Below are 127,874 nucleotides of genomic sequence, written 5' to 3' on the forward strand. Positions count from 1 at the left end.
AACATTTTCCAAACAAAAGAAACTTAGAATTACAAAGTTTCGCTCTTGGGAAAATACTAAAATTCCCCCCCACCCTGGGAAAATTAAGGGAAAGTGGTATTTCTCTTATGGAGACAAGGAATCTACTACTCTGGAGTGTTTCTATATTGATACCTTGCAATTACATAGTGGTTTTTTTTTTTTTACCTTTATTCCTCAAAATAAATAATACAAAGTTTACCTGGGAAGGATCATTCTTGAGAAAGAGCATTATGTAGGTGATACTGTTCACCTAGTTTTGCAAACTCTGGCTACCAAAACCTTGACTCTAACGGTCAGGCAGAGCCTACTGATCCAGGTATCACATATAGCAATACTTGAAGGTTTTAATTTAATCTCAAGACTTTATCAAGAAAACAGAAATATTTGTGGTAATGATTGAAGCAATATTCAGTAGTGATAATGCTGCCTTATGTGAATGATAACCAAAAGAGAAAAATAAATGAATTTAATGAAAGAATTAACTAAACTGGAAAAGTATACATTGATAAGGTTCTCATATCACCTGCTGATAACCCAGCATAGCTAGAAAAAATGATCTGACCTCATCTGGATTTGTCTCACAGTGATTTTCTTTCAAGTCTTCTAAGACAGGAGAGCTTTCTTCCCTTCTCATCCCTTATTAATAACTGCAACTATTTCTTTTTGCTCATGCACTTACTTAGAAGCAACTGAGTGTTTATTACATTTCTGCAGATGTTTGCCTCCCTCTAAAGTGCTCTACAAAAAGCTAATTGCCTACTTTTCTGTAATAGAAATAGCTGCATCTTGTTTTAGCTCTATGTTGTTTTCTTACCTAATTGCTCTACGAAACTCATCCCTCTCTCATGATGTAAACATTTCACGTGTGAAGAGCTTCTCTGTCTATGTGGTCAAGAGAAAGCATTACATCTTCCTTAGAGATCTGAAGTGAACATGGGTCTGTCACATTATAGATGGTCCCAGTGGTCTTTTTGTAAGACAATCGACCAAGCAACAATGGTAGCAACAATTTAATCCCTCATTGCTTAACCATTTCATGCTCAGTTATCTTTTATGCCATAATTTCCTGCAGATCTGTGGGCTTATTTACTTTTGACAGTTCTCTGAATGAGCAGAGCAATTATCATTTCCTCATTTTACAGATGAGGAAACTGAGCCCTAAAAATGTTAATTGGCATGCCAGACTTCAAATAATTGGTGACTGAGCTAGTCTTAGAAGACAATCTTCATATGGAGAAATGTTTATGATATGTTGTCAAATGGATTTTTAAAATACAGAAAATGGAAAAATGCATATAAAGATTATATGCATAATAGGATATTAATTGAAAATATACACACACATATATATACAAGAAAGAAATTACTGCTCAAAAAGCACATTTTATAAATATCAAATAGGCTATAATAGATGCCATGTTTACAGAGAGTAGCAGACATGGTCCATGCCACACTAGAACTAATAATCTAGTGAAAGAGACAATGCTAATAAAATAAATACAAAAATAAATCTATAATAACACACTGTGAAAAAAGTGTAAACAAAAAAACAAGGTGCTATGAATAGCATCTAATTTAATATAAATGAAGGTTGATTAGACTCTGAAGAAGTTAATTGAGTCAGAAAACAGAAAGATGACTAGGAAGTAGACAGGTGAAAATGTTGGAAGACCTTTTATTTTCTCTTTTTACTTTTCCGACTTTCCAAATCTCTACAAAACACAGATGTTACTTTACCAATTAGAAACTATGAGTGTGTGACTTTGATTCTCTCTCTGGCAGAGTACTTTCTGTCAAACCAAACCTCCTAGAAAAACAACTCTAAATGCTGAAATTAAAAAGAATAATAAGGGCAAGAAATACTTTAGCAACAAAGTAACCCGAGAAAAGGAAAATCCACCGTAGTAAGAGAAATTCTCTGCCACTTTTCCTTTTAAGGAATTTTCTGATATATGAGTGCTGTGGGCCAGAGTCCTAACAAAAAGCAGCAGATCAGAGCTTTTTTCCTACTTCAAGTTCTCGGCAGAGACAAAGGCTAGGAGGATGTTGAACACAGCCAGAACTCAAGGAACGGGCAGTGTCCTTGGAAGATTTTAATGCACTTCTCAACAGTAACTGAAAGAACAAGCAACTAAAAATCAGTAAAGACATAGAAGATTGGAAGGACACTCTTAATAAATTTGGCCTAACTGAAATGGATAAAAGACTACAAAACTTCTTCATACACACTTTTCAAGGGCATGTGAAATGTTTATCATACAAATAATCATATATTGAGCCATAATGGAAGTCTCAATGGTTTAGAGGGATGGAGATATATAAATATAATCCCAAATAGCAGTGGAATTTAGCTATGCATAAGTATTCTAAAATAGTTGGAAGCAGGGACGCCTGGGTGGCTCAGATGGTTAAGCGTCTGCCTTCGGCTCAGGTCATGATCCTGGGGTCCTGGGATCGAGCCCCACATCGGGCTCCTGGCTCAGCGGGGAGTCTGCTTCTCCCTCTCCCTCTGCCTCTCGCACTGCTCATGCTCTCTCTCTATCTCTGTATCTCTGTGTCTCAAATGAATAAATAAATAAAAATCTTTAAAAAAAAATAGTTGGAATGCACAGTGGTGTGGGGAGGAGCAGGGACCAGGCCACAAGATGGGAGGCTGCCAGCCAGCCTCGAACCCAGCAGGGCAGCGGGCGTGTGCACCGTGGGGGGAACGCAGGCACTAGGGTCTTCAAGAATTCGAGCCCTAAATGCAAGCTCAAGGTGTACTTTGGCAAGTGGGACTTTGTAGACCACCTGTGGATGGCATGGTGCTTGTGGACCCTGACTACTAAAAGGACCGCAAAGTGTTTGTGACCCTCACCTGCACCTTCCGCTATGGCCATGAGGGCCTGGATATAATAATACCCCAGAATCTGCCCTGCTCCGTCACACTGCAGCCAGGCCCAGAAGACACAGGGTAGGCCTGTGGAGCAGACGTTGAAATTCGAGCCTTCTCTGCCAAATCACTAGAAGAGAAAAGCCACAGAGGTTCATGCGTCTGGTGATCTGAAAGGTGCAATTTGCCCCAGAGAAACCAGGCCCCAACCTTCAGCAGAAACCACCCACCACTTCATTTCTGACCAGTCCCTGCACCTTGAGACTTACCTGGACAAGGAGCTGAATTCTCATGGGGAGCCCCTCAGTGTCAATGTCCACATCACCAACATCTCCACCCAGACTGTCAAGAAGATCAAAGTCTCTGGGAGACAACATGCCAACATCTGCCTCTTCAGCTGCCCAGTATAAGTGTGCTGTGGCTCAGATAGAAAAAAATGACCAAGTATCACCCAGTTCCCCGTTCTAAAGGTGCACACACTCCCCCTGCTGCTCAGTGACAACTGGAAGAAGCACGGTCTTGGCCTGGATGGGAAGCTCAAGCATGAGGACACCAACCTGGCTTCCCGCACCATTGTGAAGGAGGGTGCCGACAGGGAGGTGCTGGGAATCCCGATGTCCTACAGGGTCTAGGTGAAGGTGGTGGTGCCTCATGGTGGGGATGTCTCCGTGGAGCTGCCTTTTGTTCTTATGCACCCCAAGCTCCACAACCATATCACCGTTCCCGGGCCCCAGACAGCTGCTCCTAAAACAGATGCCCCTATGGACACCAACTACGCCACAGATGGCGATACTGTGTTTGAGGGCTTTGGCCAACGGCGGCTGAAGGGGGGAAAGAATGAGGACTATGAGGATCAGTTATGCTAGAAGGGGGCTGCAAGGACGGGGTGTGGGGGTGCGGGAAAGGGAGGATCCCAGCCTCTCTGCCCTCCTTCCACTTGGCAGCTTCCTCAGCCAACCTCCCTCCCTCCCTCACTAGCCGCCTCCAGACCTGCACTGAATCCATCTCCTGTGGAATGTGGGCATTACATTTTGTCTCCAGCCGTGCCTCCCCAATACCCCAGTGGGTGGCAAGCTGTGTTCAAACCTATATTTTTTGGAGGGGGATTCTGAAAAGAGGAGTGACTGTAGGGAAAGTCGGGAGAAAGAACTCCCACACTTGACCTCATACCAACAGCCATGGCCCACACACACGCTTCCTCCCTTTTCCTTCAAGAGGAGACCCTGGGGGGGTAGGGTGGACAAGGTCACTCCTTTGTTTCTGAACATAAAGAAGAAAATAATTTTTAATAGGAAAAATAATAATAAAATATTTGGAAACTAAGTAATACACTTCTAGATTATCTGTGGATCAAAGACATAATAAAATAGAAATCAGAAAATATTTTCATTTGAATAAGAAATGCAACATATTAAATCTTATAAAATAAAGTGAAAGCAGTGTTTAAAGGGAAATTTAAAAACTTTAAGATGTATGTGTTAAGAGGGAAAAGGCTGAAGACAAGTGATGTAAGTTTATTAAACATTTAAAAAAATTAAACCTAAACTAAATGAAAAGAAAATTATAAAGTTAAGAGTAAAAATCAATAAAACAGAAAACAAACATGTTAAAGAGAAAATCAACAGACCAAAAATTAGAGCTTTGAAAAAATAATAAAACTGAGAACTTAAGACAGAGAATAATTATTAGTTATAAAAATTTTAATATCAGGAATAATTTAAAAAGATATCACTAAAGAGGCTACAGAATCTAAAATACCTTAGAAGCATATTTTGAGAAACTTTGTCAAAAAAAGAAGAAAAAAGAGAAATGGACAAACTACTAGAAAAAAAGAAACTTAGCAAAAATGACACAATTAAAGAAATAAATAGCCTATAAAGTCCTATTTCTATTAAATTGATTGTATATTTTATTAAATCCTTAACTCCTCAAAAACTCAGATCCATATGGACTTACTGGTAAATATTTTAAAATAACATCAATCTTAAACAAACTCTTCCACAATATAGAAAAAGGGCAAACAACTTGTTTAATATGGCCTAAGCACAGCCTAAGCTTAACACTAAAATTTGACAAATATATTTCAAGAAAGAAAAATTACAAGCTTATCTTTCTCATGAACATAGAGACAAAAATCCTAAATATATACTAGCAAATCAAATGCAGATATTCCCAAAATGCACTTATTCTTTTTTTTTTAAAGATTTTATTTATTTATTTGAGAGAGCGAGAATGAGAGACAAAGAGAGAGCACATGAGAGGGGGGAGGGTCAGAGGGAGAAGCAGACTCCCTGCTGAGCAGGGAGCCTGATGTGGGACTCGATCCTGGGACTCCAGGATCATGACCTGAGCCAAAGGCAGTCGCTTAACCAGCTGAGCCACCCAGGCACCCAAAAATGCACTTATTCTTGAGATGCAATGATGATTTGAGATTCAAAAACCAACTGATGTCATCTTCAGATGTGACATTGTCAGACAAACCCAAAGTGATGAACATTCTAAAAGTAGCTGGCCTTTATTCTTCAAAATTGTCAATGCCACTAATGACAATGAAAATTCAGAAATCTGTTCTGTATCAAGGGAGACAATGATGACTAAACAAAACATGTGATCCTGGGCTGGATTCTGTACTGGAGAGAAAAAAAAACAATAAATAATATTGAAACAATAATATTGAAATATGAATAATATAAACTGTGTACTAAATGAAAGCACTATAACAATTGCCTCTAAATTTGGTAACTGTATTGGATCAACAGTAGACTGGATACAAACTCATAGAAACAGAGTAGAATGGTAGTTGTCAGGGACTGAGGGAAGGGGGTAATGGACAGCTCTTAGTCAAAGGGTACAAAGGTTCAGTTATACAAGATGAATAAATCCTCGAGGTCTGTTCTACAGATTCTACAGCATAATGCTGTAGTGAACAATACTGTATTTTATACTTAAAATTTTGTTAAGAGGGTAGAACTTCTGTGTTATTATCACACACACGAAATAATAATGAGTGTGGGAAGAAGCTTTTGGACGTGATGGGTATGTTTATGGCATAGACTGTGGTGATAGTTTCACAGGTGTATACTTCCAAACTGATCAAGTTGTAAACATTAAATACATACAACGTTTTATGTCAATCATGCTTCAATAAATTTGTTTAAAAAAGGAGTAGACTGGATAAACTGTAAAATTCCTATAGTGGGATTTATCTTTGTGCTCTTTCATACTTCTAAACTGAGACAACACTGTTTTTATTCAAATAGACTTCTTCACCTCTCCTATTAGAAAAGAGAGCCAATGCAATCACTCAAAAGGTCAATTAGGCATATTCCATGGTGTCAATAAAAGGTATTTTGAGGTCTCTTTTCCCAAAGGGTCGAGCTATGTCCACACTCTCTTGAGGGTTTTGCTTGGTGATCTAGCACTGGGGGATTGCTCACCCACCCAGCCTAGTTCGTAATTGTTGTCCCCCACTGATTTCCTCTAGTATCACTGGAAAGAAGAGCAGAAAAAGCGCTTTTATTCAAGCACAGTTTCATTCAACCATCTGGTCCTTCTAGAATAATGAAATCATCACAGTTTTGTAACTACTTCTCTGCTACCCTCTTTGTTTTCCTGCCTCCTCTGACATATATCTCCCCAGTGCCCAGCGGGGTAACAATACCTGTTAATCCCTAAATGTCAGGTTTAAGAGAAACCATAAAACCGTGGCATTTGTTTATCATAATAGTACCCCAGGCAAGTTCAGCTTCGAGCTGAATACAAATCTTTCCCTCACAGTCTCATGAATTGTATTCTTTATATCTGTTATCAAAACAGACTGGGAAACTTAATTTATAGAAGAAATTCAAAAGGATTTATGCATGTTACAATTTTTTAAGATGGGGAGGAGGATAGGGCAAGTGTCTGGTTAAATAAATATGGGTAAAAGATTGTATTTATTCCCATCTAGGAAGCCACATGAATTTCTACTGAACATAGCAATTGGCCATATAAACTTATTTCATTGATCTCCATTATAACACGAAAGAAAGAAAATGTTGTAGATCCAAAAGGACAAGAACAGAGACGTCAGTAGACATAATATTGCAATAACTTCTGGAGACAGAAAGCAGATGGAAGAATAGTGTTGGACTTAGAACAGAGTAAGTTATACGCTTAAGGGCACATGGAGTGAATACTAAAAGAGTCATTTTTAACCTGCAGGACCCTGTGAGGCAAAGGACTTGGAGGCATCAGGTTACTTCACTCAAGACAAGCAACCACCTCCCCATCTTCTCCAGCAGGAAACACTAGGCCTGGAAAATCCAATCTTACACACAGATCGAAGATCAGAAATGATAAAATTGTGGATATACATAAAGAAGCACTTATTTTTTCCTTTTAACTTCTTTGAAATGCATATAGCAGTTTAAGTCAGTTTTACCACCTTTTTTTCATTATCACTCCCTAAGAAAATTTTTTGACTTTTTTTTTCCGAATCACTCATCTCCTGCAATCAAGTTTTAATACCCATGATATACAGTATACCTGCTTATATGTCATATGCATATCTGTACTTTATACATAAAAAAGAAAAAATACAAAGTTTTACTCTTTTTACTCAAGGCAGGTTTCAGAATGACTACACTTTTAAAAGTTAAAAAGTTAAAAGTAAAAAAGCTAGTGTCATGTAACAACTTCAAACTGTGTGATTGCACAGTAAATTTTAATGTAAGTTATTTAGTTCTATAAATTATAATGTATGAAATTAATATGCAAATTAGCAACATACACAATACACAGTAATAAGAGGTTTTGAAACTATTATTTTTTTTAAAGTAATTTACAGTTGACCCTTGCACAGTGCAAGAGTCAAGCTTGTCGACCCCCTGCACAGTAAAAAACCCATGGAGAACTTTTGATTCCCTTAAAATTAACTACTAGTGGCCTATCATTGACCAGAAATCTTACCAATAACATAAATATTTGATTAACAGATATTTTGTATATGTATTATATACTGTATGCTTACAATAAAGTAAACTAGAGAAGAGGAAATGTTATTAAGAAAATCATAAGGACGAGAGAATACATTTGTAGTACTGTACTGTACTTACCAAAAAAAAATTTGCATATAAGTGGACTCATGTAGTTCAAACCTATGTTGTTCAAGAGTTAGCTGTAGTTTAAAAATTAAATTGCTTAAAAATTATTTTTAGTGAACTCAACTTTTAGCTTTTGCTTGATATGAGAAAATAACTTTTAAATAACTGCTAGATATTCATTTGGATATTGTCAACATTTTTTTCTTTTCAGCACTTAATATAATAGACTGAATAACTTATAGAATTGAATAAAAAGTATAAACTATTTTTATTTCATTCTCAAGGCCTAAGTCACACATAAAAACACTGACGATCACACATAAACAACATCTCATGATTATGCCTCCTCTTGCAATATGCCTCAAGGCAGAGCAAACAATCAAAGAAAAGAAGTCACCTGCTCACCATAGATTTGAGCACTGATCTTGTATACATTCTGTATCTCTTCCAGAAACTTGATGTCAGTGCTGCTTACATGATTCCCAAAAAACCCAATGAGAGAAGTTAAATTCTAAGAAATGAGGTTAACCTTTACAGGGCTACAGACTATCGTAATATCTAAGAATTTTTCACCACCCCCACCAATTTTCATCCTCTTGAGGGCAATGTTATCCCTCTTATGAATGCATAGTTTACAGCAAAAATTATAACAGTGTATTACAGAGTTTACATGAAAACTATAACAAAGAGACTGGGGACTGGGATAAATGGAGTTATGTGGGTACCAGTACTAAGAAATACAAAGATAAACAAAAAAGAGAAGAAGAGAAAAGAAAAACAAACTGGCTCTAATTTGAAAGTGACTGGTCCTGGAGAGAAGACAAGGAAGTAGGAAAGAGTAAAGTAGTAGCATTGTTTTGCTGCCTTAAAACTTTGCATTGTTTTTTTTAACAATATAAAGAGATTACATTAATAAAATAAATACTTTAAATATTAAAATTAAACTGCCAAGAATGCTTATTAGATCCTTGCTCTTTTTTTAGATCTAGTTTATAAAAAGGCTTTTTTTCTGATTACACCCAAAACATTAGCAAGTCTATTAAAGTAAAATAAGTATAACAGAATGGTTTGGGGTGTCATGGGAGTAGTGAAAGCTAATAAAAAACAAAGTGAAACAAGTTCCAGTGGAGAGCAGAAGACTTCTAATTCCCCTTTTACCATTTATTTGTTGCATCAACTTGGCTAATTGCTAATGTACCCAGAGACTTAGGTTCTCCTTTATTAATGATACTTTACCTGCATAGAAATGAGGGCTGTACAAATGGTCAACAGACACATGAAAAGATGCTCAGCATCACTCAACATCAAGGAAATGCAAATCCAAACCACAATGAGCTATTACCTCACACCGTCAGATGGCTATTATCAAAAAGACAAGAGATGGCAAGTGTTGGCAAAGATGTGGAGAAAAGGGAGGCCCCATGCACTGTTGGTGGGAATGTAAACGAGAGTGGAGAACAGTATGGAGGTTCCTCAAAAAATTAAAAATAGAACTATCATATGATCCAGTAATTCCACTACTGGTTATATGTCCAAAGGAAACGAAAACAGAATCTTGAAGAGGTATTTCCACCCCCATATTCTTTGCAGCATTATTCACAATAGCGAACATACGGAAACAACCTGTGTCCATCAACAGATGAATGAATAAAGTGGTGTCTGTGTGTGTGTGTGATGAAATAATATTCAGCCATGAGAAAGAAGGAAATCCTGTCATTTGTGACAACGTGGATGAAACTTGATGGCATCATGCTAAGTGAAATAAGCCAGATAAAGACAAATACTGCATGGTATCACTTATGTGGAGTAAAAAGAAAAAGTCAAACTCTTAGAAGCAGAGAGTAGAAAAATGACTGCTAGGGGCTATGGAAGGGGAGCACGTGTACCTTATGGAATTCAAGGGAAGGAAGTGTAGCTGAACCTCATCAGGGACAACATTTATACTCTCGGGGCAAGTCCCCACTTCATTCTTCTGTCACCCTGCAGAGAGGTGTTCTCCGCTTCTCCTGGCATATGGCTGAAGTAAGGTTCAAATTATGTCCCACTGGAGTTCCCATCGGTAACCCGGGCACATAAAATCCAGTTGACTCCTGCCCCATCCTGGCCCATCAGCCTTGCCCAAGAGGCAGAATCACGAGACCAGCAGCAAGTCCTATAGGATTAGATTTTCTGAGACAGGGCTGGGCAGGTTTCCTCTAAGAAAGCATAGGGACAGAATGACCTGCATTTTTAGAAGGATACAATATTTTAATAAACATTAAAGAAATGCTGCTAAAAAAACTATATTATTTGCTCGTTTAGTTTGTTTTCTCTCTCTTCTGCCCAATAGACTATAAGTTCCATGAAGGCAGGATTTTTTTCCCTGTCCAGTGCCTAGAAGAGTGCCTTACAGTAAATTTTTGCTGAATAAGTGAGCAAAAGGCTTTAAATAATAATGGTAATTATAATAAATGTGAGCTAAAGAAAAAAGAATAAGTGGCTGCATGCATAAGAGAGGTTATGATTTCTGGGATAAGCTCCTTATAATTTTCAGTACTTCTCATATTCATTTTTTCCATCCAACTATTATTATCTTTTAACTAAAGTTCTCAAAAAATTAACCAAACTTATTCATCTTTTTCTCTTTAAGTCCCAACATAATGGCTGGTGTGTAACAGGTGCTAGGAGAATATTTATGTATTGATCAGAATGCGTGAATACGTATCACTGCTCCTATGGCACTCTGAGAAGTGCTTTGCAAGCCATAAAATGCTACCCAAATACTAAATTGTTATTTTCATCATGGTGGAGCTTTAGAGTGAATGTTTACATCCCCCCAAATTCATATGTTGAAACCTAATCCCCAGTGTGATGGTATTTGGAGGTGGGGATTTGGGTGGTGATTAGGCTATAAGAATGGAGCCCGATGAATGGGATTAGTGCTACTTAAAAGGGCAAGCCCTCTTGCCCCTTCTGCCATGTGAAATTATAATATAAAGACGGCCATCTATGAACCAGGAAGTGGGCCCTCACCAGATTGCACATCTGCCAGCACCCTGACCTTGGACTTCCCAGCCTCCACAACTGTGAAGAATAAATCTCTTCTGTTGATAAGCCACTCAGTCCACAGCATTTTTGTTTCAGCAGCCAGAACAGATAAAGACAGAAAACTTGGTAATAGTGTTCAAGATGCATGGGACAACTGTAGGTCACAGAGCAAACTGGGAAGCCAATTCAAGAGTGTGGATAAGACTCCTTTGACCTCAGTCACCTTTTTTCTTGCCTTTCCCCCAAAAACCCTGAGTTAAAATTGAATCCAGATTTCTCTATAACCCTAGGAGGGGCAAAAAAACTTGCAGAGTTTTGACTTGTTTTATCTTAAACTATATTTCTATTCCTATCTATATTAAACCAGTTTTCGATTAAGAGTCTAAATAGCAGTCCATTTTCTTTGCATTCCAAAGAATCACCAAAGGGTTTATTCAATTTAATATCATCATTCTGCATTGCTCAACAAGTCAGTAACTATGTGAGTAAAAACAATTTTTGAAGCCCTCCGCTATAAAAAAAGACTATTGCCTCTTAAGCCAGATCAATGAGAACCTGCATAGTGGAATTTTAGCTAAGGGCATATATGTATAGACATAATGTAAAATTCAGCAATTTTCTTGCAAATTCATTGTGTGTAGACAACTCAATTGGATCAAAATGTATTTAACTTCTTTTTTACTCAGTTATAAGCTGAATATGTTATTCAGGCCCTGTTAATTAAGGAAATTTGAACATATCATGTGGAGTAAGAGAGAGTAGGTGATAATACAGCAAATGAATCATCATAATGCCTGGCAATAATACCTTCCACACAAGAGGTAAAAAAAAGAGTAAGTTTAAAGGATGGAGGAATCATGTAGCTTCTGATCATGAGAGTGAACGTGTTTACGAAATACGGAAAGGTTTTAAGAAGAAAATACATTTGGAATGGCCCTTGAAGAACAGATACATAATACACTAATATTTCAGAATACAAAATTGGGGAAGAAAAAGTTTCAAGAAAGAAGGACAATGTCAGGAGATGCTGAAGCCCATTTTGAGCAAATTGTCCAATTTGACTGGCTAGTGGAGTATGCAAAAGGAAGGAGAGAATAAAAGTCTAAAGGGGTAATATGGAATCAAATTGTTCAGGGTTTCAAATATTGGGCATTAGGACTCTGTTCCTAATTCGGTGGTCTTCAGAAAAGAGGAGCATTGACATTTTGAGTAGAGTTGTGCCACTGAGAGGTGAGCTCTAGACGGACTAACCAGGAAGAGTAGTTTAGGAGGAATGATGGCACCACTTAAGCCACTGAAGGAATCTTCTAGTTCTTGAGTTCATCGGGGCTGGAAGTGGAGCTCTAGACATGGGGAAGAGATAGAGAAGATGAAAGTGTGTAGACAAGTGATACTTCAGAGAGTACAGCACAGGATTTAGCATCTAGTAGAATACAGGAAGTAGGGGAGAAAGGATGCCATTGCTGTGATATGGTGTTCTATTTGGATACTATTAGAGAACATGTGAATATAGTGAACCCTTAAACAGCATGGGTTTGAACTGCATGGGTCCATTATATGTGGATTTTTTACAGTACAGTACTGTAAATGTACTTTCTCTTCTTTTTGATTTTGTTAATAACATCTTTTCTCTAGCTTACTTCATTGTAAAAATACAGCATATAAGATATATCACATACAAAATATGTGTTCATTGACTTTTGGTGTTATCAGTAAGGCTTCCAGTCAACAGTAGGCTCTTAGTAGTTAAGTTTAGGGACTCAGAGGTTATATGTGGACTTTTGACTGCATGGGAGATCCGCACACCTAATTCCCATGTCGTTCAAGGGTCAGGTGTACAGAGATTGGTGGGCTAGGAAGCAATCGACAAAAAGGTAAAGGATAAGCCCTTTCATCAGAAAAATTTGATGAAAGAAAAGAGGCTGGGGATAGAATTCCAGAGAGGAGTAAGAAGAGAATCATGGGAAGAAAGAGAGGAATTTCCTGAGAAAAACATGGATTGTAAGATATCCCAGAAGCCAATAGCAGATTGAAGCAGGTGGTCCTTCAGTTTGACAGTTAGGAAGTTCCCGGTGGTCACTGAGAGAACAATTGGTGTAGGCTGTTGTATTTGTAACTCCGATTGCAAAGAGTGACGTTAATGAAGAATAGCCATTAAGAAGTTAAATATAGTCAATTTAGACTCTCCCTGAAATAATTTCAGTAGTAAAGGAAAAGACAAAAAGAGGGTGGTAGCCTGAGGTCCAAAGCAAACTTCTCTTTCCTCCATTTGAGAGTTTTGATCTCTGACTCTCTGAGTGAAATAATTCAATTTGTAATTTTACTTTACGTACTCACACATTGACGTACAAAGTACACTCGAAAGGGCTGGGAAAATAGATGGGGTCATTAGCCTTGGCTCTAATGAGAAATTAAGAGTATTTTTCCCGTAATGATAAGTTGGCATGTGAATACTTAGCATATGAAAAAGCCTTCAGATAGTCAGCAGCTTCCACTGTTCATTATCTTATGTTTTGGGGTTATTTTCTTGGCAGAAAATATCATTTGGCTGTGAATCTATCATCATTAAGAAAGGAATAAAGATTTTTAACAGAATACATATTCTCCTTGTGGAAAAATTATAATTGCTCCATTTTAACTTTCCATGTCCTGGCTCTAATTTCCTCTACACCCTTCTGTTCCTCTACAATAGAGGCTTTTTTTCCTGGTCAGTCTACACATTTAAGCTCACAAGCAACTTTCTGCTTTATACAGATATAGAGCATTTTATTGAAAAAGGTATTCCGTGTCACCAGCCAACACTTTAGAAGGCCTGCAGTTGCTGAAACAGTTCGGCTGGCGAATTTCATAGTATGCTTTGTTTCTCAGCAGCATGTGTCCAAATATCATTTAGAGAGCACTCGTATTCTTGTGCAGAGACATACCTGAGCATCACTGCACACATCCAGTTCGTAGCACTAGAACAATCACCCATTCATCAGTTAAAAAAAAAAAAAAAAAAAAAAACTATTTGTACTTCTACTTCTCAAAGCCAATTGGACACTGTTGTTGTATTGATCAGACCAGAAATCTCTCCCTCTGGGTTTCAGGGTTCAGAAAACTTTTTCTGTAAAGGGCCACATAGTAAATACTTTAGGCTTTGCAGGCTATATAGTCTCTTTTGCAACGATTCAGCTCTACCGTTATAGTGCAAAAGGAGCTGTAGACAATGACTAATTGTGTGATTTTATTCCAATAAAACTTTATTTGCAAAACAGGTAGCAGGATAGATTTGCCTCCCTGGCTGTAGTTTGCCAATCACTGCTCTAGAAAGACCTTGAGTGGGATGTGTCATTTAGCCATCCATAGAGACTCAAGATGGAGAACCCATATACATCATTGAAAAGATACTAGTTTCTCAGTTGATGCCAGGTCAGTTCTAGTATTTGAATCACAGACATTTGCACTCCATCTCAAGAATTCCTCCATACCACATTTAACTCTCACCACCTGTGTTTTTCCTGCACCGTGGCACATGACCTTCTCATTTCTCTGTCCTCCTCAGCCCGTGTTACTTAACAAACCTACTTAGGCTCATCCTATTGGCTTCTGACTTTTATCTCTCTAGGTTAGGACTGCTAGAATTTGCTCTTTGCTCCAAATACCATGACCATAGGAAAAAAGTATTTAATTTTAGGGCCTCAAAGAACCAACTAGAAAAAGAAGTGTATACACTAAAATGGTGTATTTTCTTGCCTAGTCACCATATATTTTTTTCTCCTATTTATCTTCTCAGATACTGAAGGTGAAAACTCCTGTACCACACTCCCAAAGTGTCTTCAACAGAGGTCTATGGCACACCACTCTGTTCTTCTTAGCCTGAAATCTCAATTGTTAAAGTCTCAACACAGCACAGGATAAAGAAAACAGACTATGAACCAGGTACCTGTACGCTGGTTCTGACTTACTCTGGTCTTGGGTAAGTTACTACCATGCATGTTAAAGCATGTTACCTTGGAGCAGTGGTCTCCCCGCTATACTTCAAAGAATCTTTAGACCTGCACAGATAATCATTTCCCACTATATGGTGAAAATATAAGTTGTTTGAGGAATATTTATTTTAGCTCTCTTGGACTATACTACTAAAAGTCAGTGTGTATAGTTTTTCTGAAGAGTACCTGGGAGCTTCTAGGAATTTTCTCCCAGATTCACAATGAAAAGTACCTTGTACTTATAGTTGCAGAGAGTCAAAGTCAACAAAAGTAGGCACTAAGAGAGTGGATAAGTAAAATGTGGTTGATACAATGAATGTCTATGCTCCAGTGGATTTATCCTGAATGAGGCTCATAAGCATAATGTTGAATGAAAAAAGTAAGAAATCAAATAAAACTTTTAGCTAAATACCATTTCTATAAAATACAAAAATATACATGGAAAATAAGATTTTGTATCTTTGAAGGATACACATATATCTAAATAATCGTATATAAGAACCACCACCAAATGCATTAACACAGGTAACTAATCTGGGAAAAGAAACAAGATCATGGGGGGAAATCATGAAATAAATAAAAGATCTTGCACAGACCAATGTTGATAAGGTTCTATAAACTGTGGAATGTGATCTCTTCTGTACATTTAAATCTTTAAAAAATATGTGCTGTCACTTACAAAATTATATATGTATGTTCCTATGCATGAATGTACTTACAGAGAGACACACACATACATATATATATATGACTGGGAGTATTTACTCCAAATACTGGAGGGATTTTTGTCTGGTTATTAAAAATGATTTTAATCTTCCTCTTCACACTTTTCCTTATTTTCTAAATCTTCCTCAATAAATATTCTATAATCAGAAAAAAATAAGAATCAATACATATTTTGGGGCATTTGGGTGGCTCAGTCGGTTGTGTCCAACTCTTTGGCTCAGATCATGATCTCAGGGTCTGCACTGGGCAAGGAACCTGCTTAAGTTTCTCTCTCTCTCCCTCTGCCTCCCACCCCCTCTCTTTCTCCTCTCTCTCTCTCAAAAAAAAAATGCAATGCATATTTTAATTAACTGGACACATTCCTAAAGGGGAAGGCAATTTTAAGTAATTTATTCTAAATGGTTTTTAAAAATGGAGTCAGAGATTTCTTTTCTTTTCAAGAGCAATACCTATTACAATGGGAAAATCATTGAAAATTCAGGACCCTGTGTAATATCTCACTCAGAGTTTCAGGGTTACTGCTGATTGAAGTAATCATTTGCAAAATCCAGAGTTTCCACAGAGTGTTTATTTTGACAACACTCTAGGTATTCTTAGATCTCTGGGGTAGGGCTGTGTGTTAGTTAGCAACAGGAAGGAGAAAGCTTGTTTGGATTATCATGTAAACCGTTTTCATTGTGAGAAGCGACCTATTGTTTTTTCAGCCACTTGCAGCAAAGACTCTGTTTAAAAGGTGACTGATATAATGATTTCCTTCATAATCTTAATATTTCAAAGTTGTGGATCATGTTTCCAACAAACTTACATGCATAAAAATACATAACTCAGATTATAGCCGTTTATTTGCCTTTCTTTTAAAATAAGAAATAACTATTTTGCTTAAATCTCAAAAGAACTAAAGGTTCGTGTTTCTTAAAGAACTATCCTTCCAGGGAACCACCTTGCTGAGATCAAGTTTTTTCTGAGTTAAAGTAGAGTTAAAAAGTAAAGCAAACATACCCTTTAACCAAAAGATGAGTCATGTGCCTGGACACCCCAGCCTGTCCTAGCAACGGTAAATATCATTTCTTGAGACTCTGGGGCATGCGCAGAAGAAAAAAATATGAAATAAAGAGATCGAAGAAATGGGAAAGGAGATAGAAAGGAAGAACCTGCAGCTAGAGGCAAATGAGAGCATTATCCTCTGAACTGTCAGGTAAGCTACCCCGAACTACCTTACAGACGGATGGTTCCTGTGAGGCAAGTACATCAGAAGGTGACAGATGAGCATGAGGTAGACTTCCCTCTACACTAGAATTCTCTAAATGCTCACAAAGCCATCTTCAGTGGTTCAGTGGGATCACTGATTTTTAGAGTCCAAGAGAGCTGCACAATCGCTTCTCTTCTATGATGGCACCCCGGCCGACAGTTCTTCCTGTTTCGTTCCATGTTTCTATGAAAATTGTACGGTAATGGGTAAAATGCCCACATATCATTGTAGATATTTCCAAAAAGGCTGGAGATGTTGAAAATTAATAAATAAGGAAATATTTGATATTATAGCAGGGTCATGGTAATAACAAAATTAGAGAAATAATTATTTGAATGAAAACTATCCTTTTAACATAAAATGATTGTTCCTCATAACAATCAAATGTTATAAAAGGAGACAATACAAACTAGTTCTTTTATTAGCATCTCCTCAAAGAAGAAGCTTTGACATTACCATCTTAATTTATAGCATTTTCCAAATCGCCTCAGAATAGGTGGAGAAGAATAGCCAGAGAAGAAATCAGAATAATTTTATAAAGGTTCTGTTCTTGCGGTTTTTGCTGTTAGCTGGAATAAAATCCATCTATGCTTTTCAAGCTCTTGGAAGTGGAAACAGATATTGTTTGCTGAAAACTGAGAACTGGTAATCTCTTGTAATTCAGCTTCCCCCAATCATCTACATGCTGATTCAGCAAAATATTTTTAGAATTTGTTTTTTCTACAATTGAAGGAACTATTCTGGAAGAAAACGATCTCTTCAAAATCTAATAAGAAAAATAAATAAATAAACAACAACAATAGCACCCTCTCCTGTGTAGGCTTCCTTGTTGAAGGAGTTCTTACATGAGAAGATCCCAATTTGGGGGGCTAGAGGGTAGGGAAACTTCATTGTTCAGGAGCCTCAGCTCCTGAACCAGTCCTGAAGCCAGTGAAATACCACGCAATCTGGAGTTTGGGTCCGATGTTAAAGACACACTATTCTGTCTGAGTACAGGCTAAATTCTATCTGGACACTCTTTGCCTCACTGTCCTATGGTTCTGTGCTGCTCAGGAAAACCAGGAAAGGTGAGTTACTTACCAGTGAACAAATATCAGCAGGCAAGTGCAGCAGGGGTCTTTAATTTTTATGATTCAAATAGACCAGGGCAGTAGCAGCTTATCTATGAATTGCATAAAAAAAGCTTGGATAAAAAGCATGGGAAGAATCTTCAGTTTCTGTCTACCCTCCCCAGACAGTGATAATGGATTCTATTCTTTGAATCTCACTCAACGCCTAGCAGTACACAATGGATACTCAAATGTATGTCAATTCCATTTTAAATTGAAGGACATTCAGTCACATGTCAATGATTTTGGTTGCTTTTATTCTAGCATTTTTCTCTAAGTTTGTAGGGAAGTTCAAAAATTTTACTGATTTATTAAGAAGAAATGCTGTCAAGTCTGAGCATATTAGAGAAACAATTTTTATATCTGATCTCATACTCTTGGTTTGAATGAAGATTTTTTTTTTTTTGCTGAAGTATTTTTTTTACCACAAATATGAAACGTAAAATGACCACATTAAAATATAATCAGAAACGTACCCTCTGAAACATTTGAGGGAGCCATATTTCAGTAGGGCACTTTGGCAATACCTATTAGTATTTTAAATTTCACTTAGTCATTTGACTAAGCCATCTACTGCTAGGAACACACCCACTGATCCCATGGATATATAACAAAAGTATACTAAGATACAATACAAAGATGTTTACTGCAGTGTGTGTGTGTACTAAATGTTTAAATTAGGATAATAGTTAAATCCAATGTAATACATCCATATGGTACAAAACAATACAGCCATTAAAAGGACGAAGTAGATGTGCATCTGTCGATATAGAAACATCTTCAAAGTGTATTATACTGATTATGTGATTATGTGTGGGAAGAGGTTCTGGTTACAGGTAGAAGAGAACTCCAGCCTTATATTTTTCTTTCTGTTCTGTTTAAAATTTTTAAATATAGGCATGTGTTATTTTTACTTTTTTTGAATGTCAGCAGAAATTTTCTGGTTGATTACATTATAAACCATCTTAATTTTCTTCTTCATATATCTCGATACAGTTTAGAACTTAATAAACGTTATCAAAGAAATAAGAGGTGGACTAACTAAATTACACGTGTTTTAAAAAGAAATCTGAATCTCAAAAGGTGTAGTTTTTTATTTCAATCAACTATTACAACAAAGCTGAGATAAAGCAGTTACGCTACAAACTATCAGTCTTGCTAAAACAATGGAAGACAATTAGACAAGTTCATTTCTAAAGTCTATGAAATATCCTTAATTTGGCAGAAATTTTAAGAACAGTATTACAAAAGTGGCTGTAATTATGGACTCAAATTATGATACTCATATTTCATGAAAATCCATTTCTAAACTATTTCCTAGACTCAGTTCAAATTTATTCATTATATGTTATGCTTGCTCTCATTCTTCTAAATGCTGAAATGAATAAAACAGACAAAAGAGATCAAGCACCACCACGTTTACATTCTAATGAAGAAGAAAGAGGGAAGAGGAGATACTTATTTAAAGTATCTTATTTATTTAAAAAGTATCTTATTTATTTATCTTACTTATTTAAACTTAAGTAATAATTTATATCTCAAGAGGGGATGTATAACAAAGAAAAATAAAGCAGTGAAGGGGCATAGGAAACACTAGTGGGAAACTGCAATTTCAAATAAAATGGTCAGAGATCTGATTTTAACTGTAAGATGAAAAGTAAAGCCATATTTCTAAATTGTTTTGAATGTGAATAGCCTTATTTAATATCAAAACATATTTTTGGCTTTCACGTGATCCTTGCTTCAATTGAGGAGCCCCTAATTTTGATAAATGCGTGAACAACAGCTACAATTAAATTTGTAACACTCTTAAGTGTTATTACTAACTTGTAAAACTAATTTTTATTGAGTGATGGTTCCATGCCGAGGATTGTTCTAAGCACTGTGCATGAATTTTCTTACTGAATCCTAACAAAAGTCTTACGAAGAGGGTAGAGGTAATTGCTGTTTTATAGATAATGAAACTGACACACAGAAATCAAGTGAATGGCGGGCCTTCTGGGTGGGTCGGCCGGTTAAGTGTCCAACTCTTGGTTTCAGCTCAGGTCATGATCTCAGGGTTGTGGGATCCAGCCCCGTGTCTGCTTGTCCCTCTCCCTCAGCCCCACCCCGCCACTCTAAAATAAGTAAATAAATCTTAAAAAAAGAAATTAAGCGAATGGCATTTTATCTCTTTACATGAAAGTTACTATATTTAACACAGCATCATTTTCTCTATATATTTAATCATGTTGCATGTTTTGTTAGAGATATAAAAATCAAAATAGCAACACCGGGGGCAGAGGTCGTTTTGCTAATTCCTTTCAACAGCTCACGGATCCTCAAGGCTCTACAGCACACAGAGGGGAATCACTGGTCAAAGTTTTCTCTGGCATTCAGCTGCATCTGGATAAGCGCTCTTGTGGCCTGGGTGGTAGAGTTCAAGGCATCTAGATGCTCCAGCAACACAATCATTAGTGTGATCAGAAATTCAATGAAGGGATGCACCTCATCCAAGAATGAGGAGTCCTGGGCACTTAGTCGTCGTGCAGTCTCAACATTACTGGCCCTCCTTAAGCCCCGATTCCCTCATCCATAAAATGAGGGAGTTTAACTTGGAGACTTCAAAGATTCATTTCAGCTCTAACTTCTATGACTCCATGGGTAGAGATAGTTGGGCATTGAACTCTCTCTTTAGCAGGCTTCTAGGATACCAGGAAACTAAATAGAGCTTCCAGAAAAATGCTCAAAATTCCTTCTCCAGTCCCTGAAAACTATGAAAAAATGCAATGTAATTGAAGGTATTGCCCACACAAAATGAGCAGTTGTTTTGAAAAGTGTAAGATTAGGGTGCCTGGGTGTCTCAGTCAGTGGAGCATCCAACTCTTGATTTCGGCTCAGGTCATGATCTCAGGTCATGAGATCAAGCCCCCCATGGAGCCTCACGCGGAGCCTGGCATTGGGCTCCATGTCAGCATGGAGTCTACTTGTCTCTCTCCCTCCCTCTGTGCTCCTCCCACCACTTGCATGCTCTCTCTCTCTCTCTCAATAAATCTTTTTTTAAAAAAAGAAAAGTATGAGATTATTTAAGAATTTCCATTTTGGAATGAAATATTCTACAAATGTATACTACAGTACTTTGTCTTATAGCCTATCACCAACAGTTGGGAGAAACTTACTAGAACTGCGAGTTGTAACTGTAGGAATATCCACTCTAAAAATATTTAAAAGTAGGATTTGTAGTCATGAGGATGTAAATTTATAGGTGTTAACTAGCCTTAAGGAAGGCAGGGAGATGCAAATGTTTCCTAACATCATATCTGATTTTGTAACTGAGAATGACTTGTAAAGTTTTACTCCCAACAAGCATTTGATGTGTATTATACCATTCCTCTTCAGAGCTTAGAGGCTTTCAAGGCATGCCCAGATGCTCCATCTTGTATTTCATCCTCCTGAGTGCTCTGATTGACAACTGCCAACCCTGTTTCTGTGATCATTACCCATGGGGTCAGTGGTCCACCTGCTCAAAAAGCTGCAACTCTGGAACCCAAAGCAGACAGAGGTGGGTGTGAGCTATGTAGCTTGTCTTTGTGCCATGGGAAACCTCACAGACTTAGCAATATAAAAAATGCCACACTAAGCAATGAGGGGCGAGGGGAAATGTGTGTGTGTGTGTGTGTGTGTGTGTGTATCTCAAAGTAAGAAATCACAGAATTTGATTTGGATGTAATTTGAGGTCTTTTCCACGTAAGGTGGAAATGAAGTCTACGTTTGTTCTCTCCGTAAAATCAAGGAGCGTCAAAGAAATTTAATTAAGAATATGTGCAATATTTTCTGCTCACTATTTAACTTCCTAAGAATCACTTCTCAAGGCTTTTTTCAATCAGTGGATAACTCTGCTTGCCTACAGTTAGTGAGTTAATTATAGAGAATTTTCTACTCATTAAACTGAGTCTAACAGGACCTCAATTGAGTCTAACAGCACTATTAGCTATTAGCTTGATTGTTGGCAAGTACGAGAAGGCAAGAAAACTGTGTTTACTTGATAACATTTAATAATTCAGTCTTCTCACCGATTCAGACTACCTATCCCCACAGTCTCTTTAAATCTGTTAGATGTTTCTGTTCCATGGAGATGCTCACATAACTTGGGAAGAAAGGCATATATTCAATGTGTTTTAATTATTATAGCTTTTTAGAGACCTATTTTAGAAAACGATTTTTACATGCGCAGTGTGAGTCTCATTAAAATCACCAACTGACTTCCTCAATAAACCATCCACCAAGGATGTAAAAGCTTTTCAGACTCCTTCACTCAAGAGTCCCTTCGTAGCTCTCCACTGCCTACCAAATAAAGCACAACAATCCATCCGGTCCCTCTCAGCCAGCACTGCCCAAGCCACAGGCTCCACCAGGGACATGTCATACTCCTACGCCTCTAATCTTGGCATACGCCTTTCCTTCCACATGCCCTTCCCTTTGATGCCTGGGGGAGTCACATGAATTTTTCAAGATGTAACTCTTCTATTATTTTCCCTTTGAATCTTTGGCCCCACAGCACTCCGACTCTGTCTCAATCATGATACTTATCAAATTATGTTGTCATATTTTAAGGAATTTTCAGGAACTTTCTTTTTTCTTCTCTTTTTCCATCTAGTCCCTTCTAGGAATTCCCTGAGGGCCAGCTTCATGGATGTGTGACCTATGCAGTCACACAGGACCACACTGAGAAGGGTTCCATGCTTGCTTGGCTTAATGCTCTGCCATTAGTGTCTTAAAATTCTTAATAATTTTTTAATAAGGGGCCCTTCATTTTCATTTTGCCCTGGGCCCCACAAATTATGAATCCAGTCCCAAGTTCCATTAAGTGGTGAGAACTGCACAGATGCCAACGTCCTGATTTTCCATGAAATTTTTCCTTTCCTTTTATTCATTGTGATTAATGTTCAATGATGTTTTTCTTATGGGGCTGGAACCACAGTGAATATATTCATTCTAAACAGCTTTCTCCTCACTATTACAGAAAAATAGTGGTTGATCAGTACTATCTGGATAACTTTTGTGACCAGCTTTGCAACAAGCCAGAGACCAGGGAATGTAACTGGCAAAGCTGTCCTATCAACTGCCTCCTGGGAGATTATGGACCGTGGTCAGACTGTGACCCTTGTGTTGAAAAACAGGTAGGTGATCCATGGGCATCTTCAGGAAACCTGAATCACAATGAGAGACCTGGATAACTTAGAAGTGCTCAATTTCTGAAAATAAAGTATTTTTTAAACTATCCCAGCTTCCAGTGAGGGAAAATTCCATTTAGCAATCTTTTTTTTTTTTTTTTTTGCAGGGGCAGGAAGAGGAGGACTTATTTACATGTTTTACTCTCATATGAGCACCAAAAGGAATTTCTGCCCCAATATTGACATTGTACTTACTGAGCTCCAAATTCCATTGCCTCTGAGACCTCAGAAAGTTCCCTTTGAGAGCTCAGAAAGTAAAAACAGATGCTAGAAAAATGGATATGTCAGTCCAAGGTTTAAAATCAGACAGAAAGGAGGGACATTAATCAAAAGACTGACTCTTGGCCCTACCTCTAATTTCCCTCTCCCCACAGGAAAGTCCCTCGATTTGTTTATTGTTCCAAGCTGTAGTACCTACCCACGTTAGCTCATTCCTGTAAGGGCACTGGCCCACATAGACCCCAGTTACAGCAGTGCTGAGCATTCACACATTAGGGAGAAAAAAGGGAACTCATTTATGGAGCATGAGGAAAACTGTTCTAGCCCCTTTACTTACACCATCTTACTCAAACTTCACATCAGAGTGTGTTTTCCTACCCTGTTTACAGATGAGGAAGTTACAGCTCATTGGGGAGTAAGTAATTTTCCCAAGAATACACCTCTGATGAATAGAGGTGCTATATTTCTAACTTGGATTTTTCGGACTTCAAAGTCGGCACTTTTTGATCCTGCCCTATTCCTATCCTTCCCTGGCTCCCTGTTTTACTGTTCACAATTTAAAATCCTTCAAAATGTGGAGACTGTGTCTATCTTGGTTTCCATGCTGACTTCCTCATGCAGAAGAACCCCCAAATCCTCTCAAATTGATCACACTACCTTTGAGATATGAAAGTGCTACTGTGGGGCACCTGGGTGGTGCAGTTAAGTCTCTGACTCTTGGTTTCAGCTCAGGCCATGATCTCAGGGTCATGGGCTCCGGCCCCACGTCAGGCTCTGCGCTCACAGTGTCTGCTTTGAAATTCTCGCTCCCTCTCCCTCTGCTCTTGACGCTTGTGCTCTCCCTCTTTCCCTCTCTCTAAAATAAATACATAAATCTTTAAAAGTGCTATTGTTACTACCTGGAAGATTTACTGCATACAAGATACTCAGTAAATATTTGTGCATTCGATTGAATTTATTTTCATATGGTTTCAGAATTGGCAGTTTTAGAAATCTCTTGTCCTGCTTTCTCATTTTACGGTTTGGAAAACTGAGGCCCAGAGAGGTGCTGACTTCTCTAAAGGCACACGATAATGGAATTGGAAAACTCATTAGTTAATTTAGGAAACATCACTGGAGGAAGAATCACTGCGGTGACTAAGAAGCCCAGTTTTCTTAGATACATTTTGGCTTTGACCCTGCCTCCGAGTTCCTCACCTTTCTCTCCTTTCCTTTCAGTTTAAGGTTAGATCCATCTTGCGCCCCAGTCAGTTTGGAGGACAACCATGTACTGAGCCCCTGGTGACCTTTCGACCATGCATTCCATCTAAGCTCTGCAAAATTGAAGAGGTTGACTGCAAGAATAAGTTCCGCTGTGACAGTGGTAATGTACACTAGGAGATGTTCAGTCTCCACTAAAAATAACTTGACTAAATAAAGTCATTCCAGTTGACTACCAGTAAAAGCCATGCATGACAGAGAAGTCCCACCATATGTTAAGTATGGGGAGACAGGGGTGTTATGGTACCAACTGCCAAGCTATTCATGTATGAAATTATAGCTTTGAAGCTATGATCATCTTGACCGTGTACCTGATCCATTTACTCTTCAAGTACTGGTGCCCAGGTCCTTACACTGTGATAAAGAAGGATGGAGAGAAAGCAGGAGGAAAAGGAAGACAAGGCAGATCCTCGTAAGCATTGGCTATTAATAAGTACAAATCTACAATCAGAACCAGCAGCCGAAAAGGAGTGATGGATTTAAAAGATCTTCAGTGTAGTTTATTAAGATAAGAATATTAAGATTAAGATATTACGTCAGGGGGATGACTAGAGATAATGTGACAGATTTTCTTGGGTGGTCTGTTGAATGGTTCCAAAGATAATTCCAAAGGGAAGACTGAAAATGCTTTCAACAGTAGCAACACTCCCTTCAAGTCCATTACCCACTCATTCAGATATTTAAGTTTCATTAGATTAAGAATGAACATACTACTTAATCATATGTATGCTCTTGCTAATTAATAGCTCTTCAACACCACCATTTTGAACTCTCTAAATCTGATTTCTGCAAACTTTTTCAGTAAAGGTCCAGACAGTAAATGTTTTAGGCTTTTTGGCCACATGTTCTTTGTTGCAACTACTCACCTCTGGCTCTACAGCATCAAAGCTGCCATAAGTGGCATATCAACAAGTGGGCATGGCTGTGTTCCAATCAAATTGTACTTACGAAGACAGGCAGCAGGTGAGTTTGGGCCCTACTTCCTGCCTTCAGCCACAGTGCACTGACCTCTTCTCTAAACAGTCAACTTGATGTTAAAATTGGAATTCAGATGAATAAAATCCGTATCATTTTTGTGTACTCTGGAATACAATGAAAAGTAGAGTATTGACTGCTAAGTAGCAGATCTCAAATTCCATAGAAAATTGACCCCAGACTTTAGGTCTAATGTTTCTCTCCTCTTGGTCCTTGCTTCCTGCCTTCAGCTTTGCCGACCTTTTCTGAAAGTCGGACAGGAATGCTGGTGTCAGGATTTTCCCTTGGTGGCCCCCACACCTGCGATATGGTGGCATATGGGTAGGGAGATATACTTCATGGCTACATGCATAAGGTCATGTCACAAGTTGACAAGAGAGAATATGAAAACCATCTTGCTGGCAATGGCTGAGTGGAATCCAGACGTCAGCATTACACCCAGAACATTAAGATAAAGGTTTAGAATTGAGGGGCAACTATTTGAAGCTTGAAGAACAGTTTTGGAACCAATTACCAGAAAGAACTCCTTTATACAATGGTTGTTAAATCTGTGAAATTTAGTACAGAAGGGTTTTCTTTGGCCAAAAGTATTCACAACTTTGAGAAGGCTTTAGATACATCCATGGCCCACCCAACCATAATGAGCGATTTCAGGAAAGCTAGTGGTATAAGGACAAGTGATCTCTAGTTCATCAGCAATATATCCACAGCAAGTGATTAAAACAAACAAACAAACAAACAAACAAGAAACCTGACTATTCAAACATATATGCAATGTTTGGTAAGTACCTGCTACCCTGAGCTCTCTTAGTGACAAGATCCCTTCACCAGGAGTCCCTAGATCTTCCCATGATCCAGCCACTAAGTGGCCGATCCCTGGCACAGATGTGGTTGGTATCCATTTTGATCAGGTGGTGCCGTGGCCTACTGATTGTTAAATATTATTGTTAAATATTGAAGATTATATACTCCTTTGCTCTTCTAAAATCACCCATTAATGCCACTCTCAAAAGGAATTAAGGTGGATGGACCATTATTTGACTCAATAGGATGTTTGGCCCTCAATTAACAAAGAACCATTTATCCTAAAGAAAGTTTTCCTCTTCCCTTTCCTCCCTCATGATTGCTGTTCTAGTTCCGCCAAAACTAAATATATGATCTTAATGCATACATGGATCTTTGAGAATTACCCATAAGGCTAATAATCCCCACATGCACTATGCCAACTCTTCTCCCAAAGTCCTAGTTTTAAGCATAAAGACTAGAGAATTTGTAGCTCGTTATACATATACTAAACTACTGCAGTAACACAAATCAGCTCAAGTAATAGGAAAAACATGCACAATTTCTAAATGATACATAGCTCCAGATATAAGTATATAGATGCATGCATTGGCTAAAGCATGCTGACTTCTGTAAATCCTGCACTATTCGAACTGCCCTTCACCTTTCCTGTTCTTTCTTTGGTATGGGATATATTTATAGCTTGCAATATCTCTCCCCTTGTGTTTCCTATTCCATTGAGTTTCTGTGGCCTGGAACCATTCTCAGCTGTGTCCTATCAGACCTATATCACTCCTGCCACACATTCCTAAACATCACTCAGATGTCCTCTTGCTTTCATCCCTCCCTTTGCTAAGAGGTCCTCTTCAATATCCCCAGAAGTACTAAATGCATAGAATTTCTTATATTCAAACATATCTGGTACCTTGCTCACAAAGCTAGGCTAATGAGAACTATACCCTGCACGTATGTCCCTACCTCTGCCTAATAAAATGGGATTTCCTTTTTTTTTTTTTAGTGTAACCATATCAAAACTTTATTTGCTCAAATTTATAAGTGTGAGTTTCAAAACTTTTTAAAAATGTACTATTTTTCTTTTTTTCCTTTGGAAAAAGCATCTATATTTCAAACTAAATTACACATTCATTTCTGCCCTGAAAAAAGCAAACAAAACACCAGAGATGTGCTATTTTAAAAACAGAGCATCTTTCCAGGTTATATCTTTGGATTCACAGACATCTGATTCCCTCAATATATTCAGTCTTGTTTGATTATGGTGCTCATTACTGTAATTCTTTATAATCATGGTCCAGATACAATACAACATTTTGAATAATCAAAGAAGGAACCTTAATTACTTTCATTTTTCTCTACCTTCTTATTGAAGATTATTCACCAAAAGAGTTGAAACTAACTGCTTTCTGGGAAACTTTCTATTCATAAAAAAAATGTAATTCAACAGAATACCCAATTTCCCCAAGCAGTTCAGTTAGTCAAAATAGTTATGCATAGCTTCAGTGAGATGCTGATCACAACTTAAAGTACTTAACCAGATAATCTTGAGTAAAACATTTAATTCAATCTCCTTGTCAGTGAGACCTGTACATAATTGTACAGATGCCAGCAACTCTGATTACAGACGAGAGGCTGGGGGACAGGAGAGGGGCTGTCATTGTACATAAGTCATTTCAAATTCTGTAATATATCGATTTCCATTGATTCTAAGGATCCTTATGAAATTCAGCAAATTTAAAAAGGAAGGGAATTATCCAAGTAAATGGGGTTGGCACTATTTTGTAAATTCACTCACTTAACCTGCTAACACTAGTACCTAGTGGTTAAAAAAAAAAAATTGTCTTTTTAACTTGTTCAAAAAACAATTAGATATAATAAATTTTATGTTCTTAAACGTAAGATAAAAAATATCACATAGCATTACTCTTAGGTGTCTGGCTTCTTTTACTTAACCGAAAATTTTATAGATACAATGATAGTATCATGTGTACCTGTGTGTGTGTATGTATGTGTATATTAAATTATAGGGTTTTTTTTTTTTAAATAAAAACAGTGACCTTGGGTGCCTGGGTGGCTCAGTTGGTTAAGCGACTGCCTTCGGCTCAGGTCATGATCCTGGAGTCCCGGGATCGAGTCCAGCATCGGGCTCCCTGCTCAGCAGGGAGTCTGCTTCTCCCTCTGACCCTCTTCCCTCTCGTGCTCTCTCTCATTCTCTCTCTCTCAAATAAATAAATAAAACCTTTAAAAAAAAAAAAAAAACAGTGACCTTGAGTTTGGTGTTCTGAATCAAAACAAAAGCCTGAACCTACTGTTGATTTTCTCCTACAGAACATGATTTCTGCAGCAAGCTCACTGTAATGGGAATGGGATTCTAGAATTACCTCTCTTATTTAAGACAATCAGCCCAATGGTGACTAAAATAAGGGGAAAATATCAGTTTGGCATCCATTTCCGTATTTCCTAAATCTGTACCAAAAATAATGAAAATTTTTACCACTCTCCTTTGAAATTTAAAGCACTTACTCGTTTCAAATCTTAAATATCTTCTCAAATAATCATGTGTTGTTAATGTCGTTTGCTTTTCTTGACCAGGCCGCTGCATTGCCAGCAAGTTAGAATGCAACGGAGAAAATGACTGTGGGGACAATTCAGATGAAAGGAACTGCGGACGAACAAAAGCAGTGTGCCTGGGGAAGAAGCAGCATATTCCCATCCCCAGCGTACAGCTGATGGGCGCTGGGTAAGTAGTGTCTCTTCATCGTTTGCAGGAGTAAAGGCATCTCGGGAGGAATGAGCCGGAAGCAGCAGTGAAGCGATGAGACACATGATTGTCCACCTTCCCCATTAACCTCTTATTACTCTCACCAGCCCTGTCTCCCACACGTGGCTGCCCTGCTCAGGCGGTGTGTGGCCATGATCCTCACTCCCATTCTCACCCTCAGTCTGTACCAGGCCATGCTAGGGGTGGTTCATAACCACGGTTTGTTTCCATTCTCATCTATCCTTCTGACAGCTCTGGGGTGAATCAGGCAAACTGGTGCCAGGGTGGATTCATTCCTGGGGTTAGATCTTGAATGGGTGAGTAACCAATCAGAAATGCGCAGTTTCCTCATCTGTATGTTGGATGACTACAAACCGATTTGAAGTTCTGTCCTAAGAATTCTTAATTAGAGTTGATTTCTGTGAGAGTGCTTCAATATCGTCTCATCAATGTGCAGAAATGGTTTCCTTCTTTTCCTTTCCCTGGAAGAAAACCTCAGCCCAAAATCCCCACTGATAATCACATTTCCTAAGGTTCTGATTGATGAGGGGTGACATTACAAACTCACCTCTTGCTCAGTTGATCTAGACTCTAGAGTTACAGATGGGGAGGACCACATGCTATGTGTACTTTGGCAGAAGGACCGTGTGGCCCTCTGCCAACCAGAGCTGTTATCCCAAGGTTTCTCAGAAATGAGCAAAACCTGCTGGCTCGCGGACAGCCAGTCCGCTCCCCGCCTCTCCAGGGACTGAGAATTTTAAGAGCTGCTTACTGGAATCTCTTTCTAATCTGCTGGCCTTAGAATCTCTGCCCCTTCTCTAGCACATTTCTACCCAAAAAAGGTAGCCTTCTGGTTTGCTGTCCCTCTTTTTAAGTGCATCTCTCCAAGGGAGAATTTAACAAGACATACCAACATTCCTACATTGCCAGCACCAGTCACCAGGTATTAAACCTAAAGCAAGAATCAGGCAATAACAGCATGCTCTTTGTTTTTTGTCAGGCTCCACCAAGGTACAAATGCATACACACACGTATACATACAGGCACACACATGCAAATTTGCGTGTGTGTGTGTGTGTGTGTGTAATTTTTAATGGAATTTTTAAAGTTATAAAATATGACACATAAAGCCAAATTAGATAAAAGAAACACTTTAAAAACTTAAATATGAAAGACCATGATGTACTTGAAAGAGCAAAATATTTAAAGTCAACTTAAGAGGGGAGGAGAAAGAATAAAGTGGAAAATTGCAACATAGTTGACTTAACCCCTAAAAGACTCCTCAGGCATGCCCTCATAGAGCCACCTCCAGAAAACTATCTTCAGGCTCTTTGCTACCTTCATAGATTCCTCATGACCTGGGAGCCATTTTTTCTCAAGCCCTTTCTTGTTTGTGACAAACTCTTAAGTACATTGTATAAAACAGTATAAGGTCAACAGTTTTTTACCTCATTGATCCCTCTCAACTCAGACAACAAAAATGAATGAGTCTTAAAACACCTGTGTTTGTCAGGCTCCCATAAGTAGTTTGGAACGTTTTTCCCAGATCAATTCCTCATACTTTCTCCGTCAACTATCCATTGATACAAATTCAAATATGGATGAGAACAAACCTCAAATTGTGCTTGCAGCTATCTGAGTATGAGATCCATGTTACAAAACCCACAGGAATTAGGCCTTTAAAAAAAAAAAAAACAGCTTTATTGAGGTATAATTTACATACCAGTTCTCCTCCTATGTACCTCTTTTCCTCTCACATGACCACCCTTCTCACAATGCTCTGACACCAGAAGTGGGGGGGTTTTCCCCTAAGTCAATCTCTGTGACACCAACTGGGTGTCCTACAGTTTAACTCAATTCTGACACTATCTACCTAAAGGTAGTGTCAGATGCCACAGGTTAAGGGCTCGGTCCCACAAGACCAGCCCCCCTCTGATGCTAATCACAAGTCCAAATTGTCACCTGTGATTCTGACACCCAGGAGGTTTTCAGGACCCCCTCCTCTTTGCTTTATTTGCTAGAATGGCTCACAGAACTCAGTAAAACAATTTACTTACTGTTGTTAAAAAACAAAATTCAACTGAGTAAATGAAGATCTAATTGGCTTTATTCAATGATTCGTGAATCAGGCAGATAGAAAAGAGCTCCAAGGAGCTATACAAAATGGAAGACTTTTATGGGCAGAAGGAAGCAGAGCAAGGAAATTTCTGCGAAGAGTGGAATATATCAGGCAAGGTCACCTCCCTTTGAGGGAAGGCAGGGGTTGATCAGGCAGATTACCTCACTAGTTGCTGATCAGATAATTCCACATGGCTGTTTAAAGGTCACATTCTTGGAAGAGGCAATTAAGAACTGCGATTAAGTGAGGCATTAAGGCTTGCTGACGTGAAGCTTAGCCCAAGTGACTCCATTTTGTTGTTTCTTTCTTTTTTTAAATACTGTTTACCAGTTTATTATAAAATGATGTAAAAAAGAATACAGATGAACTTCCAGTTGGGAGAGATTAAGTAAGGCAAGGTATGTGGGAAGGGGCGTGGAGCTTCCATGCCCACCCCCAGGCACACCATTCCATGTGTTTACCAACTCAGAAGCAATCTGAACCCCATAGTTGTATGATTTTTATGGAGGCTCCACCATGTAGGCATGATTGATCATTGATTCCATTTCCAGCCCCTCTCCCTTCTCTGGAGATGGGAGATAAGGCTGAATATTCTAAGCTTCTAAACATGGGTTGGTCTTTCTGGTGACCAGCCCCCCACATAGGAGCCTACCAAGAGTCACCTCATTCAAACAAAAGACACTCCTATCACCCAGGAAATTCCAAGGGATTTAGGAGCTCTGTGTCAGAAACTAGGGTCAAAGACCAAATATTAGAACAAAAGATGTTCTTAGTGCTCTTATCACTTAGGAACCTACAAGGGTTTTAGGAGCTCTGTGCCAGGAGCTGGGGAGCACAGACCTTTATATATATTTTCTATTATCTTATCATATGTAAGCCAGTATTATCAAACCTTCCACAAAACTTTTTTCACAGAATACATATTAATATCTATAAGAATTTAGAAATCTATTGGAGCATCTTGGAGAAGTTTTTCATCTACCACAAAACAATTTCTTAATTTCCATAATTTCTTAAATATTTGACTTGTGCTAAGCTAATGTCCTTCAGTTTCATCATTTGTAAAATAGGTGAAATAATTGTATCTATATCTATATCACATGGTTATCATAAATATTAAATAACTATAATAGTAACATTAAATATAGATCAGACAGCTTGATATATGTATATGTATAAATGTGATATATGCATATACATATAAATATATGTATATATTTACTATATATATACAGATAGTAAATATGTATATTATACATATGTAATGTACGTAAATATACATATATTAAATATTTGTATAAAAATATACATATAGTAAATAGTATGTAAGCATTTGCTAAATTTAAATATTAGTTATTAATAAAAACAATATCATTACAATTTTATTAAAATACTGCTACTACTATTTAATTATTAGCTATCAGAATTCCTTTACTGTATCACACTGAAGGAAGTGAACCCAGAATAGCACAAATTATGTAATAATTTATTTTATAATCTGCTTCTAAAGTTTGTACTGGTGTGGTAAGTCATGAAATAAAAATAAACCTAAATTTTATTTCATGTTGAAAACCCAGAACAATTAAGTGAGTGGAATACAGAGAATCTAACAGAGCCAGAGGGGCTGAGTTTTGACTTCCAGCCCTTTCCGGCTGCCACACCATAAACTAGAAAAAATGGGCTTTTCTTCAAGTCATTTGTCATGAGTCAAAAATGTCTGAAAAAGGAATTTCTTTCATATAAGTATGGTAAATTTTAAAGATTGCTCTACATCTACTGAATTCTTGAAAATTACTTTGTTTGCAGGTATCATTTTCTAGCAGGAGAGCCCAGAGGAGAGATCCTTGATAACTCTTTCACTGGAGGAATATGTAAAACTGTCAAAAGCAGTAAAGCAAGTAATCCATACCGTGTTCCAGCCAATTTGGAAAATGTCAACTTTGAGGTATGACAGCCTATCATGGCGGCCCTCCAATGCTGATCGTGATTATAAACTAAATTTCCAATGAAAAATTATTGATGAATGTAAGGACAGAATAAGGTAATGAGCATTTTAAATCACCTATTATGGGTTGTTGTTTAATCCTTCCACAGCCAGTGAGGTCAGTGTTATTATCATCCCCTTACAGATGAAAAAACAAATGTAACCAATTTGCCCATAGTCGAACAGCTTGTAAATCAGGGATTAGAGATTCCAGGTCAGGTTTCCCAAACTCCAGAGTCCATGCTTTCTCCAGTGAACATTTAGCTGTACCTTCTCCCACACAGATAAATAGTTTGCTTGATTCCAAATTTCCTCCTACCGTATTAACCATAATAGTTAGACATAAAAGAACTTCTTAAACAGACATAACTTCTTAACTTCTTAAACAGTTAGACATAAAAGAGCTTCTTAAAACATCAAGATGAAGCTAAGGGCTACAAGGGTAGTACTTCTTACCTTTCTTCCTATTTTATTAATTGATTTGGTTTTCTGTTTGTTTTCCTAAGTGTAATGAGTGATATACTACATACTCCCAGAATCTAGCCCAGTGCCTTACACATGATAAGTGCTTCAAAATTGTTCAACTAAAGTAAACAATTTATTTCTTTTCATTTATGATAAGAGAAACAGGAAAGACAGGATTTTAATAGTAACATCCAGGCATACAAATTTGACATGCTAGAGAGAATTTCAGGGAGTCTAATGATTTCTGAGACTGCTTTATTAATTGTATAACTTCAGCAAAAGTCATTCAATCCTTCCTTTAGAAAACCTTTTACATATATATATATATATATATAAAATCAGTTTTCCAATTTGATCATCTCAATTTAAAGCCATCTAATATGTATTAATGGGTATAGGGAATGCCCTTGGGGCCCAACTGCCAAATTCAAACACCTTCTGGGAGACTGACCTGAGAAGTCCGATCTCTGCCTGCAGATAGAAGCGACAAGGGTAACAACTGACCTCTGACCAAGTAAAGAAACTCCCCACTATCTCCCCACAGATCCAGATGCTAATTCCAGAGGGCCCACCACCACCAAGGGAGGTGGAAAAGGTCTCATTGGTATGCTAAATAGGAATTCGGTATTACATTGTTCCAAGGAAATAGTAATTCTGCAATAATAGCATTACTCTTGAGATGTATTGAATAAGCTTTGGAGACAGAGCTAACATCCAAACATTTACATATAATACAGTTATATGGGAGGATATCTTCTAGTGCCTAAACAACCAACCCATACGCTTACTTTTAAAAATACAATAATCCTCCCCCCCACCCACCAAATACTGCCTATATTCTCAGTAAGCATCTATTTCACATAGTTTTACAACTTTAACATGTTCAACTCAGCTCATGGGATGAGGGCAAATTTGGGCAAATTTGTTATCTAAACATTTTATACTTAACAGTTTTGAAAGTACTTGCTTATATTGTTTTACTCAAATTCCTTAACAATCTTCCCAGAAAAATAGAAGATTGTTTATATCCATTGTACCAATAGAAGATCCAAGTTAGACAACTTTCTCGGAGTTATGCAACAAGTAAATGGCACATCAGAATTAGAACTCCTGGCTCCTACTGCAGGGCTGCTTGAGCAAGATAAGACCTTGACAGTGATAGCAAGAAAGACATTAACAACCATGCAGCATGTGCCTTTCCTAAACTGTCGTTTAAAAGGTATTACCTGTGAGATTCACCAATGGTGTCCTAGAGCTCGCTCTTCCAGCTTACAAGAGTCAGTTGTTAAATTTTCAGGAACTTTGCAAGCCAGTTTATAAACATAGCCATTACTAAATATTAAATATATAATCTTATAACTAAATAAAATATTAAAAACATAGGTGATAATTATTCAAAATTATCAATTCTCCATTATTTTGCTACATTTTCCCATATATGCTCTTGAAGTTACTTACATCTATTGTATCTATGTTATGAAAATGTTATGTAATAATTTGCTACCGTACATCTCTTTCCAAGTTTGAATTAAGAGGCACCACACAAGTAGCTTGAATCAGCTATGGTAGGAATATATACACCAAAAACAAGGGCAAGTGCTACAATAAATCACAGGTTATCCCCCTCCCAGAGACTGGTTGTTTTTTTTTAAGATTTTTATTTATTTAACAGGGAGAGAGACAGAGCAAGAGCACAAGTAGGCAGAGCGGCAGACAGAGGGAGAGGGAGAAGCAGGCTCCCCGCTGAGCAGGGAGCCCAATGCGGGGCTCGATCCCAGGACCCTGGGATCATGACCCGAGCCAAAGGCAGCTGCTTAACCGACTGAGCCACCCAGGCGCCCCAAGAGATTGGTTTTTAAACATTTACTAGCAGACCACTGGATCCATCCACCTAACTTGGTAACCCAAGTCTGGGTGGCTAGGTAGATCAGGAACTACAGCCCCAAAATCCTCATTCAGAATAAAAGAGAACCCTTTCATTATCAATGTTGATCAAAAATCGTCGAACCTTAAGAAGTTACCTGAGTTGATCTCTAACTATATGTTGTTGAGTTTTAGGTAATATTCAAGTGCTGAGGAAGGTGAATAACCAGATCCAAGGCCACATGAGACTGGTTGACTTTTCACTGATCTCCATATTATTTTGTTCATGCTGTTAGCAGGCAGCCGTGCAAATCTAAGCTGTACCTTAATGAAAACAATAGAGGAGGAGAAATTCAGCAGTCATCTGACTTCCCTTCTCCTATAGTACTGGAGTTCATTAAGACAGATGAAATAATGGGCTGGCTGGTACAGAAAGATGAGAGGCTCTTGAAAGGAAGGGAAGGGAAGGCAGGCATTGGATAGGAAGTCAGATTAGAAGACCATAGGAAGAATTCCGCCCCTCAGGGATCCCCCAGCTGCTAACTGCGGAGCTCAATGACCATATGATTCCAGCACCAGCCCCCAGAGTTGTACCACTTACTCAGGAATACTCCTCTCTTTTTCTAGGTGGTGCTGCTTTGCTTCTGGCTGTGTGCTAAGCATCTGCTGTCAGCAGCAAAGTGCAGAGTGTGGTTACCACTAGACTTTGATTCTTAGCAATGCACTGACCTACCTAGACGTGGCCTCTTGCTGCAACCCAAAGCTATGAAAATCTTCATAGCTCTGCAATCCCTCAAATCCTCCCCAAATCCCTTGTGAAATCCACAACTTCAGGTAGTGTCTCTAACCTGCACAGCACAGGAAACCAGGTGCCACCCAGTCCTCTCCAACCCCCCAGTCCCTCTATCTCTCCTCTGCTCCTTTCTACAAACCCATCTCCTTTCTTTAAACTCCAAAAGTAAAAGTGTCAACACACATCGAGTCATAGGTCATCAGCCCACTGGATCTACAGACAGTGAGGACGGATGGGCTCAGCGATGTATGTAATGATGTGTAAATGAGGATTAAAACCGTTTCCCCAGAGTTTGGTTAACATCTCTTCCTGGGAAAATCTATACTTTCAAAAGTTGCCTTGGCTTTCTATCATGGAACAGCATACCCATCATCTCTCTCTTTCCCTCTCCCTTCCCCATATCTCCTCAGTCAACAACTTCTGTGAACTTACTTCCTAAATATCTTTCAAATGCCCTGGTTTCTCTCTACCCAACCACCACTCCCCTGGACCTGGCCATTATCCTGTCTCACGTGGCTTATTTCAACAGTTTGTGTAACTGCTCTCCTCGCCTCCACTTTATTAACTCTAGTTAACGTGATCTTTGCAAAACACAAAAATGATGGCAACACTCTCGATTTTTCATTCAATTAATATTTTTAAGGAACCTATTACATGCAAAATCTTCCTTTAGATGTCAATCCAAATACTTTCTCAGGGCATGCAAGGCCCCGCCCCAGTTTCCCAGTTCAATCTAAGTTTTCAGCCCTGCTCACCCATAAACCTGTTCCTCCACCAAGTTAATATACATGGGCAGATTTTCTCTGAGCTTCTGCCCAGGATACCTGAGCCCTCTTCCTTCCATGCTAATATTTTTTTCCTTTAAGCTGACACAGCTTTTCTTGTGTAAGAGCTAATTCATAAAACAAAATATTTGTAGTTTGAGCTTTTCAAAGAAATGGTAAAGAAATGTCAGCAGCTATACTTAAATATGATCCTTTTGCTTCATTGCTGAGGAGCTTCGTTTGTGGGCCCTTTAAATGCTAACTAGCATGCACTGTAGTATCTGAAAGTAGCACTGAACTTTTGACTGTATCTTACTGTTGAGCAAGACTCTTTTGCAGCTGAGTTATTTTGTCTTTCCTTCACTAATTGTACAAGCTATTTGACTGTGGCATGCAGTTTGCCTCACACTGCATTTTAATACTGAATATTTTAAAAACAAGAAATTTTCCCGTTGCAAACCAGACAAGCATCTTTAACATAAGGTACTCTTCAATCAATTTACTTTGCAACTTCTTTTTTTAAAATTCATCCATTGTCTCTTTTCACCAGCGTAACCATAACAGGGACTTAACTTGTACTTATCCTGCTCCACTCCCAGTTCAAGTCAAGTTCCCCTGGTTGTTTTTCTTCTCTTCCCAGGCCCCCGTCAGTGAAGGCTGAGAACCACTTGCCAGGCAGAACCAATCGATTATTTGTCTGTCCCACAGACATAGCCAGTAGAGTGCCGCTGTCCAATATCTAGAGGAGGCTAAGTGGGTGGGAACGGAACCAGAGCAGGATTGCACAGGATCTGTCCTCCCCTTTTATAGGCCTCAGTTTTCTGGAAGATACCTTCAGTTAGATGCCAAGAACGTCAAATTCACAAGCAGACTAAAAACAGCCCTTGTTGCTTATGCCCCTGTTCAGTCTCAGTTTAGGAGTAGTTTCCTTGATGAAGACTTAACCTGGAGTGGCCTGGGTTTTACGGGTTATTTATGCCAACCCCATTAGCAGCACCACACTTCCCACACTGACTCAAGTGTCGGTGATTGCTTTTCTGCCTAGCTAAACTATTGCCTCCCCGAGGACAGGGACGAATTTTTCCTTTATATCTAGCAAAATGGGTCTTCAACAAATATTTATTGAATGCATAAAGGAATGAAGGACCATTGCATTAGATCTTAACAAGTAGCTCTAATATTTCCTAAGTCATGTCTTATTTCATATGGATTTTCCTCCAGGTAAAAACTGAAGAAGATGATTTGGAAACAGATTTCTACAAGGACTTAATTCGTCTTACACAGAAAGACAATCAACAAGATTCTTTTTCGAGGGAAGGGCACAGCAGTTTTCATATACCAATTTTTTATTCCTCAAAGAAAACTCAAAGCACCACCCATAACTCTGCCTTCAAACAAGCCATTGAAGCCTCCCACAGAAAGGTAATCAAAATGGTTCCCAATCTGTTTATTCTTTTTGAAAAATTAATGCCAATTCCAGCAATCACGCAATGAGAAGGGAAGAGTTTTTTTTACATCAAATCAGTAGGGTTTCTGACACAAATTTAAATAGATGTACCTTGTTATATCCAATTTCAGAAGTTATAGAGGTAATACATATAATGATGCATATATTTGGCTGTATTTATGGTTGTGTTCTCTTTAAGTTTTCTTTGTCTTACTGTTTTAGGTGTATTTTTTATAAACCACATGTAACAGACCTTTGTTTTTTAAACATAAACTGACTGACCTTTGCTAGGGAAATTTTACCTTCTTCGATTTAATATACCCACTGAAATACTTGATCATATTTCTTCCATTTTTAATTTTTCTTACTCATTTTATTTTGTTGCTGTTTCCTATTTCTTTACTTTTGCTGTCTTTGTCACATTGCTGTTTACTGCTTTTTGTCCTTTTGGTCATTTTGGAAGTGCTACTGAACTTTTAAATTCTGCTTGTGGTTATCTTTCTTTAATTATCAAGCATAATTAAACCTATGTTTTTCTTTTATCACATGATGGGGGCTATATTATTTCTCTAGCCCCCAAAAGATGTTTTACTTCTCTACACCTCACCCCTACTATCTCCTTGAGAACATATCTACCTTTCTGGTCCTCCACCACTATCATTACAGGCCTCCAAAACCTCAGTTTTACTGAGATAGTTCAAAACCTTTGTGTTCCCTTCCTTAGGATTGTTTTGTGTTCATTTTTATATTACACATGTTAGTTTGTATTTTATTCTGACTCTTGTCTTCTCTATTTAAAGATTCCTCACATAACACTTATAAATTCCAAGTTCATAGTCTGTATTTTACATTTGTGTTATACATTTACTCCCTAAATCCTTATATATCTAAAATGCCTACATTTTCCCTGAGCAATAAAGGAATATCTTGGCCAAATATAGGAATATTGGATCATAGTCTTCTTTTCTTGGTAGTTGATGGATGCTATTCCACTATCTTCTACTTTTCATTGTTGCATAGGAAAAATCACATGCAGAGCTCATTTTCTTTCTTTTATTTTCTCTGTCTGGAAATGTATAACTTTATTGTTGTTGTTTAGAATTTAGGTTGTATCCAAGTATTAGACTTCTTCCATTAATCTTGCCAGGAATCAGTGAAATTCTTTCAATATGTAAAGATACATCTTCATCCATTAACCTTTCTTCTTCTGTTCCTTTTTCTTTTATTATTCGTATATGAAAACTCCTGGATGTGTTTTCCAATTTAGGGGATAGATTTCTATTAGACATTTTTAGACATTTACAAATGTCTTTTAAAATAGTATCTATTCCTCACTACAACCACCACTGTGTACTATTTGTTTTTTCCAAAGAGATGAATGGGAAGACTGAGCCCTGAATCACAGAACTGAGGGGAGAGGTGAAAAGAGTTGCCAACACTGGAGCAGATGGGACCAGCAGCCGGAGGGCACCATTTTGTGGTTCTTCCTGCCTTTACCACAGCACCTCTCATATTTTTATTTATTCACTCATTCATACACTTACATAAATAAAAGATTTTATAGCACTTTATCGGCAATTTCCCAGGCATTTCATATATCTTCAAAAGACCGCCAAAAGGGAATCAGAGTAGATATTTTTAATAACATTTTACAGATGAGTAAATTAAAGCCCATACATTTATTTTTAATGCAAGAAATATTTATCTAGTATCTACCATGTGTCAAGTACTACACTAAAGTCCACGAAGCTAGGTGGTTCCTGTGATCTTACAGTGAGTAAATGTCAGAGTTGGGCATTAAAATCAGTTTGTCTGATTTTTGCCCACTCTTCCTATCTACTACATTACACTTCAAGCTGTTTATTCATTCATTCATTCATTCATTTATCCATAATTTCAACAAACTGTGAAAAGAGTAGAGCTCTGGTGATATGAACACATAAAAGAAAGAAGAGAGAATAAAATAGATTCTTTTTATAACATAAATTGTTAGTGTGCTTTAGAATGGGCTATAGGTAGCATAGTGTCCCTCAAACTTACCAAATTATATTCTTTTTCCTTTTAAGTTTTTATTTTAACTCCGGTTAGTTAACATACAGTATTATATTTGTTTCAGGTGTACAATATAGTGATTCAAGACTTCCATACATTACCTGGTGCTCATCACAAGTGCCCTCCTTCATCCCTGTCACCCATTTCACCCATCCCATCCCCCACCCACCCATCCCATCCCCCACGACCATAAGTTTGTTCTCTATAATTGAGTCCGATTTTTGATTTGTCTCTTTTCTCCCTTTGCTCATTTGTTTCATTTCTTAAATTTCACATATGAGTGAGATCATACAGTATTTGTCTTTCTCTGACTGACTTATTTCACTTAGCGTTATACTCTTCTAGTTCCTTCCATGTCACTGCAAATGGCAAGATTTCATTCTTTTTTATGGTTGAGTAATGCAAATTGTATTTTTTCTCTTCCAAGATTTCATTTAAATTCAAGTTAGTTAACATATAGTATAGTACTGGTTTTGAGAGTAGAATATAGTGAGTCATCACTTACATATAATATCCAATGCTCATCACAACATATGCCCTCCTTAATGCCCATCATCCATTTACCCCATTCCCCCCCCACAAATTATATGCTTAAAACAAGTTGGAATCAGAATTACTAGGAAGTAAACATATACATTTCATGGCCCTTCTCTTCACCTACTGATTCTGAATATCTGTAGTTGGGCATGTGATTCTGTTTTGTTTTTCCCCCAGCTTGCTCTAATGTCATATTCAGGATTGGAAACAACTGCTTAAAAATATAGTCTATGATGAGCAGGGAAATGGAGATGTTCAAAGAGACATAGATATACACATCAGTTTCAATGTTAAGATTTGCTTCACAGAATGGTTTATAAATATTTCAGAGATGCTAGAGATCACTCGTAAAACCCTTATCTGTGGATAAACAGCTGTTATTTGACCCTCTAATAGTCTGCCCCAAAGTGGAAACATTTTAGGCTATTCACAGTATCTGTTGGAACTTATGAAACTGCTGATATACAACTATTTTTTAACTTACAAAATTGTCAACTTCATCAGGTTGATCTTCAACATCTTTGATCAGATCTCCACAGAATGAGGAAATCTCAGGTTAAGTAAAAAATGCTGCTGCAACCTTTCTTAGCCTTCAAATAATGAAAACAAGGCACCCCACACTTGAAAATCAATCCAAGCCCTTCAGTGGAGCTTAATGCTTTATTTATTTATTATGTCAATTTCAGCTCTGACTAAACTTTTTTTGGGCAGATAATCTATTTCAAAGTCAAAATACTAGTTTTCTTGGTAAGATTCAATGCTTTTCTGAATTACTTTATGACGTTGAACCCACAAAAAGGTGGTAAAAATAAAGCAAGATCTCACAGAATGTTGAAATAGATCATACATGGTTAAAAATCTACTGTCATGTCATTTTTAGTCTAAAATAGCCAGTTTTAGCCATCATGCACTTGATCAGTGTGTGTACATGTGCTGAGTTGAGTCACCAAGGTTTTATATGTATTTTTTACAATTTAGTTTGTAAACAGCCTGGAAATTTTGAGCCATCCATTTCAATGCCTGTGTCCAAACAGGCATTTCAGATACTCTGGAAGTGAGTGTGCTTCTTACTAAAAGTAGAATGTCCATCCATCTTTCCAAAGCCATGGTTCTATGACAAAATTCAAGTATTAAACTTGAAAAAGAATTAATGGACACTGAAAATGTAAGCTCCTCAAAGGGATGAACTTTGTTCATCCCTTGTTCATGTCTGTTTCCACAGCATCTGAGGTAGCTGAGCAATAAATGTGTTAAAGGCAAGAAGGGGGCAGGGGTGGGAAAAGGTAGGGGAGAGAGACAGGAAGAGAGAAGGAGAAGTGTGAATGGTGACTCTTTACAATCCTTGTGATTATTTCTTGTCTTTTGTGTTAGCAGCCATTTTATGGTATAATTATAGCACACAGGAAAATAGCTATTTAATAATTTACAGCTACGATAAAGTTCTTTTGCTAAAATATGCTCCTCTCTCTGCTATTACTCAAACACTACAATTTGCTAAAATTGAGAGGTAGATAAAGTATATAAATTTTTTTAAAAGAACAGTATATGTGGGTACACTCATAAAACTCAGTGAATATGTAGAAGGACAATTTAATGGAATGAGATTTGGGTATAATACCAACCACCAAATCATAAATTAACCTGACATAACAAGAAAAGATTAAAAAAAAAAGAAAACCCAAAAGCCCTCAAACAAATATTCCTATTTATGGGTAGAGGAGAGAGAGTATAAATAATGTTTAATTTTAACCCATAAGTAATTTTGAATGATAACATTTTAGAGTTGAAAAGCAGTGTGGTATGTCATCCACTGCACAGCCCTCACCTGTGCCCCAGATGACATTTCACAGACACCTCAGTCCTCAGAAATATAAATGCCTTTTCCCAGTTTGGGATAAAGCTGTGACTTGAATCTCAGCTGCATAGCTTTCAATTAAAAATTTATGCAATCCTTTTTCAATGTTTTGCATTAGCAAGGCTTTCTAAATAAACACTCAGTAGGGACACAATCATGATTGACACTCAAGAATGAAAGATTTACTTTTCTAATCATTGATCTCTTTTTGGTAGATCTTGTCAACCTCTGAGAGTCGGGGACCTGGGGCGGCAAAGGAACTGAGAAAAAGAGACGACAGTATAGTGAGGCACAGGGGACCCCGAGCTCACAGCCCGAGGTGCCAACATTTATTTTCCATAGTCTAATATACCTTCTACAATGACATAGGTCTATAATGACTTACAGCAGGGGCTTAGTAAGGCACATTCTTCCAGGTACACAGGGTTAGTTAAGCGAAGCAGTGGGAATGGAGAAGGAGTAAAGAAACCTGTAACTGGCTGTGATCAATTAATGGTAAACACCTTTGTACTTGGACCTTAACACAGGATAAGAGAACAAAGAAGAGAATGCATGGTGTGCTGTTTACAGCTGGCTTCCTATCTACAAAACATCTTCTGCTGTGTACTTTAGAACAGACCACACACATCCCAAGGGCATTTCACTCTGATCCTTTCGGGTTATTTTTAACCCTGCAATCTCGAGTTTTCGCAGAAGATCTTGGAGTCTGAACGAATATGCACCAGTGGTCATTGTGGCGTTCTGTTTCCCGCAGATCTGTCTACAAAACCTAGGCCTAGGTCACACAGTTCACATTGCTGAGATAATCTTATCTGTTCAGCACTATGAACATCTCAGGAAAAAGTCCTGGGAAATACAACAAAAATTCTAATTTTGTGTGTGAGAACATGCCACGGAGAGTTAAAGTTGTTAGCATGCTATGGTTAGGATGAAGCTGGTGATGAATAGATGACATTTAAAAGCTTGACACTTCAAACTTTCATTACTTTTAATCATCTTGGTTTTTTTTTCTTTTTTTCTTTTTTTCTTCTTTTCTCCTCTTCCATTTAGGATTCTAGTTTTACTAGGATCCATAAAGTGATAAAAGTCTTAAACTTCACAATGAAGACTAAAGATCTGCAGCTTTCTGATGTCTTTTTGAAAGCACTTAACCACCTGCCTCTAGAATACAACTTTGCTTTGTATAGCCGGATATTCGATGACTTTGGGACTCACTATTTCACCTCTGGCTCCCTGGGTGGCGTGTATGACCTCCTCTACCAGTTTAGCGTCGAGGAACTCAGGAACTCAGGTAGGCTTTTTGCAGCCCTCCCTTTTTTTTTCAACTTGATTCGATTGCCTGCAATTCATTTTTCTCTTACTCTATTATTTTAATTCTTCCTTATCGACTTTTAGACTTTGCTTTATTTCCAAAATGATATGAAGAACAACCAAAAGGTATACACTCAAGCAAATAAAATAAAAATATAAAATTAGAACAAAAAAGAAAAAAAGAAATATACTTAACCTCTTTGATTGGACATTAGGTTTGTTTCTGAATTTCCTGACACCTGGGAACATCATAAGCTACACAGTAGTGGTAACCTAAAACAGAGATACATGCTATTATCTCAAGAAAAAATGAAATTTGTCCTGGAATTAAACTCTAAAAGACAATTTACTTATAGCATTTTTATAGGAGATAATAATTTTATAGAAAAATAATTATAGGAAATTCACTAGCAGTCTTTTAATGATTTTTAAGTAAAAGCCAAAGACATAAGATAAAAGAACAATTAAGGACTTGACCAGGGACTAAATTAATGTGGGCTAGATATGCACCTTCTGGTGATAAAACTTGAAGCCAGATGAGAAAGTTTTCGAGGAAAGTTTGCAACTTTATACTTTGGGATATAGTCAGGGATATTTTTCTGCTTACATGTAAAATAACAATATAAGCCTTGGTTTATAAATAAATCTTGGTTTCTTAACTGTTACCTTAAATTGCCAATACTAATTATTAATACAGCTTAAGCACCTTTGGATAAATTTGTTTTCAGACTCCTTTGTGAAATGACACAGGGACCTTGTGATGATTCTATCGTGTGTCTCTTAAGGACATGCTTAGGAAACTGTATGGTAACCAGAACTCAACTGACCAATTACTCCAGATAAATGAGAATTCTTGATCATGTGACTTTTATATACTAGAAATCGGGGGGTGCCTGGGTGGTACAGTTGGTTGAGTGGCTGACTCTTGGTTTGGGTTCAGGTCATGATCTCAGGGTCCTGGGATGGAGCCCTGCCACCGGCTCCACACTCAGCCTGGAGTCTGCTTCAAGATTCTCTTTCTCTCCCTCTGGCCCTCCCCTGCTTTCTTTCTCTCTCAAATAAATAAATCTTTAAAAAAAGAGAGAGATCAGGAATTTATTTAAAAAAGACAACATCAGTCCAACCCTGGGGTCAAGAGAGTGTCAATCCCTTTCTTACATCTCATGATGGCAAATACTAATGTTTCATGTAGTTGCCCTCAGTTATTCCAAATTTAAAGTGACTAGATATCCCTCATGGTCTACTTTCCTAAGAGAGAAGATGGGATAAGTGTCTTTGAGAAGGACTTTCGGTAAGAGGTCCTAAAAAATTTTTACCTGACGGAGTTACTGAAATCCAAAAGATTTATGCTGTGGTGGGCTTTCCACATCGCCTAACCCTAATGTTCCACTGGAACAATGTTTGTAAGATGAATTTAGTATCTTCTGCCATGAGAATACCACATTAATTCTGAGCAAAAATTGTTGGGGGAAATCTCTGGCCCTTGATTGTTTTCATCTCACCCCTGGGATGAAATTATTTTGGTCACTTGCTGCTGTAGCCCAGAGAATAATTTCTCACTTGATCGGCTATACTCATCATGCATTCAGAGCAAAGCCTCTAAAGGCTTAGAGATCAGGTCAGTTAAAGAACTATGTGACTCTTTAATCAACCATCCAGGATTTTAATAAAGACCCATGACCAAAATGAAGTAAGGAGCTATACTTTCCTATTGAAACATTCTCACCTTCCATCTCTTTCTCTGTAAATAGAGGTAGAAACAGGTGTACATAATAAGGAAAAGAAGGGAGCTTGAGATGTGATAGGAAACTGGAAATATATGACCATAGACCCTACATACTCATATACACACATACTATATATATATATATAGTATGTATGTATATAAAACACTTATATACACTCTGTAGTGTATATATTCAACTAAATATACTTCTATATTTAATATTCATATATGTAATACATATTCTTATATTCAATAAGTATATATATAGGGGCGCCTGGGTGGCTCAGTTGGTTAAGCAACTGCCTTCGGCTCAGGTCATGATCCTGGAGTCCCGGGATCGAGTCCCACATCGGGCTCCCTGCTCAGCGGGGAGTCTGCTTCTCCCTCTGACCCTCTCCTATCTCATGCTCTCTATCTCTCATTCTCTCTCTCTCTCAAATAAATAAATAAAATCTTTAAAAAAAATAAGTATATATACACATATATATTTCTCTGTGTCACAATAATAATACTGGTACACAGTTTTAATTGTGTTTAAGATGAAGCACACCCAGACAGAAACAAATCTTAATAAAATGGAATTCTCCGGTGGGTATGCTTACCTGTTTTTGCCCACTCTCTAGATGAATACATATTCTGGCCTCCTTCTCTCTCCTTTCCATTTCTTCTTTCTTTGTTTAACCGTAAGACAGAACTAGAGTACAGGCTTAGGTTTTATTTGCTTTATTCAATAAGAATTGTATCCCTTGTCCTTAATTTCAAAAACGACCGGACTATTTTGTAGTATCTTTTCTCCCTCAAGAAGAGGAAAACAAAATTAAATTGCTTTTTATTTGCATCCTTCATTTATTCCTCTATTGTTCAATGTCCCATAATCAATTTAAAAGCTTGAATAAAAGTTGACATTGCTTCAGTGTGCTAGGTGAAAAGAATTTCAGAAATACAGCAAAAACATTAAACAATTAAAATATTGTAATATGCAAGATGGTAATTTTATTTTATTTTTATTTTTTTTATTTTTTATTTGACAGAGAGAGAGAGAGTACAAACAGGGGGAGCGGCAGGCAGAGACAGAGGGAGAGGGAGAAGCAAGCTCCCTGCTCAGCAGGGAGCCCGATGTGGGGCTCGATCCTAGGACCCCGGGATCATGACCTGAGCCAAAGGCAGATGCTTAACTGTCTGAGCCACCCAGGCGCCCTGCAAGATGGCAATTTTAAACTCCTTTTGTTGAGAAGTCATTTCTGACTCTAAACTAGAGAACAATTACAGGCCCCCCCATTTATCCATATGACATTTTTGACTAACACTGTTTTCCTTCGCCCCATCAGAGTAGCTGAGGACATTTCTGAAATACTTGTCCCTGTGCTACATCAGAGGGACACTCAGGTTTGAGAGGCCAAGTGCTGCAGCATCCAGCAACTGGGTAGAGGTCAGACAGCAAGCTACAGGAAATGCAGGCGAAGAAACACTTATACAGAAATTCACTGATAAAGCCTTGATATTTTAATCACTGCATGACTGGCACTGTGGCTCATAAGAGGGATTCATCATTCAAATCTTCCAAGATTCTCCATTAGCCCTCAGAAAATGAAATTAACTAAGTTGATAGTCAATTAATTATGTTATAGTTAATAAATTGGACACATAAAATTTAATTTTCATTTATAAATAATAAAAACCTAATGAGAAAATTTAAAAAGGATGGGGAACTATGCACTATAGATGCATCAAATTCCTAACATGGCCTAAACATTTGACTGACCTACTTGTTAGAACGTTACCAGAAGAAAATGACTCATTTATTCAGCCTCACCAAAAAAGAAAACCAGACCTTTTCTTTTTTTTTTTTTTTTTGGTTAGAGTTACAAATGCATGGGAAACTTGTAAACATGAGGGCTTCAAACTAAGAATTTTTCACTGCCACTTATACTGCATCTCTTCAAATGTGTCAAACTATTGGAAATACTGTGAAGTAGGCAGACCCCATCCCCTTCTACTTGGCCTCATTTCTCAGTGATCTGTGCCTTTAGAATTCAATTTCAACGTCACACCCAAACTGTGCCTCAAGCTCTAAAAACACTCCTCTGCTGATTGTAATCTACAACCCTAAATATCAGGATTTGATGAACTACTTTGCTTTAAGGTGCTTTAGGAGCTGATACAGCTCCATCTCTTGTGTGCCTGTGTTCTGCGAGGCAGTTTTTAACTAACAATCAAAAACTGAACTCTTGTGTTAACTATACTTCTATTTAAATAAATTCCATTAAAAACAAAAACCAAAATCTGGATTCTAATTTTGGTGTTTGAGGTAGCAGGTCGGGAAGCCTAGGAAGCTGTTAAGAAAAAGGAAACGTTGATTCTCTTCAAATTACCCCAGATAGGCAGCACCAACTCAGCCTACAAATAGCCAGACCTGTTTCCCTGCATTGTGTCGCATCGATTTTGAAGTCATCGAGAATACAGGCAAGGGTGGGAGTGGGAAAGAGCGACTCAGAGGCCAAATTCTTCAACAAATGATGCTTGGAGGTTTGGTAAAAGGCAAGAACAGTGAGGACTAAAGACGTTAGAACCGAATGGCCTGAGCCTTGGAGCACCAGGGTTTTGACAAGACTTCGCATCCTGTGGCAGCACTGGGAACCTAGGAGGGTATCAACGCCAGCTCTCCAGGGCTGGGAATGAAGCAGTATCCACCTCCCTCAGAGACAACAGGAGAAACAAGGAGTACAGGCTTGAATGAAGATAAGGAAGAGAAGAGTCAGTGAGGACACTGAGAAGAGTTCATAGGTCAGCAAGTCAGAATTTCTGAGAGAAAATAAAAGGGTTTTGGAGGTATAGGTGGAATGAGCAGCTGAGTCAGGGAGACAAGTATGAGGATGAGCGTTCAGGGAAGGAGGGATAAGCAACAGGATTTCCATTTTAAGTGATGACCGGGGGATAAGCAAGGTGGACTCAGGCCTCACAGAATCAGCTGTGGCCCAGAAAGAAGGCCTGACAGGGGCACCACACAGAACATGTGTTCATCTCTTCATCTGCAGGGTGATAGAGTGGCTGTGGCCAGTAGGACGGGCAAGCTTTGAGGCTCCTTGTGGGTCGGCAACAGGGAGAGGCCAACATGAGCCCCATGGGATGGGAAACAGCCACCTTACATTTGCTTCTTAGGGCCAGTGCTGAAGGGAGAGACAGCAGGGACTCTTAGATACTTCCTCTGTTCAGGATCATCCCAGGGCCTGTGAAGGACTGAATCTGGAGGTGAAAGCTCTTCATCATTCCAGCTTACAGGAACTGGAGAAGGCGGAAGCTGATATAGAGTATCTGTAGCTCCCCAGTGCCCAGAGCCTCACGCCCCTCTTCTCTGAGTTGTCAGTGGTACATTCTTAGGATGTTTTGTCTGCACTCCATTTCCTAGGTTTAACGGAGGAAGAAATCCGAAACTGTGTCCGGATTGAAACAAAGAAACGCAGCTTTGGTTTTAAGAAAACGAAAGTGGAACACCGGTGCACCACTAACAAGATGTCTGAGAAGTACGAAGGTAGGAGTACCTACTCTCTCCTAGTCGCTCACCCTGTGCACAAGGGGCTGTGGTTGGAGTACCATAGTACACGTGACTGTGCTATTTTTAACTTTCCTTTATTTCATTTATCTACCTCAGAGCCCTCTCTGTGTGGTGGGAGGGGAGGGTGAAAATAAAATATCATTAGCACTACTTACAAGGGAAAGAGTTAAGGTTTTCTTGATCTTATACTTAGGTTGTTTAATATTTATCGATTCTTCCCATGGACCGAACTCAGTATTAGACATTGTGATGTAAAGATGGGTGTCAAACAGGCCTTCCTATCAAGGAGCCTACAAACTACACACATAAATAACCATTAAAAATACAGACTGGTAAGAGTCTAAGAGAAGGGGCGCCTGGGTGGCTCAGTCGTTAAGTGTCTGCCTTTGGCTCAGGTCATGATCCCAGGGTCCTGGGATCCAGCCCCGCATCGGGCTCCCTGCTCCATGGGGGAGCCTGCTTCTCCCCTTCCCACTCCCCCTGCTTGTGTTCCCTCTCTTGCTGTCTCTCTCTGTCAAATAAATAAATAATATCTTAAAAAAAAAAAAAAGAGTCTAAGAGAATAGGCCTAAGTAAATAAGTAAATAAGGCTCCAGCAACCACACCAGAAACCTTAGTGTTGGCTTAATTTCACCCTCTTTCTAGCCCCCATATCCAATAAGTGATCCCTCTACATCCTTGATATTTCTCCCAGTTACCCCCATCTTTTCATTTCCATGGGCATGCACTCTGTTCATTATTTCCAACCCGGATTACCACAGTAGCCTCCTAACTGGTCCCCTTGCCTTCCTGATGCCTTCTGCCAACCTGTTCTACACATTTCCTGTGACGGGAAACTTTTCCAAGGCAAACCTTATCGTGCAGTTCTCATGCCTTAAACATGTCATGGTTTCACATAACCTTAAAGATAAATTCCTGCCTCTCTCTCTCTCTCTCTCTGCCTAGCTAAACCAAATAGTCTCCTAAATAAGTCATGCTTTCTCTTGTGCCTTGCCATTATAAATAACTCCTTCCTCTGGGTAAAGTTCTCTTGTTCCCTGACTTTGCCTGACTGATGTCTACTCATCCTGCTAACAATGATGGGTTGTGCAGAATCACAGAAACTCCTAAAATATGAAGCTTATATTCTCCTGGGGAGACAGACAACAAACAGAAAAAAATATTTACTATAATAATAAACTGATAATTTTGAATATCAGACCATATAGATGATCTACATGTATATGCCCATGTTAAGCATAAGCAAAATAAGCATTGGTTTGACAACTATGCGTTCATATTATAGCAAAAAAGAAGAAAAAAGGAAAAAAAGAACATGCAAAACAGACGAATAATCTAGTAATATAAAACCAAAGAATGGATATAGATTCTTTTTTTTCTTTATTTTACGATGTTATGTTAATCACCCTACATTACATCATTTGTTTTTGATGTAGTGTTCCATGATTCATTGTTTGCTTATAACACCCAGTGCTCCATTCAATACGTGCCCTATTTAATACCCATCACCAGACTAACCCATCCCCCCACCCCCTCCCCTCTAGAACCCTCAGTTTGTTTCTCGGAGTCCATAGTCTCTCATGGTTCATCTCCCCCTCTGATTTCCCCCCTTCATTTTTCCCTTCCTACTATCTTCTTCTTCTTCTTCTTTTTTTTTTTTAACATATAATGTATTATTTGTTTCAGAGGTACAGGTCTGTGATTCAACAGTCTTACGCAATTCACAGCACTCATCATAGCACATACCCTCCCCAATGTCTATCACCCAGCCTATACCAGTTTTTCATGTAATAAATTAAACAACAAGGTGAATTCAATAAATCAAGTGCCCAGAGACAAAAAGATTATGAGAATTAATTGAAAAGGCAAATTTCAAAGCTAAGGTACGAAGACAAAGAAACATTGAAAAATATCACCATTATAGTTCTAAATAAATTAGATACTGCAAGAACAAAATATAATTGCCTGAAAATAAAACCAAGAAAGCTAATCACATATAGGAAGGATTTAAAGTAATTCATAATAAATGCAGATAAAAATTTAGGTATTAACAGTTATTAAGGAAAATCTAATGGAAATGGAATGACAAATATAACTTAATCTGTGGGAATTTGTGTTCCTGAAATAGAGATCCGAAAAAAAATCAAAGAGGAAAACTGTTAAGAAAAAAAAAACACAACTATGTATGAATATATCCCTAAAATAAAGGAACAAATTTGTTTTGATTATATGCATCAGAAATATTGTTCAAGTATATAACTTCAAGACAAAACCTAATTAATTTACTAAATACAAAGATTTTAAAAATGAATTCTTCAGTTATCTTGCCTGAAAGAACAAGTCTCCCACAGAACAACAAAAACAACAAAATCCGTCTGTCCTCAGACTTCTCCATAACTAAATTCAATGCCATAAAACAATAATGTCCACAAGTTTCTGAGAGAAGGAAAAAAAGTAATTTCCTATATAAAGGTAACAGGAAGACATCTCAAAACATGAAAGAATTCTGAGAATATACATTCTTGAGTACTTACTGAAAAAAAAACTGCTCAATTATCAATTACAAAATTCATCCAACAAAGAGATGAGAAAATGTCAAATATGGACCCACAGTTTTCAGCTTGTAGGAATAAGGTGAGATCAGAAACTATTACGATGGTCGCCACACTGGTTTATCAACTACCCATTGCTACCCAGGTGACACATTGCTAATACTCCTGAATTGTGTGAACTCTCCAACTCAAAATGAAATGTTTCTAAGGAATGTAGTCATTTCTAAACCCAGAGAATGAAGTCCAGTCTCCTTGGCTTTCCAACCAGATCCTCTCTGTTTTGTGCTCTTCCCCTACCTGAACCTCCAACTTCAACTCACGCGGATGTCCATGGGCACTGTCTCCAGAACATGGTACCATCCGCCCCTCACTCCAGGTCTGTGCCCATTCTGGGAAGGCATTGCCCCCTACCATATCTTAGCTTTGCCTCAGAGTCCTTTCAGTCCCTCCCTAAGTGCCTAAGATCGCAGAATCCTTCCATGGACCTAACTCAGGAATCCTGAATTGCTGTACCACTCTGTAACACTAAGCCAAACTGTTTTGTTGGTCTTTTTGTGCACATTTCTTTCCCTTCCCTACCCACCCTTCTTATCTTCCTTCCTTTCTTATTTCTCTATAGTTTTGCTAATAAATTTATGTACCTATTTTGTCTCCTTATTGAGAGTCTAAGTCCTTCAAATACAAAAGGCATATTTTACATTTCTCTCAGTCTTCAACCAGGCATATAGCAGATTTTCAACAAATGCTCATTAATCATGATGAAAATTTGCCTAAAATCAAAGCACATTTAAGAGTAAAACACACACGAAAACATAATTTTTCTATGTCTAATCCTGAGCTCATTTGATTAAATCACTGGACTCCAAACTTTTTAAATCTATAATGATATCATTAAAATTTTTTTACTATACATCCCTAATATACTTACTAAAAAATACTAACGAACTTTATAAATGTAGTATTCTAAAAATATATTATGCACAAAAATATATATAAATGTGGAAAAGAGAAAATTTTGAAAGATAGCCTATATGAAATAAAATTTTTCATTGTCATGCTCATATTATAGTGAAAAATTAATATTTCATTAAAAACTCCTTGAAATTTTTGATGTGTTTTGGGCAGCTTTGGTGTCAGTCTCATGTTGTGGCTTACGAGAAGCTTGTGTAAGAAGTAGAAACATCTGTTCTTCCTTCTACTAGTTGGTTTTGCTTATGTTTGCACTATTGGTATCGTCTTCAATATGCATTTTCTTCCTGGAATCCTTTTAAAACACTTGTTCCTTGCAAGAGTTAGTTCTGTTCCAGCAGTAAATGGACTTAATGCTCACTCCTTCTTCAGGATCCCATGCTTATCATATTAACTCGTACTGGTGTCAACCCATTCATGAAATACATGGTGTCAAGCCAAATGTGAACTAGCATGTCAGAGCTACTGACCACTGGTACATGATATATTGGCAAATACTAATTTCTCTCCTTTTTTATATGAAAAATAAATACAAAAACCTCTAAAATGTTTTCTTATACCCCTCTGTGTTATCTTTTGCAACCTCACTTTGAAAGGGGTATACTACTTTCTTCACAGAGAGAGTATTTCACCCATTGTGCTGATCATTCTAGACTCTTACTATAGAATTTCTAAACAGTGGCAGCATGGCTAATCCATACTGCAGAACAGACACCAAATTAATGCCATTAACTCTCACCCATATCACTAGCCTCCTCTTCATTTGCTTTTATTTCTCACTATGATTTTCTATTACTCAGCTTCTACCCTTATTAGTTAAAGACATCATTAGTTCATAGGAATTTTTTTTTGAAATTTTGTATAAAAGATCTGTGCTGTGTACATTAAATGTCATTGCTTCTAAAGAAACATTATGCCAACTCTTAACCTGAGGTTTAACTTTTTCTTTCTCTTTGTTAGTTGTGCTTTTGCACCTGTCTTTAAGCTTAAAAGCATTCTATCAACTTTCTACTCTAAATGGAATCTCCAGCCTGGCAGTCAACTGATTGGATATCACAAACCAGGTGATCTGTGTTATTCTGAAGGCCCAAGACATATGCTGATATACATCAAAAGTGGGAGCTTTGGTATCCAAGAGCAGGGAGCCGAGTAGCCTGGACTTGGGCTGCATTTACACCCCAGCCTCCTCCCCCCACCCCACCCCCAGTTACCTGTGCCTGTGTTCCAGGCTAAATTACCTCTAGTTTCAGTGCCCGTTGTTTATAATAATACCTACTTCTCAAGACTGTTGTGAGAATAACTTAAGGCAATCAGTACAAAGTGCCTAGCATATACAAGTTGCTTAATAAATGGTAACTGCTAACACTGTTATCATCTCTATTACTAAACTCCCTGTAGGGATGAGGAGGAGTGTTTTCTTGCTTTTCACTAACTTATTCAATGGAGCTACATGACTACCATCTACTTCTCCTCCTGTGCGAATAGGCTTTTCTTGAAAGTTTGAATGTGCAGTAAAGTTAAAGGAGTCATTTTCTTGAAATACCTTGCAGGTTCAGTTTTGCAGGGAGCAGAGAAATCCATATCCCTGACTCGAGGCGGGAGGAGTAAGTACGCCGCTGCCTTGGTGTGGGAGAAGGGGAACTCGAGTCCTGCGGAGAAGGAATTTTCCGAGTGGTTAGAATCAGTGAAGGAAAATCCCGCTGTGATTGACTTTGAGGTAAGAGTCAGAAGTATTATGGGTAAGAGAGCTAAAGTCGTTCTCTAGCAGCCCAAATTCACACCATGCAATTCCTTTTCCGTTTTCCTCGCAGATGATAAAGGAAAAGTCTTTCTTTAGTGTGCATGCACGATGTACCTTTTTAAAAATGTTAAATTACACATCAATTGCAGTTGCTATTCAAATGAGCATCCTCTGGTACAGTATTTAGAAATCTTAGTATACATAAAATACCAGGAAGGGGAATTTTGTTTTTTTAAGATTTTATTTATTTATTTGACAGAGAGAGAGAGCACAAGCAGGGGGAGTGGCAGGCAGAGGGAGAGGGAGAAGCAGGCTCTCCACCTAGCGGGGAGCCCTATGCGGGACTCGATCCCAGAACCCTGGCATCCTGACCTGAGCCGAAGACAGATGTTTAACCGAATGAGCCACACAGGCACCCCCAGGAAGGGGAATTTAGTAAATACAACTCTTCAAACTTGCCTTAAGTAGTGCTCTTCAGCTCCCCATCTATACAATAAATCTGATTTGTGTACTTTTCTTACAACTTTTTATTTCATGAGCACGCCTAAATCCTCATTTATAGCTCTGTGGGATAAACGGGATCTTAGACCCATTTGGCTCTCTGTTTCTATCACCATTGATTAAAATTACCTGTCCTGTATTTGTTGTAATTACATAAAAAGGTGATTTTTATTATTTATGGAATACTTTGCCCACATATCAGTCATATGCCATTTAGAACCAGTTTTGACTAAAACATAAGCACATTTTTAAAGCCTTCAAAGAAGCTATTCTGCTCATTTCATTTAAATGAAGATAAAGGAGTCCAATCATTATGAAGTAGAATAATTTACATGCAACATGAAGATACGTTGAGCTCTACAGGCTATGATGGGAAAATGAGATCTGGCCACCCATCTGGACACCTGTGACTCATACACTGCACTACATAGTCATTCCTTTGAGGTTTTAAAATGTTAATAAAATGAGCCCTGGTTTTGCGTTAGCTCCATTATGTGTTACCGTAATTCTTCCATTCATCCTACGGGCAAGTTCCTCTCTCCTGCTCCGTATTTTCTCATCTGGTCTCACCAAAAGCCAGTTCTGTCCCTGGAAGAAAAAGAACACAGAAAGCCTCTCTTCACCCTCTCTGGATTTTTTTGCTTGAATCAAACCTAATGAAGTTTTGGCAGAGCGCGCATGAGCCGCCCGACTCCTGGTCACCCCTCTCAGTGACTTGAGGCATGTATTTGATGCTTACTGAATAACGTGATGTAAGTCCAAGTGAGCGACACCTCTCGTGAGGCTTCCTTCCTACCAGAATTCCAGGGAAGGTAAGCTCCAGAGACATCACATTAGGGACAAGAGAAGCCAGCTAATCCTGCAGATAGCTGCTCTGCCCTCTCTAGAAGGGAAAGAAAAGAAACTCCCCTGCCCTCATGCAGAGGGTTTTTCTCCACTGGCTCAATAGGCAGATATGCTATATTGTACACTAATCCCTTTGAAGTGTGGGATTTTCCAGACCTTTCCTCTCAGTCGATGAGATTTGAGCAATGGTGGCAACAAATGCCCAAGGGATGTCGTGGCCCACACCTCCTCTCTACCATTTGCTCTTAGCTTGCTCCCATCACGGACTTGGTGAGAAACATCCCCTGTGCGGTGACAAGGCGGAGCAACCTCAGGAAAGCTTTTCGAGAATACGCGGCCAAGTTTGACCCTTGCCGGTGTGCTCCGTGCCCGAATAATGGCCGCCCCACGCTCTCGGGGACCGAGTGTCTGTGTGTTTGCCAGAGTGGCACCTATGGAGACAACTGTGAGAGACGCTCCCCGGACTATAAATCCAGTGAGTATCCGTGACTTCCTGTGGAGGAGGCCCCTTTTCCCCTCCAGAAGGTGTTCTAGAACATATGTCATATATGTTCTAGGTTGGTCGAGGAAAACAAAAGTTTTATTTTCCACCTTATGCAAACTCACAAGGAAAAGAAGCCTGTGAAAAATTAGACTCTAAAGTCAAACAGCCCTGGTGAGAGTGAGGCTCCACTGTAACCCACTAGCTGTGTAACCGTGGGAAAGTCACCCAACCCCTCTATGCCTCAATCCATTCATCCATCAAATGGGGACAATGCCAGTATGTACCTGAAGATTTTATATATATATATATATATATATATATATATATATATATATAGAGAGAGAGAGAGAGAGAGAGAGAGAGAGAGAGAGAATAGGCAACAATGCCTGTAACATAAAATAAATAAAATAATAAACCATACTATAAAATAAAGTATGTTATACTGTTGTTATAGGTCTCTTCTGTAGTATAATGTAGAATGATGATGGCTTTGTAATCGGAGATAAGTTAATCCCCCCCAACAAAGTTTTCATACGGGGTTAAGTAAACTTCATGGCTACCTGTAATCCTGCTCAGAAAGCGGATGTGTCCTGGGGGTAAGAATGTATTCTATTACATTTAAGAAAGTAATTTGATATATATATTCTGAAGAAGTTCATCTTTATACATATGTGCATGCATGTGTGTGTGTGTGTGTGTGTGTGTGTGTGTGTGTGTGTGAGATACGTTGCTGATAGTTGAAAATGATTCATAATTGTTGCCATTTTATTCAGGCTATGGGAACAGGAAAGGGAAATTAGGCAAGGTGTCAGGCCCTTGGCATAGGTAATTTCTTTTAATCCTCACAATAACCCTGTGATATTCCTCAAAGAATCACACAGCTAAAAAGCAAGGAGACCAAGTCAGCCTGGCTTCACCACCACCCCCAACTCTCTCAGCTGCACCGCAATGGGCGGGGGGTGCTTCCTGTGTTCCAGATGCGGTGGATGGGAGCTGGAACTGCTGGTCTTCCTGGAGCACGTGTGATGCTACTTACAGGAGATCCAGAACCCGAGAATGCAACAACCCTGCCCCCCAACAAGGAGGGAAACCCTGTGAGGGCGAGAAGCGGCAAGAGGAGCACTGCACGTTTTCAATCATGGAGAACGAGTAGGGATGCGTGATGGGGAATGTGTATTTTCTTACTGCTGAGTAAAGAATCAGAATTTTACCTATTCCAACACAGTGGTATTAGTGGGGTATTGGTGGATCTGGTGCTACCCATTCCTCTCTAATGTTTTCTCTCTTGTATATATATATACATACACATACATATGTAAATGGGTTGTGTGTGTGTGTGTGTATACACACACACACATTTGTTACATTATACACACATATTTACTTTTCCCTTTTAGTGGACAGCCATGTGTCAGTGATGATGAAGACGTGAGAGAAATAGACCTCCCTGAGACAGAATCAGATTCAGGGTGTCCTCGGCCAGTTCCTCCGGAAAATGGATTTATCCGGGTAAGCATCCTGACCTTCACTTCAAGTTTGGAATCCAAAAGATAGAATTTAAAAAGTATGCATTTTCTTTTATTTAAGGTTATTGTTTTCCCAGTTTAATCATCTTCTGTTGACTTAAAAATTAATACTTAAAAACACTCTACCACGCCTCTGTCTTGAATTCCCTGGAGAGGTCTTCACACCTGGTTGTTAGACCAAAGACCACAGGTTGCCTGCGTTTCTTGGCGCTACCTGTTCCTAGGCTAAGGGTCCACTTATGTGAGTGGAAAGTGGAGCTTGGCCACAATATAGGTTCAGATGACTTGTGAGAATTTGAAGATCTGACTGTTTATTTCTGAGTCTGAGCATGTTTTCAGAGAGGCAACCTAGTCACAGGAGGTGTGGAGTCTGTAATGCCTTAGGTTAGAAACCTGTAGAATTCTTAAGCAGTCAGTGTGGTTTTAATACCTTTTAATTTTACCTTTTTTCATTGAGCCACAATGTTTCTATGATTTAAAATAACTAAATATGTTTGTCAGACAGGTCAGTGGTTTTAGATACAAATTAGAGACATATAGTATCTAAAATTGATCATAGAAGGCAGGCTCCTAATCAATTTTACCTTTAAAAAATTTTTCTTAGCGTTCTTTAACTCAGTGAAGCCTTTAAATTAATCTTTTTCAACTGTATCATATTTATGATCAAAGATCAATAACCCTCAATTCTCCAATGCCAGCAAATTAATATCTGTGGAGCATAGTCCGGGCTAATGTCCCTTCCGCATTCATTTGTCTTCTTTTTTTTTTTTTTTTTTAAAGATTTTATTTATTTATTTGAGAGAGAGAGAGAGAGAGAGAGTGCACATGAGAGGGGGAGGGTCAGAGGGAGAAGCAGACTCCCCGCTGAGCAGGGAGGCCGATGTGGGACTCGATCCTGGGACTCCAGGATCACGACCTGAGCCGAAGGCAGTTGCTTAACCAACTGAGCCACCCAGGCGCCCCTCATTTGTCTTCTGCCTAAAGATTTTAAGGGGAGGAAATATTTTGGAGTGAGGTAATGTCATTTAGTCCTTAGAACAGAGATTCTCAAACTCTACAGTGCACTGGAGGGCTTGTTAAAACACGGATTGCTGGGTCTCATGCCCGGAGTTTCTGATCCAACAAGTCCCGGGCAGGGTCTGGAAACTGCCCTATCTAACGCGTTCCCAGGTAATACTGTTGCTGCTCGGTCCAGAGCCACACTGTGGGAAAGAGTCCTTGAGGACAGGGGTCAGCAAACTGTGGCCCACGGCCCAAATCTGGCCTGCCATCTGTTTTCCTTTCTTTTCTTCTTTTTTTTAACAAAGTTTCATTGGAATACAATCACACTCATTTACTTACATATTATCTATGGTGGCAAGAGTGGCAGAGGTGAGGGGTCGCAGCTCTGGGCTACGGAGGCCCCTTATAGAGGAGCTGTGCTAGTCCCTGGCCTAGAGCATAATCCTCAAAATCACACTTGGTCAGGTGCAAGTAATTTTTTAACCTGTTTTTGCCGGCAGTTTCACAAAAACTGTTAAAAGGATCAACATTCTAATTTTAAAAGCACACAAAGGGTTTAAGTAGTGATTCATTATTTGAATGACTCTCTTTTATAAAATTAGATGATATGTTTCCCTTCCTATGAATAAGTTTGCTTTTTGTTCTCTTTTGCTTCTTTATTAAAGACCTAATCTCTACTGACAGTAGTTTTTACTCACAAGTAATACAACTTGGATTTTTCCTAATGAGTACCTTCTGGGATTGCAAGTAGCAAAATACCCCTTGTTCCCAGACAGAGGCAGCTACCCCTCATTCTAGGCTAGAGCAACGGTGTCATTGCACAGGAAGGTACTTGTCTACCCCTGTGGGCAAGCAACAGTGACTTTAGGCAAAGTTTCCTTGCTTGGTCCGTCTAGCAGATGTGTTGGTGGAAGCGTGATGGTTGCAACATGCACTTACAGGTTACAGCCTCATAAGATAAATAGAAGCAGAAGCTTAGGAACATCATTTATTTGGGGAAGAATGCAAGAAGAAATGTGCAGCCTTTGAATAAAACATCCAAATCGTTAATGCTACTCATTAGTCCATTTCCCTTAGAAACAAAGCCACAGCCGTAATAACCAATAGTAGAATAATCTTTCTGTGGTCAGGAAATTAATCATCTTCCAGGAGACAGGCTGAACCATGTGGCCAAGTAATAACAAAAGTTGACAATCGAGCTTTTTTTTTCACCTCCCTCAAAATTTGTGACTTCGGTTCGCAGAGAATAACCTCCTAGTCAATTCTTTGCATTTTTCTTCCACTCAGTAAGGAAAAAGACTTATATTACTGCCCCCTAAGAAGGATAGGGGGCAGTAATATAAGTTTGCATTCTTTCAACAGAGTTATTAAGCCTTTGTAGAGATGTGTGAGGCAGAAATCTGCTAGTGGTGGTGCCACTCATGGGTCAGGAATGAAACTGCAAGGTAGCACACATTATAAAAATAGGGCTTTGTACAAGTTTCCCCCAGAACTGAGAGAATGGTGCACCTCAGGAAGCTGGGAAAGTGAAGGTTCTCACAGAGGAAATTCTATTTGAGTTGAGTCCTGAGAGAAGGGAAGACTGAAGGTGTGGAGCATAGAGGAAACAACCCGATAAAGACATGGTGGCATGAGCGAGAATATTATGTTCAAAGAATGGCAGATGGTTTTATTTTGTGAGGAGTAGGTTTTACAGGAGCAAATGGTGAGAGGTGAAGATGGTAAAGTGGGTTAAATCTAATACTCCACACTAAGAAGTGTGAAATCCATTTTATCTTGAAGATTTTAGTGAACCCCTACATGACAGTAGTTGTACTTTAATTACACATAACTGGGAAAATATATAATGACCCCTGGGTTACTAGGAATTGAGTAACATTTTTTTTATTTTATTATGTTATGTTAATCACCATACATTACATCATTAGTTTTTGATGTAGTGTTCCATGATTCATTGTTTGCGTATAACACCCAGTGCTCCATGCAGAACGTGCCCTCTTTAATACCCATCACCAGGCTAACCCATCCCCCCACCCCCTCCCCTCTAGAACCCTCACTTTGTTTCTCAGAGTCCATAGTTTGAGTAACACTTTTAAATGATTTGTAGTCAACTAGCCACCACAGCAAATCCCTGTATTTTCTGCGTATATGGAATACATTATTTCATCAGTTTATAGCCACTATAGGGTAAGTATATAGGTTTTTAATTTTTGCAGTAGTAGGCCATGCCATATCCAGTGGGGAGGAAGTTTCTAAGTAAAAATAAAAACAAACAAACAAAAAATCTTAATCAGTTTAGAGCAGCAATATGGAAGATGGATTAGAAGAGGGCCTGGTTAGAAAGTTGTGCTTGTAAGAGATCATAAATGCCAAGAACAAAGGCAGTGATGATGACAAAGGAAAGGAGAGAACTTTGAATGATGTTTAGAAGTAGAAATTGAGAGGAGCCGTGTGACTGAGTAGATCCAGGAGTGAAGGAATGAGAAGAATCCAGGACTACCCCGAGGTGTTTAGAGATATCGTTTGTGGCATCGATAATTTGTTGGTTTCTGTTTTAATTCTAGAATGAGAAGAAACTGTACTCAGTTGGGGAAGAAGTTGAAATCTCATGCTTTACTGGATTCACAACTATTGGATACCAGTACTTCAGATGTTTACCAGACAGGACCTGGAGGCTAGGAGATGTGGAATGCCAACGTGAGACGCGGGCAGACTTTTTGCATGACTGCTCTAAAGAATGAATGTGCCCCATATAACTAGAGCAAAATCCCACCCTCAGATCACTCCTTTGTACGATTTTTTCGTAACTCTGGTGAAAAGGTCTAGGTGAAGCAGAAAATAGGATTCATCTGGTAAAATTCAATTTCAAAATGTCTTCCTATTTCAGTTCTCATGCCCCTGTATCTTAGCTTCGTAGACAGAGGACTACAAAGCATGTGCTTACAAAGAAATCCCGAAAGTCAGCTAACTACATCGAATCTCAGACCTCTGCCTTGCCTAATGTCCAAATTCATGCAAATTGATGAGTCCCAGGAAGATGATACTTAGACTCTTTACGTAAATCCCAGAAATGGGATTTTATGTGAAATGCAGTTTTCTCCTTAGAGCGTGTTGTTCACATCCTTTACTGAGGAAGAGAGGAGAAGTTTGTAGGCTCCACACAGACCCATTTGTAGGCTACAGTAAAGTCCAAATAAGATTCCCAGAAGGCTCAAGTAGGGACCCCAAAGAGTTATTAGGGAGCCCCATGAAGCAGAAGTTGTGACCAGTGTCAATTAGGACGTCTGCTTCTGGTCATCCACATTGTGGTTGCTTGCTCTTGGAAACACATGCTAGGGAGAAGAGGGGAAAAAATATGTCTTGAAAGGAAAAAGTCCCAATAATGTAATGAAAGTGGGAAGATTCTGGAGTGATTTCCTTTGCATGGGAACCCTCAGATAATGGAACTAAAGGGAGTGTCACAGTGGAGGAGCCTCTCAGGCGAAGCCTGGGGATCCTCTACGTCCCCCACCCCCAGTTTTCTGATCAAAACATGGCATTAAAGTTCAACCATGCAGTAAGTCGCATTAAAATCACCTCTTGGGCTGCCTAAAGTCTGCTTATATATGTTGAGTATTCTGCTCCACTAAGCAAATCCAAAATGTTTCTCTGCCTCCAGAGACACAGTGCCTCAAGCCAGTTGTGCAGGAAGTTCTAACGATCTCACCATTTCAGAGATTATATGGAATTGGTGAATCCATTGAGCTAACCTGCCCCAAAGGCTTTGTTGTCACTGGGCCGTCAAGGTACACATGCAGTGAGGACTCCTGGACACCGCCCATTTCAAACTCACTCACCTGTGAAGAAGGTGAGTAGAATGCAGGATTCTGGGGTCTGCTAAGATGGTGCCCCTCAAGATTGGTGGCAGAGCATCCACAGTGGTGCTATTTCCTGAGTGGGAAGAGAGTTTTGGGAGGAGAGAGCAGAAGATTCCACTTTGGGCTGGGTTTTATATTTCAACCTGTGTCATGATGAGGTCAGACAGCAAATAAGAAGCTATTGGTCAGGTAAGTATCTTCAAACTTTAGAGAGTGAGGTCAATTTTCTTTTCTAATAAATGCTTCAATATTGGAATTTAACATCTAACAAAATGAGAATTTTTTAAAAAAATCTTAATTTATTTGATAGAGAAGGAGAGAAAGAGCGAGCACGAGCAAGGGGAGCAGCAGGCAGAGAGAGAGGGAGAAGTAGACTTCCACTGAGCAGGGATCCCCATGTAGGGCTTCATCCCAGGACCCTGGGATCATGACCTGAGCCAAAGGCAGACGCTTAACCAGCTGAGTCACCCAGGCGCCCTAATAAAATCAGAATTAATGATAAACTGAAAATGTGGTTAAAGTGGAGAGCCATAAAAAAGTAATGCATACTAGTTTTTAATTACCTAAGCATTTTGTTTTAACTTAAAATATAGAAATGCACGATTATTCACTCATTTTCCAATGTAGGACCAAGCTCTCATTTTCTAAAGGGTCTTCTATTTGAGTTCCACGACTTCTTCCTCAAATAAAACAAATGCATAATTCATCATCTATGTTATCCCATATCAGTTCCTCTAAAACAATGTTTTTTTAACTCCAGGTGGGGCACTTCTTTTAAAAATCACCTCTGCTTAGGTCCCATCCCGCGATTCTGATGTCATTGAGCTGGGGAGGGCCTGGTATTTGGTGTTTGTTTAAAATCTCTTCTAGCTAACCAGAATGCATGCAGAGTTGAGAACCATTGTTTTAAGAGAGGTAGAAACTTAAAGGCACTTTTGAAACAAATTGACTAGAGAAGGCTTTTAAATTTATATATATATATATATATATATATATATATAATATGTATATTTCATAATCTTTTACAGTAGTCTTATCCCCAGTTAAAGCAAAATTTTTGCAAATCACTTTTAATTGTTCAAAATTCTCAACTTTTTATAAAAACAACTCCTTCTTTCCTCCTTTATTTTATCGCTTTCCATAGTTAATCAATTTAAACAGTTACAGTAACAACCAGCATATATAGATTAGGAGACACAAGCACTGATAAACCTGTAGCTCCGCTGGTGGGGGCAGAAACGTGAGGCTGTAAAAGAGAGTGTTGCCAAAAGAGATTGCAAGAGCCTCTTGGTCTCTTCTTGGTCTCTTGGTCTCAACGCAAGTAAGAATTCAAGGACAGACCAGACAGAGCGGATGAGCGGTGTGGGCAAGTTTATTAAAGTGAAAGTCCGCTCTCAGAGAAAGAACGGGCAGACTCCAGCGAGCAACTGCCCTGGATTTCTTCTGTTTACAAGCTTCTATTGTATTTTGAGTAATTGGAGGAGGAATATTCATTGCGGTAGGTGGGATCTTTCTGGGTGGCAGCCTGCTTTTTCCAGGAATCCAGGTACCACCCCTTTCCTTTCCTTATTTGGATTGATCAGAACTGTCACGGTGATTTTAAGGGCCAAGATCTTTCAAAACTGCAATGTAAATGGTATAATGAGGGTAAAGTCATCTGAAGATACCGCACACCCTCAGCTTGCTGTTGTCCTAGGATTTCCTCACCGCACCAAGTGGCCTCACTCCCCTTTGATGCCCAACAGGTGCCTTTCTGCTCCATCCCTGTCCTGCTCATTACTGTCTAACTGCCTACTCTAACCAGAGGAGCCCACAAACCTGGAAGGTCAACATCAGGCAACTGCCATAGAGAGGCTGGAGAAAACAGTCTGGCGAGTCAGTAACTTGGAAGACAGTTAAGGGCTTCCACTAATTCATATCTTCCAACTTTTTCAGCATGCTTTTTCAAGGCAGGTCTCATTTTTATTGAGAGAATCCTGGGAGATGTATCTGAGATCAGATATGATTAGGCCCATTTTGCTTCTGCAAAAGCAGAAGGTATAGAGAGTCTCAGTTAAACCCAAGGTCGGGCAGTTTGGGCCAACGAGAACACTGAGCAACAGCTGTACTCCTTCCCCAAGTTCACTGCCATCTGGCCTTCCATACCCTCTTCTAGGCTATCATAATGCATGAAAAAAAAGGGAAAAATTAACCTATTAAAATAACCTTAAAACTCTTGATAAAGAGATATCATGGAAATTTGTGAGAACTTCAAGTTGATAATTGTGGCTGGATTTCACTTGACTCCTGATCATACATTCCAGGGGGAACCACAGGCTTCAGACAGTTAACATCCTCTGGACATCTTAGGTAGTATCTTCTCTATACAAATAAACAGCACTGTCCACACACAAACACACACACACACACACACACACACACACACACACACACACACACACCCATGATTGTGTTTGGAGAAGAAATTGAAATTATAATCCAATCTGAGAGAGAATGAAATGTTCTATATCCAGATAAAGTAAATAAACATCCTATCTCATATATTTTCTCTCCAACAACATTGGCAAAAAGATTAGTGAGGGGAGTCAGAAAGAGAGAAAATCATCAATAAAACTGAACACTCTTTCCTCTCAATGTGTGGGGGGCTGTGAGACAAAGAGGCTTTCAGGCCATCCTTAGGAAAAGATTTTTAATTATTTCAACGTGAAAAGGGTCGGGCTTCCTGAGGAGATGAGATGGTGCATGCCTCTACGGTTACTTTTTCCTCCTCCGAGAAATTGACACCTCCCGAAGATCCCCTTGGCCCCAGCACTCCAAAGATCACAGTGTTCTCATTTCCATGTCCTTCACTAACTGTGCTGGGTGGTATGGGGAGCTGACAGCCGGTTCTGACTTCCACCTGACACATTGAGGGGGCAGACTCCTTGCATGTGATCATTGACAACTTCCGATCAGTAGTGCCAAGTGTTTGAAAGTTGATTCTCTTTGGAAACAATGTACAGCTCGGGGTCCTTCCCTGACCTAAGTGTGGATTTATTTCCGAAGCGCAAAGAGGTATAGTTCTACAACAAAGAAAAATAAGTCCATGTCAATGGAAAAGCTTAGTATCTGAGGCCTTCTCAGCAGCTGTAGGTCTCCATGTTCAGGAAAGTTATGGGCCAGATTTCACCAGAAGGCATAAGGTTCCTGACAGAGAATGAGAGTAGGAAATGCTATGGAATTCATTGCTATGAAGAAAACCTACCAATTTTTAAAATCATTATTTTTGCCTCTAACATAAACCTCCTTCCCCTCATCAAACCTTCTGCCTGGTAGGCTAAAAGGAGCGACCGTGAGCTTGGTCTCCTGCTCAGCCATTTAATGTGGCAGAATATCTAGCTATAGCTGCCTACTGCCAACCTTCCACGATTACTTGCTTCCGGAAGCCCATTGTGATTCTGTGGATTAGTCAAATTCAGTCCTAGGAAGTTTGTTTCATGCAACAGGCTCAGGAAGTCAACTCTAGGTCCAATTCAACCCGTCTAAAGGTCCTCTGGATGGATCTTCATGTAAGCCAAGACAACCAAGATTTCCCCTTCCATATAATATACCCAAGCGTTACTCCCTCTACTTTAATCCCCGTTGCTCACATACACACTGTTGAGTTGCTTGTCTTAGATCAAGCCTCACTTCCTCGTGGATCTTTCCTCGTATTTCTCAGTTGGGGTCTTTTGTTATATGGTCTCTGGAACCATGTTCCCTTTCTTCAAAATACCTATCACGGCCTTTATGTATAAACCCATTACTATGATTATTTGATTGATGTGTGTTTTCAAAATGTCCTTTACATTCGTGCAAAAAAAAAGGGACCACTGTTGTTTTCATTCTTTTTATGTTTTTTTCCCCATCATAATATACTAGTGCCTAGAATATCATGCAGAGATAAACAGGAGCTGCATTTCTCCCTGGATTCTTCTTGTAAGAAAATCTGACTTTCGAGGCATTACCCCAAAAGAACAATTTTCACCATTGTTACTGACATCTATACTGCTACAAGTAATGGATATTATTTTGATCCTCATCTTTGACCTCCTTAGGAACATCCAACAGTGTTGACCTTCCTCTTCCTATTCTTTCTGTGGCTCCCAATATACAACATCATCTTGTTTAGCTTCTACCTCTCTGGCTGTTGCTCTCTGTTCCTTCTGCCTGTGCCTGGACATCAAATGTTGGAGTTCCTCAGGATCATCTGTCCCCTCACCTTATGCTACATTTTCCTGCTGGGGAATCTCACCCACACCCATGGCTTCAAGGATTCCCCAAAGAATAATAACAAATTTAATTCATTAGCACAGACTTCTCCACTGAGCTTAAACCCAAATAGCCACATTTTTATGTATCTGTTTTGATCTAGTTTGTTTGAGTGTCTTAAAGATACCATAAATTGGGGCGCCTGGGTGGCTCAGTTGGTTGAGCAACTGCCTTCGGCTCAGGTTGTGATCCCGGAGTCCCAGGATCGAGTCCTGCATCGGGCTCCCTGCTCGGCAGGAAGTCTGCTTCTCCCTCTGACCCTACCCCCTCTTGGGCTCTCTCTCTCTCTCTCTCTCAAATAAATAAATAAAATCTTAAAAAAAAAAGATACCATAAATTTAGGAATGCCTGGGTGGCTCAGTTGGTTAAGCTCTGCCTTCAGCTCAGGTCATGATCCCGGGGTCCTGGGATCGAGTCCCACATCGGGCTCCTTTCATAGCAAGGAGCCTACTTCTCCCTCTACCTGATACTCCCCCTGTTTGTGCGCTCTGTCTCTCAAATAAATTAATTAATTAAATAAATAAAATCTTTTTTAAAAAGAAATGAAAGATACCATAAATTTAACATAGGCAGAGAACTCTTGAGTCATTACCCTCGCCTCCCTAAAACTAAGCATCTTATAATATTTTCTATTTCAGTTAAGGCACCAAAGTCTATTGTCTAATGCAAGCCAGAAACCTAAGAATCATACTTTGCAGCTCTCACAGCTTACCCACAAGATGCAATTTCAACCATTTAACCTGCTAAGTATGTCACAGGCTTATTGACTTCTCTCCATTTCCAACTCAACATTTTGGTCCAAATTACCATCCTCTTTCACCTGAACTGCTATAATCATCTCATAGCTTGTCTCCCTATAGGTTTCTTGGCCACCGTGCCTCTTCAACAAATCCATTCTCCACACAGAAGCCAGAATTCATTTCTTTTTCAGAATCCAGACCTGATTTTGTCCTATGACCCCCTGTTTAAAACCCACCAAAGACTTTTCATTGTTTATAAAATAAAGGCAGAAATCTCTCAGAAGCACTGTAAGCCCCGCACCACCTGACACACACTCCCCTCTCTGGCCTCATCGTGTTCCTGCTCTTGTTTTTCTGCACTTAAACCACACGGGCCTTCTCGCAGTTCCAGGAAAATCACATGCTGCCTCTCTTTCGAACTTCCATGCCTGATGGTCCCTCTGCTGCAAACACTTTCCCTTTCTTCTTTCCATTTTCCCAGTCCTAACCTTCCTCGCGACGTCAGTTTTCTTGATTATATGCTTTCTGTCTAATCACACGAATAACATGAGCAATTCTATTTGTATGCGTGTGTTTGATTAATGTCACTCTGCCCTCACAAAACTCTAAGCTCTGTGAGCACAGAATCTGGGTGAAATTTTACTCAATCCACTCTTTCCAGAACCTAACACAGTGCTGCGAGTATCTTAGTCACCCAGTAAATATTTGAAGAACAAATGAACAGAAATTTCACCAATTCCATTCTCTTCAGTTCTCTGAACTTAACAGCAATTTTAGGTCGGAAAATGACAGCTCATGAGAGCTAGAAAGGACCTTTCAGATGGAATATTTCATGACAACATATTTGGAAAAGGCAAAATGAATGCCCTGACTGCAGGTGATAAGTGAAAATTTTTCACCACTGCCTTCCCTCCTAAGTCCAAACTTGCCACTTGGAATCCATGCTGCGCACTCTTCTTTACCCCTCTTCTTTTGTTTCAGATGTTTTGACAAAATTAAAGGGCCGTTGTCAACCAGGACAAAAACAGTTGGGATCTGAATGCATTTGCATGTCTCCAGAAGAAGACTGTAGGTGAGAGATACTCTATGGACTGTATTTGGAAAATGGGAAAACCAGTCTAGTGTAACCAGCTTGATAGAGGAGCTGAGCTTCTTGAAGCACAAACACGAAACATATTAATTTTTCACATAACTGATACCCCCTGTGCTGTGTTGATTTCTTCCCCACGGGGTAGCAAGCTTTCTTAATTATCTCTCAGCCCCCATTCCCTAAGTTTGCATGGCATTTGTTTATTAAGACACTTTCAGTTTTGTTTATGAAGACTTATTCCTGTCCTTAATGGGTTTCAGACTCAATTATCTCAAAGCCTTCCTCTTCCCCCTATGCACAGGGCAAGGTTATGACTCCAAAAGCTTAGAATAGAGACAGTGGTATGAGCACAGACTTCACACATATACACACCCCTTTGTCAGTGTATTTTTTCCTGCTGGGGTAGAGAGAATGATGCAGGAAAATGGTACATCCCCCTGTGACTGCCATGACTAGACAGCTATCTCCTTTTTGTTGTTATAACTGCCTTATCTTTTTTTTAAGTGATCTCTGCACCCAATGTGGGGCTCGAACTCACAACCCCGAAATCAAGAGTCACATGTTCTTCTGACTGAGCCAGCCAGGCGCCCCTAACTGCATTTTCTTTATGTGAACAAACTGAGGACAGTCAAGGGTGCTTCTTAATTTAAGGGCTACTTTCAGTTGAATTTAATTCAAAACAGTGTTAGCTGAAGATAAAATTTTATTTCTCTATCTCACAAAATAAATGCAGAGGTAGGCAATCTAGGGCTAGTATGGCGACTCTCTCATTGCAGGTAGGACTGAGGCTCATTCCTGCTCTTGTTCGACCGTCCTTAGTTATTTCATGGTCCAAGATTGCTCTGCAGGAGCAAGAAGGGAGAAGACCAAAAATGGACATTTTCCCTCTTTTTAAGGCGAATTCTTGGAAGACCCATCACTCACTTCCATCTCATTAACCTTTGCTTATCCATAAGGCCACATGTACTTTCAAGGGAGGCTATGAAGTGCAGCTCTTTGGCTGGATGCATAGGCCCTATGAATAAAGTTAGAGTCGTATGACTGAGGAGGAGAAAGACTGAACATTGGGAGAGGAAGACAACAGACTGTGCCCAGTTGTTATCCTTCACGTTTAACACTAAGTAGCTCTCATGTTCCTCTGTGCTGCAGGTGGACAAACACTTATAAGGACTTCTTATTTATTTAGGAAAACTCTAGGGTATTTTTCTGTATAATTCCACAAATATAATTCAGCATAAAGGTGGTCCTCTCTACACCCCTCAGTCTTCACCAGAAGTGGTCCACCGTGAAGCTTCTTGCTGCTGGAGTCTCCTCATCCAACAGATGGCCCTCTGGGGAATACGTGCAACACTCCTAGTGCCCATTTAACGCAGAGGGAACTTCCGTCTTTATCTTTGCAATACCAAGTTTTGAGAATGCAGACTGTCCTCTGGAACTGAGTTTCAGCTCTTCCCTACCTCTCTAGCCTCTTTCTGTAGTCCTCAGTTCTCCTTTACACAGCAATGAAGGTGTTTGTGAGAAGCATCTGGCCCCACAGCTTAAGTTCTCTGCACATAGAGAGAGACCTTTACTTCCTGGAGATAAATTTACACACTGATGCCCTGATTGTGAACTCTAAAACTGACATCTGAGAAGAAACTCAAATTTAGAATAATCAAGGACCTTTTATCCTCTCAGCAAAAGAAGGACTGTGGCCGCTGGTTACCTCTTGGGAGCAGGACCCATCATCTACTTAGGGAGATTAAGCAAGTTACCCAGGGAATGACATAAAAGCTCATGCATGCAGTCGATCACAGTACATTTGCAAAGCTATGTAATGATATAAGACTCTAGTGTTGCAATTACTGAGTATTATAGAGTTCTGAGGCAGTCCAGACTACACGGACCAGTTTGACCAGGGTTAGCTTCAAAGTGTAGCCGGGAATTGAACTGGACACACATAGGCAGAGAAGAAAGACAATGCAAAGATGACTGAGTAGAGCATGGGATGCCAGCAAAGGAGAAGTAATCTTATAATTTTTAAAAATGATCAATACAATTGTCGGGTGATAGAGATTAGGAAGGAAAGAGAAATGATTCTAGAAAGGAAAGTTAACTGGAGTCGAATTGTGGAGGATCTTGATTACCAGAATTTTAGAATTCAGACTTTGATTCGAAGACAATTGGGAGTAACACCAAGATTAAGATGAAATTTTAGAAAGATGAATCGCAGAGCATATAAAATGAGATGAAGAACTGAAAGAAGAGAAGCTGGGGGCAGGGGGGAGGGGGGGAAGAAAACTGGGTGGTAAGTTTACATATTCTATTGACTGCCTGCCATCTCTTTTTTTCTAGTCTTCATGTATAAATGTTTGCTTTTCTCCCTTGGGCAGCCATTATTCAGAAGATCTCTGTGTGTTTGATACAGACACCAGCCATTACTTTACTTCATCTGCTTGTAAGTTTTTGGCAGAGAAATGTTTAAATAATCAGCAACTCCATTTTCTACATATTGGCTCCTGCCAAGATGGTCCACAGCTAGAATGGGGTCTTGAAAGGAGGAAACTTTCATCCAATAGCACAAAGAAAGAATCCTGTGGCTATGACACCTGCTATGACTGGGAAAAATGTTCAGGTAAGCTCCAGTGGTGACCACATACTGGAAATGCTCACACATAACCTTCATCGCAACTAGTTCATCTTATTTGCATTTATACTCTTTCTCAAAACAAAACAAAACAAAAACCTTTTCTTAATCAAAAATAATTCCTTTACATTGTAAAAAATTTTATTAATTTATTTAAATAGAAAGAAAAAAAACCATAACCCACCCACTGTTAGAAATAACTACTTTCATAATTTTAGGGTGAATCTTCCTAATTATTTTTCAATGCATATACAATCAGTACTAGCCTTAGACTCCAGTAGAAAATCATCTGTCCCAGTCTCGTGCTTCAGGCACCATTCCCCACCCCCAGCTTTGGAGGGCCTTCATCAGAATTGTCTAAGTTTTCCTCTGGCATTTGGGACTGGCTAGGACAATGTAGCTAGAGTGCCCTGAGCCTAGATTGAATTCCTCATGGATACTAATTGCCAGAAGCATTTTCTTCAAAGTTTTTTAAGTCCTCTTGCAGTGCCCGGGACTAGCCAAGGCTGGCAGTGTTAATCAGGTAGGATACTCTGAGCCCAGACTGGGGTTTCTCATGGGCTCAGGCACTGTTTCTCCTTTGCAGAACATTCTCTGACCTTCTACTCCTTCTCTCTCACCATGCATGGGGTCAACCAACTGCTCCAAAGAGCTCCCGGTCTCATGCCTGTAGAGTCATCCATGGCTCAGAGCTAGACCCTCATTTCCAGAAAGCAGCCTGGTGAGCGACCAGCCAGCAGGGTATTCTTTGCCAAGATTGCCTGAGATTGGACTGCTAGTATGGTGCTGACACTAATTCAGAGTGACTGTAATTGTTTATATAGAGAGGCATCTCATTAAAAAAAAAAATTCCCAAGGTCTTATATATCTCAGGGGTGGCCCTGATTATATTACAGTTTTTTTTAAAAAAGTATCATCCTTTACATCTTATTTTACATATTGCTGTTTTCACTTAATATATCGTGAAACTATTTTCATGTCATTATATATTACTCTGCTACATAATTTTCAATGTCTGCCAAAGCCTATTGAACATTCTGTAATTTATTTCACTAATCTTCTGTTAAGTGTTTAGATTTTTCCCAATATTTTGCTATTACAAACAGTGCTGTAATAGACAAATCTATCACACATAAATCTTTAAGATTATTTCCTTAGGATATACCTTAGAACATGAAATTTCTAGGTAAATATTATTTCCAAATATAAAGTCTTTGTTGGTACTGTGTATCAACTTGCTTTCCAGAAATGTTTTTGCCATATTATATTTCCTGTCTACAGTGTATAATTAAGACTGCCTTCCATACTTTCACCAATGCTTGGAGTCATTACTCCTTTATTTCTCTGTCAATTTGATACTCAGGAATTGGCATTACATTTCTATTTTCTGTAAGTTGCCCAATTCTGATCAGTATCAAATCATCTTATAGCTAAACTCTACTACTCATTTTTCATTGCCAGACCAACACCATCACCCAACTGACATGTCTCTTAGAAATAATATTTGTGGTAGAAAAGAGCTGAAAGTATTATGGAATATCATTTTGTATTTAAAATATAAACTTTTTCTTTGAAAATTGTAGTGTAGGAACATTATTGTCAAAAATGCACACAGAAGATAAAAGGAAACAGAATGAAATGGTCCTTGTCTGTGCTAGAATAGGTAGATCAGGTATTTGGAGATGTATGTAGTGTTAGTTTCCATCCTTCCATATTTATCATGGAGAAAAGATCTTCATGGAACCTTCTATAGCAAAGAATTTTTTTGCTCTTTTTCCACAGGTTATTCTTTTCAGATCTGAGTAGCAAATAATTTCTGGCTTACAATTTCATCAAAATCTGCCTGTACTATTAGCTCTTTGCTGTACATATATCTAAATCCTACAGTCTCCAGGAGTCTAAGTTTGTCTTAAAAAAGAACACTGAAAAGTTTGAATATTTAATCAATATTGCTCAAGTTAGCAGAATGTCTTGGGGTAGTCAAACTAAAACGTGAACATTTTGTAATAAGAGATTTAAGTCATTTAAAAGATTCTTTGATCCTGCACACAATCAGAATACTGAAAGCATTTTTCCCCCTAAAGGTATGGTCTGCCTGGGCCAGTCTTCTCTAATTGGTGAGCAAAAGTCAATATCACAGAGAAGTCTGTTCAGTAGCACAATAGAAGAGCATCAATGTACAAATCACAGCATTTATGAAGAAAGAGAAAGCTAAAAATGTATTTTGTACCCAACCCACTCATGGCAAGTTGGGATATTATTAATTTTGAGTTGAATTGAAGGTCACCTTGGTTAAACTGTGTTCTTGATTACATTGTGTACTTTGCTACTCTTTTCCTTCTCTATCTAAAATGAAATAAGAAAGAGTTTAAAATGGAACTTCAAAATAACATAAAGTTCACTTTTCAAAAGTTAGAACACGAGTGGCTTCTTTTTTTTTTTTTTTAAAGATTTTACGTATTTATTTGACAGAGAGAGAGAGACAGTGAGAGAGGGAACACAAGCACGAACACGGATGGCTTCTTAAGGAGCCTATTTTTATGGACACTGAATGCTTTGCCTAAATTTCAAAACTATCCACCATCAACTAATAGAAGGGGGAAATTTATTCAGCACACATCCATTTAGTATCCAAGATGTGGAAGTCAATGTACAAGGTATGATGAAGATTCTGAAGATAAAGGAGCTTTGTACCTTCAAATTGTTCATAGTAACTGAAGGAGTAACTTTTCATGATAATTGCATGAATAACTTTAATACAAGCCAGTATGTAATAAGAACTGTGAGAGAGATAAAAATCTTCTGGCCTGGAAGGGTTTCATAAGGATGGTAGCATGAGAATTGAGTGCTGAAGGATGCATTAGTAGAGGTGGTGGGAAGGGCCTTTTGGTGCTGGTAGTCTAAAAATAATCTTGCTAAGAGCATTTAAGCCATAACCATCCTAAAAGAATGGTGACCATGCCCTTTCCAAAAGCTCAGGGAATGGACATCCTCTCCAGAGGTGGAACAATCTTTTGTCATTCACTAAACCCTATTGTTTACAACAATGAGCAAGACCTTCCACTACTAGCATCTTCTCTAGCTGTTGACAGAGGGCTTAACAAGGGAATGCATGCTCTTTCATGAAATGTTTTCTACCAAAGACAGGAAGTCTACGTGCCTATGAGTATCTCCCCACTTCTTTTCCCTGTTTTCTCCCATTGGTTGAGATACATGGGAAAGAACTGATATCTGCCTAAAGAAGCTACTTCTTAATGACATCATTGCGGATTCTCAGTCTGACTCAGATATTTTGGCAACATGAATTATCCCAGATCTATCAGTACATTTCTTTTTGAATACTTACACCTATATCCCAAATTCAGAATTGAAATCAATTGATGAGGTGCGTGGGTGGCTCAGTCAGTTAAGCAACTGCCTTCGGCTCAGGTCATGATCCTGGAGTCCTGGGATCGAGTCCCGCATCGGGCTCCCTGCTCGGCGGGGTGTCTGCTTCTCCCTCTGACCCTCCCCGCTCTCATGCTCTCTCTTTCTCTCATTCTCTCTCTCTCAAATAATAAAATCTTTTTAAAAAAAAAAAATCAATTGATGAAGCTGAATTAATTGAGCACCTCTTTAGGAGGTAAATGGGACATAGAGCTGAATGAGCTCTCAAACAAACCACTTATAACTGTCTTGAGAGAAAGACATATATGAAAAGCTAACTAACAAGAACGTATAAAACTGTCAGATATAGTACTAACAAATTTACACTATTAAAGTTTAATTGAAACTTTAGTTAAAGTTTAGTTGGTATGAGGATAAGTGGCTATGAAGTGCTTCGTGGAGGACGTGAGACCTATGGAAACAAGACGTGTGGGGGAAAGTAGGAGGGAGCACATCAGCGCAGCAAAAGAAGCGGCCAGCATGGGTAAGAGGACAAAAGCTCGAACATCCTTGAGGTCTTGCTTGGGAAGCAGAGAGGGGCTTACTCTACCTGGAATGGAGAAAGCAGAAAACACAATATGGCAAAGGGATTTTGAGGTCAAACTGTAGAGAACCTTGACCTTTGATTAAAATGTGTATGTGTATAAATGAGTCCATATCCCTTTACTCAAAATTTATTTAATATTCTTGGCTTTGGTAAGTTTATCTCAAGGAATCATTTTAAAATGATTTCATGAATTCAAGATTTATATGAATTATGAAGTGACTGGGTGGTTTTGAAACCAGGCCTCATAAAAGAGTCACCCACCCAGAAATATTCTAGAAAGAAATCAGTAACTGTGGTGTAGAGTTATGTTAAAGAATTAAGGCCTATGAGTCATTTATGATCTAAAACCTGCCTCTACCACTTACTAGTTGTGGAACCATGAGCTCATCACTAAAGCTCACTAATAAGCACATGTGTAGAATGAGCATGATAACATAGAGTTCGTATGTTTGTTGTGAGGATTAAATGAAATAAAGCACATAAAGCACTTGGCTTATTATGTGGCTTCATAGCACCTTCTCAAAAGAAGGTAACTAAATGTTCTCGGGTGGTGCCAATGAGAAATAACAGCAAGAACAGACAGAAGACATTGCAGAAACGGATTGACGGGATGTAGTGACTGATTGGCTGTGGGCAGTGAGTAAGAGGGAGGTGTCAGAGACAGCCCAACTGCTGAATCTTACTGGCTTACCCGTGCATTCTAGTATCTTCCATCCAGATGACTCCACTCGACCACAGTTGGATCTTTTGGGTCATTGCCTTTTTTCCAGATTTCTAATACATTGCCACCAAAGTGCCTGCTGCTCTGGGGACAAACTAGGTAAAATCAAACCCCGAGGTACTGTGGTGAGTTACACTGCCTCCCTCTCGTTTCAGCCTCTGTTTCCAAATGTGTCTGCCTGTTGCCTCCCCAGTGCTCCAAGGGTGGAAGCCAACTCTACTGCGTCAAGATGGGATCGAGTAAGAAAACAGTGAACATCTGTGAAGTAGGAGCTATACGATGTGCCAACAGGAAAGTGGAAATACTGTATCCTGGGAGGTGTTCAGCCTAAAACAATTACTGATAAACAGATTTACTGTTTATACAGTACATAAACAATATACATATTATTACATAGTACATAGTACATAAACAATATACATATATACAGTACATAAACAATATACATATGTGTACATATACAAAAATAATTCCTACAAAAGGGCCATCCTCCTATAAACAGCAGACTGGTGTGCCCAGAGGTTAGACATAAATTCTTTTGTGTTACTTTCATGTAATTTTTCACTCTGCCTCTCCTGCCTTAGCCTTTCCTATCCAGTTCCAACCCATGATATTCTGTAGTGTACACCCAGGTAATAACTCTTTCACATCAATCCGGTAAATTCTTCTGTTCACATTGCTCTAAAATGATGGGACTTCTGAGGACCTTATGAATCCTATAGTATTAAGCATTCTCACAAATAGAATTAAGAACAAAAACCATAATTGTCTTCAATTAATCAATAAACAGAAACCTACAACAACTTGTAAAACACATTCTTGAAACCCATCCTTTCTTCATGCACTCATTCAACAGATAATTCTGAATGTCTACAATGTGCCAAGTACTGTTTAAGATGCTGGGGAATTAGCAGTGAATAAAAAGACAAAATCCTTTGCCTTCATGAAGCCCACATCCACGGGGAGGAAGACATTTAAAAAATAAAATAAGCGTATAAAATATATAGTATGTTTGATGATGATAATTGCTATGGAGAAAATAAGGCAAGGAGAGCTGAGTCTCGTCATCTTACGCCAGGAATCCCTTCATAGTAATAAACATCACAGTAAGGATGATTGGAAACAAGTAGAAATTGCCGCGCTTAAGGCAGTTACTAAACTTCTGGAGTTCCATACTCTTAGGAAAAGAGATTCTCCTTGCCTCAGCTAAAGCATATCCCAAAGCTTTTGAGCTGAAGTATGTGATGGATGGAAAGTAAAATCATCAGAAAATTGTGAAGGAATAATTTTTAAATTAAATTATGTCTTCTGTGTTAGGCCATACCAAGTAGACACTCGTTTCTTAGAGAGGCTAGGGTGTCATTTTATCGGTGAAGAGGAGCGTCTCTGGAACAGCAGTTCTCAATACTGATGTACATCAGACTCACCTGGACTGCTTGCTAATTAATACACATGTCTGCAAGCCGCCCCCAGTTTCTAGTTCAGTAGGTCTGGGGCGGGGCCTGAGAATTTCTAACAACTTTCCAGGTAGTACTGATCATCAGGAGTGTCACATTTTGAAAAGAGTTTAGAAATGGAGTCATCCAATAGCTCATTCTGTTTGATTCACTAACTGATCTCAAAACCTTAGCCAGCCAATCTCCAGGCCTGTGAGTGGAAGGGGATTTCCTTCCTCTAAAACTCAATGGGATCCCACCTAGTGGAAGGGGGCCATGAGGCACAGCCACCTGCAGCATACTCATCAGATGTGGACACATTAAATGTCACTCCTCCTCCATCTCATTCATCATAACATGTTAGCAAAATCTAAAACATCTTGCAATATCAAAGGAGAAGTAAGAGGAAGGAAAAAAAAAAACCTAGGAACAGAAACATTTTCCTGGTGTAACAGCAATTGAGTGGGAATTTTTATTTTCCCAGGAGTCAGTAACCCATCTTTTCCAGTCATGCCATCCCCTCCCATCTCACAAAAGTGGTGCCATCTTGTCAGCATCATGCCTTCAACACTCCCAAGACAAAGAGTGAGGGCAAAGAGGCATGGCCCCCTTCCACTAGGTGGGAATCCCATTGAGCTTTAGGGGAAGGAAGTCTTCCACTCACAGGCTTGGAGATTGGCTGGTTAAGGTTTTGAGATCAGTTAGTAATTCAAATATGAGGGCAAAGAGGCATTCAATACTCCCATGTCCTCAAAAGGAATCAAGAACCTCTCCTCAGGACTGAGTTGGAGCTGCTCTCCCCAGATCTCATGCCTGCCCCCACATCTTTCTGGGGGGCCAGGGGAAGAGGGAGGGAGGCCATGGGAATCCACAGCCAAGTGAATACAGTGTTCATAGAGAGAGTCCTATTCTCCACCTAAGTCCTTTTCCTCCCCTCAGTGAGAAGGAGGAGGGTGCAGAAAGTATCCATCAAAGCCAGGCAACTGAAGCCCTGAGAGAATCTTCTGTAGGGTGTGGGGCACCAGCAGCAAGGATACAGGTGCTGCCCCCGGCTGGCTGGTGGGATGCTTGTGCAGTCTATGAGCTGACGCCTGTGAGCAGGTTGCAGGAGGAGTCTCTGGGAGGTGTGGATCCTGATGAGGGTGGGTGTGGAGGGTTCTCCCTTCCTGAGCATGAGACCACTTCCTGCCCAGGGGGTACTGAAGGCAGGATGTTGTTGATAGCGGCCTCGCCATTTTCACAGAGCGGCCCTCACCACTTTCACAGAGGACAGGACTAGGTCTCTCCATCGGAGTCCCAAGATATAGAGAGTGGAAGATGTTGGTAGTTCTCGTGGATCATCGGGAAGGACACAGAGAAGAGGAAAGACAGTCACTCTGAGGCCATCCTGCATCTTGGACACGATTCTATGGAAGGCACCAAAAGGAGACACAGTGGACTCTAGCTCATGGGAAGTTCTAGGGACCTGAGCGGGTAGGAGTAAAGCAAAACACCAAATGAAGGAAACATAGAGGTCGCCTTAACACAGAACCAGATTTAGAAAGAACGAGTCAAAGGTGACACCCCATCATTGACTGTTATAGCAAACAACACTTGCCATTTATCCCAGTCCACTTCCTTGCTTCCAGCACCAGAGACCCAGCCCCAGCAAATGGAGGGCATGTCCTAGAATGACACCTGCCTCTCCCCATCACTTCTAGGAGGGGTTGGAAAGGTGCCAGAGCAACCCACCTGCCTTCCCCACCCCAAGCCGTCTGACGCGTGAGCCTGGCTGACTGGAGACAGGGAAGGAGGTGAGATGTCAATTGGATAAGAGATTGGAGACTTAAACTGGACTAACTTTTAAAAATAGAAACTGACCAGAAATCTATGTGATCTTTCCCAGATTTAATTAAGGCAAGAGAAAAAGAAAAATGGAATTTGGCAGAGCAAAGTGAAACCTAAGAGTATTAGTCTGCTAGGGCTGCCGTAACAAAGTACCACAAACTGGGTGACATAAAACAAGAGAAATTAGTTGTCTCATAGTTCCGGAGGCCAGAAATCTGAAATCACTGTGTCAGTAGGGCCATGTTCCCTCTGAAACCTAGAGGAGAGAATTCTTCCTTGCCTCTTCTGGCCGTTGGTGTTTGCCAGAAATTCTTGGTGTTCCTTGGCTTGAAGGCACATCACTCCAGTTTCTGTCTCCATCAGGACAAGGCTGTCTTCATTGTCTTCCTTCTGTGCATTTCCATCTGCCCAAATTTATATTGTCTTCTGAGGACAGCAGTCATGCTGGGTGAAGCCCACCCTTAACAATCTCATCTTCACTGGATTACATCTGCAAAGACCATATTTCTCTAAATATGGTCACATTCGCAGCTACCAGAGGTTCAGATTTCAACATATCTTTTTTTTTTTTTTGCAGATACAATTCAAACCATAGCACTGTGACAGTGGGGGGGGGGATGTTTCCTGTTTACACCCCATAATATAATCAAAGGTTTGTTCCAGTTATTATATCCATATTGCTTGATTAAAATCAGTCATGTTTGCTTTGAAGTATGTTACTTTTACTTGTAACAATCTTCCCTTTAATGGTGATTAGTTGATCTTTTTACCACTTTAGTTACCTTTGTTTCAAAGGATTTTTTTGAGTGCACAAAAGTTTGCATTAGGCTAATTTGCATACCATTTACCAGTTGAATTTTTCACACTCTGATATTAATATTAATATAGCAATTTAGTACAATGTTAAGAGCTGGAGATTAAATTGTCATCATGAAGCAGAGAGCAAAACTGAAACATATTAAATACCTGGAATTTGGACCTAGAATGTCCAACACTGTCCTAGAAGATTAAATAAATTCCTGATCAAAGGTAAAAGCTTATCCTCTTAGACTATTGGAGATGAATACTAAGCATTCATGCTTGTAGCTTCCATAACTGGAAACCTAACTGGGTCCTTTTTTTATAAATTTGAATTTTAATTTTTGTTGATTCTGCAAGAAATTGACAAAATAAATAAAACCCCAGTTTAAAGAACTTTATAAATTGACATGCTATATCTCTCAGATGTCCTGGAAGCAGAATTCTAAGACTGTGATTTTAAAACTCCAGTCCTCTGGTGGGGTGACATTCAAGCTTAACTAAAGATTTCCTCTTTTGACAGTCTTCAGTAAAGTTCACTAAATTTGAGAATATATTACTATTTTTCCTCTTTTTTACAAAAGCCTCTGGCAATGGGCATTCCTTTAGTTTTAAAGACTGAGCTCTTCTGTTCTTTCCAGAAGAGCACCCACAAGCTAGACCTAATCCATAGCCCTTGCTAAATTCTAATTCTGAGTCACAAGCATCTGATGGATCATGATGTCTCTGGTTGGTGTTGGGCACCAAATATCCTGAAGCTTGATTAATTGGATTCCAAATGGCTGGCTGTCTCTAAGGTCACCTTCATTCTTTTGGAATACATTGTGTATGGAATCAATGAGGCATCAAGCTTCTAACCAAACAAATGGCCTGCAAAATTATAGTTGTTACCATGTCATTTTATGAGAGTGAGACAGGCCGCTGTTACCCTATTTGTCTTCTTGGCAGGTTATAGAGCCCAGCTTCAGTTCCCTGTGTCAAATGTCAGCGCAGGTATGTGTCACCAGTCAAGGGACTCCAACGGACAGATGGTCGTGCTCACAAACATTTATATAGAAAGCTGTTCATAACGACATTATTTACAATAGCAAAAAATGACAGCACCTAAATGTCTAATAATAAATTATGGCCCCTCCATAGGTTGGAACAGCCTGAGACCACAGACAAGTATCTTTTGAGAAAGAGTTTAAACGACATACTGAAAAGTGAAAAACAGGGCTACAATACTACATATGATTGCAGCTACGTAAATTGTGTGTGTATAAATGTCTTTAAAAACAGTCATTGGGAAAACCTCTAGAATATGGAGTTATTTTTATTTTCGTATTTATATTTTTCTGCATTTTCTAGATCTTCTACAACCAGCCTGCATTTTCTTTTATGAAAGTCATTCTGGCTCCCTGCTCAGCGGAGGGTCTGCTTCTCCCTCTGACCCTCTTCCCTCTCGTGCTCTCTGTCTCTCATTCTCTCTCTCTCAAATAAATAAATAAAATCTTTAAAAAAAAAAAAAAAAAGGGCGCCTGGGTGGCTCAGTTGGTTAAGCGACTGCCTTCGGCTCAGGTCATGATCCTGGAGTCCCGGGATCGAGTCCCACATCGGGCTCCCTGCTCAGCGGGGGGTCTGCTTCTCCCTCTGACCCTCTTCCCTCTCGTGCTCTCTGTCTCTCATTCTCTCTCTCTCAAATAAATAAATAAAATCTTTAAAAAAAAAAAAAAAGAAAGTCATTCTAAAAATTTTCTCTTCTGCTTAGGTGAAAAGAGTTAATTCTGTTTGTATAGACATACTGGTGGCAAATGGGCTTTGGAGTTCGAGGCAGCGCCACGCGTCTGGACTTGCCCACCAGAAGCCGGTGCTGGCTTTCAACTAGACATGTGAGCGTCACATGCATTCATTCACTCACAAACATTTTCTACTCCTGAGACTTAGGTCAGCAATCATGCAGAGATTTTGGGAGGTACTTACAGTAGACTGGGAAGATTTTAAAGGTATACTTACACCAGTATTATACAAAATAGAAAGCAATGAGCTAGTACTAAAAAGTTACAGATACAGATAACATCTTTACAGAAGTAAAAAAAACTGGAAAGTTAATAAAATAAAGTCAGGCCTAACTTTTCAAAGTCTGATAACAGTTGGAGACACCAAGTAGCGACTTGAACAAACCTGTGAGACTCAGTATCTTCATGTGAAAATGGGGACAATACCAGACAACTCACTGTAGTTTACACACATACACACACACACACATAAAACAACTATTAAAGAGTCTAGAATGAAATGTATATTTAACTATTTGGGTGATATTATTATTATTATTATTATTATTATTATTATTATTATATCATTAAACACCAATGGAGAAGAGTGGCTGGACTTCACCCTTTATTTCCTATCGTATGAGGCATTTCTTCTGTTGCCAATCTTGCCATGAAGCCTGATTTATTAAGGAGCCACTGGCTTCCTTAGAGTGCTCAGAAAAGAGAAATGGCTGGAGTATTCAGACTGCATATCGGACTAAGCTCATGATAGGTGCTTGTTCACTGTGCTCATGCAGGCATGACTATGATAATCAACATCAGCGATAAAGGTTTTGGTTCTCTTTAGAATGAATCATACTTCATGCCAAATAAATGCAGATGGCCCGGTGTTTGCAGTTGAAAACCCAACAATCTATGATATCAAAGCAATGTGAACAGAAGACCCAGGAATAGAATGCAAAGAGGAAATTAGACTGGGTAGCTAGAAGTAGACTCCACAGATTACTCACTTGATCCACCGTCCTAGTATGCAGTGACACAGTAGAGATTTGGAAAACCTAAAAATGTTATCCTTAACAGGAGGGTAAATTCCCAAGACCAGAATTTGTTGTCTTTCATGAAGCCATATTGGTAACAAAGCCAGGATATGGAGTACCACCCTAACTGAAGCATTTCCATTTTGTTTATAACTGAAAACTAATGGTTGCCTTGGGGCGTGTCTTCCCTTCTTGTGAAAGGCAGTGATACACACTGGTACATCTTTGCAGTTTTCAGAATTACTGCTCGCCAGTGTCGCAGGCTCTCCATCTCCTAAGGACATGGTAGGATCCTACTACCTGATCCCCATGGGTTGGGGTGCTATATAATTGGAGCCATGTGTAGCTTCTGGACAAAACATGTAATTGCTGGTATTCCGCCCCCCCCGGAGAGCTCCACTTTCCCTGTGGCACATTTGAAATGGCAGCTCCATCAGCCTGAGTGCTTGAGTCATTAACATGAGCAGCGTCTTCTATACTTCATCAAACTTCTATGGGTATGTGGCATGAGCAAAATATAAACTTACCTGAGATTGGAGACTGGGGGTTGTTTGTTACTTCATTACCTAGCTTACCTGTCTGATATTAACTGTAACAAATGACATGAGGACATTAGAAGCTGATCTCTTTTACCCTCTAAATTGCATTCCAGAACATTCAGTTTTCTATATGCCATAGAAGGCAAATAGAAATCACTATGGTAATTAGTAGTAAATAGCTGGGCAAGTAGGGATTACTAGGGCTTTGAACATAGCCTATTATTACTATTTTGCTTGGGGAAAAATACAGAAACAAACCAAAATTAGGAAAGGGGAGTGATGACATTTAGTTCTTAAATACATTCTTAATTGCATCCATCATTTTATAGAGAAATTGATTAGTAGAAAAAGTTACAAAGAAAATCCATTCTTATAGAGAGAGTTTACCTGCTAGGACTAAAAAGAAATATAAATGCAAAAATGGTGAGTACTCTTATAAGAAACTCCGTACTAAATTTGGGAAATTTTTAAGAATCTTAGAAATGGTAATTAGTTTTTTGAAACATTTACTATTTTAAAGAGCTATTCAAAGTTAATTAAATCTGCTTTATATTTCTTGATTACCAAATCATTCCTATTATATTTCACACCAATTGCTTATCAAAACTGCATGCTAAATAACCTCGAGCATTTACTAATGATGCAGATGTACAAAAATGGATCCTTCATTCCAATTTCCAATGCTTGGACATACCTTAAAATCTAACTGGTATATAGTAGCGGGTATTATTTATTGTCCCTCTCCCCACAAAAATCTACTCAGCCCCCTTCCAACAGCCAGTATTTCAGAAAAGGCTGGTTCTAGTCCTAACACCAGACCCAAAGAGTATACCACACTTGGTGTAAGTCGTCAATGGGGCTCCCTTTCCCATCCTGTGCGGTTTAGACACGTGCAGGTGATGCAAGGCTGATGAAGGAGTGTCTTCCGCAGGGTTTCAGAGAAGAAATGGCCCACGCTTCAGGAGCTCACAGGAAGAAATGGTCTCTTCTGAAGGTTGCCATGTCAAAACATGATGCTTGGAACTACTATAGCCATCTTGGCACGATGAGTGGATTTTCATTTGTAGTCTCGCCCAACATATGGAAGAGGCGCCAGTAGAGACTTAGAAAGAACCATTTGTGGATCCTTTGTGAAATCATTGAGCCATTGAATTACCTAACTAGGGAGTGTCCATGCTTCTGGTCTTCTTGTTATAAAACAATAAGTTTTCTCTACTGTTTAAGCTGTTTTGTGACTTGAGTTGGGTTTTCTGCTACCTTCAGCCAAAGGTATCCTGATTCAGAAATTAATCATGTTCTCGAGGTTTGTACTTTAGTGATATTGATAGATTGGTAGCATAGGGTTTTATTTTAAAATGATTAAAACTTGTTTGTTTGTTTGTTTTAAAAAAGGAATGTATCCTCTCTTGCTTGAATATACTTAGTGTGCATCTAACAAAGGAAAGATGAACCTTCAGAAATGGAACCTAGTAAGGCAACAATTTAAGTTCATAATGAATCTCGTCGTTATTTCTTAAAAAGTCAAAATCACCTCTAAAGCTTCCCAAGTTAACAGTAATTAATTGTAGACCTATTGAGCACCTGATGTCATGTTTAATTCTCCAAGGGGAAAGGGAGACCTAAAGCTTATTAAGCCACTCGTAGGTGCCAGACTCATCAACCTATTTTTATTTAGTCTTCCCAGAAACTCTAAGAGACAGAGGTGTTATTGGCCTCATTTAGAGATGAGGAAATTAAGGATCAGAGACCAGAGTTACTTGCCAAATTTCATACACCTTGTAAAAGGCAGACAGATGTCACACCTGGCCAGACTAACTTAAGAACCCAGGAGCAGGCTGAGCTGTATCGATGCTAAATTTGTTGATTTTCTAATTATACTCTGGTTATTGTGGAAATTATAAAGATGGCTGCATGTTATTTGACATTCTTCCCATTGAGATGTCGGTTCTAATTTCATACCCCTGAATTCTGGCAGGCTTCTGAATGCTTCCACTAATGAAGTAGAGCAAAAGGGACATTGTGTGCCTTCTGAGACTGCCCTAAAAGAAAGCTTGAAGCTTTTACTTGATTCACAAGAACAGTTCCTCTTAGTGCCCTGACCTGCCGTTATAGAAGCTGATGACGCTAAGGCCACTATCCTGTGAGGAAACCCATGACACGTGAAGAGTCCACGTAGAGGGACCCTGGGCAACAGTTACAGCTGAGCCCAGATTTGATATATCCCAGTCCAGACACCAGACATGTGAATAAAGAATGTTGAATCTTCCCACTTGAGGCTTCAGACAGCATAAAACAGAGGCAAGCCATCTCCGCTGTTCTCTCTCCAAATTCCTGACCCACAGAAGAAGCCATAAGCAATACAAAATAGCGGTTATTTTATACCATGAAGTTGGGGCTGGTTTGTTATGCAGCGATAGACAACCAAAGTAGTTATGGGAGGGAATATCTCTGTTCTCAGGAAATACACATGGAAGCATAGAGGAATAAAGTAATGACACCTCCTTCAGATAGTGGAGACATTGTTGAAACAATAAGAGATTCCCTGGTAGTGATTCCCAAACCTGGAAATCATCAAAATCTTTTGGAGATCTTTTTTAAAATAATGATTTCCAGATATTGTAATAGGTACACTTGTGCTGAGCACAGGATGATGTATAGAGATGTTCAATCACTATGTCACACACCTGTAACTAATATAACTCTGTGTGTCATCTATACTCAAACTTTAAAACATTTAATAAAATAAAATATTAATTCCCAAGTCCCACCCAGACCTACTAAACTAGAATCTCCAGAACTTAGATGATAGCACACACTCAATAAAAACCCAATCAGGTGAACGCTTTCCGAACGGAACTGAGGCAAGCAATTGAAATCAGGAATCGTAGTGCTCACTCTGAGTCCTTGAACACTGGCCCTAGTCTGGACCCTGTCCATCACCACTTTCCTTCTAGGGGCTTTAAAGACTCCGTTCCATTCCCAGGCTCGTGCCTGTACAATCAGACCACATGGCCACCTGCACTTTTCCTGCACATTTGCTCCTTTAGACACGGTGCCCACGTCCTCCAGCTTGGTCGACCGCACTTTAGCTGCAAGGTCAGGAATTGTGGAAATCCACAGCTACTGGTTAAGTGAAGTGTTTCCCTCCTATCCATTATATCGAGACTGTTTACTGCTCTTGAACAGTGAGAAACGGAGGAAAACTGAGAGAGAAAAACAAGAGTCCTGACAGATTGGCTTGAGAGAGAGAAGAATGTGCCACGTGAAAGGGTAGGCAGTGGATCCCAAGATCCCAGAGATGGTGCCATCGGCACCTGCACCAAAATCGCCTCACAGAGTGCCACGCTAAGTGTGGAATTATTTATTGTGGTTTCCAAGAAGATGAGGAGCTGGCACCAGAGTGTAAGTCAACAAATTGCTTCCTTCATCCACAAAGTCTTGCTACAACAACAACAAAAAAAGTAGGCTAAACTAAGCAATGAAATTAGCGACAAAGTTCATACCAATTCTGTCATAGGCTCCTTGTCCCATGAAAACCAGCCAAAATCAGTTCCCAGAAGGCACTTTAAGTATTCCTGACCTGGGGTGCTTGTTTAAATAACAACAACAGCCGAGGTAATAATAATATATTTAACATTTACTAAGCATTTACTGTATGCTTAAGCTTCTTATCTAAAGGATATTATAAGCTTTACTAATTATGTCTACTAAAATTGATCACAATATACATGAGGAAAGGAGCTATGTTAAAAATCTTAATATACCTCAAAATAATTGGCACAGAGCTATTTGCACAGCGAGTGATCAAAATATATTTAATTGTTGGGAGCAAGATGGCAGAGGAGTAGGAGACCTAGATTTCGTCTGGTCTCAGGAATTCAGCTGAATAGGGATCAAACCATTCTGAACACCTACGAACTCAACAGGAGATCAAAGAGGAGAGTAGCAATAACTATCTGAACAGAGAAGCGACCACTTTCTGGAAGGTAGGACGTGCAGAGAAGTGAATCCGAGGCGATATTCGGGAGGATAGACGGCGGGGGAGGGGCCTCCGCCGGCCGCTTCTGGCAAGTGATAGAGTCGCGGAGCACAAAATCGGAACTTCTAGAAGTCGGCTCCGCTGAGGGATGTCGCTGCAGTGGCTAGGTGGGGGGTGGAATCCTCCCGGGACAGTGTGGTCTCAGGACCCTCGGGGTCACAGAAAGACCGGGGGTGCCTGAGTGCGCCAGAGCTCCCAGGTATCGGAGCAGGGAAGCCGGCTGCAGAGACGGAGCCGAGGCGCGGGCTCTCAGCTCGGGGTTGCCATAAACTGTGATCTGCGGCCCAGTCGGGCCACTGCGCCTCCAGCACGGACCCAACAGGCGGCAGATCCGGGGAGACTCCCCTTCCTTCCCGGGGAGGAGCAGCGCGGGAACGCACCGCAGGGATCGGCTGGGTTTGGAGACTCCACACGGTGTCGGGTGCCAGAGATAGCAACGCTCGGTCACAGGCCGGGTGAGCACGGAGAGCAGCCGGAGACCGGGGACAAGGGAGTGACTGCTTTTCTCTGTGGGCGCACTGAGGAGCGGGGCCCCGAGTTCTCAGCTCCTCCGGGTGGAGATTGGGAGGCCACCATTTTTGCCCTGGTCCTCCAAGGCTGTACGGAGAGCTTGCAGGGAACAAAGGCTCCTGAGATCAAACCCGAGCAGCTTGCTTAGCCCGGACCGACAAGGGCGGGGCAATTCAGCCTCCGGCAAAGACATTTGGAAACCACAGCAACAGGCCCCTCCCCCAGAAGATCAGCACGAACAGCCAGCAAGCCAAGACCAAGTTTACCGATCAAGGAGAACGGGAGAACTCCAGCGCTAGGGGAATATTGCACATAAAATTCATGGCTTTTTTTTTTTTTTAATATTACTCTTTTTTTTTTTAAAGATTTTTATTTATTTATTTGAGAGAGAATGAGAGATAGAGAGCACGAGAGGGAAGAGGGTCAGAGGGAGAAGCAGACTCCTTGCTGAGCAGGGAGCCCGATGCGGGACTCGATCCCGGGACTCCAGGATCATGACCTGAGCCGAAGGCAGTCGCTTAACCAACTGAGCCACCCAGGCGCCCAATTCATGGCTTTTTTTTACCATGATTCATTAGTTCATCAAAGTTAATTTTTGTTAACTGTTTTTTTTTCTTTTTCCCTTTTTCAACCAACATCTTATCAATCTTTTAAAAAAAAACATTTTTTATTTTTCATTTTTAGAGTCATATTTTATCCCTTCATAGTAGTTACCCTTATTTTTGGCATATATATATAAGTTGTTCTCTCTTTAAAATTTTGAGATACAGTTTCTTCTAACAGATCAAAATATACCCTAAATCACTAGTGTATGGCTCTGTTCTAGTCTCCTGCCTGATCACATTCTCTCCCTTTTTTCTTTTTTTTTTTAAATCTTCTTTCTTTTTTCAAACAACTTCTTATCTTATCAAGTCCTTTTATAAAATCTTTTATAATTTTCATCTTTACAGTCATCTTCTATCCCTTCATTGTATCAACCCTTATTTTGTACATATAAGTCTTTCTTCCTTTAAAATTTTAGGAGGCACTTTTTTCTAACAGACCAAAATACGCCCAAAATCTAGTGTGTGGCACTGATCTAGGCAGTAGCCTGATCATATTTGATCACATTCTGCTTTTTTTGTATTGTTCTGTTTTTGTTTTTATCTTTTTTTTTCTTTTTTTTTTTTCTCTTTCTTTTTTCTTTCTTTCCCTTTCTCTTCCCCTGGTTTCAGGTCTTTTCTGATTTGTATACAGTATATTTGCTGGGGACGTTGTAAACCTGTTAGCATTTTGTTCTCTCATTCATCTATTCTCCTCTGGACAAAATGACAAGACGAAAAAAATCACCTCAGCAAAAAGAACAAGAGGTAGTACCGTCAGCCAGGGACCTACTCAATACGGACATTAGTACGATGTCGGACCTAGAGTTCAGAATCATGACTTTAAAGATACTAGCTGGGCTTGAAAAAAGGGTAGAAGTTATTAGAGAAACCCTTTCTGGAGAAATAAAAGAACTAAAATCTAACCAAGTCGAAATCAAAAAGGCTATTGATGAGGTGCAATCAAAAATGGGGGCACTAACTGCTAGGATAAATGAGGCAGAAGAGAGAATCAGTGATATAGAAGACCAAATGATGGAAAATAAAGAGGCTGAGAAAAAGAGGGAGAAACAACTACAGGATCACGAGGGCAGAATTCGAGAGACAAGTGATACGATAAGATGAAACAACATTAGAATAATTGGGATCCCAGAAGAAGAAGAAAGAGAGAGAGGGGCAGAAGGTATATTGGAGCAAATAATAGCAGAGAACTTCCCTAATGTGAGGAAGGAAACAGGCATCAAAATCCAGGAGGCACAGAGAACCCCTCTCAAAATCAATGATAATAGGTCAACACCCCGACATCTAATAGTAAAACTTACGAGTCTCAGAGACAAAGAGAAAATCCTGAAAGCAGCTCGGGAGAAGAGATATGTAACCTACAATGGTAAAAATATTAGATTGGCAACAGACCTATCCACAGAGACCTGGAAGGCCAGAAAGGACTGGCAAGATATCTTCAGAGCACTAAACGAGAAAAATATGCAGCCAAGAATACTATATCCAGCTAGGCTGTCATTGAAAATAGAAGGAGAGATAAAAAGCTTCCAGGACAAACAAAAATTAAAGGAATTTGCAAACACGAAACCAGCCCTCCAAGAAATATTGAAAGCGGTCCTCTAAGCAAAGAGAGAGCTTAAAAGCAGCAAAGATCAGAAAGGAACACAGACAACATACAGTAACAGTCACCTTACAGGCAATACAATGGCACTAAATTCATACCTTTCAATAGTTACCCTGAATGTAAATGGGCTAAATGCCCCAATCAAAAGACACAGGCTATCAGATTGGATTAAAAAACAAGACCCATCAATATGCTGTCTGCAAGAGACTCATTTTAGACGCAAAGACACTCCCAGATTGAAAGTGAGGGGGTGGAAAACCATTTACCATGCTAATGGACACCAAAAGAAAGCTGGGGTGGCAATCCTTATATCAGACAAACTAGATTTTAAAACAAAGACTGTAATAAGAGATGAGGAAGGACACTATATCCTACTTAAAGGGTCTATACAACAAGAAGATCTAACAATTGTAAATATCTATGCCCCGAACATGGGAGCAGCCAATTATATAAGGCAATTAATAACAAAAGCAAAGAAACACATTGACAACAATACAATAATAGTGGGGGACTTTAACACCCCCCTGACTGAAATGGACAGATCATCTAAGCAAAAGATCAACAAGGAAATAAAGACTTTAAATGACACACTGGACCAAATGGACTTCACAGACATATTCAGAACATTCCATCCCAAAGCAACGGAATACATATTCTTCTCTAGTGCCCATGGAACATTCTCCAAAATTGATCATATCCTAGGTCACAAATCAGGTCTCAACCGGTACCAAAAGATTGGGATCATTCCCTGCATATTTTCAGACCACAATGCTTTGAAACTAGAACTCAATCACAAGAGGAAAGTCGGAAAGAACTCAAATACATGGAGGCTAAAGAGCATCCTACTAAAGAATGAATGGGTCAACGAGGAAATTAAAGAAGAATTTAAAAAATTCATGGAAACTAATGAAAATGAAAACACAACTGTCCAAAATCTTTGGGATACAGCAAAGGCAGTCCTGAGAGGAAAGTATATAGCAATACAAGCCTTTCTCAAGAAACAAGAAAGGTCTCAAATACACAACCTAACCCTACACCTAAAGGAGCTGGAGAAAGAACAGCAAATAAAGCCTAAACCCAGCAGGAGAAGAGAAATCATAAAGATCAGAGCAGAAATCAATGAAATAGAAACCAAAAGAACAGTAGAACAGATCAACGAAACTAGGAGCTGGTTCTTTGAAAGAATTAACAAGATTGATAAACCCCTGGCCAGACTGATCAAAAAGAAAAGAGAAAGGACCCAAATCAACAAAATCATGAATGAAAGAGGAGAGATCACAACCAACACCAAAGAAATACAAACAATTATAAGAACATATTATGAGCAACTCTATGCCAGCAAATTAGATAACCTGGAAGAAATGGGTGCATTCCTAGAGATGTATCAACTACCAAAACTGAACCAGGAAGAAATAGAAAACCTGAACAGACCTATAACCACTAAGGAAATTGAAGCAGTCATCAAAAATCTCCCACGAAACAAGAGCCCAGGGCCAGATGGCTTCCCAGGGGAATTCTATCAGACATTTAAAGAAGAATTAATACCTATTCTCCTGAAACTGTTCCAAAAAATAGAAATGGAAGGAAAACTTCCAAATTCATTTTATGAGGCCACCATTACCTTGATCCCAGAACCAGACAAAGACCCCATCAAAAAGGAGAATTACAGACCAATATCCTTGATGAACATGGATGCAAAAATTCTCACCAAAATACTAGCCAATAGGATCCAACAGTACATTAAAAGGATTATTCACCACGACCAAGTGGGATTTATCCCTGGGCTGCAAGGCTGGTTCAATATCCGCAAATCAATCAACGTGATACAATACATTAATAAAAGAAAGAACAAGAATCATATGATCCTCTCAATAGATGCAGAAAAAGCATTTGACAAAGTACAGCACCCTTTCTTGATCAAAACTCTTCAGAGTATAGGGATAGAGGGTACATACCTCAATATCATAAAAGCCATCTACGAAAAACCTACAGCGAATATCATTCTCAATGGGGAAAGGCTGAGAGCTTTTCCCCTAAGGTCAGGAACGCGGCAGGGATGTCCACTCTCACCACTGCTATTCAACATAGTATTAGAAGTCCTAGCCACAGCAATCAGACAACAAAAAGAAATCAAAGGCATCCAAATCAGCAAAGAGGAAGTCAAACTCTCACTCTTTGCAGATGATATGATACTTTATGTGGAAAACCCAAAAGACTCCACCCCAAAACTGCTAGAACTCATACAGGAATTCAGTAAAGTAGCAGGCTATAAAATCAATGCACAGAAATCAGTGGCATTCCTATACACCAACAACAAGACAGAAGAGAGAAATCAAGGAGTCGATCCCATTCACAATTGCACCCAAAACCATAAGATACCTAGGAATAAATTTAACCAAAGAGGCAAAGGATCTGTACTCAGAAAACTATAAAATACTCAGAAAAGAAATTGAAGAAGACACAAAGAAATGGAAAAACGTTCCATGCTCATGGATTGGGAGAACCAACATTGTGAAGATGTCAATGCTACCTAGAGCAATCTACACATTCAATGCAATCCCCATCAAAATGCCATCCACTTTTTTCAAAGAAATGGAACAAATAATCCTAAAATTTGTATGGAACCAGAAGAGACCCCGAATAGCCAGAGGAATATTGAAAAAGAAAAGCAAAGCTGGCGGCATCACAATTCCGGACTTCCAGCTCTATTACAAAGCTGTCATCATCAAGACAGTATGGTACTGGCACAAAAACAGACACATAGATCAATGGAACAGAATCGAGAGCCCAGAAACGGACCCTCAACTCTATGGTCAACTTATCTTTGACAAAGCAGGAAAGAATGTCCAATGGAAAAAAGACAGTCTCTTCAACAAATGGTGTTGGGAAAATTGGACAGCCACATGCAGAAGAATGAAACTGGACCATTTCCTTACACCACACACAAAAATAGACTCCAAATGGTTGAAAGACCTAAACGTGAGACAGGAGTCCATCAAAATCCTAAAGGAGAACACAGGTAGCAACCTCTTCGACCTCAGCCACAGCAACTTCTTCCTAGAAACATCACCAAAGGCACGGGAAGCCAGGGTAAAAATGAACTATTGGGATTTCATCACGATAAAAAGCTTTTGCACAGCAAAAGAAACAGTCCACAAAACCAAAAGACAACCGACAGAATGGGAGAAAATATTTGCAAATGACATATCAGATAAAGGGCTAGTATCCAAAATCTATAAAGAACTTATCAAACTCAACACCCAAAGAACAAATAATCCAATCAAGAAATGGTCAGAAGACATGAACAGACATTTTTCCAAAGAAGACATCCAAATGGCCAACAGGCACATGAAAAAGTGCTCAACATCGCTCGGCATCAGGGAAATCCAAATCAAAACCTCAATGAGATACCACCTCACACCCGTCAGAATGGCTAAAATTAACAAGTCAGGGAACGACAGATGTTGGCGGGGATGTGGAGAAAGGGGTACCCTCCTACACTGTTGGTGGGAATGCAAGCTGGTGCAACCCCTCTGGAAAACAGTATGGAGGTTCCTCAAACAGTTGAAATTAGAGCTATCATTCGATCCAGCAATTGCACTACTGGGTATTTACCCCAAAGATACAAATGTAGGGACCCGAAGGGGTACGTGCACCCCAATGTTTATAGGAGCAATGTCCACAATAGCCAAACTGTGGAAAGAGCCAAGATGTCCATCGACAGATGAATGGATAAAGAAGATGTGGTATATATGCACAATGGAATATTATGCAGCCATCAAAAGGAATGAGATCTTACCATTTGCAACGACGTGGATGGAACTGGAGGGTGTTATGCTGAGTGAAATAAGTCAATCAGAGAAAGACATGTATCATATGACCTCACTGATATGAGGAATTCTTAATCTCCGGAAACAAACTGAGGGTTGCTGGAGTGGTCGGGGGTGGGAGGGATGGGGTGGCTGGGTGATAGACATTGGGGAGGGTATGTGCTACGGTGAGCGCTGTGAATTGTGTAAGACTGTTGAATCACAGATCTGTACTTCTGAAACAAATAATGCAACATATTTTAAGAAAAAAGAAAAAGAAGAAGATAGCAGGAGAGGAAGAATGAAGGGGAGTAAGTCAGAGGGGGAGACGAACCAGGAGAGATGATGGACTCTGGAAAACAAACTGAGGGTTCTAGAGGGGAGGAGGGTAGGGGGATGGGTTAGCCTGGTGATGGGTATTAAAGAGGGCACATTCTGCATGGAGCACTGGGTGTTATGAACAAACAATGAATCATGGAACACTACACCAAAACAAATGATGTAATATATGGTGATTAACATAACAATAAAATATTAAAAAATATATTTAATTGTTTAAAATAAAAGCATAAGAGAGATAAAGAAAATATTGGATTAGAGGAATAAATTTGGGAGTCATCTACCAAGGACAAAAAAAACTGAGTAAATAATTTCCCTAAGAGAACAAAGCCCAATTTTCTTTTTTGAATTACTCATTCACTAATTCATTTCAGTACTTATTTATTCTTTCAATTGAGAGCTTACTAAAAGCATTATTAGGGACAAACATGATTTTGATTCTCATGGAGCATAGATTATTATGAAAGGGACAAAAGCTAAATTATGAATTACTAATAAATAAGTTATTACAGACCACGACGAGAACTGAGAAGCTGTAAGAAGCTGAAGACACGTGAAGTCTTAGGGAGAAAGGAGCAGACAGTGTGAACACCCATGTAAAGAGGTGAGGTGAGAGTCTGGAGGTGAGCTGACAAAGAGTCTGGAGCTTCTCCAAAAAAGGAGGCTCATTTGACTTCTACTTTCAAGGAGGTTGGAGACCAAGACGCTGCTGAAAACCAAAAGAAAAACCGAACACATTTAAAAATCATATATTGAGGCATAAAAGGAACTGTAGAAATAACAAGGACGAAAGAGGATAATGTTTCAGAGAAGGAAATCTTACAGAGGTGAGCTAAGCTTCTGTCTCTGTTCCTGGGAGCACATGCTGATCTTGTATATCAGCTAGAGAGAGGCCAAGAGTCAGGGCTAGACACAGGCAGGGGCCACTGCTGCGGGAAAGAGAAACCCGTGGGATCTTTGGGTTGTGCAGGACGCTGGTGATAAAATTGGAGAAGTGAATGGCCTCAGGCACATGGCCACTTCCTCTCTCAAAGCACAGACTGGGATTGTGGTAGAAAATATGGAGAGAAGTAGCTAGATTCAAGGTAGAATCATTAGGACTTGGAGGTAGAATCATTAGGACTTGCTGATAGTTTGAATGTAATTGATCAGAGAAAGACACCAAAGATGGTCCTCAGGTTCTGACTTGAGCAACATTGGGTAGAATGATAGCAGAATGGGTTAGGGAGTTGAGGGAAGTCTCAATGAAGTTAAGAGGCTTTCATGAGGTTACCAACTCATTAGTAGCAAAACAAGGACTAGAATCCAAGTCTCCTGATGCTCATCCAAGTCTCCTGATGCTCATTCCAGTACTCTCTACCATACTAAGTTAATTTTCCTTTAGGAATTCTTGTCAACAGTATTACAACTGTCTGCATCACACAGACATTACATAGACATATTTGTGTTTAGGAGTCCAATTTTCAGGAGCAGTCAAATACTGACTTTGAGGCTTTAAACATGGGCAGCGAATGCAAATGCCTTCAAAGCCAGGAAGCGAAAGGTGGGTGAAGCTCAAGCTTTATGATCACAGAGAATGGGAAGAAGGGCTCTTTTGATGCACTCACAGGGTTCATCACCCCTAAAGGTATTCAGAGTTGATTTAAAAAATATTTTTAATCGCTCACCTGCCAATTAGAACACATTTACATGCAGTGTACCAACTCCTGCTAATGAGATGCAAATATGTTTGCTAACACCCATTAAAAAGAAACAACAGGCCCCAAATAGAGTCATTTTTCTTTTGCTAATAACTTTCTCATCCTGTACCACTTCTGCCTATAAAAGCCTTCCATTTTGCACAACTTTTTATTTGTCAGATGGGATGCTGCCTGATCCGTGAATCTTTGAATAAAGCCAGTTAGATCTTTAAATATACTTGTTGAAATTTTGTTCTTTAATATACCTTATTTGGCCTTTGAGCATAACCAAAAGAGAAGCCTGTTCAAGGACTCTACGGTTGTTCAGCCACTTAGTGGAAAGGACATTCTAATCGCAAAAATATTTTTATGTGAAATAGAAGTCAAAATTTTATTCCACAAACAAGAAAAAAAAGGGGCTAAAAGAAGGCCATGCCTAGGGATTCCTGGGTGGCTCAGACGGTTGAGCTCCTGACTCTTGATTTCAGCGCAGTTCATGATCTCAGGGTTGTGATCTCAGGGTCATGAAATGGAGCCCTGGGGCAGGCTCCGAGCTGGGCGTGGAGCCTGCTTGAGATTCTCTGTCTCCTCTCCCTCTCCCTCTGCCCCTCCCTCACACTCATCTCCTCCCCCACTCACATGTGCACTCTCTTTAAAAAAAACAAAACAGGAAGGCCATGCCTAAACCAATGATGATAATGTACTGTGATCTGGAAATTATGGTTAATCCAACCTTTTACAACTAAAATCCAAATAAATTAATTGGATTATCTTGGCTGATACATCTATTGTTCCCTTGAGATACATGCCAGGAACCCTTAACCTCATCACCTAAGAAACAGACAACAGAAAGGAAGAAAAGGTTGATCACAAACTAGAAGCTGCCAGTGATGTATGAATATGTGGGTATTCAACAAAAAACCCATGGGAAAAAACTGTTGCATAGAAAGAACTATTTTGTATCTGTTTCCTGAAATTGCTTAATGCTTAAAGAAAATATTTATTCTGTTTACGTTTCAGCTGGGAAGCCATTCAGCTTAAATGTTTCTTGCCAGTTTCGTAATTTATAAATGCATTAATATAGAATCAAATTTGGCAGGATATCAGTGTAGTGTGCTTTTGACAAAATGCCTGATGTCTTTTATATGCTTAATTTTTGAAAATGTATTTAATGAAAGGATAAAAATCCATCCATTATGTAACCCACAAAACAAAATAGTTAAATAACAATGAAATATCTTGAAAGCATATGACCCACAGGACAATCATTATCAAGTTAACATCTCAGAATTTTTACTATCATTTTTGTATCTATAGTTTTCATAACACTTTATTTATTTATTTACTTTTGGCTCTCAAGGTATCTGTTGTGACTTAATTTATTTACTCCCCCACTTCTTAATAAAAGTGGACGAATTTAGTTAATCTATTTCCCCCCATATTTTGTTATAAACAATAGCTTTAATGAGTTCACATGAATATGACTGTTTTTTTTCCATCTGCTTACAAAAAAATGGACATCAAAAATATTGTGCATGTAGAAAATCAATTACTGACTTTGCAACAGTTCATATGAAAAAATCTGAGGCTTTTAGGTGATGGCAAGCTTAATGTGAGCCAACACTGTAATCATTACTCCATTTCTGCAGTTACTAGTGTTACCATTGATAATAATAACACTTCATCCTAATCAAGGTAGTATTATAAGATTACCCATTAAATAAAAAACTTCATTATAAATGCATACCAGTGATAAACAAATTTTTGCATGTATTTTTTAAAAGTTATATTTGTGCTTAAAGTGATCTTAAGCAGATATTCATGAACCAAACAGAGAATTAAATTTGGGGTAGGACTGAAGACCTACTGAGCTTCAGGATAAAACCAGAACAAACATCTAGATCAATTTCTAGGTGGCTGATTAGAAACTATAATGCCGCATACATTTTAGACAACTAGGGTCTAAATGAATACAGAGATGAGCAGAGATGTCTTGCCATGAGCAAAACCTTTTTTTTAAAAAGCTCATCCTAGGGGTACCTGGGTGGCTTAGTTGTTAAGCATCTGCCTTTGGCTCAGGTCATGATCCCAGGGTCCTGGGATCGAGGCCCGCATCAGGCTCCCTGCTCCGTGAGAAGCCTGTTTCTCCCTCTCCCACTCCCCCTGCTGTGTTTCCTCTCTCGCTGTCTCTCTCTCTGTCAAATAAATAAATAAAATCTTAAAAAAATATATTCCATTGTGTATATATACCACATCTTCTTTATCCATTCATCTGTTGATGGACATCTTGGCTCTTTCCACAGTTTGGCTATTGTGGACATTGCTGCTATAAACATTGGGGTGTATGTACCCCTTTGGATCCCTACATTTGTATTTTTGTGGTAAATACCCAGTAGTGCAATTGCTGGATCGTATGATAGCTCTATTTTCAACTGTTTGAGAAACCTCCATACTGTTTTCCAGAGGGGTTGCACCAGCTTGCATTCCCACCAACAGTGTAGGAGGGTTCCCCTTTCTCCGCATCCCTGCCAACATCTGTCGTTTCCTGACTTGTTAATTTTAGCCATTCTGACTGGTGTGAGGTGGTATCTCATTGAGGTTTTGATTTGGATTTCCCTGATGCTGAGCAATGTTGATCACTTTTTCATGTGTCTGTTGGCCATTTGGACGTCTTCTTTGGAAAAAATGTCTGTTCATGTCTTCTGCCCATTTCTTGATTGGATTATTTGTTCTTTGGGTGTTGAGTTTGATAAGTTCTTTATAGATTTTGGATACTAGCCCTTTATCTGATATGTCATTTGCAAATATTTTCTCCCATTCTGTCAGTTGTGCTATGGTGAGTGCTGTGAATTGTGCAAGACTGTTGAATCACAGATCTGTACTTCTGAAACAAATAATGCAATACATGTTAAGAAAAAAAAAGAAGAAGATAGCAGGAGGGGAAGAATGAAGGGGAGTAAGTCAGAGATGAACCAGGAGAGACAATGGACTCTGAAAAACAAACTGAGGCTTCTAGAGGGAAGGGGGGTGGGGGGATGGGTTAGCCTGGTGATGGGTATTAAAGAGGGCACATTCTGCGTGGAGCACTGGGTGTTATGGACAAACAATGAGTCATGGAACACTACATCAAAAACTAATGATGTAATGTATGGTGATTAACATAACAATAAAAAATAAAAAATAAATAAACAAAATAAAAAGCTCATCCTATCTAGAGAGAGGAACTGCATTTGAGATCCTAAACTTAGGTCAAGCTAATCTGCTGGTTTAGAAAATAAATCTTTGATATTCTCCCAGTATAATAGATCCATGTTACCAAAATAAGGTCTGGTTCCACAATGAGGACTCCAGCATACTGGGTAAAGCCAACTGTAAAATACTAACATAGAGACGTGTGTATAGCAAAAGAGAAAGAAAACACATACAAATGCATGCACCCATATACATAAATCCTACACAGGAGAAACTTCCAAATAAAAATTCCAAAGCACATGAGAGGATGTGGAGAAAGGGAAACTATCTTACACTGTTGATTAAGAATGCAAACTGGCGCAGCCACTCTGGAAAACTGTACAGAGGGTCCTCAAAAAGTTAAAAATATGACCCTATGAGCCAGCAATTACATTACAAGGGATTTATCCAAAGGATACAAAAATACTGATTCAAAGGAGCACATGTAACCCAATGTTTATAGCAGCATTATCAACAATAGCCAAATTATGGAAAGAGCCCAAATGTCCACCAACTGATGAATGAATAAAGAAGATGTGGTACACACACACACACACACACACACACACACACACACACACACTGGAATATTACTTAACCATCAAAAAGAATGAAATCTTGCCATTTGCAATCACATGGATGTAACTAGAGGGTATTATGCTAAGTGAAATACGTCAGAGAAAGACAAATACCATATGATTTCACTCATATGTGGAATTTAAGAAAGAAAACAGTTGAACACAGAGGAAGGGAAGGAAAAATAAAATAAGATAAAAACAGAGAGGGAGGCAAACCATAAGAGACCCTTAACTAGAGAGAACAAACTGAGGATTGATGGAGGGGAGGTAGGCAGAGGATGGGCTAAATCGGTGATGGGCATTAAGAAGGGCACTTGTGATGAGCACTGGGTGCTGTATGTAAGTGATGAATCACTCAATTCTACTCCTGAAACCAATATTCTATGCTATATGTTAACTAACATGAATTTAAATAAAAATCTGGAAAAACTAGGGGCGCCTGGGTGGCTCAGTCGTTAAGCATCTGCCTTTGGCTCAGGTCGTGATCCCAGGGTCCTGGGATTGAGCCCCGCATCGGGATCCCTGCTCAGCGGGAAGCCTGCTTCTCCCTCTCCCACTCCCCCTGCTTGTGTTCCCTCTCTTGCTGTGTCTCTCTCTGTCAAATAAATAAATAAAACCTTAAAAAAAATCTGGAAAAACTAGTAAAAAAAAAAAAAGAAGATATACAGATAACAAATAAGCATATGAAAAGATGCTCCACATAATATATCATCAAGAAAATGCAAATTAAAACAAGATACCACTACATACCTATTAGAATGCCAAAATCCAGAACACTGATGACGCCAAATGCTGGCAAGGATATAGAGCAAGAGGAACTCTCATTTACTGCTGATGGCAATACAAATTGGCAAAGCCACTTGGAAAGATGGTTTGGCTGTTTATTACAAAGCTACACATATGCTTCCTATATACAATCCAGCAATCTCACTCCTTGGTATTTACTCAAAAGAGTTAAAAACTTATGTCCATGCAAAATTCTGCACACAGGTGTTTATAGCAGCTTTATGCATAATTGCCAAAACTTGGAAGCAACTGAGATGTCCTTCAGTAGGCAAATTGACAAAAAAAGAAGTGAAAGAAGCCAATCCGAAAAGGCTCCACACTGTATATTTTCCAACAACATGACATTCTAGAAAGGACAAAACTATAGAGACAATAAAAGGATCAGTGGCTGCTGGGATGGGGGAGTGGGAAGGTAGATGAACAGGAAGAGCACATTTTTAGAGAAGTAAAAATACTCTGTATGGTATTATAATGATGGGTATGTGCCATCACACATTTGTCCAAACCCATAGAATGTACAACACCAAGGAGACTCTAAGGTAAATTGGGTAGATTTGGGTGATTAAATGTCAATGTAAATACATCCTTGGTAAAAAAATAAAGTAAAATAAAAAGCACACGTGAGAAAAATAAATATCACAAAGCTCACAAACAGGAGACATCACTTTGATATTATCCAAAATAATATCAAATATCAAAACATTCTTCTAAGGACTTTCAAATCTCCATAGAAAAAATAAATAAATAAAGTCTTTAAAAAAACTGATGAGAAGCTCCGACATACACCTAATAATTGTTCTAAAATTAAAGACTGGAGAACATGGCTAATGATTTTCCTGAGTTAAATGAAGATGGGAATGATCAGAAAGAAAACTCGTGATCCACAACAGAACAAACCAAAACAAGCCCATACCTAGAAGCTTTTAAGAGTGATATTTCCACAGCTCCGCACACTGCTCTGAGGGTCTCATGTGGGGGCTCTGCTTCTGGCAACGACGATGGGGTTTTTTTTCAGACAAAACTTCCAACTGAGAGCAACCAGGACATCTGGATGATTTGTTCACAAAATTTGTATAAAAGCATCAGGGAGGGCACCTGGGTGGCTCAGTCGTCAAGTGTCTGCCTTCGGCTCAGGTCATGATCCCAGGGTCCTGGGATGGAGTCCCACATTGGGCTCCCTGCTCAGTGGGAAGACTGCATCTCCCTCTCCCACTCCCCCTGCTTGTGTTCCTGCTCACTGTCTCTCTCTGTCAAATAAACAAATAAAATCTTTAAAAAAAAAAAAAAAGCATCAGGGAGCTCCGAAAGGGAATGAGGATCTATGGTACCCAGATCCAGGCAGAGAAGAGAGGCACAGAGAAGTGAGCTCCTCTTTTTGAGGTACTTGCCAGCTCTGAAAATGACAGCTGACAGGTGGAGAAGCGAGCAAAACCTTATAGCAGTTAGGGAGGTTACCACAAGTTGAGTTCTGAGACCACACAAAAAGAGGGGCCTTGATAAATATCCCAGGTTTTGGTTGAGCTTTTAAGAGCTACACCCTAAGAATGATGCTGAATTAGACCACATGGAGGTCAAGAGACTAAAAATCAGAGACAGAAAAAAATCTTGAATGCTGTTAAAATGAAAAAAAAAAAAGAAAAAACCTTCAGGAGCAACAATTTACCTTTGAGTTGACTCCTAAACAGAAATAAGGGAGCCAATGTTATAAGAATTATATTCTGAAAGGACAGGAAGAAAACACCTGCTAATCTAGAATTCTACAGCAAAAATATCTTCTGAAAATGAAGGTGCTATAAAAATATTTTCCAAGAATTCAGCATTAGCAGGTGTGCCTTGAAATAAATAACAAACGTTTTCTTTAGCTAGAAAGAACATGATTGAGGTGGCAAGGCTAATATGTGGGTAAATGAATATGGACTACATAATCATTTGCATGAGGATTAAAATAAAATGTGAAGAGAAACGGAGAGAAAATATATGAAAACACCATTACATAATTTGAGAGGAGGATAAAAGAGGTTAAAATGTCCTAAGGTCCTTGCAGTGTCCAGAGAGTGGTAAAGGTATTAATTTATATTTATTATACTTTAACGATTTAAGGATACAGATTGTAACCTCTAAATCTATATTGACTAATTAATAGTAAAAAAAAAAGCATATAACTAAGAAGGTAATGGAGGTGCAATGATTAAAGATATAATGTAGAGGCAGTCAAAAGGAGCAAAAACGAATCAAGAATAAAGACAAGGACAACTAGAAGGCTAATCACAAGATAAATTTTAAAGCCTTCACACCTGTGAAGACATACCCCCAAAGGAAGGAGGATGCACAGGAAGACCCTCCAACTGCAAAGCGGCTCTGAGGGGGTCTCAGCCAGGCTGAGGTGGGGCCCAGAGCACACTGCCCATTCCCCGAGTCACAGCGTGGACAGAAGAGGCTTGGCTCTTTGTACCCCTGCCTCGAGTACGTGTGGCTGCGAGCGGCCCAGCCAAAGAACCACCTTAGGCTAAATGCAGTGACCCGTCCCCAAAACGGTTGGGGGTTGTCTGCTAACTATGCTCCTTGCAGCAGCTTCTCTCGTCAAGAAAGATCTGAGCAACTTACCTCTGAGATGCCACAGTCCACCGTTCGTCCTGTATCAATGCACATCTCCCCACACGTTCAAAGAGCACCTCCTGTGGGCCTTTATTCCTGAGGTAAACACGAAGGAGGACCAGGCAGCCTCTGTCCTTACCATTAATCTGGGGCCACAACTTGTGCTCCTTGCCTTCCTCCTTCACCATCCACTTTTTTTTTTTCCTTGAGTAAGCTCCACGCCCAGCCTGGAGCCAAATGTGGGGCTTAAACTCACAACCCCGACATCAAGACCTGAGCTGAGATCAAGAGTCAGAGGCTTATTGGAGCCAGCCAGGCGCCCCCTCACCATCCATTTTCAATTGCCCTCCCCCTCAGCGATCATCTGCAGGTTTTAGTGTTCACTTGCTAATATTACCCATTCCCGAGAGGCCCGAGACCCTGGTAATCAGACCCTCCTCAATAGGTAAATGTATTAATTTACATTACACTCTAAGGACTTAAGGACAGTGTTGCTGCATTTGTCCACTCACAACTGTAATGGGTTAGGGAGTAAAAACCAGACCCAGCTGGATCCCTTGCATCCTGCCTGTATTTCTCCTGCCCCCACGGAATAAAATCACCCCACCTAACTCACTTTGAGCTCTACAGTCTCAATGCTCCATGTACCATTTCCATCTTCTGACCGACTTCTGGCCCCTCTGGCTTTAGATGCAGCAGATCTCACAGAACCCAGATCATAGTAGGAAATGAGGGGTGCACAGTCACTTGGTACCCATGGTCAAGTCTTCCACCAGGACTCAGTCACTCTCCAGGAGCTTTTTCTCAAAAAGTGTATAATTCTCCACCGCAAGTGACTCAGTCTTGCTCCACCCCACCAAAGGCCTGCATTGTAATTCTTCCACTGAGGCTTGCAAACTCCATAATGAATCTTTTCTCACCTCAGACATACATTTCAAGGACATGGTAGTGTTGGCTGGATCATTTGGCCCAAGGGGCAAGGGTGTTTGTGTCCAAGTTGATAGCCTTCCATGTTACCGTATATGGCTGAAGCACAATTCCGAGGTATCAAATACACTGCCTCCCAAAGCTGAGGAGGACCATCAGGCATTGTGTAGCAATGTGTCTTTTACTTTGGGATTTTCTGACATATCCCTGACTACATCCTCTACAGACTTTCCTGAGGTGTCCGATTCCTGCAAACATGTATTTCTCTCTCACCTGCTGGAGAACCTGGGTCTCTCACATGACAGTTACCTCTTGCTCACCCTGCCCAAGCAGCATATCATCAGTGTCATGGATTAGTGTGGTGTTCTGGTGATATCCACATGAACCAGGGGGTCAAGATCTCTGAAGTAGGTGATGATGGAAGATGGGAGAGTTAACATGGTCCTGGGCCAAAACTTGGAATGAACTGCTGTCCACATGGATGCAAATTATTTCTATCTTACTGAGAATGGAAGAGAATACATTTGCCAAATAAAAGGCCACACAGTATATACCTGAGACATTATTACGCTGCTCTCCCAAAGATAGTACATCTGGTTGGCAGCTGCAACGGGAACTGCTCCCTGGATGAGAGTGAACAAGTCTACACTGAGCAGCATCCATCACGTTTCTACAAGGGCCAGGCTGACTAATTAGTGGGATATGATAGGAACCACTGCCCATGGATATTTAGATCTTTAAGTTTGACACTAATATCCATAACCCACTCCCCAGGATTGTCTTATATATAATATCTTGTCTGCAATTTAACACAGTTTCAGAGTCTTACATTTGCCCTTCCCCATCATTGTAGCTCTTAACCCACAGGCCAAAAACTCAATGTGAGGATTACTCCATCTGCCAAGGGTGTCAACTCCAATTATATACTCAGTGACAAGGAAAAGACCCACTGTGGGGCAGGCTTGGGCCAGGACTCAGTTATTACCTAGCTCCTCTGTGTCTCCATTCTCACAGAGGGGCTCCAGTGAGGCTCTATGTCAACTCGGACCCTGTGTCCTTTAATCCTCAATATATTTTGACATTCTTATTTCCCCAGTGCACAGTAACCCAGGTGAACAGCTCCCAGTCCTACTAGGGAAGGACTGGAGGCATTTTTACAGTATATATTTGCTGTGGCATTGTAAGGTCCTTCCTTTTGACCTGGCCCCCTGTGACTCATTGAATTCCGGATCTAAAAATTGGCTCAGCAAGGAAAAAATGGTGGAGCAAGGGATCATGATGACATTTTATTGGGCAACTGTCCCCAACCTCTTGCTCCTCTATTCTTGCCCTGTTCTGATGGTGGCTGTAAACAGCATTCTCAATGGCTGCCCTACTTGGCCATAATTGGTGGTCTTAATGAGTGGAGTGTCCCACATAATATAATCTTCCAGTGGGTCTACTGACCTCACATAATATATCTATTCTGAGATGTTCACTTCCCTCAACCTTTTTGCTTTCTCTAGAAACTGCCTCAGCAACTCAAGCATTTCAGTTTCATTCAGTGTGGGCTACTACTTTCTCCAGGCTTCTAACAACCACCACGGCAGTTAAATTGCCCCATTCCCTGGGGTTCTTGCCAGGGTGTTAAATTCCATGTTTGAGAAAGCTCTCCTAAACCACTGAGTTCTTTCTTCTGTTGTCTCACATTCCAACCACTAGATCAAATACCCTAAGTTATAACCCTTGAAAACTTTTTAAAAGACTTTGGATACAAACTGAAGTATTTACAACTGAAATGATATGATATCTGTGATTTTCCTTAAATATTCAAACAAAAAAAGTACAATCAAATGTTATATGTGGAGAGGGCTAGATGAAATTAGAATGCCAGAATGTTGGTAAGAACCAAAGCTGGGGGCGTCTGGCTGGCTCAGTAGGTAGAGAGTGCGACCCTTGATCCCGGGGGTGTAAGGTTCGAGCCCCACGTTGGCTGTAGAGATTACTTAAAAAACAAAACAAAACAAAACAAAAACACAAGAACTGAAGCTGGTTGATAGACTCACAGGGTATGTGTGTGTTTCTTATTACATATTCTCTTCTTTGTGTGTGTATTTGAAAACTTCAATAAAAAAGATAAACACCAAAAGGAAATTAGAGAGCTCCAGATCTTTTATTTTCCTTTGGGGTTTCAAGGCGACAACACTTTTTTTATTATTTTATGGAAGATAGAAAGGAACGTTTAAATGTAATGGGGTTGGACAGTGTGAGAGGAGGAGAAAGCAAAGGAAGGGAAGAGGAGGACGAAGAGAAGGGGGGGGGGAGAAGGAGAGAGGCAGGAAGGGGAATCTTACATAGAATAGGGGCTGGTGGGGAGTCAAACCTTCACTGTCACTTAACCCCCCCCCGCAACATTTCCTTTTGGACAGAGCTACAGCCTCAGAATCATGGGGCTTGACCAGGTGCTGTGTGAGAGAGCTCTTCTCAATCTCTTAGGTGGCTACATGGTCTCTGATAGATGAGAGACTGGGGTCTTGAAATGCCCAGCAGCCTCAAGCATGTTGCCTTCAAGGTACAGTGTCCATGTTGAAGGTGGGAAGTAACTCCCTCTACATAAAGGTTTCTAACACGCAGTCAGGTTGAGAACCCCCAGATTAGGAGATAAAGGTGTAGACCCTGTCCTTCACAGGGAGGCTGCGTTGGATCCTGACTAGGAGCATTGTTTTGGAGTCAGACAGGCTTGTGTTCTGGTCATGTACCTGCTCTGGGTCTCAGTCCTCTCAGCTGTGAAATGGAAACGGCCATGCCTACCTCATAAAGGTGTGAGGGGTGACTAGAATACAAGTCACCGTGTTTAGAAAGCATCTCGGGTGCTGCTTCCTAGATAAGTGTCCCTTGGAGGTAGCTGCTGTTATTTTACAAAAGGTTGTTGGAGCCAGAAAAGCCTTCGCATCCCAGAGAAATAAATCTCTAATTGTGGAATAGCATCACAGATGAGTAGGGGAGACCTTTGGGGATTTTCATAGGAACTCTCAACTTCTACAGGAGGAGATTCTCATCTGCATGGTTGTAAGTCTGGCCTCCCCCTCTTTCCACATCTGCCTGTATAAGGTTATAGAAAGGGGCACTCATAAATGTTTGAGAAAATGCAAATCAAGAGCAATGAAAAACAAACGTACCTCGTATTGTTAGGAAATTAAATCTGACAATACTGACTTTAAGGGAATAGCTGTCAATGGGATCATTTATATGCAGCTGATGGGGTATAATTAAGACACTTGGGGAAATACTGTGGAATTATATTGTATAGTTGAGCAGCCAGATACCCTACTATCTAGCAATTCTACATCTAAGAGTATAACCAGGAGAAATACTTGCACATTTTACATGAGGACATGGGAAAAGTTTGTGTCATTTCTAGGTTGTCATAGCAAAAAAATGAAAATAGCCAGATTACCAAAAAAAAAATTCATTATAGAAAATTTGGATAATATGACAAAACTAAAGAAGAAAATATAATTACATCATATTCAGCGTTTTTCTTATATATAAATACAATTTAATACAATAATACTATGTATACACTTTTACATTCTATCCTTTTGAGTTCACATATGAGCTAATATTAAGCTGGAATGTACAGTCCAACCACTTCAGTTACTAAAATATTGAAATATTTCCATAGTGGTTAGAAATGGTTGCTGCCCCAAGCTTTCCATATACCCCTCCTGAATTTGCCTTGGCTTCCACCCCTGGGGCCCTTAGACTCCCTCACATTTCAGAAACTAGAGGAATATGCATGACACTAAAAGAGGCCTCCAGAAACTCTATGCTAGCTTAGTGCATCCAATTGTACATATTAGCACTTGTGCCGTACCAGTTAAAGACTTCTATTATGCCATGTCATTAATTTTTTTTTAAGATTTTATTTATTTATTTGACAGAGAGAGACATAGCGAGAGAGGGAACACAAGCAGGGGGAGTGGGAGAGGGAGAAGCAGACTCCCTGCTGAGCAGGGAGCCCAATGCGGGACTCGATTCCAGGACCCTGGGATCATCACCTGAGCCGAAGGCAGACGCTTAACGACTGAGCCTCTCAGGTGCCCCAAAAATTGGGAGAGTTCATATGCAAATTTGGATTTCTGGCTTTTTTTTTTTTAGATTTTATTTATTTATTTGACAGAGAGAAAGAGAGAGTGAGCACAAGCAACGGGAGCAGCAGAGGGAGAGGGTGAAGCAGCTTCCTGCTGAGCAGGGAGCCCGATGCCATGTCATTAACTTTTTTTAATTATTATAATGTCCATGTTGTGATTATGCCATAATTTATTCAATTATCTCCTTATTGAAAAACTGGTGTTTTTTTAAAGATTTTATTTATTTATCTGAGAGAGTGAGCAGGGGCAGGGGCAGAGGAAGAGGGAGAGAATCTCAAGCAGACTCCCTGCTGAGCCAGGAGCCCGATGTGGGGCTCGATCTCACCACCCCAAGATCATGACCTGAGTGAAAATCAAGAGTTGGATGCTTAGCCGACTGAGCCACCCAGGTGCCCCCCCAAAATGGGTGTTTAAAAAATATATATTTTGAAAATATTTTTATTTTATAAATATCACTGTGATGAGAACTTTGTTTTATTGCCTATTTATGAAATCAGGACTAGGTCACGCAAGGATGAATAATGCTAAAGCCCTCAGTATACACTGCTTAATCTTGGTAACTTTTTAAATTGAGTTGACTTAAAAAAAATAAGGAACCCCAAAGACCTGAAAGTACTAAAAATATAAAAGCATGCCCGAATGAGGGTTTTCATGGCAGCTAAAAGACATAGGTACATCACTTGAACATTTTAAAAGAACTTTCTCATGTGTTGTTTCCTCTAATACTTAAAACAACTCTGTAGAAAGAGTAGGACAGATATGCTCATTAGTAACTTATCCAAAACCAATTAGTTATTAATTTATATAGCTAAGACTAAAACAGGCCTGTGGATGCACATGCACTCTCCTTACTCCACAGCTTTCAATTTTATATAATATTGTATATGCTCATTAATAAATACTAATCCCTTTTAGTGGATGTTGCTGAAATTCTACTCTCATCTTTGTGCTTCACTTTGATAGTACCAAAAAAAAAAAAAAAACAAATGGCCGTTAAGAGCTCATTCTGACTTTACCCAGATAATGGTTATAGTCTGCTTAAAGTCAGGTGACCTCCATTCCATACTCATAAATATACTCCAATGGCTGATGAGATTAAACAAAATGTCATGGATAATTTTCATCTCTAATATAATAAAAGTGATTGTATCACTTCTACTCAGCTTGGAGGAAATAAAAATTTCAGTGTCTGAAGAAAGGAAAATGTGATAAATGGGCTTGATGATCCTGGTAGAGAGGAGATATATTCCCAGACTTATTTTTTTCAGTTTGAGTAGAACTTCCATTTGGGCTCATCCTTCCATTCTGCCTCAACAACACAAACTGGCATCCTTTCCTAGCCAAAGCCTGTATTCTTTAGCACTGAAAGTATTCCTTCTAGAAAATGGTATTTTGTTTGTTTGAGGGGAATTTGATACAGCCTTGACAATTCTGCCATGACAATAAATTTGTTTCCATCCGGTTCTGTGATGTCAATTTGGTTTCAAACATATCACCTCATGCACTCTCGGCATGCAGCATCTCTGTTATTTTAGACTTCAATCTGCTGTAGGCTCAGGGAACACTGTGGTGTGTCTATAATTCATGTTTATTTTTAGAGTTATGCGACTTTCATTAGAAATCACAAATCCATCTTAACCCAGTTTAGACTCTTGTTCTGACAAAAATGTTCGTGCCAGGAGAGTTTCAGTGCGCAGGCTTTGAAAAATAATTGAAGGAGTTCTTCCTGGGGAGGTATGATGAGGGTGGAATATGTTCATCTCTATCCCTCGCGCAGGATTAAAAGGTATTTGATTTATGCCACCAAACAATATCAAGTGAAGGTTTCTTTAAAGACAGAGATTCCAAAATGCTTCTGATAAATAAACCACAGCCACAGAAAGCAAAATGAAAAGATATTTGAAAGAAAGCATGTTTGAAGAGAAAGGGACTAATGTTCATTAAGTGCCCACCAGGTTCCAAGAACTTTCTGCAACACCGGAAGTAGGTATTGTTACTATCCCCATTTTATTTTATTTTTTAAAAATATTTTATTTATTCATTTGAGAGAGAGAGCAAGAGTAGGGGGAAGGGGCAGAGGCAGAGGGAGAAGCAGACTCCTGAGCAGGGAGCACATGTGGGCCTCAATCCCAGGACCCCGAGACCGTGACCTGAGCCAAAGGCAGACGCTTAACAGATTGAGCCACCCAGGTGCCCCTACTATCCGCATTTTAGAGTTGACAAAACTGAGAAAATAAAGAGCAGAGCCAAGATGTGAATCCAAATCTGTTTAAATTTCAAAACCATTGATTTTTGTAGTGCACATGTCGAATGAGAGTATGATCGAGCTTTTAGTGGCAGATTGCATTAAGGTCCCCATTTTGTCACTGCTTCCTGCATACCACGCCCTTTGCCATGTAACCTTCTAGAGTTCTCTGGCTGTAGGCAACGTAACTCCCATATCTCGTCTAGTCTCAACCATGTGACTTCCTTTGGCCAATGGGATATTAATAGACTACAAGCAGGGGGTGGAAAGCATTTGCTTGAAAGCATTTACTTGATTGAGCTTGGCCTCTTTCACCTTCACCAGTGCCATGAGAAAGACTCACTGGCCCAGGGGAGGAGGGAGAAACCCACAAAACAAATCCACCCCACCGGGATTGCAGGCACATGAGTGTATACAGCCAAGAACAGCAGAATGCCCTGCCAGGTCCAGTCACTCCCTGCCGAATTCAGCTACCCTTAGCCAATCCGCAGATCTATGCAAGTAAATCCTGTTGTTTTAAACCACTAAGCTATGGGATGATTTGTTGCACAACAGTTTTGTGGCAGTAGCTGACCAATCTACCCCCACCCCATACCCTGTCCCAGCACAGAGCAGGCATTGGGTTGTGTTTTTCTTTTCAATCCTACAGTTGTGAAACCTACAAAGGACTGAATATTGCTTCTATGCACAATGAAGGAAAACCTTTTGGTCAAAGAATTAATCCTAGAAATATTCTGTAAGAGCTCTTGAAATATTAAAATGTCAGCCACAGTCCACATTGAAGCAGCATTTAAGTCCCAAGATCACCAGCTGGTTGACTTCAGAGAATGTAATCACATTCCAGGGACAAAGGGGATGTGCTTTTAAGAGACAGGGGCAAGCTGTCACTCTGAAAAGAGAGGACATATAAAAATTTTGACCTATGAAAATTACACTTTAAAATAACTGATAGATGCAAAAAAAAAAAAAAAACAGATAAAGTTTGACTAGTTTTTATCTTTCAGTCCTACAATTTCATAGAGAATCTCTCTTCCCCCAAAGAACTTAATTCTCATTTACAAGAGGAAAAAAGGATTGCACGAAAATAAACTGATCAGTTATAAGTTCATCTTCCAGTGTTGCTTGTTATGACCTTGTTGTAACACTCAGGACCCGTTTCTGTCTCACCCATTCTTTAGAGTCTGCAGTCCACTTGTTAGAATAAGACTTGTTTACTATATAACAAACTTTTACCCATGCTGAGAGGCTCAGCTCCAATTCTTGCTCTTCAATAAAAGCTCCATAAACTTTTCTTTCTATCCTAATGACTTGCCACCAGCCAAAAATGATCTCTGCCCCACAGTTCTCTCCTGGAAATTTATTTGCACTTTAAAAAAAAAAAAATTACCTCAACACTTTCCAGTTGGGTTTTGAGGTATGTTTGTGCATTTTGACCCATCTGCTAAGCAACAAGTCGTAAAGTGAACTGTCTCCAAAGGTCAGAGGGGTAAGGCTGAGGAAAGAGGGCTGACAAATGGTGACCATGCGGAGTGGAGAATCTGGCTAACTGAAGGACCACATCCCATCTGAGGAAAGAAAGCTGTCCTCAGATCCACCTAACAGTTTTCCGATAGGGGAATATAGGCTCAGAGGTGATAAGTCTTCCAGTTTTTAAGATTTGAGAATCCAGATTCTTATGTAAAATTTCCCAACTTTATATGAAATCCCCCTTTTTAAATCTTGCTGTGACAGAGATTTCATTATTGTTCTGAATTACATAGCTGCAGCACTGAGGCAGAATACCAACCCCCACTCCACGAAGGAAGGGCTTGGCTACGTGACTTGCTTCAATAAGTGATGGTTGTACTTCATGTCTAACCAGACCTTTCAATGTGTCACTAGAACCTCCGATCCCCAAATGACAGATACACAGAGCAGACTCCAGCCCTGACCTGCAACCTGAAGCAGAGCCACCCCAGCTGACCTGCAGATCCATGAGCAAGAGAAATAGATGTTTGTTGTTGCATGCCCCAGAGATTTCTGGAGTTGTATTTTATATAGCATTATTGTATCTGAAATCTGAATAAGACATTTGGCCATAAATTTAAAGAAAAAATTAAAGCACGGGGACGCCTGGATGGCTCAGCCGGGTAAGCGTCTGCCTTCAGCACAGGTCATGATCCCAGGGTCCTGGGATCGAGTCCCACACTGGGTTCCTTGCTCAGCAGAGAGCCTGCTTCTCTGTCTGCCTGACACTCCTTCTGCTTGTGCTCACGCTCTCTGACAAATAAATAAATAAAATCTTAAAAAGAAAAAGGAAAAAAGAAAGCACAAAACCCTCTGATAACTAAGTTTGGCTCACAGTTCTGTAGATTACAACCTTCATTACTGGGCATTTTTTGAGGGGCATTCATAGTGAGTGTGCTTCCATTTAAATTTCCTGTTCCCCGTGATGACAACGTTTAATATCATCTATCACAGAGTAAAAAAACCTAATTTTTCACTTGACAATAATCTGCCATTTATTTTTTTTAAAGATTTTATTTATTTATTTGAGAGAGAGAGAGAATGAGAGACAGAGAGCACGAGAGGGAAGAGGGTCAGAGGGAGAAGCAGACTCCCCGCTGAGCAGGGAGCCCGATGTGGGACTCGATCCCGGGACTCCAGGATCATGACCTGAGCCGAAGGCAGTCGCTCAACCAACTGAGCCACCCAGGCGCCCTAATCTGCCATTTATATCAAATCTTTTCTTAGAAATAAAAACCTCTTGTCCAGTCAGATTATGGGAAGGTCAATCTATAAAGTCTGCTGAGTCATCATTGGGATCAGCTAACTCACATTTCCACATCTCATTCCATATATAAACCCGACAAAAGTAGATAGCATCCTTGAGGAGAAATTTGAAAACACTACTCCCAGCACTGGCTTAACTCTTTTGGGTTGTCTGCAGCAAACGGGAGCAGTCTCATTTAGCAACAAGTTGATTGAGATTGTTAAATCTGGATAAGTAAAGATGTTATGCCCAGAGTTTATTTCTCTCCGTATAGGTTTTGTTTGGCAGTCCTGGTTGGTACAAAGGCTCACCAACGTCTGTGACAGGCTTTTCTACAATCCCTAGATCCCTTCTCCTCAAGACAAACATAAGTCACCACCATCCCCACATTCCAGCTCCCAGGGAGGAGAACGAAAACAGAGGTCAACCTCCTTTCCTTCTAAAGGCATGACCAACAAGTTGTACAGAGCACTGTCACTGCAAAATAAACAAACCTCTAAAGAAAAAAAAAGAAGGATGAGCTCAAGCGAGGACAGCTGCCGAGATATACCGTCTTCATAGACAGTGCTCCAGAGCTCCAGAGAAGAAATGTCCAATACAGGGTTGTATAGGTTTTTTGCTACATCAAGAGTTAGAATCACCACTACTAAGGACATTTTAGAAAATTACAGACTTTATCTTATGCTTTTAGTATGTGCCAGGTCGCAGGCTTCAGAGGTATGAGAGCACAACTTAGGGAGACTTTTATCTTTAATCTGAAATGTTTCTTTTAGATCATTTGCTAATGAAACAGATGTACAATGTGTGCTGAGTGAGGGCAGGAATAGAGCCCCTACTTTGAAGTTCGATAAGTCACTCTGACCTTGGTAAAAGTATAGCTTCCCTGGGAGCCTAGGAGCAGGGCCCACAGACATTAAAAGTTGAAAATTTCCTTTATCAGCCCCTCTGCTCACATCCTACTGGCCAGAGCACTGTCACGTGATTCCTTAGCGGCAAAGAAAGCTGGGGAACGCATTCTTTTTTTTTTTTTTAGGTTTTTTTATTTATTTATGTGACAGAGAGAGCGCACAAGCAGGGGGAGCGGCAGGCAGAAGGAGAGGGAGAGGCAGACTCCCCGCTGAGCGGGGAGCCCAATGTGGGACTCGAACCCAGGACCCTGGGATCATGACCTGCGCCAAAGGCAGATGCTTAACTGACTGAGCCACCCAGGTGCCCCTAGTGAATGTATTCTTTAAAGATCTATTGCTATATACTCCAGAAGAGAGATGTATTGAAGAGACAACTCAGAGTCTCTGTAATATGGAGCTAGAAGGGAAACATTTTGACAAGTTTTAAAAAAACTGATCCACTGTAGTCAGTGCATGTGAGTTTATAAGTAAATCTGTCTCTATGTACACTTCTTTAATAAAAACCACTCCCCCCCTTACTTCCATTCAGGAAATATTGAAGAAAGATATTTAGAGAAATAAATTTAAAACAAGACCGTAATTTTAGACCGCCTGAAATGGCCAAAGGATTTGATCTAGTCTTTCCCTTGCTTACCACATGATTAGTATTGGGTAAACTTCATTTTGAACTGAAAGGGGGTGAACTTCACACATGATACTCAGGCAGATGACCCTTATTTATTCATTAAGTGGTTGGTGGTTATCTAGTGGGGGGCCATGGCAAGGCACTTAGCTAAGCATGGAGGATGAAAATGGATAGCAAAGCATGCATGGTCCTTGTCTTCGTGAAGAGAAGACAGACATCAGTCACACAATCACACAAATAGAAGCACGATTACAAGCAGATGGAAGTGCAATCAAAGTTGACACAGAGTGCGGAGCAGTACCCTGGCCATGGGGACATGAAGATAAACAAGCCCTTGGGGAACACAAGGAACTTCTCCTTTCACATTCTCGCACCAACTCCATTTCTCTTTGTGTATCTTTCGTTTTGAGGAGAGACCTAAGGGAGTCCCCACAAATATGCTACCCAGAAAGGTAGCTTATTAGCTTCCAGGTGCCACAGTGACACCTCTCAGAGCACTCTGTTGATAGAGCAATTAATTTTCTAGTTTTTGACCAAAGAATCCATGTAGCCTATGTGAATAATAGAAAACAGCTCAGGAATGTGTTTGTCTCAAACCATACTCTCAGCTTCTCTCGTGGAAGTCTTGTTGAGTTGCCAAACTGATAATTGATCTCACTAAAAGCATCCCGACTGTCAGGGCTCAGCAGAAATTGAGGAGGATACTGGGAAATTGTCATTGTTGTGCCAAGCTGCTAGGTCTAAATGGAAAGAGTCAGGTTTTCCCTGACAGGAGATTAAGGTACAAAATAAAGTAACACCTCTGGATTATCTATCATCCATGATTTTTTAGAGAGCTGTGGTTTCTAGTTTCATTATACACACAGATTTTTTAAATTTTATTGTTACTATCTTGTGACTACTCATTTTACAAAGTCCCACTCAAGATCCCCCACCTCCTAATTGCCCCCTTGGCTCACTGCTGCCTCTTCCACCACAACCAGATACTCCAGGATAGCACTCACTCAACTCTCATCTCTGCCTTCAAGCCCCCAGAAGTACCCTGTTCTTGTTCTACTCCTCAGTGTTCAGCAAAAATAACGCAATTTTTAAAATACTCAATAATTCCATTTTCTAATGCACGAGCACCTGCTGGTTTTAATAAGAAAAATAGCAAAGGGGATTATTCCTGAAGTCAGGAGATGAAGTTGCTAGGTCTGTGGAAGACATGGTCTCATCAACAGTAAAATAGAGTTAAGAATAGCTGGCCTACTTCACCTTGTGGGGCTTTGATAAGATGGAGTATATGAAAACATTTTGAAGATGACAACACTCTATAAGCCAAAGGTGAGAGAATAGGAATGTCTCCTGAACACACAGGATGTGGGATGTCTTAAAGACTCTGAAAATCTTGTTGTGTTCTTAACTACATTCCTCCCTCAAATCTCAATATAACCTAGTTTATCATGATCAAGAAGTTTGCACTTGCAATGTTGTTCTTTAGATTGAGTATTGGGTCTCCGAAAGTCCCTCTGGCAATACACAGATCTACCCAGTGTTGGTAACAACTGAACCTCAAGGGTAAACCCAAGGAGAAGGTTATCAGAATATTCCATTTTGTTCTTGCCAAATGGATGTGATACCTTAGAGAATGAAATACAACATGAGTAAATTTGGACTGAAGAGAGAAAATTCAAGTTCGAACTGAAACAAACTATTTATGTGCTTGGGTAGAACACAGGAGGATATAAATTAGGATTGGTTCCAAATGGGAAATGTGGAGGCAAGTAGTATAGAGAAATTTCATCTGCTTAAACCACATGACTTAAACTAGACAAGAAGAACCAAGTTTGTATATAAAAACTAACTCTTCCCACATCCCTTTCATCATATCTTCTATGAGCCTCAGTTTCCTTATTTGTGAAATGAGAATAGTAATGCTCACCTTATAGTTCTTTTGAAGGATTAGATACTAAAATAATGAAAAGCAATAAGATACAGTGTCTTGAATTTTATTGAGCACATACTCAATAAATACTTTCCTCCCCTTGTACTACCTGTGAAAATTTACTGTTTGAGGTTTTTATTAGGGGTGCAGAAGGAAGAATTAGCATAAAGGGGAGAAAGCAACATTTAAATTCTCCCTTTGGTGGGATTCTTTTTCCTCCCTTCTTTGGGAACTAGAAAGTTCATGTACAATGTTCATGTAATAAAGGAGAAAACAAAGAAGAGAAGAAGCAAGAGACCCTAAACATTGTGTAGAAATATTCACAACTTGAAGGTGATAAGGCATGTACTCATGAAAGAACACAGAACTTTCAGAGCTATCCTGGAAGGAAGGAAGCAGATACAGGAAAGTGATCCAACTGCTGGTGGAAGGTTCAAGGTTATCAAGCAAAAGGGATAAGGCAGAATGACTCACGTCAGTGCGCTGGGAGAAATTGCAGCTGTGGTTCTGAACTTACCCTCAGTATTTAAGAATTTTGAAAGAATGAGAGAAATGCAAAACAACACAAATATTGCAGAGAGAAAACGTCTTAATTTTCAGGTGGATCCTGAGAACTATAATTTAATACCCTCCAAAATGTTTAAGGTGGATTGGTAAATATTTAATTAATAAGCTCGTGGAAAAGAAAGATATGATTGCCAAGAATCTTTCTGAATCTCTCTGAATAGCCTTGGTTGATATGATTCTTAGACTCATTAGGAGTACCATAAAGGGTGTGTTTTTATTTTAACTGAGCACTTAACAAAAACCCTTTCAGTGGTGTAGTCAAGAGAGAGCACTATGTGATGAGTATTTACAGAAAAATCTCTAGACTTATTGAGGATCAATGCTCAAATAGCTGCTTCTTCAATGTCAGTAAGGACAAAATAATCTAGAGTCCGGCTACAGATCTCAACCCCTGCTTGATCTTTCTTGCCCTTGTCTGTCCCATCCCGAGAAACTGACTCTCCACGTCCTCCCAATATGATGAAGCAAAATATACATTGAAAACTTCCTTTACCCAGAATATGGGAACTTGGAATTGAGTGAAAATTCTAGTGCTACTCCCCAGAAATCAGTTCCTTAGTCTCCATTCCTGGGGGAAAACATTCTTTTACTCACTGTCTTAGTCAGTTTGGGCTGCTCTCACAAAGTACAATAGACTGGGTGGCTTATAGACAGAAGAAATTTTATTTCTCACAATTCTGGAAGCTGGGAAATCCGACATCAAGGTGCCAACATGATCAGGTTTTGGTGAAGACCCTCTTCCAGGTTGCAGACAGCCAACTTCTTGTATGCTCACATGGCAGAAGTAGGAAGAGAGAACTCTCTGGAGTCTCTTTTATAAGGGCACTAATTCCATCCATGACCTAATTACCTAATTTCTAACAATTTGAATTGTGTCAGAATGGAAGAGTCTATGTGAAAGCGGTAGAGTCCCTGCCCCTGGAAGTTTTCCGGCAGAGGCCAAGTTGCCACCTGCTAAGAACTGGAAGGAGGGTGAGGAGAGGGGCGGGGGAGTCTAGAGTAGAGCATGTTGTCAGCCTATAGGACCACCTAACAGCGCCTCCAACTGGAAGATTCTGTCATCCATCCATATTACTCCACTACTTTCCAAAGGAAAGAGGGATGTTTCACAGGCACTAGAAAACTGTTCAGACAAGCCTGATACTCCTCCTGCAGCGGAGAAAGTTGTACCTAAAACAGTGCAGTCCGCACAAATTGAGACAAAATGGCCCTTGTGAAAATTGTTAATTCAATCACTAAAATAAAACTGTCTAAGTGTGCATATGGTACTCATTTAATAAATCTTAAAAATGACACTTCCTGACAGGCGAGGGAAATATTTAAGTGCCAACTTCAGAACCACAAATCTGTCTAAATACTATAACTTGTAAATGAGATACTTTGCCAATATATAATGCAAATATGATATACATACACACGCTCTTTAAAATATTTTTCCTTATGTGTAAGTTTGTCTTTCTAAGGCAAGTGTTTATAGCTGAAATAGTATGGAATTGCTGTTTCAACCGTACTTTCTTATCTTTTCCTTAGTACCATTTTTTCTACTACATCAATGTTTTGTAAATAGGGGTAAATTTAATTACTCTAATAGAGCCCACGTGTTGTTAAGCCATGGTAGATAGTAGATTTTGCTTTGTGTTAACCTTAAAACCATATACAATATAATGATTGCATGACCATTTGGATGACCAAAATATATTTGCCATATACATCTGGTCTTCATCCATCCTTCTTAGTTCACAGCTTCCAAAACCCTTGGAATTTCCTAGGCACTGAGAGTCATAAAGGTGATTTTGCTATATTAATGAGGTGACTTGGGGGGGGCTGGCTGCCAGTACAGTCAACCATGTGATTAGAGGGTTGGAATTCTCTGTCCCACCCCCAAGACTTCCAGAGAGGGGAGAGGAGCTGGAGATTGAGTCCAAACACCAGTGATAAATGATTTAATCAACCATGCTGATGTAATGAAAACTCATAGAAACCTAAAAAGCCAGGGCTGGGAGAGCTTCTGGGTTGGGGCACACACGGAGATGCCGGGGGAATGGTGTGCCTGAAGACGACGTGGAAGTTCTGGGCCCTTTCCCCATGCCCTGACCTACACATCTCTTCCATCTGGCTGTTCCTGAGTTACAGCCTTTTATAAGAAACCAGTGATCTAGTAAGTAAAATATTTCTCTGAGTTCTGTGAACCACTCTAGGAAATTAATGGAACCTGAGGAAGAGCTTGTGGAAACCTCTGATCTAGAGCAGATCTGTAGCTAGTTGGTCAGAAGTGCAGGTGATATTACTCTAGCTTGTGACTGACCTCTGAAGTTGGGGGTCAGGGAGCAGGGTCTTGTGGGACTGAGCCCTTTACCTGTGAAATCAGATGCTATGTCTGGGTAGATAGTGTTAGAATTGAGTTGAATTCTCAGACTCTGCTAGCATCCAAGAACCACTTGCTGGTGTGGGGAAGTGCCCCACCCCACCCACCTCTCAGAACAAAAGACCACACTTAGCATTTATTTCATTGAACCAAAAGCAAATCTATTCCAAATAGCATGAGTCAACTATACAGATTTTATTGACTGTTCAGTTAGGATACAGAAAAGATTTAGTTAGGATACATCATTCTTTACACAGAAATCAAATTTATAAAATCCCAATTAAAACCTGGAGATTAAAAGAAATTTAAAAGGATATCAACTAATTACAATGGATAGACCATAACTGGTTCATACTAGAGCAAATGAACTCAAAAAATAAAATGATACTATGAGGAAATTAAACTCCGAATATTTGATGACATCAGGAAAATATTGTTAATTTTTTAAGTATAATGATGGTATTGTGCTTACTTTTTCTTTAAAGACTCTTGAATCTTTAGTTTTTAGAAAAGCATTCTAAAATATTTGTGAATTAAATCATGCAATGTCTGGGATTTGCTTCTAAACAATCCACGAATGGTGAAACAGAAGAGGATATAGAGGAAAGAAGATGAAATCTGACTTGATAATTATTGAAATCACTGGTGAAAACAATACATGAATATTCATTATACAATCATCTCTACTTTTATAAATGTCTGATACTTTCTATATTTTTAAAATAAAAACAAATCTATTTAGACATTTCTCTTTTCTCTGCAAAGTCCTTCTTCAACTACCAGCTATCAGATTTTCCTATTTTACCTCATTTTCTCTCTAACTCCTCTATTTTCTTAAGCAATTCAACTCTCAAACAAAAAAACAAAAGCCTTGAAGCTAACCACGCCCAGCCCTTTAAAGAACACATTAAAGATTATTAATTATGCTCAGAGTCTACCTCTTGAGATCTTGGGTTCAGGCCAAAACATCTGTTTAATCATATAATCTAATTGCAATTCTCTTTGTATATCATTACACTGGAATTTTTTAAACAAAGAAACTGTATTACCATAAATTTCATCTTAACAGTATTAAAATTCACGTGTGTGTGCATGCGCATGTGCGTGCGTGTGTGCGCACGTTTATCTCTTCGTGTGTGCTCAAAAGCCTAAGTCAGTGAGAGTGGAAAAATTAATGATTTTGAGTTTCTGAAATAAATTAAATTAAATAATAAACAAGGACAAATGGACTAAACCAAACAAATGAGGACAATAATATGAGGTATAGTCTCCATTTGAATGTATCTGTTATACCCTAAACTAATTTTATCATCTTCCTTTCACTTTTATTCACTATTTATGATTTACACAAAGCCAGCTCACAAACACAGAAGGAAAATGTTATCAAACATAGGAAATAAATGGCTCTGTCTGGCTCCCACAGATCTCTAGCCATATTGGGGTTGATGGCAATATCGTCTACCCTTAAATATTGGAAACATATTTTTGTTGTTGTTGATTTTTGTTCTGGCAGACACTCTGGACTATCCATCCGAAAGATCCTCATAACCCTTTTCTTCCCTATCTTCCTCTATTGAGAGGCATGGAAGCTAAAATACATAACTTCCCAGACTCCACTGCAGTGAAGAATGGCCAAATTCTTGCCAATAAAAATGTGAATGGGATGTCTTCTTTGGGCTGTGAATTGTGCAGGACTGTTGAATCACAGATCTGTACTTCTGAAACAAATAATGCAACATATGTTAAGAAAAAAGAAGAAGAAGAAGATAGCAGCAGGGGAAGAATGAAGGGGGGAAATCAGAGGGGGAGACGAACCATGAGAGACGATGGACTCTGCAAAACAAACTGAGGGTTCTGGAGGGGAGGGGGTGGAGGAATGGGTTAGTCTGGTGATGGGTATTAAAGAGGGCACGTTCTGCATGGAGCACTGGGTGTTATATGCAAACAATGAATCATGGAACACTACATCAAAAACTAATGATGTAATATATGGTGATTAACATAACAATAAAAAATTAAAAAAAACTAATGATGTAATGTATGGTGATTAACATAACGTAATTAAAAAAAAAAGTAAATGGGAGTCACTGTGAATGCCTTCTCTTCTCAAATTTAAAATGTAAAGTCTTATATGGAGAAAGCTTTGTACTCTTCTACCTTCTTTGCTCCTGGAAGGCAAACATGAGGTCTAGAGGTATAGCAAGGCCATCTTGCAACTAAGAGATCAAAAACACATGCTGAAGATGGTATAGCAGGAAAAGAAAGAACCTAGACCCAGAACATTGCTGAACAGCTGCTTTAGTTCTAGCTTCCTGTCTCCAGATGGATTTTCATATAGGAACAACAAAATGTTGTATATTTAAGCTAAGGTTAAGAGGGTTTTCTGGGTTTCTGTTTTGTTGGTTTATTTGTTTGTTTTGCAAGGAAACATATTCCTAACTTACACACTCATGTTCCTGGGAACAAGTGCCTGGCAGCCATTCACAATACAGAAACAACATAAATATATGTGAGAATATTGGCAGACTTCTGCTCCTGGCAAAGATGAAGTGACAGGGACTGGATTTACATTTCCATGTAAAATAAGTAAAAGAACAGACATAATATAAGACACAACAGTTTTCAGACACTGAACACCAGTTCATGCAGGACATTGGTCTCTAGGAGAGGGGGAAAATATGAAGTTAGTTTCAGTGATTGCCCAGGCTTACTTCCTGGAGAAAGCTTCTAGATACAGAGCTGGGAGTCCAGGCAGGGCAATGTGGATAGAGTCATTATGGCAGACCACCAGGGGGGTTGGTGGTGGCTGGGGGGAGGGCTGGGGATTGGTGAGGGCAGCTGCCAATGGAAAAAGCTCTGGGGATCTGCAGAGTATTCCCCTCCAGTCTGCAGCTGAGTGCTGAATAAGGCACATATGTGAGGAGAGCAGAGACTGGGGAACAAAACCATCAAAAGAACAAAAGTAATGATCCCCAAACCCCACCCAGGCCTAGGAATAATCAATATTTTCAACCAGCCAGAGTGGAAAACATCAAAACTCATGGGACAGCAGATAGTACTCAGAAGAACATCACCTCAGTAGTAGGACCCAAGTAGCCCTTCATTATGGTTGTCTGGTCCTTATACCTCACAAGACAGAAGAGAAAGCGTGGAAAGAATCAAGCTGTTCCCCAGTCACTTAGCTGTGTCACAGAACAAAGCTCAAAAATATTCAACACCCAACAAAACATAATTTACAATGTCTGACATCCAATGAGAAAAAAATTCAAAGAAGCGGGAAAACAACCAATGAGAGGAATAGAAAGAATCAATAAATAGAAACAGACTTAGAAATTACATACTTTAGGTTGTGAACAGCAAAGAACACAATCAGTACATTTGCTTTTACAAAATTAATATACTACCAAGAACCAGAGAGGATTCAGAGAATATCATTTTATGAAATATAATACAAAACAGAGAAAATGCTTAAGAAGTAATTAACATGTGGTAATTAACAATTGAGTAACTAACAATTAGATTATCATCAGTATGATTATTTCATAAAGAGTCTTGGAAGGGGGCTCAGTCGGTTAGGCACATGCCTTCCAGGTCATGATCTCAGGGTCCTGGGATCGAGACCCAAGACCAGCTCCCTACTCAGTGGGGACTCAGCTTGTCCTTCTGCCTCTCCCCCCGCTTGTGCTCTTTCTTTCTCTCTCTCACTCTCTCTCTCGATCACTCTATCAAATAAATAAATAAAATCTTAAAAAAAAAAAGAGTCCCGGAAGAACACTTTCTCTTAAAATCAGAAACCATGATCTTTTTTTTTTTTAAGATTTTTTTATTTATTTAAGAGAGAGAACACCAGCAGGGGAAGCAGCAGAGGGAGAGGGAGAAGCAGGCTCCCCGCTGAGCCGAAGTCAGATGCTTAACTGACTGAGCCACCCACATGCCCCAGAAACCATGCTTTTAAGACCAAGATAGACAGGATGCTGCTGGAATAATTTAGTCTAGTAGTCTATTTTTTGGTTAAGCTGTAAATGCAACAAGAACAAGAGCAATGCAAACAAAACAACAGATAACAATAATTTAGTGAAAACTTGGTACAACACCTTCCCTCGCATGTCCCTGTGCAACTAACCATTTTACAGAAGGCAAGACGGAACTGAGGCTTAGAGGAAGTAACTTTACTGCTAAACATCTCTAGTATTTATATCTACTTTTCTGCTGTAGTGAGCACAAAATGTTGGCATGGGTTCCAGGTTCATCTTCTTGAACTTCTGTGCTCTCCTCTGTACACTACAGAAGCAGACGAAGAATCACATACATTAACACTAGGACCAGTCATCAAAATCATGTTTTGTTTTTCAATCCTTGATCCAAATCATGGTCTTGTGATTTGCCTCCTTCCCCAAAAAAATCCCAGTTCATAGTTGAGTGCAACTGGTAACCATAAATTTTATTATTTGAAACTTCACCTAATATTTTACCAACACTTCTTGACTAAAATGCTTTAGAACAGTTTCATTTAATCAGTTTTTATAAAACTCATTGAACATGGAGGATTCTAAAAATCTCTAAGAGTAACATGAAAATACACATATTTTTATGGCACATCTAGAGGCTATCGAAACCACCAAAATCATGAATTAGAAATGCATTTTTAATATGATAAGAGTAATCAAAAGACAACAGAGTAATCTTTCTTTCTTTTAAAAAAAAGTAGGGGCACCTAGGTGGCTCAGATGGTTAAGCGTCTGCCTTTGGCTCAGGTCATGATCCCAGGATCCTGGGATCGAGTCCCGCATCGGGCTCCCTGCAGGGAGTCCACTCCTCCCTCTCCCTCTACTGTTCCCCCTGCTTGTACTCTCTTGCTCTCTCTGTCAAATAAATAAATAAAATCTTTAAAAAATAAATAAATAAAAATTTCTAAAAAAGTAAAAAATTTTTCTTTCTAAATGTAAGATAATCACCTAGAGGTAATAAAATTGTCTTTTAACCCTTAAAAATATAATACAGGTGGCTGTTTCTTCTAAAATTTATTTCTTTAGGCACTTGTGGGGCCCAAGTAATTTATTATGAAAAGCTGAGAGAATGAATGTATCCTACTTTGTATTACCTAGCAGCCATTAAAGCTGAATTCCTCAATCAAAGAGATGACTTTCACAGTAACATGACCTGAGTATCTAAGAGGTAACTGACAGTTAAAACCTAGACCTTCTAAAAGCTCTGAGAAAGGCTGAATGAGCTCCAGAACACAGAAAGCTAATTCCCGGGATGCCAGACCACTAGGGAAGGTCTTCAGAGGTCAAGGGCTCCCGTTGTTTCTCTCACTTACTCAAATTATGAAGCCAGTCTGTGTTCTTGTCCCGACCCCTGTTGGTAACAAAGCTAGAAATGCCTAACATGAGCGGTATTTGGGAAACACTATGCTGGAAAATTACTTGTCTGCAAGGGCTTCAATTATCTATCACTTGAGAATGAAATCCTTTTATAAATCCATCTGAAAATTCCCTCTCTAGCTTAAATTCTTAAACTCCTTCTGAATTCCGGAAGGGATGACTTTATTTTTTTTTTAATTTTTTAGAAGATTTTATTTATTTATTTGACAGAGAGAGACACAACGAGAGAGGTAACACAAGCAAGGGGAGTGGGAGAGGGAGAAGCAGGCTCCCCGCCGAGCAGGGAGCCCGATGAGGGGCTCAGTCCCACAATGACCTGAGCCGAAGGCAGATGCTCAGTGACTGAGCCACCCAGGTGCCCCTTGAGGGGATGATTTTAAAACCATATTCTCAATTTAAAAATGCAGCATGCTTAGTAAAATTACTACAAGTAGAAAAAGCAAAGAAGGGAAGAGAGACCAGAGAAAAGGAGAGAAGAGGACAGTAGAAAGCGGACAGGAAGGAGGAAAGAGGGGAAGTGAGGGAAAGGAGGAAATGAGAGGCCACTAATGGCACAGGAATATTAGCTCTGTGTAAAATTATCATCTACCAGGGCACCTGGGTGGCTCAGTTGGTTAAGCGACTGCCTTCGGCTCAGGTCATGATCCTGGAGTCCCGGGATCGAGTCCCGCATCGCACTCCCTGCTCGGCAGGGAGTCTGCTTCTCCCTCTGGCCCTCCCCCCTCTCATGCCTTCTCTTTATCATTCTCTCTCTCTCTCAATAAATAAATAAAAATCTTTTAAAAAAATTATCATCTACTATTTCTTGCCTTTTATACACCAGAGTGTAAGGTGTATGGCTTACGTCTTAAAGGCTTATGTCTTAAAATTGACTGAAAAAAAAAGCAGGGCCTAATTTCATTTTAAATATGTTTTATGAATCTAATGCTTCATTTAAAGAATAAAAGGATTCATGTCAGAATTCAAAGGAATTGTACTCTAAAACCACTAAAACCGCAAAAATGTAAATTTCTATAAATTTTGATATTAGATTGATAGATAGCTATTGTCCCCTAGCTTTATATTTTGCCTTTACTGCCTTATTAATGTTCCTGTCTGATAAGACCTCATTTGGGAGCACAGTAGTTCTGGGATTAGGTAGTATCACTTGTCAAGTTAGATTGAAAGTGAATGGTTACCATACACCCAGGGAGACTCTTCAGTTCTTTGGCAAGCTGAATTTGAACTCCCTTGCAAACAGATATCTAAAAACAATATTCCATTAGTTAGCACATGCCATCCTATTAAATTTGAGAATCAGTGCTCCTAGGGCTTAGGAGACATCAACCCCATTTTGTGTTAACCTAGTGTAGAGAGAAAAAAGGAAATAATGGGGAAATGAAACAAGATGTCCCCAGGAAAATGGAATAAAAATGATAGCAAATTTGCTGTTTTGAAGTTTGACTTTTTAAAATCTATCCGCAACATTGCTTTATAAAAAGAGAGATCGATGGGTGAATTTGCTTTATCTGAAAGAATATTTGGCAAAAAGATGTGTTTTGATTGCCCCAATAAATTACAAAGTCAATATAAATCAATCATCTCCTAACTTCCCTTAGCTCTATGAAATCAAGGAAACCTTGATATACAGACATTTAGAAAAATCATTTGCTACTCTTCACAAAAAGAGTAAGAAATTGATTATAGCAATTATCTAAATAGCTACCTTTCTTATTATTGATTCTATTGCACATTGTTCTTTAAGATTCTAAGAGCATGTAATTTGCAATGTCATTTTTCCCTACAAGATGTTAAGCATTTCAGGCTGCCTCAGTACCCCTTGGACCCACCAATTCTCACCCTATTTTTCAAGGGTGAGCAAGTCATGGCACTGGAGATGAGCGGTTGCTCTTCTTGCCCAACCACAACAAACACCCTTCAAATAACTGCTAAATTTTCAATTATGCCCTAGTGGGTGATGGGGCAATGAGCTTAGACAGTGTTTCTCAGACTTTAGTTTCTCAAACTTGAGTAAAGCCCAAGAATCACTAGGGGTGTTCATTAAAAATACAGATTTCTGCCCTTCATTCTCATTGACCAGGCCTGAGGTGGACCTGGGGATGAACATTTTAAAGAAGGACACCAGGACAGTGATGCCTTTTGCCAGGCACTTATGAACGCAATCTGGGAAATAGTGATGCTGACTTGGGAAGCTCAAAATATTC

At 39.5% G+C, this 127,874-nt stretch overlaps 1 protein-coding gene, 2 long non-coding RNA genes and 1 pseudogene across 4 annotated transcripts; 3 read left to right on the forward strand and 1 right to left on the reverse strand.

The window, feature by feature from the left end:
• Positions 1-2,625: 2,625 nt before the first annotated feature.
• LOC113928475 lies at positions 2,626-3,759 on the forward strand (annotated as a pseudogene).
• A 1,446-nt stretch (positions 3,760-5,205) lies between these two features.
• Positions 5,206-37,902, reverse strand: LOC113929083. Of its 2 annotated transcripts, XR_003522092.2 has the most exons (4): positions 37,777-37,902; positions 35,875-36,040; positions 30,899-30,962; positions 5,206-5,518 (listed from the first exon to the last, which is right to left on the reverse strand). It is a non-coding gene; the product is annotated as an uncharacterized LOC113929083 (long non-coding RNA). The 2 variants fall into 2 exon arrangements; XR_003522091.2 differs by lacking the exon at positions 30,899-30,962 and having other exon boundaries at positions 5,206-5,523.
• On the forward strand, positions 16,772-77,676 carry C6 (complement C6). The gene is made up of 18 exons (XM_027605673.1): positions 16,772-16,896; positions 21,438-21,600; positions 23,062-23,218; positions 24,710-24,854; positions 29,117-29,264; positions 33,211-33,349; positions 38,495-38,695; positions 44,215-44,455; positions 49,608-49,730; positions 54,826-54,992; positions 56,613-56,838; positions 57,825-57,996; positions 58,245-58,356; positions 61,940-62,072; positions 63,034-63,222; positions 69,244-69,334; positions 71,725-71,966; positions 76,828-77,676. Exons 1-18 carry the CDS (start codon positions 16,869-16,871, stop codon positions 77,001-77,003), a joined length of 2,853 nt encoding a protein of 950 aa, XP_027461474.1. The 5' UTR covers positions 16,772-16,868; the 3' UTR covers positions 77,004-77,676.
• Positions 77,677-79,241: 1,565 nt separating this feature from the next.
• Positions 79,242-85,100, forward strand: LOC118356998. The gene is made up of 3 exons (XR_004820089.1): positions 79,242-79,901; positions 82,484-82,604; positions 84,998-85,100. It is a non-coding gene; the product is annotated as an uncharacterized LOC118356998 (long non-coding RNA).
• Positions 85,101-127,874: the final 42,774 nt, after the last annotated feature.

This window comes from Zalophus californianus, chromosome 5 (assembly GCF_009762305.2).
Source record: "Zalophus californianus isolate mZalCal1 chromosome 5, mZalCal1.pri.v2, whole genome shotgun sequence".
NCBI lineage: Eukaryota > Metazoa > Chordata > Mammalia > Carnivora > Otariidae > Zalophus > Zalophus californianus.

Coding starts and splice junctions, on each gene's coding strand:
- C6 (XM_027605673.1), top strand. CDS start 16,869: ATGAGAGCATTATCCTCTGAACTGTCAG. Junction 62,073..63,033: donor AGGAGATGTGGAATGCCAAC/GTGAGACGCGGG, acceptor CTCTGCCTCCAG/AGACACAGTGCCTCAAGCCA. Junction 63,223..69,243: donor CTCACTCACCTGTGAAGAAG/GTGAGTAGAATG, acceptor CTTTTGTTTCAG/ATGTTTTGACAAAATTAAAG.